The sequence below is a fragment of the Hyla sarda genome, chromosome 1 (assembly GCF_029499605.1).
Source record: "Hyla sarda isolate aHylSar1 chromosome 1, aHylSar1.hap1, whole genome shotgun sequence".
NCBI lineage: Eukaryota > Metazoa > Chordata > Amphibia > Anura > Hylidae > Hyla > Hyla sarda.
In genome coordinates this window covers 403,571,574-403,714,745 of record NC_079189.1, presented here as the reverse complement: position 1 = coordinate 403,714,745, position 143,172 = coordinate 403,571,574, and the positions used below count along the sequence as shown (strand labels likewise).

The 143,172-nt window shown below is 44.5% G+C and overlaps 3 protein-coding genes, 1 long non-coding RNA gene and 3 other non-coding genes across 8 annotated transcripts; all 7 read right to left on the bottom strand.

The window, feature by feature from the left end:
* Window positions 1–29,819: 29,819 nt before the first annotated feature.
* LOC130277617 (uncharacterized) lies at window positions 29,820–38,926 on the bottom strand. Of its 2 annotated transcripts, XR_008845496.1 has the most exons (7): window positions 38,822–38,926; window positions 38,413–38,457; window positions 35,666–35,735; window positions 34,774–34,840; window positions 33,453–33,523; window positions 32,627–32,693; window positions 29,820–29,972 (listed from the first exon to the last, which is right to left on the bottom strand). It is a non-coding gene; the product is annotated as an uncharacterized LOC130277617 (long non-coding RNA). The 2 variants fall into 2 exon arrangements; XR_008845492.1 differs by lacking the exon at window positions 38,822–38,926 and having other exon boundaries at window positions 38,413–38,798.
* On the bottom strand, window positions 32,760–32,901 carry LOC130345864 (small nucleolar RNA SNORA79). The gene has a single exon (XR_008884305.1). It is a non-coding gene; the product is annotated as a small nucleolar RNA SNORA79 (small nucleolar RNA).
* LOC130345852 (small nucleolar RNA SNORA79) lies at window positions 34,906–35,047 on the bottom strand. The gene has a single exon (XR_008884304.1). It is a non-coding gene; the product is annotated as a small nucleolar RNA SNORA79 (small nucleolar RNA).
* A 6,753-nt stretch (window positions 38,927–45,679) lies between the features above and the next one.
* On the bottom strand, window positions 45,680–45,751 carry TRNAP-UGG (transfer RNA proline (anticodon UGG)). Its single transcript has one exon. It is a non-coding gene; the product is annotated as a tRNA-Pro (tRNA).
* A 6,762-nt stretch (window positions 45,752–52,513) lies between these two features.
* Window positions 52,514–84,863, bottom strand: LOC130277614 (dnaJ homolog subfamily A member 4-like). Its single transcript, XM_056528325.1, has 8 exons — window positions 84,328–84,863; window positions 78,207–78,343; window positions 72,812–72,992; window positions 71,929–72,033; window positions 60,801–61,028; window positions 60,483–60,713; window positions 59,964–60,064; window positions 52,514–52,933 (listed from the first exon to the last, which is right to left on the bottom strand). The coding sequence occupies exons 2-8, from the start codon at window positions 78,336–78,338 to the stop codon at window positions 52,721–52,723; spliced, it is 1,191 nt and encodes a 396-aa protein (XP_056384300.1). The 5' UTR covers window positions 78,339–78,343; window positions 84,328–84,863; the 3' UTR covers window positions 52,514–52,720.
* Window positions 84,864–96,861: 11,998 nt separating this feature from the next.
* On the bottom strand, window positions 96,862–97,809 carry LOC130368286 (taste receptor type 2 member 40-like). The gene has a single exon (XM_056571757.1). It carries the CDS (start codon window positions 97,807–97,809, stop codon window positions 96,862–96,864), a length of 948 nt encoding a protein of 315 aa, XP_056427732.1.
* A 163-nt stretch (window positions 97,810–97,972) lies between these two features.
* Window positions 97,973–105,742, bottom strand: LOC130368247 (taste receptor type 2 member 40-like). The gene is made up of 2 exons (XM_056571621.1): window positions 105,071–105,742; window positions 97,973–98,122 (listed from the first exon to the last, which is right to left on the bottom strand). Exons 1-2 carry the CDS (start codon window positions 105,740–105,742, stop codon window positions 97,973–97,975), a joined length of 822 nt encoding a protein of 273 aa, XP_056427596.1.
* Window positions 105,743–143,172: the final 37,430 nt, after the last annotated feature.

Sequence of the window (143,172 nt, the reverse complement as noted above, 5' to 3'; positions counted from 1 at the left end):
TTTTCTGAGCAGAGCGATTCTGAGATAGTTTTTTCGTGACATATTGTACTTATATATATATATATATATATATAACTGGTGCATTTTTGTTGACACATTAAGCATTTTTTGTGAAAAACTTCAAAATATTGCGAAACACTGGAAAATTTCTGGCGTTTTTTTATTTTATTTTTTTATGGTGTACACTGTGCGGTAAAAGTGATGTTATATTTATTCTGTGGGTCAGTACGATTATGGCGATACCCATTTTATACAGTTTTCTATGTTCTTTTTCCTTTTCTGAGCAAAATTATTTTTTTTGCCATTCATTTTCCAACAGCTGTAACTTTTTTATTTTTCGTCCAACGCCATTGAGTAAGGGCTTATTTTTTGCGAGATGAGCTGTACTTTTTATTGGTATCATTTTTGTGCTACGTGCTACCTCTTGATCTTTTTTATTCTGCTATTTGTATCAAAATTGGCAAATTTTGCGATTTTTTTAATGGTTTTTTAGGTGTTCACCGTGTGGGATAATTTACACTATAGTTTTATAGTACACGTCATTACGGACGCGGCAATACCTATTATGTATATGATTTGTGTTTTTGATCTTTTTTGGAGATAATACAGGACTTTTATTGGGAAAGAGGCATTTTTTTTTTACACTTCATACTTTTATTGAAGAACTTTTAATTTTATTTTTTACACTTTTTACAGGTTATACTATGCGGCAATACATTTGTTCTGCAGCACAGTATAACCTGATGAGCTGCAGACACTACAGCCTGTGCGATCCAGCCTCTGGCTGGATCTCACAGGCTTCCATAGCAGGCATACAGGAGGTCATGATCTGACCTCCTGCTGCCATAGCAACCAATGGCAACCCGTGATTGCATCGCAGCGCCGCTGTTGGAGAACAGGGGGAGAACTCTCCCCCTGTCAACACCATAGATGCCGTGATCAGGATTGATCACGGCATCTATGGGGTTAATGCTGCCGGGACCGGCGTGATCGCGGCTCCGGCAGCTACGGCGGGACTCCGGCTGTGATTGACAGCAGGTTCCCGTCGCCGATCTCCTGCGCTGCCCGCAGTGCCAGAGATCGCTAGGACGTATGCATACGTCCAGTTGCGCGAACGTGTCGGATGATTGGACGTATGCATACGTCATATAGTGGGAACAATGCTGTTCCCTTTTGGCAGTGGTTCGGTTGCGTGGATACTAAGATGTACAGTCATGGCCGTAAATGTTGGCACCCCTGAAATTTTTCTAGAAAATGAAGTATTTCTCACAGAAAATGATTGCAGTAACACATGTTTTGCTATACTCATGTTTATTCCCTTTATCTGTATTAGAACTAAACCAAAAAAGGGAGGAAAAAAAGCAGATTGCACATAATGTCACACCAAACTCCAAAAATGTTGTGGACAAAATTATTGGCACCCTTTCAAAATTGTGGAATAATAAGATTGTTTCAAGCATATGATGCTCCTTTAAACTCACCTGGGGCAAGTAACAGGTGTGGGCAATATAAAAATCACACCTGAAAGGAGATAAAAAGGAGAGAAGTTCATTTAGTATTGTGTGTCTGTGTGTGCCACACTAAGCATGGACAACAGAAAGAGGAGAAGAGAACTGTCTGAGGACTTGAGAACCAAAATTGTGGAAAAATATCAACAATCTCAAGGTTACAAGTCCATCTCCAGTGATCTAGATTTGCCTTTGTCCACAGTGCACAACATTATCAAGAAGTTTGCAACCCATGGCACTGTAGCTAATCTCCCTGGGCATGGACGGAAGAGAAAAAATTGATGAAAGGTGTCAACGAAGGATAGTCCGGATGGTGGATAAGCAGCCCCAAACAAGTTCCAAAGATATTCACGCTGTCCTGCAGGCTTAGGGAGCATCAGTGTCAGCGTGAACTATCCGTCAACATTTAAATGAAATGAAACGCTATGGCAGGAGACCCAAGAGGAGCTCGCTGCTTACACAGAGACATAAAAAAAAAACAAGACTAGATTTTGCCAAAATGAACTTGAGTAAGCCAAAATCCTTTTGGGAAAATGTCCTGTGGACAGATGAGATAGAGCTTTTTGGTTAAGCACATCATTCTACTGTTTACCGAAAACAGAATGAGGCCTACAAAGAAAAGAACACAGTACCTACAGTGAAATATGGTGGAGGTTCAATGATGTTTTGGGGTTCTTTTGCTGCCTCTGGCACTGGGTGCCTTGAATGTGTGCATCATGAAATCTGAGGATTACCTACAGATTTTGGGTCGCACTGTACAGCCCAATGTTAGAAAGCTGGGTTTGTGTCCGAGATCTTGGGTCTTCCAGCAGGACAATGACCCCAAACATACGTCAAAAAGCACCCAGAAATGGATGGCAACAAAGCGCTGGAAAGTTCTGAAGTGGCCAGAAATGAGTCCAGATCTGAATCCCATTGAACACCTGGGGAGAGATCTTAAAATTGCTATTGGGAAAAGGTGCCTTCCAATAAGAGAGACCTGGAGCAGTTTGCAAAGGAAGAGTGGTCCAACATTCAGGCTGAGAGGTGTAAGAAGCTTATTGATGGTTATAGGAAGCGACTGATTTCAGTTATTTTTTCCAAAGGGTGTGCAACCAAATATTAAGTTAAGGGTGCCAATAATTTTGTCCAGACCATTTTTGGAGTTTGGTGTGACTATGTCCGATTTGTTTTTTTTCCTCCCTTTTTTGGTTTAGTTCCAATACACACAAAGGGAATAAATATGTGTATAGCAGAACATGTGTTACTGCAATCCTTTTCTGTGAGAAAAACGTCATTTTCTAGAAAAAATTCAGGGGTACCAACATTTACGGCCATGACTGTATGGCTGTAATAGAGGCACCATATTTTACTTATGATTTCTGCTGTGGCCAGGAAATCAAACCTGTAGAGGTTCATAGAGCCCCCTTGTACATTATTTCTGGAAAAAAACTATTCTATTTATTCTGCATGGATTGGGCAAAGGCCATGATTTAAAAGAAAATTGAAAGGTTTCTTTAAAATATGGGCCAGTTACATTTCTATCCTTATATCTCATATCCAAACTCTCATTAAAGAACACTTTGGGGGAGATTTATCAAAACCTGTGAAAAGGAAAAGTTGCCCAAAGCAACCAATCCAATCGCTTCTTTCATTTTGCAGAGGCCTTGTTAAAAATGAAAGAAGCGAGCTGATTGGTTGCTATGGGCAACATTTCCTCTAGACAGGTTTTTGATAAATCTCCCCCTTTAAGTACACCACCTGGTATATTTGAACAGGAAATGGAGCCACAACCCAGTCACCATGCCGGTACCTGGAGCACTGGTGGATGTGAGGACATTAATCCGTAATATATGTCGACAGATTGGAACCATTGCGCCCATCAACTCTGCCCAATATTCTGTATCCTATCAATAGTCACTGGCCCTTTCTTATATGAAGGATAGCCTTATGCCTATCAGATGCATCTCCCCCCTAAGGGTATGTTCACACTAAGGAATTCAAGAGGAATAATTTCGGTCAGGAAATTGTTGCCGTCTTTTTATTAACTGTGCAGAATTTGTGTGTAATGTGCGTGGAATTTGTGCAACATTTGAGCGGAATTTCCATGCGGAAATGAAGAGAAATGAAGTAGGAGGCTATCCAATTCTACTTTTCTGGATTCCGCATGAAATGGATTTCGTCAGGAAAAATAAAATCCCATTGACTTCAATGGCCTTTTACTTGAGGATCCCGCCTGATGAATTAATATGTTCTGTCTTCAGGTGGAACAGAATTCAGAGATTCTGCTAGCAGAAATTCCTCAGTGTGAGCAGAGCAGCGGAAAGTCCATTAAAGTAAATGGAACTTTCATTGTTAGATGATTTCAAGCAAAATAAGCGAGCAGAATTACTCGAGTAAATTCCTCTCAAATTCCTCAATGTGAACATAATACTCCTTCTCTTAAAGCTTCAACACATGCCAGTGCACTTGGATAGGACCTAGTCTTACATGTTTTTATTTATTTATTTTTTTTAAAGGCTACTGATACCAGTTAGTGCAAGTAATTGTGGATTATTTTTTCACATGCATCTGTCTAGATATGACCAGCTGGCACCTCCCAACTTTTTGTTCCTCACGGACTTGATGTAAGGGCCTATTCACTCCACAGAATCTCTGCCTAGAGATATTTCGGGCGGAGATCCCATCTGTAGCAAGTGTAAGCAGGTCAGATGCGTGCCATCTCCATAGATGGCAATGCATTTTCAAGCACATTTCACTAAAAGAAATTAACATGTTCATCCTTTTGTTGGAGTTTGGGGTCCAGAATTTCTGTAACAGATGTTCTGTAGTGTGAATGGTGCAGCAGAATCCTATTGAAAACAATGGAAAGCTGATGCACCATATTTTCCAGAGCGGAATACTTAGTGTGAACAGGCCCATACTCTTGAATTTTGTTAAGTAATTAACTGACTGAAGACTTTTTCCTTGTTTTCTGTTAGGCTGCTTTCACACTATAAAATTAATCTGTTAAAAGATCTGTCATAAATGTCCATTAGAAAAGCTTTAAAAACGGATGTTAAACGTTCGTTACAAAATCCCATTCAAGTCTATGGGATTTTTTGATTATCTGTTATGACCCGTTATAGCCAGTCATGAATAACGGACATTAGTTGTGACTAGAAACAAATGTATCCAGCTCGTCCTTGGGTTTGCGCTCAGACTGGACCAGGACTCGTCCACATGACATGTATAAGAAGAATGTCCAGCGTCAACTCGTGAAAAGGAACTTCTTTATTTGGTTGCCATAGGAAACAACAAGAACTCAAGTAACGTGACGCGTTTCGGCCCGCAGGGCCTTAGTCATACGAATGTTACATGTATTGGGATAATTTATATATGCTGTGTGGGAGCGACATGGATAGGGCGTATCCAAATCACGTCACTCCAACACCTGTACACATAATTACAAATAATCATTAAAACCGACAGATATGTCAGAAGATCAATATATTTCGGCAACCATGTATACGTAAGGGGGAGAGATAAAGAGTTATGGTATGATGGTAGAACTGGAAAAGCTAAAGAAAATACAAGATAGCATAATTATGTTGACATTAGATGGCAGAATAAGTCACCAAAAAAAAAAGTATGGTTGGCTATGTGAAAAAACATATCTCGAAAAACATATTTTAAAACATTATGATAAAAATCAATAATGTAAGATGGTGTCTAGCCTTCTGTTTAGACCATGCGGCACGCGCTTATTCAGTGGACAGGACAGGTACTTACGCACTCTAATTTTTAGTGGATTAATAGTACAGCCTACATATTGTACCTGTTTACATGCCATGCCTGCAATGTGCACCACCCCAGCAGTGTTGCAATTGATGTATAGCTTAGTAGTAAAGCTGTTGTTATTATTAGAGGAAACAAATGATGTAGAATTAAAAAACAGCACATGCACTAATTTTTCTGCCGTCACAAGAAACGGGTAAATTAACAACTGTTATTTTGAACATTGAAGTCTATGGCAAACGGATGAGCTTATATGTCATCCGTTTGCACCTGGTTTATAATATCCATTTTTTCTTCTGAGCATGCTCAGAAGAGGTGACATCATCAGACTCCTGTAGTGATAAGGGACTACTACTACTCCCATCATGGAACAGGCTGCGTGAGTCTGCCGGTGGCTAGGGAAACAACATTAGTGTTTGTGCTAAAACCCCCATCATGGAACAGACTCTGTCCCATGATGGGGGTTGTAGTACAGGGGCTGAGGGATTGATCGCACCAGGTCTCACTTCTGAGCGAAGGGCTTATAGGTATGCCCTCCGTCCCCAACAGGTTAATCTTTTATTATTATACATCCGTTTTTACACAGAAAACAGATGTTTAATAACGGATGAATGCACATAGTGTGAAAGGAGCCTTACTGAAAATGGTTAAACACAGCATTTCAGCTGACGACTATGGGGGAGATTTATTAAACCATGTGTAAAGCAAGTGGTGCAATTGCCCATAGCAACCTGATTGCTTCTTTCATTTTTAGAGGCCTTTTCAAAAATTAAAGCAGTAATCCAATTGGTTGTTATGGGGAACTGCACAGGTTTTGATAATTCTCCCTTTATATCTAGAAATAGGAGAGGCCCTTGATTCTGGTCTGTCTGAAAGAGAGAGCAGAGGAGTTATTGCCTGGGACTCTAATAGGGTATACCAACTCCTTTTATCCAATGAGGATGAGCTCAAACACACTAAGATTACTATTGAATTCCCTGATCTCAGAACAGCTGGTAAAAAGAGGGAATTTGGGGGGGGGGGGGGGGGGGGGATGTAGTCTTCCAATTAAGCAACAAGATCAGCCTTCTTGTTCCTTTTCTGTAGCAAACAGGTCAATCTGGGGCACACCCAAGGTCTGAGGTCACCCCAGATAAAGGCTGTCCTGTCCAGCTCCCACTCTTCTGGATCTATTACTGTCCTGTTTGTTTAATCTGCACAGGTATTCTCTGATCCCTTTAACGTGTACAGCCAATGATGGTTTGGGTATACATACAGTGATCCCTCAACTTACAATGGCCTTAACATACAATGGTCTTTTCTGGACCATAGTAATTTGAATTCAGACAACATACAATGCTACGGACAGTCCAGATCTGCAAAATGTGTCAATACCCAGAAGAACTAACCAATCAGAACGGACATTTCACTGGTAAAACCCCTGTATTCCTGAAGTTAATGCACTGACTGGCTGTCTGGTATAATACCTCCCTGTACTGTAGGGAGGCGCTATGTTCTGTACTACTCTTTACCTGTGCCAGGAATAGCTGCTCCAGGTGGGGGCGGCTCCAGGTTACCTTTTTAGAACATTGCGTGTACTGTACAGGACCCTGAAGAAGCTCCTGTCCACTACATAGACTCTTTCTTACTTTTATATGTAAGCACTTATTTTTGTTTAATCCACACTTTTTCCTATTTTTGGATGCCATTTGGGGGACTTCAGAACTAATTTTCAGGTTTCCATAGAGTTATGGTCTCAACATACAATGGTCATCCTGGAACTAATTAATATTGTAACTTGAGGGACCACTGTATATGCAGTTTTCCTGGGCATTCAATCTACATATCCTGCCACTTAACCCCTTAACAACATAGGACGTAAATGTACGTCCTGGTGCCCTGGTACTTAACACACTAGCACATACATTTATGTCCTGTACATGATGCGAGCACCACACTGGTGCTCGCCTCATACATGGCAGGTCCCAGCTGCTATTAAGAAATTGAGGAAACAAAAAAGAGAGGGCAGCGCCTCGTGTGATACCGTACAAACAGGAAAACCCAGGTGGATCCCCCAGCAGGGTGTGCTCTCACCTGGTGACCCTCTTGGGGTTAAGCGTGTCTCCCCGTTTTAGGGGTATTGGGTGGAATCCGTGCTGCAGCCGGAGGTGCCTAGACCGGTATCCTGGGCAGGAACCCGTAAAGTACTTGAATGAGGAGGAAAAAGGAGGCCCTTGTGTCCAGCGCTGCTCGGTCCAGAGATGGTTCAGGCAAGACGTAGGTTTAAAAAGGTTTATTTATATATAATAAATAAATAAAACTGTTATTTAAAAGTGCAGATGTAAAAATGATGAAACAGAACATTTAAATAGGCGCCAGACCGATATTCCAGGTCAGGGGGCGTGTATCTGACCCGGATTCGGATCGGCGTAATGTCTTAAAATTTTACCATTAAGGAGACACATTAAAAAGAAACATAATACACAGGGCATATATTGTAAGAATAGAACAGATGTGTATCTAAGAACAAAATATCACAGTGAATTGGCTTTTGTGTGGAGTATATATGAAAATGTGCTAAAAGCACATCCCAAAGGGAGGCTTGGAGCGCATCAGTCGGACAACATAATCTAGTATGATTGAAGTCTAATCTACTAGACGGGAAAAAATTAGGGAACTCAATGCGAACTAGTATTGGAATATTACTGGGGAAACGTAAGTTCCCGGGGTACATTTGAACAAGCCGGATAGATTGAGGAACGTATGCAGCCAATGGAAGTTGGTGGGAGGGGCATAGCTGGAAGAGCAACAACCAATCCAGTAGCAGTACGGCATAATGTCAGAAAAAATGTAAACAAAGGTTACATGTTTGGTGTAAACCAATCAGGGATAAAGTCTATGAAAAAAACCAATTAGAACAGACAGGGGCAGCCAATCCGAAAGTGGATGGAGGCGCTAGCAGCTGGTCAAGATATGAAATGTATATGGTGATGAATATAGGCAGTACGACGGACATCTGTGTTCTCGATGAGAAAGAAAAAATGCGAAACAGACTATCATATCAAGAAAGGTAAAAAGTATGTAGAGTATATAGTATATAGACATCTTGCTACAGCAATTTGTCATCACCACACCTGCCTACCTCCGCGATACTGCAGATTTCATAAACTCTGTTATTAATATCCCATGGAAAGATTCATATTGCTTCCTAACAATGGACATAACGTCTCTTTATACAATCATAGACCATGACCAAGGCATACAAGCTGTTTCTTTTTTTCTGGATTCAGACCCTAAGATGCCCACTGCTCAAAAAATGTTTATTTTAGATGGGATCAAATTCATATTACACCACAATTATTTTTCATTCAATAACCGCATCTATAAACAGGAACGAGGCACGGCGATGGGCATGCGCTTCGCACCAAGTCTGGCAAATCTGTTTATGAGTTATTTTGAACACCAATTTGTCTACACTCATCCCTTATTTCATCACTGCATAATTTACAGAAGACATATCGATGATATATTCATTATTTGGGACACCGACCTCAATGCTCTTAATAAATTCATTACAGATCTGAACAACAATACCCAGAATCTCCATTTCACTCATAACATTTATCCTAATAATGCGGAATTTTTGGACGTCATTGTGTTCCACACTCCAGCTAAACATATCAACACTAAAACATATTTCAAATCCGTTGACAGTAATAGTTACCTGGATTACAGCAGTTCCCACTTTCACAAGTGGTTAAATAATATCCCCTTTGGTCAATTTAAATGGTTAAGAAGAAACTGTACACAACTTTCTGATTACACCACGCAAAGTAAAATTCTGACCAAGAGATTCAAATCTAAGGGCTACCCAACATCTCTGATTCAAAACAGTTTTCAAAAAGCAAAAGCCCTAGATCAACAGATATGTTTACTTCCATCATCAATCAAAAAAGAAGACAGCAATACCAGTTTCTCTTGCAATTTTATCACCAATTTTTCAAGTGACCATAAAAACATTAAAAAGATTTTAAAGAAACATTGGGATACCCTCAAATTGGATCCGCATCTGAAAGATGTTATTCACTCCAATCCTCATGTCACCTATCGGAAAAATCGATCACTTAAAAATATTCTAGCCCCCAGCCGCCTAAAGAATCTGAAAGCCACTATCCCTATATTTTTATCCATGCCACCTGTAATAGGAAGTTATAGATGCAACACTGCAAGATGCAAATGCTGTCAGTCAATTAATCATGCTAAGAAAACATTCAAATCCAACTTAACACAAGAAGTATTTAATATTAAAACGTTTATGAACTGCAACACGTCATATATTATTTATCTCCTGGAGTGTTCCTGTTCTCTCCAATATATAGGACGCACTATTCAATCTCTGCGCTGCCGACTCAATAAACATCGATCAAATGTGACCAACGGATACACTTTACACAGTGTGTCAAGGCATGCTGCGGCGGCGCATGACTGCAAATTTTCTGAATTTCAGATTACGCCAATTGAACATATCTTGGAAGATACCAATCAAAGATTCACTAGCCTCCGCCGACGGGAAAAGTATTGGATATTCCGCCTACAAACTTTACAACCGTCAGGTCTTAACGAGTACAATGAGCACGTAACATAATCATCATTACTATATACTCTACATACTTTTTACCTTCCTTGATATGATAGTCTGTTTTGCATTTTTTCTTTATCATCGAGAACACAGATGTCCGTCGCACTGCCTATATTCATCACCATATACATTTCATATCTTGACCAGCTGCTAGCGCCTCCATCCACTTTCGGATTTGCTGCCCCTGTCTGTTCTAATTGGTTTTTTTCATAGACTTTATCCCTGATTGGTTTACACCAAACATGTGGTGTTTAAATTTTTTCTGACATTATGCCGTACTGCTACTGGATTGGTTGTTGCTCTTCCAGCTATGCCCCTCCCACCAACTTCCATTGGCTGCATACGTTCCTCAATCTATCCGGCTTGTTCAAATGTACCCCGGGAACTTACGTTTCCCCAGTAATATTCCAATACTAGTTTGCATTGAGTTCCCTCATTTTTCCCGTCTAATAGATTAGACTTCAATCATACTAGATTATGTTGTCCGACTGATGCGCTCCAAGCCTCCCTTTGGGATGTGCTTTTAGCACATTTTCATATATACTCCACACAAAAGCCAATTCACTGTGATATTTTGTTCTTAGATACACATCTGTTCTATTCTTACAATATATGCCCTGTGTATTATGTTTCTTTTTAATGTGTCTCCTTAATGGTAAAATTTTAAGACATTACGCCGATCCGGATCCGGGTCAGATACACGCCCCCTGACCTGGAATATCGGTCTGGCGCCTATTTAAATGTTCTGTTTCATCATTTTTACATCTGCAATCTGAAGAAGGGATATGCTGATCCCGAAACGCGTTATTGCCTGCATGCACTTTTAAATAACAGTTTTATTTATTTATTATATATAAATAAACCTTTTTAAACCTACGTCTTGCCTGAACCATCTCTGGACCGAGCAGCGCTGGACACAAGGGCCTCCTTTTTCCTCCTCATTCCAGCTGCTATTAGCAGCCAGGGACCCACTGGTAATGGCGGACATCAGCAATTGTGCTGATGTCCGCCATTAACCCCTATGATGCCGTGACAAATACTGATCACGGCATCTGCGGTAATGCGGTCGTTTGAATGGATGATCGGATCCTGCACCGATCCAATCCTCCAACATGGCAGCTTACCTGCTCCAGCCATCATCCCAGGGTCTCGATGTCATACCAAAGAAGAAGATTGACGATAATACTGATCAGTGCTATGCCTATGCATAGCTATTGCTTTAAAAAACCTTTTAATCCACCAATGATCTGCAATCTGATGATCAAAAAACGCTCCCAACGCCGCCACTTGGACCTTTAACGTGCTGAGCGACATGCCCTTCTCAGACCCTTCTTGTAAAAAAAAAAAAAAAAATCCAAGATTTGTGGATAATTTGGTTTAGATGGATCTGGTTTCACTTCTTTACTCCAGGATAAGAATTTTCGCCAGATTTTCAGGTAGATTTTAGAAGTCAAGGTTTCTGCTTTTCATTAATGCAGAAATAACTTTAACCTCTTAAAGGGGTACTCCGCCCCTAGACATCTTATCCCCTATCCAAATGATAGGGGATAAGATGTCAGATCGCCGGGGTTCCGCCGCCGGGGACCCCCGCAATATAGCAAGCTGCACCCACTTGTAACTGCTTCCGGAAGCGCTGGAAGATCTCAGGCTAATTCCTACCGACCACGGGGATGGAAGATTGTGACGTCACGACACGCCCCGTCCCCTCAATGCAAGTCTATGGGAGGGGGCGTGACGTCACGATCTTCTGTCCCCGTGGTCGGGAGCAATTAGCCTGAGATCATCCAACGCTTCCGGAAGCAGTTACAGGTGGGTGTTGCTTGCTATATTGCGGGGGTCCCCAGTGGCGGGACCCCGGCGATCTGACATCTTATCCCCTATCCTTTGGATAGGGGATAAGATGTCTAGTGGCGAAGTACCCCTTTAAGGACGCATGGTTTTTCCGGTTTTGCATTTTCATTTTTTCCTTATCACCTTCTAAAAATCACTTTCATAAATAACACTTTCAATTTTGCACGTAAAAATCCATATTATGGCTTATTTTATGCACCACAATTCTATTTTGCAGTGACATTAGTCATTTTACCAAAAAAATCCATGGCGGAACGGAAAAAAAATTTGCTTATATAGATTTAATTTTGTATTACTTCTGAAAAAAAAAAAATAACTACATGCAGGAAAATTTATACCTTTAAAATTGTCATCTTCTGACGCCGTGTACGGGCTGGTATGAGGGCTCATTTTTTGCTCCGTGATCTCAAGTTTTTATCGGTACCATTTTTGTATTGATCAGACTTTGTGATCGCTTTTTATTCATTTTTTCATGATATAAAAAGTGACCAAAAATACGCTATACGGGACTTTGGAATTTTTTGGGCGCGTACGCCATTAACCGTGCGGTTTAATTAACTATATATTTTAATATTTCAGACATTTCCGCACGCAGCAATACCACATGTTTATTTTTATTAACATTTTTTTTTTAAATGGCTAAAGGGGGGTGATTCTTACTTTTATTAGGGAAGGGGTTAAATGATCTTTATTAACTTTATTAACTTTTTTTTTTTGCAGTGTTATAACCCCCTCTAGTGGCTTTAGCACTGCACATACCAATCTCATACACAGATCAGCCCCATGCATTAAACATGTAGATGATCACTGTTATCGGCAGTCGATTGCTCAAGCCTGGATCTCAGGCTTGTAGCAATCGCCGATCGGAGACGACTGAGGCAGGTAAGACACCCTCCACTCACGTTCTAGCTGATCGGGACATCGCGATTTCACCGACATGGTCTCATTCAGCCAGACTGAGCTTTCACTTTCATTTTAGACATGGCGATCAACTTTGAACGCCGCACCCCCTCCCATAGACATGAATGTAGGGGGCGTGGCGTGACGTCCCATCCCCAGTCCCAGAAACCCGGAGGTTTCCGAAACTGGAGACGCAGCTACAGCATAGAATGCGGGTGCTGCAGGGAGATCACGGAGGGTTCCAGTGGCAAGCCCCCCACGATCAGACATCTTATCCCCTATCATAGGGGATAAAATGTTTTTGCCCGTAATACCCCTTTAATAGTGCGCAGCACAACGATTTGTGCTGCACACTATTAGCCCAGGGTCCCGGCTTTCATTAGCCACCAGGACCAATGGCGTGACCCCGCGTTATATACCGGGACCGGGCGCACAGGTACGCCGTGCGTCCTTAAGAGGTTAAGTGACAGACCCTGATTTATTAATACTGAATCCTCAAAATCCAGGCTGTAAGATGAAGATTCTACAGACCTTGATACAATACTGGGCCAAGTCAGGTCCTCCAAAAGAGTTGGAGGAAAGGGAGGTTCTACGACCAGACTCTTTGGAAGACAACCTCCCCCCCCCCCTCTTCGGCCAGTACAGGGCCAAAGATTACTTTTAAGTTGCGGTCTCGAATTTTTGCCAAGGTTCTTGTAAGCAGAGAAAAATTCCAATCATGAGTCAAAGCATCCACTGCTTGAGGTCTGTCCCTCGGGTTTAGGGAATAAAACTGAGCAACCTTTGCGTACTGACGGGAGGCAAACAAGTCTATGCATGGCTGACCCAACTTGAGCACAAGAAGATGGAAGACTGATGGATTTAGGGACCACTCCCATGGGTCCAAGGTTTTCCGACTTAAGAAGTCTGCTACTTGATTCTTGGAGCCTTTTAGATGTACTGCCGTAATGGAGGAAACATTTCTTTCAGATCAGGTAAGGATTCTGGCTGTAATAGCCTGAAGAGCCCCGTGTCTTGTGCCTCCTTGATGCCGCAGAAAAGCTACTGTGGTAGAATTGTCTGACTAGATCTTGAGATCCTGATTGAGAAGATGATTTTTGGCTGCTGGAATAGTCTCCCATACTGCTCTTAGTTCTTTGTAATTCAAGGAAAATTTTTCCAGATGAGGCGGCCAGTGACCTTGGAAGTAGGATCCCAGAACATGAGCACCCCAACCTAAGGCACTTGCGTCTGTAGTTACTAAGACTGGATCTGAAAACCAAGGGATCCCTTTTTCCAAGTGTGTCACATTTAGCCACCAATTTAGGGACTTCACTACCCTGGGAATTAGTCTGATTTTTTTTTTATATCTAGTGTCAGTTAAGACCTGGTTCCAAACCGAGAGGGTCTGTAACTGAAGCTGTCTTGAGTTGAACTGAGCCCATTTTACTGCAGGAATCCTGTAAGTCATCGTACCTAACACAGACATGGCTTCCCTTCCCGATATAAGTTTTAACTTTTGAAAATTCTTTGACTGAATCATCGTGATTTTTGCTGGAGGAAGAAAAGTAGATTTTTTTTTTTACTAAGTCCAACAGCATACCTAGAAAGATATTCCTGTGGGATGGATGAAGATCTGATTTTCTAGATTGATGATCCATCCCAAGTCCTGAAGGCACTGGAGAACCTGATTCAGATGAAACAGAAGATGTTTTGAAGAGGCAGTCAATAAAAAAGTCATCCAGATAAGGGATCAGGATTATATTATGTGAATGGGTGAATAGGTACATGGAAATAAGCATCCTTGAGATCCAGGGTGATCATTACTGCATTGGGAGATATCATAGGAATCCGTTTTTATTGATTGCATTTTGAACTTCCTGTAAGTTGTAAATCTGTTGAGGAATTTTAAATTATAGTCCTGAAAGACCCATTGGTTTTTGGAACCAGAAAGAAAGAGGGATGAGTAGTGACCCTGATTTCTTTCTGACACAGGGACTCGCGTTATGGCTCCTAACTGCAGTAAATTCCTCACCTGGTCCAGCATTTTCTCTTGCAGGAGAGGGGAAGATTGGCTTGAGATCAGAAATTTTTGAGGTGGTAGGGAGGAAAACTATCTTGTATCCTACTCTCAAAAGATTTAGGATCCAGGGATTTGATGTTAACGATTCCCACTGATGAATAAGATGACGGAGTCTTCCTCCCACCAACCAACCGTCATTGTTTTTTGGCAGTTTGACTAGGGTTGAGGAGGAAATCTTTAACTTTCCCCCACCCTTGGCATAACTCCATGTACCTTAATTACCTTTCCCCCTGTAGCTATTTGCTCTATTCCCCTGGGGTCAAAAAAAAAAAAAAAAGTTTAACCCCTTAACCCCTTAAGGACCAGGCCATTTTATACCTTAAGGACCGGAGCGTTTTTTGCAATTCTGACCACTGTCACTTTAAACATTAATAACTCTGGAATGCTTTTAGTTATAACTCTGATTCCGAGATTGTTTTTTCGTGACATATTCTACTTTAACTTAGTGGTAAAATTTTATGGTAACTTGCATCCTTTCTTGGTGAAAAATCCCAAAATTTGATGAAAAAAATGAAAATTTTGCATTTTTCTAACTTTGAAGCTCTCTGCTTGTAAGGAAAATGGATATTCAAAATATATTTTTTTTGGGTTCACATATACAATATGTCTACTTTATGTTTTCATCATAAAATTTATGAGTTTTTACTTTTGGAAGACACCATAGGGCTTCAAAGTTCAGTAGCAATTTTGAAATTTTTCACTAAATTTTCAAACTCACTATTTTTCAGGGACCAGTTCAGTTTTGAAGTGGATTTGAAGGGTCTTCATATTAGAAATACCCCATAAAAGACCCCATTATAAAAACTACACCCCCTAAAGTATTCAAAAAAACATTCAGTAAGTGTATTAACCCTTTAGGTGTTTCACAGGAATAGCAGCAAAGTGAAGGAGAAAATTCAAAATCTTCATTTTTTACACTCGCATGTTCTTGTAGACCCAATTTTTGAATTTTTGCAAGGGATAAAAAGGAGAAAATTTTTACTTGTATTTGAAACCCAATTTCTCTCGAGTAAGCACATACCTCATATGTCTATGTTAATTGTTCGGCGGGCGCAGTAGAGGGCTCAGAAGGGAAGGAGCCACAAATGGTTTTTGGGGGGCATGCCGCATTTAGGAAGCCCCTATGGTGCCAGGACAGCAAAAAAAAACACATGGCATACCATTTTGGAAACTAGACCCCTCAGGGAACGTAACAAGGGGTAAAGTGAACCTTAATACCCTACAGGTGATTCACGACTTTTGCATATGTAAAAAAAATATATATTTTTTTTACCTAAAATGCTTGGTTTCCCAAAAATGTAACATTTTTAAAAAGGGTAATAGCAGAAAATACCCCCCAAAATTTGAAGCCCAATTTCTCCCGATACAGAAAACACCTCGCATGGGGGTGAAAAGTGCTCTGCTGGTGCACTACAGGTCTCAGAAGAGAAGGAGTCACATTTGGCTTTTTGAAAGCAAATTTTGCTCTGGGGGCATGCCGCATTTAGGAAGCCCCTATGGTGCCAGGACAGAAAAAAAAACCCACATGGCATACCATTTTGGAAACTAGACCCCTCGGGGAACGTAACAAGGGGTAACGTGAACCTTAATGCCCTACAGGTGTTTCACGACTTTTGCATATGTAAAAAAAAAAATTTTTTTTTTACCTAAAATGCTTGTTTTCCCAAAATGTTTACATTTTTAAAAAGGGTAATAGCGGAAAATACCCACCAAAATTTGAAGCCCAATTTCTCCCGATTCAGAAAACACCCCATATGGGGGTGAAAAGTGCTCTGCTGGCGCACTACAGGTCTCAGAAGAGAAGGAGTAACATTTGGCTTTTTGAAAGCAAATTTTGCTCTGGGGGCATGCCGCATTTAGGAAGCCCCTATGGTGCCAGAACAGCAAAAAAAAAAACACATGGCATACCATTTTGGAAACTAGACCCCTCGGGGAACGTAACAAGGGGTAATGTGAACCTTAATACCCTACAGGTGTTTCACGACTTTTGCATATGTAAAAAAATATATATTTTTTTTACCTAAAATGCTTGGTTTCCCAAAATTTTTACAATTTTAAAAAGGGTAATAGCAGAAAATACCCCCCAAAATTTGAAGCCCAATTTCTCCCGATTCAGAAAACACCCCATATGGGTGTGAAAAGTGCTCTGCTGGCGCACTACAGGTCTCAGAAGAGAAGGAGTCACATTTGGCTTTTTGAAAGCGAATTTTGCTCTGGGGGCATGCCGCATTTAGGAAGCCCCTATGGTGCCAGGACAGCAAAAAAACACACATGGCATACTATTTTGGAAACTAGACCCCTCGGGGAACGTAACAAGGGGTAATTTGAACCTTAATACCCTACAGGTGTTTCACGACTTTTGCATATGTAAAAAAATATATATTTTTTTTTACCTAAAATGCTTGTTTTCCCAAAAATTTTACATTTTTTAAAAGGGTAATAGCAGAAAATACCCCCCAAAATTTGAAGCCCAATTTCTCCCGAGTACAGCGATACCCCATATGTGGCCCTAAACTGTTGCCTTGAAATACGACAGGGCTCCAAAGTGAGAGCGCCATGCGCATTTGAGGCCTAAATTAGGGACTTGCATAGGGGTGGACATAGGGGTATTCTACGCCAGTGATTCCCAAACAGGGTGCCTCCAGCTGTTGTAAACTCCCAGCATGCCTGGACGGTCAACGGCTATCTGGCAATACTGGGAGTAGTTGTTTTGCAACAGCTGGAGGCTCCGTTTTGGAAACAGTGGCGTACCAGACGTTTTTCATTTTTATTGGGGAGGGGGGTTGTATAGGGGTATGTGTATATGTAGTGTTTTTTACTTTTTATTTTATTTTGTGTTAGTGTAGTGTAGTGTTTTTAGGGTACAGTCGCACGGGCGGGGGTTCACAGTAGTTTCTCGCTGGCAGTTTGAGCTACGGCAGAAAATTTGACGCAGCTCAAACTTGCAGCCGGATACTTACTGTAATCCTCCGCCCATGTGAGTGTACCCTGTACGTTCACATTGGGGAAGGGGGGGGGGGGGGGGGGGAAATCCAGCTGTTGCAAAACTACAACTCCCAGCATGTACGGTCTATCAGTGCATGCTGGGAGTTGTAGTTTTGCAACCGCTGGAGGCTCCGTTTTGGAAACAGTGGCGTACCAGACGTTTTTCATTTTTATTGGGGAGGGGAGGGGGGCTGTGTAGGGGTATGTGTATATGTAGTGTTTTTTACTTTTTATTTTATTGTGTGTTAGTGTAGTGTAATGTTTTTAGGGTACAGTCACACGGGCGGGGGGTTCACAGTAGTTTCTCGCTGGCAGTTTGAGCTGCGGCAGAAATTTTGCCGCACCTCAAACTTGCAGCCGGATACTTACTGTAATCCTCCGCCCATGTGAGTGTACCCTGTACGTTCACATTGGGGGGGGGAACATCCAGCTGTTGCAAAACTACAACTCCCAGCATGTACGGTCTATCAGTGCATGCTGGGAGTTGTAGTTTTGCAACAGCTGGAGGCACACTGGTTGTGAAACACCGAGTTTGGTAACAAACTCAGTGTTTTGCAACCAGTGTGCCTTCAGCTGTTGCAAAAGCTACAACCCCCAGCATGTACGGACAGCGAAAGGGCATGCTGGGTGTTGTAGTTATGCAACAGCTGGAGGCATACTACTTTGGCTGGGGATGCTGGGGATTGTAGTTATGCAACAGCTGGAGACACACTGGTTTGCTACTTAACTCAGTGTGCCTTCAGCTGTTGCAAAACTACAACTCTCAGCAGTCACCGACAGCCAACGGGCATGCTGGGAGTTGTAGTTATGCAACCAGCAGATGCACCACTACAACTCCCAGCATGCACTCTAGCTGTTTGTGCAAGCTGGGAGTTGTAGTTATACAACAGCTGAAGGTACACTTTTCCATAGAAAGAATGTGCCTCCAGCTGTTGCAAAACTACAAGTCCCAGCATGCCCATAAGGGCATGCTGGGAGTTGTGGTGGTCTGCCTCCTGCTGTTGCATAACTACAGCTCCCAGCATGCCCTTTTTGCATGCTGGGAGCTGTTGCTAAGCAACAGCAGGAGGCTGTCACTCACCTCCAACGATCCTCGCTGCACCAGGTCAGTCCCTCGTCGTCTCCGCCGCCGCCGCTGCTCCTGGGGCCCCGATCCCAACAGGGGCGCCGGGGATCGGGATCCCCAGCACCCGGGGTGCACGTCCCGCACCCGCTCACGTCCTCCGGAAGAGGGGCGGAGCGGGTTGCGGGAGTGACACCCGCAGCAGGCGCCCTGATTGGTCGGCCGGTAATCCGGCCGACGAATCAGGGCGATCGTGAGGTGGCACCAGTGCCACCTCACCCCTGCTGGCTCTGGCTGTTCGGGGCCGTCTCTGACGGCCCCGATCAGCCAATAATTCCGGGTCACCGGGTCACTGGAGACCCGATTGACCCGGAATCCGCCGCAGATCGCTGGACTGAATTGTCATAATGACCCCCCTGGGCGATATGCCCCGATGCCTGCTGAACGATTTCAGCAGGCATCGGGGACCGGCTCCGCTCCAGATGGTTGCGGGGGGCCGGTAAAACACATGACGTTCTCATACGTCATGTGTCCTTAAGGACTCGGAAATGGAGACGTATGAGAACGCCATGTGTCCTTAAGGGGTTAAGGACCGGGGGTTTTTCAGTTTTTGCATTTTCGTTTTTTGCTCCTTGCCTTTAAAAAATCATAACTCTTAATTTTGCACCTAAAAATCCATATGATTGCTTATTTTTTGCACCACCAATTCTACTTTGTAATGACGTCAGTCATTTTGCCCAATAATCTACGGTGAAACGGAAAAAAAAAAAAACATTGTGCGACAAAATTGAAAAAAACACGCAGTTTTGTAACTTTTGGGGGCTTCCGTTTCTACGTAGTACATTTTTCGGTAAAAATGACACCATATCTTTATTCTGTAGGTCCATACGATTAAAATGATACCCTACTTATATAGGTTTGATTCTGTCGTACTTCTGGAAAAAAAATCGTAACTACATGCAGGAAAATTTATGCGTTTAAAATTGTCATCTTCTGACCCCTATAACTTTTTTATTTTTCCGTGTATGGGGCGGTATGAGGGCTCATTTTTTGCGCCGTGATCTGAAGTTTTTAACGGTACCATTTCTGCATTGATAGGACTTAAAGTGACCAAAAATGCACTATTTTGGAATTTGGAATTTTTTTGCGCGTACGCCATTGACCGAGTGGTTTAATTAACGATATATTTTTATAATTCGGACATTTCCGCACGCGGTGATACCATATATGTTTATTTTTATTTATACTGTGTTTTTTTTTTATGGGAAAAGGGGGGTGATTCAAACTTTTAATAGGGGAGGGGTTAAACGATATTCATTCACTTTTTTTTTGCAGTGTTATAGCTCCCATAGGGACCTATAACACTGCACACACTGATCTTTATCATTGATCACTGGTTTCTCATAGGAAACCAGTGATCGATGATTCAGCAGTCATTCGGCGATCGGACAGCGAGGAGGCAGGTAAGCTGTCCTGTAAGCTGTTCGGGATGCCGCGATTTCGCCGCGGCTATCCCGAACAGCCCACTGAGTTAACCGGCAGCTTTTACTTTCACTTTTAGCCGCTATTAGCGGCGGGTCCTGGCTTCACTATGACGCCGGGCCCGCCGTGAAATGATGCGGGGTTACCGTGTAACCCCGCGTTATATCACGGGAGCAGGACCAAGGACGTACCTGTACGTCCTTGGTCCTTAAGGGGTTAAAGTTTTTTTTTTTTTTTTTAGCTTTTTCTTCTGGAAAAACTATCAGCGGCTTTTTTCAGGATATCATCAAATACAGATTTACCCGTACAAGTAATAGAGAAAAGTTTGGATTTAGAAGTAGAATCCCCTTTCCAAAATTTGAGCCATAAGGCCCTTCTAGAGGAATTGGAAAATGCTGGCCACACTAGCTGCAATATTGGGATTTAAAGGGGTACTCCGGTGGTCAACGTGTTTTTCCATTTTTGACTTACCCTATTTGTTTTGTTTCATTTCTATTCTTGTTGTTTAGCCTACTCTATTTCCGTTCTTTGTTGTCTTTTTATCCCCCACTTTGTTTTCCTATCTTTGCTTCTATTTCCTGTTTCTTGCTGTGCTGAAAACTACAAATCCCAGTATGCCACATGCTTTGCTGGTTTGGGGTGGCACCTTTTTGTTTGTTTGTTCCGCCCTTTACCTATCCTACTATTTTCCCGAGTCAGCCCCCTTATACACAGCACACTAATATAATCAGCCTTGGTTGGGATACACTGTCATACACACACAAGAGGGACTACAACTCCCAGCATGTGTCATTCAGGAGTCTTCAGTCTGTGGTACAACACCAGCATGCTGCTTCTGTAGTCTCCTGGGGGTTGTAGTTCACCACACCTCTGTAGGGCATACACCAGTGTTTCCCAACCAGGGTGCCTCCAGGTGTTGCAAAACTACAACTCCCAGCATGCCCTGACTGCCTTTGGGCATGCTAGGAGTTGTAGTTTTGCAACAGCTCGAGGCACACTGGTTGGGAAACACTGGTGTAACATGATGTGTATGCTGAATAGGCTAGAACAGTGTTTCCCAACCAGTGTGCCTCCAGCTGTTGCAAATCTACAACTCCCAGCATGCCCAAAGTCTGTCAGGGCATGCTGTGAATTGTAGTTTTGCAACAGCTGGAGGCACACTGGTTTGTAAACACTAGCATACACACACAAACAGGGACTACAACTCCCAGCATGTGTCATTCAGGAGTCCCCCCCCCCTCCCCCTTCACATATAGGGGGAGATTTATCAAAACCAGTGCAGAGGAAAACTTGCCCATAGCAACCAATCACCTTGCTTATTTCATTTTTATGAAGGCCTGTGAAAAATGAAAGAAGCAATCTGATTGGTTGCTATGGGCAACTGGGCAAGTTTTCCTCTGCACAGGTTTTGATAAATCTCCCCCATAGAGATCATTCCCAGTATGAGATTTAATCCCCTGCAGTCCATACATCCCCAGCCCGTGCACCTTCTCATCCTCCCCTTCAGATAACACTTATCTTCTCTGTGAGGTCCTTCTCCTGTGCAGACCTGCATCCATAGAATACAGAGCAGGGGAGGGGAGGAGCTGTGTACGCAGCTGGATGAGATGAGGGGGCGTGGCTTATTTTTCTCATGCAGACAGAAAAACAAAAAGCTGTGACATCTTGTCCACAACAGACTCAGAACTGTGGACAACAGTAAAAGAAAACTCTCTGAACTACATAACTTCCTGCCCAACAAACAGGTAAGAAAAACACACACATGCTGCCAAAACATATAATACATGTAAACAGATGCAAAGATACAGCAATCGGCCACTACCATATATCTGCTCAGGTATCCCCTCTTTTTTCCATTTTCTAAACAGCAGCAGGCCCTCTCATGCGGTTCCACTTAGATATCACAAAAGCTCCTGTGCTACAACCTCTCAGAATAGTGCAAACAGTTCATACGAAGAGAAATGAGAAATATCACTCACGTTTCAGGAGATTTGACAAGTGGTAACTTTATTCCGTGAACAGTGCATGGACAGCTTCAAACCAGCGGGATGCCACAGATCCTTGAACAAACAGGTGAACAGCTGCTTTCGCACTGATCGTTCAAGGGTCCGTGGCGTCCCGCTGGTTTGAAGCTGTCCATGCACCGTTCACGGAATAAAGCTACCACTTGTCAAATCTGAAATGTGAGTGCTCCCTCTATTTCTCATTTCTCTTCGTATGAACCATATAACACATGTATATTACCGTATATACTCGAGTATAAGCCGAGTTTTTCAGCACGATTTTTCGTGCTGAAAACACCCCCCTCGGCTTATACTCGAGTGAACTCTCCACCCGCAGTGGTCTTCAACCTGCGGACCTCCAGAGGTTTCAAAACTACAACTCCCAGCAAGCCCGGGCAGCCATCGGCTGTCCGGGCTTGCTGGGAGTTGTAGTTTTGAAACCTCCGGAGGTCCGCAGGTTGAAGACCACTGCGGCCTTCGACATCATCCTGCCCCCTCTAACCTCCCTTTAGTTCTGTACAGTACTTACCTCCGCTCGGCGCTGGTCCGGTGCTGCAGGACTGTCCGGAGAGGAGGTCGTCCGGTGGGATAGTGGTTCCGGGCTGCTATCTTCACCGGGGAGGTCTCTTCTAAGCGCTTCGGGCCCGGCCCCAGAATAGTCACGTTGCCTTGACAACGACGCAGAGGTACGTTTATTGCCAACGTACTTCTGCGTCATTGTCAAGGCAACGCCTCTATTCTGGGCCCGAAGCGCGGAGAAAAGGCACCCCCGGTGAAGATAGCAGCCCGGAACCACTATCCCACCGGACCACCTCCTCTCCGGACAGTCCTGCAGCACCGGACCAGCGCCGAGCGGAGGTGAGTACTGTACAGAACTAAAGGGGGGTGAGAGGGGGCTGGATGATGTCGAAGGCCGCAGTGGTCTTCAACCTGCGGACCTCCGGAGGTTTCAAAACTACAACTCCCAGCAAGCCCGGACAGCCGATGGCTGCCCGGGCTTGCTGGGAGTTGTAGTTTTGAAACCTCTGGAGGTCCGCAGGTTGAAGACCACTGAGGGCGGATGATGACAAGAGGATGATGAAGGGGGGGGGGTGTGGGATGATGACAAGAGGATGATGAAGGGGGTGTGTGGGATGATGAAGGGGGGTGGGGATGATTACAAGGGGATGATGAAGGGGGGTGGGGATGATGACAAGGGTATGATGACAGGTGATGATGGTGAGGGTCTGGATGATGACAGGCGGTGATGATGATGAGGATGTTAATGACGGGTCTGGATGATGACAGGGGGGGATGATGTATTTCCCACCCTAGGCTTATACTCGAGTCAATAACTTTTCCTGGGATTTTGGGTTGAAATTAGGGGTCTCGGCTTATACTCGAGTATATACGGTACAAAAAAAAAAAAAAAAAAAAACAAAAAAAAAACTTACAAAAGAAGAAGCCATATAGTCAAAAAAATTAACCACCGGAGTACGCCTTTAACCCCTTAAGGACTCAGCCCATTTTGGCCTTAAGGACTCAGACAATTTAATTTTTAAGTTTTCATTTTTTCCTCCTCGCCTTCTAAAAATCATAACTCTTATATTTTCATCCACAGACTAGTATGAGGGCTTGTTTTTTGCGCGACCAGTTGTCCTTTGTAATGACATAACTCATTATATCATAAAATGTATGGCGCAACCAAAAAACACTATTTTTGTGGGGAAATTAAAACGAAAAACGCAATTTTGCTAATTTTGGAAGGTTTCGTTTTCACGCCGTACAATTTATGGTAAAAATGACGTGTGTTCTTTATTCTGAGGGTCAATACGATTAAAATGATACCCATTATTACATACTTTTCTATTATTGTTGTGCTTAAAAAAAATCACAAACTTTTTAACCAAATTAGTACGTTTATAATCCCTTTATTTTGATGACCTATAACTTTTTTATTTTTCCGTATAAGCGGCGGTATGGGGGCTAATTTTTTGCGCCATGATCTGTACTTTTTTTTGATACCACATTTGCATATAAAAAACTTAATACTTTTTTTTTTATAAAATGTATTAAAAAAGTAGGAATTTTGTACTTTTTTTTTTTTTCGTTCACGCCGTTAACCGTACGGGATCATTAACATTTTATTTTAATAGTTTGGACATTTACGCACGCGGCGATACCAAATATGTCTATAAAAAAAATTTTTACGCTTTTTGGGGGTAAAATAGGAAAAAACGGACGTTTTACTTTTTTATTGGGGGAGGGGATTTTTCACTTTTACATTTTTTTTTACACTTGAATAGTCCCCATAGGGGACTATTCATAGCAATACCATGATTGCTAATACTGATCTGTTCTATGTATAGGACATAGAACAGATCAGTATTATCGGTCATCTCCTGCTCGATCACAGACCAGAGCAGGAGACGCCGGGAGCCGCACGGAGGAAGGAGAGGACCTCCGTGCGGCGTTATGAATGATCGGATCCCCGCAGCAGCGCTGCGGGCGATCCGATCATTCATTCAAATCGCGCACTGCCGCAGATGCCGGGATCTGTATTGATCCCGGCACCTGAGGGGTTAATGGTGGACGCCCGCGAGATCGCGGGCGTCGGCCATTGCCGTCGGGTCCCTGGCTGCGATCAGCAGCCGGGATCAGCCGCGCATGACACGGGCATCGCTCCGATGCCCGCGGTTATGCTTATGACGTAAATGTACGTCCTGGTGCGTTAAGTACCACCACACCAGGACGTACATTTACGTCCTGCGTCCTTAAGGGGTTAAGATAGCAGTTGAAGCTTGCCAAGTTTTGGGTAAGACAGTCCATTTTACAATCCATGGGATCTTTCAGCTGACAAGAATCCTCAAAGGGCACACCCATTTTCTTAACCACTTTAGACAACTAAACATCCAACCTTAGGTATGTCGTTCCACAAGTCTCTTTTTCATCAAAGAGCAATCTGTTCTTAATTTCCCTGGAAATTAGCAATTTCCTCTCAGGATCACACAATTCATCCAGGATCAAACTTTTTAAATTTCCATGGATAGGAAACATTTTTTAGCTGGTCTTAAATCGCCAAACATTTCATCCTGGATGGCTTTAGGCTGCTCAACCTCTTCTAAATCTAAAATATCCCTGACCGCTTTAACCAAAACTTCAGTATCTTCTGCAGGAAAGAAAAATTTCACATTCTCCCTAGTGGGACCAAATTCTATTTCACCTTCTTCCACCCCCTAAATATCTGATCTGAAAACAAGAACATCCTCTTTTGAATCAGATATTTCCACTACTTTAGTTTTCTTTATGGGAGGAGCATATTGAGATAGTACAACATGCGATGCAGATAAACTACTAGGCGTGAGAGGCGGTGGTACAAATTGCATGAGAGAAGGCAGTCAGGAAACTAGCATATGTTTACATCCAAAAGAAGGCATTAAATGAGGAGAAAGATTATGCTCCAGTTAAACCCAGATTCAGAAGAGGATTAAAACTCAAGATGCCCGAATTTCTTGGCGGATAAGCAACTTTAAATCAGAGACACCGGTTCTTTCCTCTTGTAATAACTTTTAGAAATGCATTTTTTTTAAACAAGGATTTCCCATATTTGTCTGGTAATTTAGCCAGGCACATCTTCGCTTTTGATAAGGTTCCCCACCTCCCTGTAAGAGAGAAGGAACCCACCAAGTGATATTTTCCTCTCTCTGCAGCAATACATTAAAAAGGAAAGATAGACTGTAGGTACAGGCTGCTCAGCAGATTCAGATCTGAAGGAGGCTGGTGAGTCCATGGTTAGGATATAAACAGCATAGGCAGAGGAGACGCTGGTTCCTTAACGTTATGCTCTGAAGTTTGTGACATCACTTCCGCTCAGTTGCATCTCTGTACTGCCTGAAACTAAAGTTTCCTGATTCGTTCCGGGTGGACTATGTAAACAGCTGCACACACAGCTGGCCAGGAAGCACCACTGTGCACACAGCCTCCTGACCACATGCAGCCCCAGTAAATTAGAGAGGCCCACACATGGGGCTCCCAGGAGCAGACTGAGAAGGCTGTTAATAAAACCTACCTTCCCCAGATACATTAACTCCCTAAGGAGGTAACCTGAAGCCCAGAGGTAGGGGAAGGCGCCTCCCAGGCTTATAGAAGGGACACTACCAACCAGCCCAGGGGATAAAGAAAAAAAAAAAAAAAAAAATGATAGGAACCCACAAGACTGGCTCTGTCCTGGACCTAATAGGAACAGGAAAACTGTGGAAGGTGGGGGGGGGGGGGTTAACCTGTTCCTATTAAAAAGTTTGATTTGTAAATTGCTTCTATTAAAAAAATCTTAATCCTTCCAGTACTTTTTAGGGGCTGCATACTACAGAGGAAATGTTTTTTGGATTTCTGATGTCACGACCAGTGCTCTGCTGACCTCTGCTATCCATTTTTGGAACTGTCCAGAGCAGGAGAAAATCCCCATAACATATGCTGCTCTGGAAAGTTCCTAAAATGGACAGCAGAGAGCACTGTGGTTGTGACACCAGAAATCCAAAAAGAAAAGAATTCCCTCTAGTATACAGCCCATAAAATGTATTGGAAGGATTAAGATTTTTAATAGAATTAATAAATCTGTTTAACTTTCCGGCACCAGTTGATTTAAAAAAAAAAAAAAAGTTTTCCACAGGAGTACCCCTTTAAGTCCAGATAAAACATGGCAACAAATTTTTTTTTATTATTTTTTTTTTTTTTTACACCTGGTCTTAAACTCAATTGATGTGTTATAACCAGGTAAACCACACTTCACTCTCCAGCTAGCCATCTAATCTGTATGAGCCATTATAGTCTATGAAGCACATTAGTCAGATTAGCCAGCAAGTAAAAGCAGACTACTGCTCACCACCTAGCATTACACAACAGGTTCCACGACTGACATGTGAGCTAAGCTTATCTTACAAAAAGCTATCTAAGAGTATGTAATTTACTAGGGTTTTTTTTTTTAAGACTGTAAAGTCAGTTCAGAACATGACTAAGGGTCCTTAAAACCAGAAAATCATCAATATACTGCTTGCTGCTCCTAATGTCTATGGTGTTTTAATGTATACCACTTTTATTCCATTTATGAATGCTGGATTCAAGTCTTTGATTTTGACAACATCTAGGGGAATCTCATTGTACACCCAGTCCAAATTTTTCTACAAGAGTTAACTGACAGTTTGCTCAAAATCTCATGATTGTGTAGGCATGTGAAAATAAGCATGTGACTTTGCGAGAAGTCAGCCCTCCTTTGTTGCAAACAAGTGTACCATCATGTGTATATCCCCCATAAAGTCTAAATTACATCTGCTGTGGACTTAGAAGTAATTTACAAATGTTATGTTGCTTTAAGATATCTTCCCGCCAGGAACCCCAACCACCAAGCCAGCTGGTTTATCCTTTTAGGATGCCCTGTAGTACTGCTACTTAACCCCTTAAGGACACATGACGTACTGGAACGTCATGTGTCCACTCCCGATCTATAACGCGGGGCCACGGCGTGGCCCCGCGTCATAGCGGGTCGGGCCCGGCCTCTAACAACGGCCGGGACCCGTGGCTAATAGCGCGCGGCATTGATCGCTGTGCCGCGCGCTATTAACCCTTTAGACGCGGCGTTCAAAGTTGAACGCCGCGTCTAAAGTGAAACCGAAAGCATCCCGGCTAGCTCAGTGGGCTGTTCGGGATAGCCGCGGTGAAATCGCGGCATCCCGAACAGCTGACAGGACAGCGGGAGGGCCCCTACCTGCCTCCTCGCTGTCCGATCGCCGAATGACTGCTCAGTGCCTGAGATCCAGGCATGAGCAGTCATCCGGCAGAATCGTTGATCACTGGTTTCTTATGAGAAACCAGTGATCAACATAGAAGATCAGTGTGTGCAGTGTTATAGGTCCCTATGGGACCTATAACACTGCAAAAAAAAAGTGAAAAAAAAAAGTGAATAAAGATCATTTAACTCCTCCCCTATTAAAAGTTTGAATCACCCCCCTTTTCCAATAAAAAAAAAAACAGTGTAAATAAAAATAAAAATAAACATATGTGGTATCACCGCGTGCGGAAATGTCCGAATTATAAAAATATATCATTAATTAAACCGCTCGGTCAATGGCGTGCGCGCAAAAAAATTCCAAAGTCCAAAATAGTGCATTTTTGGTCACTTTTTATATCATTTAAAAATGAATAAAAAGTGATCAATAAGTCCTATCAATGCAAAAATGGTACAGTTAAAAACTTCAGATCACGGCGCAAAAAATGAGCCCTCATACCGCCCCATACACGGAAAAATAAAAAAGTTATAGGGGTCAGAAGATGACAATTTTAAACGTATTAATTTTCCTGCATGTAGTTATGATTTTTTCCAGAAGTCCGACAAAATCAAACCTATATAAGTAGGGTATCATTTTAATCGTATGGACCTACAGAATACATATCAGGTGTCATTTTTACCGAAAAATGTACTACGTAGAAACGGAAGCCCCCAAAAGTTACAAAACAGCGTTTTTTTTTTCAATTTTGTCGCACAATGATTTTTTTTCCCGCTTCACCATAGATTTTTGGGCAAAATGACTGACGTCATTACAAAGTAGAATTGGTGGCGCAAAAAATAAGCCATCATATGGATTTTTAGGTGTAAATTTGAAAGAGTTATGATTTTTTAAAGGCAAGGAGCAAAAAACGAAAATGCAAAAACGGAAAAACCTCCGGTCCTTAAGGGGTTAAGGAGCAAGGGTATACCTGTATGCCCTGTTACCAGGGTTTGAAGAGTGCTCACGAGCTGAGCACACTTCATACCAGACACTAATAATGCCAATAGCACAGTGGAGCTGATAGCTGGACCTGCAATTTCACTGCTGATGTCCCTGAGTGGATGTCCGGAGGGCCATTACCTGCCTCATAGTTACATAGTTCGTATGGTTGAAAAAATACATACGTCCATCAAGTCCAACCAGGGGATTGAAGGGAAGGATGTAAGGGGATAAGGGGAAGGGATGTAGTTTTATAATTCTGCATAAGCATTAATGTTATTTTGTTCCAGGAATGTATCTAACCCTGTTTTAAAGCTGTTAATTGTTCCTGCTGTGACCAGTTCCTGAGGTAGACTGTTCCATAAACAGCTCCTTGCTGTCCAATCAGTCCTCTGCAGGCTAACAGCACTGCACAGTATGTAATTGCAAGATTGCATGTTATAGCCCCTATAAGGACTAAAAAAAAAAAAGGGAATTAACCCCTCCCTAAAAAGTTTGAATGGACCTACAGAAGGGGTTATTTTTACCAAAAAGTTCAATTTTTTTATATTGTTTGCTTTTGTAATGAAATGATCAGATCAAACAATTTATGATGCTAACAAGCCCTCATATGCTTTCTGTAGGTGCAACATTTTAATAGTTTTGTCTTCCTCCTCCCCTTCTAAAAAAAAAAAACAATCAGGAATACAAAAACGGAAGTTGGCCTGGTCCTTCAGGGGTTATGCTGTTTGTAACACATTGGTGGAGGGGGTCGGGAGCCCAAATTACATTGACAAATTCCAGAAGTGACTTGTTATTTAGTCCCTGAGGTGAATGGAGCAGAGGTCAGACAAGCATGCTTTGTCAGTTGTCCAGGTAATCACAAAATACATTTACTTTCAATCTTTATTGACATTTTTCAATACTGCATTCCATCAATTCCACATTCCATTTTAATACAACCAGACAGATGGCACCTTGATGTTTTCAGAGATCACTGCAGCACTCCGCCTGAGGTTTTCCATCTAAAAAGCAAGCAATGAATTACTAAAAGTGAGCATGTAAACATTACTCCTTACATTGCCCATATTTTTAGTGATTACTAATGGGTTGTCACTAAAAAGCTTAGAAACATGTTCCTGGCAGTTTAACTACATGCAGCAGTAATGTTTTGACTAGGGATCGACCGATATCGTTTTTTAGGGCCGATACCGATAATCGGTGGAGGTTAGGGCCGATAGCAGATAACTTATACCGATATTCCGGTATAAATTATCGGCTATTTAACCCCCTGCAGATCATTGATTTAAAGCGGGCGCTTTAAATCAATGATCTGCAGTGGCTTTAGCGGGGCCATAGGCCGCCGCCAGCCCCCGCTTCTCTCCCCTACCTGCCAGGGTGCTCCGGGCCGTCCATCCATCGTTCCTGTAGTGTCCGTGGGCATTCCGGGTGGTCCGGTCCGGGCTGTCCTTCTCCGGTGGGCCTCTTCTCCACTCCGGGCAGGCTCCGGCCTAGTACGCTGCATAGACATCGCTGCGCAGTGACGCCCGTGCGCACGGCGTAGCGGCATCTATGCAGCGTACTAGGCCGGAGCCTGCCCGGAGTGGAGAAGAAGACCGTGGGAGAAGGACAGCCCGGACCGGACCACCCGGAATGCCCCCGGACACTACATGAAGGAAGGATGGCCTGGACCACCCCCATTACGGGTAAGTTTAATTTTTTTTATTGACTCGGAGGGTGGGGGAGGGGCCCGACCAGTATAGGAAAAAATCCATACTGGTATACCGCCAAGCATCACGGTGGGGATTGCGGTGGGTCGGAGGTGCGGTGCGGCGGGTCGAGGGGGTGGCGGTCGCGGTGCATTATCAGCAAGATAATTGCAGATACCGATAATGCCCAAAATCGTGATTATCAGCCATACCGATAATCGGTCGATCCCTAGTTTTGACCACAACATGTAACAGAGGGGCTCTTAAATTAGCAGCATGGCCACACAATAGCTGGGTGCTGAGGAGCTTCCAAGGTCCCTAGGTTTGCCATGGATGCACATGTAATTGGCTCTTCCAAAGACACTGTTTAATCGATTGCCTATAAGCATAACACATTGCACTACAGTAGTGCATTGATTACTGGGGAAGTACATTAAGCAAATTAAAGTTTGTAAAAAGATCCTCCAGACAACTTAAAGCATTACTGTCATTAGTTTAAGGAATGGAAAAAAAAAAGTTGATTCTATCCATTTTCCTAATACACTTCATAAAGATATGATTGCTGAATATGTGAAAAATGGGTTTAAAAAATTGCCACTAGGGGCCTGTGTCTAAAATTGTTTCTGTTCATTTCATGAACTTGTGTACTTGCACCATATAGGTTCCACGTGGCTGCTTTAGGGCTAGAAAAGCATGCACTTTGGTCACAAATCTGAGAATTTCAAACAAAATGTTTATTTTTGGCACAAAATGCAGGTATTTCTGTCCTTGCCCCATTACTTAAATTTGAAGCTTAAATTTTCTTACTAATGATAGCAAACACTTTAAAAAAAGAGTACCTGTCACCAAACTAAATATATTGTATTACTTTGCTATTTACTTGATGTTAAAAAGGAGTAGTGTAGTGAACAATGACTTATCCATATCCAAAGTATAGAGGATAAGTTACAGATCTGGGGCAGGGGGCTGACAGCTGGGACCCAACAATCTCCTGAACAGGGACCTGCAGTCTCCAGGAAGGGGGCATGCTGACCCCTGCACGAAGCTGCGGCTGACATTACCCCTCCATATATCTCAGAGATACATGAGGGGGCGTTAGCTGTGGCTTCCAGAGGGGATCAGCACGCCTGTTTCTGGCAGATTGCTGGGGCCCAGTTCAGGAGATTGTGGGGTCCCAGTGGTTGGACCCCTGCAATCTATAAATTATCCTCTATCCTTTGGATAGGGAAGAAGTTATTTTTCACTGCACTACTCCTTTAAAGTTCAACCTTTATGTTTTTAATGTGATTGTAAAAATGTCCACTAGGTGGCTCTGTTCCCTGTGCAAGTCAAATAGTTTGGTATCCTGGCAGGAGACCAAAAACTGTTGAGCACAGCTTTCACAGGCTTCAGTGACTTTGCACCTGCTGGGAAACACCTATGGCCTCCTGCCAGGGGCAAAGGTATGAGAGCATTTTAATAACTCAGAATTTAATTTATTTTGGGGGTGTTAGGAGTAGTCAGGGAATATAACCTGAGTTAAGATATGGTTTAATGACAGGTACTCATGTTAAATAGTTTTCTGAGCCGAGACTTCAGAAAGGGCTATAATATCCTCATGTGATCCAATGCTTACCTGTGCTTTTCCATTGCTTTCTGCAGGTAGGAACTACTTGCTCAGGCAAAGGTCATCAGGATGACTAGTACAGTAGCAGATCAGGGGAGCTTTGACTTCCTGAATGGGTAGTCATAACTAATGTCAGTATGGAAAACTATTGAGGGAAGGCTGGGATCTGGAGTTCTGCATCTGAATCAAAAAATTTCTCAAGGGGAGATCAAACTTGTCCAAAGGAAAATTTGTCAAGCTGCCCACAGAAACCAGCTCTTTCATTTTTCAGAGGCCTTGTCAAAAATGAAAGCAGCAACTTTTCCTCTGGACAGGTATTGATAAGTCTCCCCCTTAGAGGTTTATTTAGAGTTAACCTGCATACCTTTCAATAGAAAATCAAGTGCAAGACAAGCTGTAAATTCTTCACCAGTCGAGCTTCATTTCACAGCCTGCAAAAAAGAAAACAGCTTAGGAAAGATGGCTATTCCCACACCTCCATCATACTGCGACTTCAGGATTGTCTTACCCCGCAAAATTCAGAAGTGTAAAGAGGCAGCCAACCCACCATTACACACTGAGTGAAAAAGGCAACATTTATCTACGACAGCCTAAAATCCCAGAGTCCATAACTTGGGGCTGAGAGAGGAACAGCTGTCGATTGTGGACACAATAGATTTGTACAGTTAGATATTGCCAGACAACCCATTCATGTTAAACCCCTTAAATCTTGCCAATTTTAGTTATTGCACTTGTTTTCCCTTGACCTTTAAGAGCCATAACTCATTTTCTCTTTTACAGAACCTTAGTTTTTTGCAGGACCAATTTTGCCTCTTCTATTTCCCCTCAAATAAAGTTTGTGTGAACAATGGAAAGTTGAAGGAAGACATACAGATCCAAAGGGTTTAATTGCCATGGCAATAGCTGCAAGCCCACTAGTAGCTGTGGACCTCAGCTGCATATTTTGCTACCCAATGACTTCAATGGGTTAGAAAATGTGCAGCAATGGGTAGTATTGCAGCTCATTTCCACTGGAGACTAGCAATACCACACACCATGGACAGTGGTGCTTTTTCTTGGGAGTCTCCATTTTTCTAACCCCTACTCCCTTTTGGAAGTTTCCAACAAAACTATCTGCAGGCTGCATGTTCTAAATTGAGAAGCTGAGCAAACAACTGCATTGTCAACATGACATGTTCTCTAACACTTACCTGAATGCACAAGTCACCTTTGTCATTAGGCATATGGATCTTGGCAGAGATTGAGGTCTCCGGGCACACATCTATAGGGAATGAACATTAAGAAGTCAGCTTTTTATTATTGTCAGTGCAGAGGAAAGGCTACAAGAGGTGAAGAGCCTGCTCAGGGCATGATCATAATCATTGGTTTTCAGGTGAAACACGGACTATGCAAACTCATCACTGCAGGCTCTGACTAGTGGTGGCATTACCAAGAGTCTACTGTAGTCTGGGTTTGAGGGCGACACATTTAGACAGTTGCATTATGCTGCTGAAGTTTGTGTGTGACCACTACAGGAAGACCACATACAATGGCAGAGTAAGACTGGCTCTCAGGTTTCACCTTTGCCAAGGGCCATTTTCCACTGAAATGTGGACAAGAGCCACTATTGTTAGCTATATCAGATCATAAAATTAGGAAAAGCTCAAGTGACTTATGTTTAAGCCGTATTTCAGATTATGCAGAGACAGGTAGTATCTGTAGTTAATTGCTACAGCCAAGAGGATCAACCCCCTAAACTAAATATATAGGTAGCAAGTGTGTGATCCTGGGTAAAAAACTGTTCTCATCTGTTCAGCTATTCCTAAAATACAGCAAAATCCTGCAATATGCAAAATAAAGGGAACCAATCAGCATATTTTAGCTTATAACCTGCTCGGCAATGCGTTATATGCTAGAATAGCTATCCTCACCATGCCTGATGGAGTCAATGCTCTTCTCCGTCTGCTTAGGGAGCAGAGCGACAACTGTCATTCAAGCTGTTGGGGCCACAGTGAACAGAGCTGGTAAGTGTAAGCCCCTGCCCAGGGGACCATTTGCTGGGCGGGAATTTATACCTTAATATCTACACCAAATATATACACTTAATATCTACACAAATTTGGAACAGAAATGCAGGTTGTCACAAAAAACTCAAGTGTTTTCAAAACAAAAGGTTTTTAGCCCTATAGAGAAATGTTATAGGGTCGAGGAGAACAATTTAAACAGACTGACTATTATAGTAACTGAAGAATTGGGTATTGTTTTAACTGCGCTTAACCCCATACATAAATGTCCAATATCAAATTTCAGCATAAAATTAAAAACCTACACATTCGTTATTACCACATTTATAACAACCCAAGCTATAGTGAATGGGTAGCCATAACTAATGACAGCCTGGAAAACCCCTTTAAAGGCAAGTCAGGGACCTGATTCACCCCCACAGAAAACATTTTGAATACATTTTCTGAATAAAATGTCAATAGGTACAAGCTAAAGTTTTAACTAAAGTCTTAGAGTTATACTGCATACCTTTCAATAGACATTTTAGTGCAAGATGGCACCAGCTGTAGATTCACCAGTCATTTCACTTCACATCCTGCAACAAGAAGCCTGTTTAGGAACGAGCACTATTCCCACACCTCCATCATACTGCCACATTAGGATTGTCTTACCCCGCAAAATTCAGAAGTGTAAAGAGGCAGCCAACCCACCATTACACACTGAGTGAAAAAGGCAACATTTATCTACGACAGCCTAAAATCCCTGAGTCCATAACTTGGGGCTCAGAGAGGAACAGCTGTCGATTGTGGACACAATAGATTTGTACAGTTATCAGATATTGCCAGAAAATCCAGCATGTGAAACCCTACCCTATAAGTTCTGGGTGGGAGGGAAACTGAATGGCATTTGAAGCAACAGGTTCCCTTTAAGAAAGGGTTCATTTGCATAAACATACTACATATGTTATTGAGTAGCACAGTCCACCACAGCATTCTTCAGAACAGAAAGGGTGAATACCTGCTAAACAATGGCCCAAATGACAATCACTCCCGTTCACACAATGAAGGTCATTGGCTTTTACACCCCAGTAGTCTAAGTATACACAGCAAATAGATGCATGTTTAGCTTCAACTTAAAGGGGTACTCCACTGCTCTGCATTTGGAACAAACTGTTCCAAATGCTTAGAGCTGGCAGATTGTGATGTCACAGCCCCGCCCCCTCAATGCAAGTCTATGGGAGGCTGTCATGACCATTCCCACAGACTTTCATTAAGGGGCAGGGCTATGACATCACAAGCTCCCAGCGTCAGCTCTAAGGGCTCGGAACATTTTGTTCCAGATGCTGAACAGAGGAGTACCCCTTTAATGAAGTGGTTTACACAATCCTGGTCACACTGATATTTTACAGCATATTTCTTACCTGAATGTACAAGTCACCTTTGTTGGTAGGCACATGGATCTTGACAAGATTGTGGTCTCCAGGCACACATCTATAGGGAATGAACATTAAGTAGTTAAGAAGTCAGCTTTTTATTGCTGCTGTCAGTGCAGAGGAAAGGCTACAAGGTGAAGAGCCTGCTCAGGGCATGATCATAATCATTGGTTTTCAGGTGAAACACGGACTATGCAAACTCATCACTGCAGGCTCTGACTAGTGGTGGCATTACCAAGAGTCTACTGTAGTCTGGGTCTGAGGAGGAAAGCTCTGAGCAGACATTTAGACTGCATGGTTTGAAGATTATGTTAGAATACAAGACAGGATTCACCTGCAGCTTCTTCCTGTTAGTACGTCACACTGCAGGCCGACATAGGCTACATGGCGGTGCGACCGACATTGGTGTCCAGGTCTCAAGGCATCACACTGCTGTAGCCAACAACAAGCTAAGCCTCAGTGATAAGTTGACAGCAGAGACCAGGAAGACGACAGCAGTAGAGATCTGGAGCGGCAATAGCAGCAAGCAAGTCCCATTTGTTTTATTCTGGCAGTGGGGGCATAATGGCCGCACATATCTTCATGAGACTAAGAGGAATCTGACTGCAGCATCCCACAGTAACCTGTACATAATCTAGCAAGTGATCCCTGTTAAATTACACTTAGCTCCATAATAGCTGAATGGATTTCATGTAGGAAGGTTGTGGTCATGCATATTTTCTGCTGCAGATCTTTCTGCCCATTGAAGTCAATGGGCATCAAAACCTTCAACAAAAATATGCACATGAAGATATCTAAGTGACTTTGTTGAAGCCACACTTCAAACCATGCAGTATCGGCTCAATGCTAAAGCCATGAAAGGTTATAAGTGAGCAGGACTGCTTTATTATATGTATTTTCTGATCCGTGCAGCACATACTCATCTAGTTATCAGTTAAGACCGGTCACCACTGACCAGTGCAGGATCAGAACGCAATAGCTAAAGGCCCTTTTACACTTTAAGGGAAACTGGAAAAATGAAATAGTTTTAGAGATATACTTCATTTGTGTGGCTCCATTTTTTAATATATAGTTTTGGTGATAGTTAATATTTAACCTGTTGGGGACGGAGGGCATACCTGTACACCCTTCTCCCACTCCCTTTCTATAACGCAGGGCCACAACAGCCGGGATCCGTGGCTAATAGCCCATGAAACTGATCAGTGCGGTGGCTATTACCCCTTTAGATGCAGCATTCAAAGTTATACGCTGCATCTAAAGAGAAAATACTGGTCAACTCAGGGGGCTGTTTGGGATTGCCACGGTAAAATCACAGCATCTAGGACAGGAGGGTCCCTACCTTCCTCCTTGCTGTCCGATTGCCAAATGACTGCTCAGTGCCCGAGATCCAGGCATGAGCAGTCAAGCAGCAGAATCATTGATCAATGGTTTCCTATGACAAAGCATTGATCAGTGTAAAAGATCAGTGTGTGCAGTGTTAAAACCCCCTATGGGAGCTATAATGTCGCAAAAAAAAAATAATGGAAATAATTAAAGATTAACCCCTTCCCTGAAAAGTTTGAATCACCCCTTTCCCCGTTTAAAATAAATAAACATGCGATATCACCATGTGCAGAAATGTCCAAATTATAAAAATATATTGTTAAACCGCATGGTCAGTGGCGTACGCCCCTAAAAAATTCCAAAGTCCAAAATAGCGTATTTAGTCACTTTATGTATCATGAAAAGATAGCGATCAAAAAGTCAGATCAATACAAAAAAATGGTACTGCTAAAAACTTCAGTTCACAGCACAAAAAAATTAGCCTCATACCGCCCCGTACGCAGAAAAATAAGTTCTAGGGATCAGAAGATTCCCATTTTAAAACAAAATTTTCCTGCATGTAGTTATAATTTTTTCAGAAGTGCAACAAAATCAAACCTATATAAGTAGGGTATCATTTTAATCGTATGGACCTACAGAATAAAGATGGTGTCATTTTTACCGAAAAATGTACTGCGTAGAAACGGAAGCCCCCAAAAGTTACAAAATTGCATTTTTCTTCAATTTTGTAGCACAATGATTTTTTCCCCCTATTTCCCCATAGATTTTTGGGTAAAATGACTGATGTCATTACAAAGTAGAATTGGTGGCGCAAAAAAATACGTTGTGTGGATTTTTTAGGTGCAAAATTGAAAGGTTTAGGATTTTTTTTTAAAGGTGAGGAAAACACAAAAGTGCAAAAACAGAGTACTCCATCCCAAAGGATAAATGGGATTTTCTAATAGCCATTTTAACGGCCATTATGTTGTGATTGAATATAGTAACATGAGAAATAGTTCATGAGCCATTTCTCCCATTACTGTCTTCCGTCACAAAACGGTTAATAATAACGGGCTAAAATGGGTTAACAGCTATTTGAGAATCCCCTTATATATAGTCTATGGGATTTTTCTAACGGCTGTATAGGATTTTGTAACTGACGATTTTCTGAACTTCGAAAACGGAGACATTTTGTAGAGTGAAAGGGGCCTAAGGATCAGTATGGAAGAGCATGCTCCACTCCCCAATGCTGGATTGCCCCTTATAATAAACCTGTCACAATATCAAGGCTGCCATACTGTCATCAGGTCACACTAGCAGAGATCCACAACTACACTTTAGTAATATACAACAATAAGGCCAAAATGTATAGAAATTAGATTGAGCAGGTGGTATGTATAAGACATAACAGCAGGGATATACTGATCACTTACCTTCAAGTAAAGACGGCTCTCCGGCTCCATTAGAGACCTAATCACCTAGGATACAAACATAAGTTAACAAACCCAAACGATCTTCAATATATCCACACACTAGGGATCGACCGATATCGATTTTGAGGGCCGATACCGATAGCCGATAACTTATACCGATATTCCGGTATAAGTTATCGGCTATTATACACACACCATCTTCGTGCGGGTCTACAACCAACCCTGGGAGCGAGGCCACGTGCTCGTCTTATAAACATGGCGGCGCAGGCCTTGAGCAGCACGGTGACGGTATACAGACAGAAGTGAAGACTACACCACTACAAGCAATACTACCGGTCACCTATAAATAGCACAGAGCCGACAGCGCTCAACTACCCAGACTACTACAACCCCCAGAGGACACACTCACCTGCAGGAACACACGGAACTAGGGAAGAAATACACGTCTTCCCGCCTTTATATACCAGCAGAGGAGGAGCGCAGGAAGGGGCGGGGCGGGGCGTTCTCTACGGTCCATTATAAAACCTTGCAGGCTTAAGGACCTTTGATGATGTCATGAGCACGTGATTATCAGTCACATGTGGGAGGAGTTTCATTCAGGGTTTTAGTTTGTGTGTAGGGCAGTGTTTCTCAACCAGGGTGACTCCAACTGTTGCAAAACTACAACTCCCAGCATGCCCAGACTGCCGAAGGCTGTCTGGGCATGCTGGGAGTTGTAGTTTTACAACAGCTGGAGGCACCCTGGTTGGGAAAACCTGGTGTAGGGTTTGGTGACACTGTGGATTTTAACCCAATTTTGACCCTGCCAACTTTTTTTGATTCATGTTTTCCTCCACCCATTACTTTATTTTTATTTTTCCAATGACCGGTTGTATTACCGCTTATTTTTTGTGGGACAAAATGTACTTTTCATTGGCTCACTTTATGTTATCATATAATGTTTTATAGAACCAGAAAAACGATATATGTAACAATACGGTATATCTGACATGTTATCTCTATTCTATGGGCCAGTATGATGCCAACCATACCAAACTTGGATATTGTTTTTTTTTTCTCATCTTATAGTAAAAATCAAAGTTTGTTCAGTGCCATGTTCTGACATCTATACCTTTTTATTTTTTTTAACCTATGGAGCGGTGTTGGGGTTTATTTTTTGCGCCATGAGCTGTAGTTTTAAACAGTTCCACTTTTGCGTATATATGTCATCACTTTTCATTATGTTTTCTTCTGTGATATGATGTGACCAAAAATCTGAAATTTTGGCTTTTGGAATTTTTTTGCTACCCATTTTTCTCTTTAAAGTGGAAAAAAACAAAAACTGAAAAACTTGATTAACCCCTGTGGCTCCTGGTGTAGGCTTAGGAGCCACAGTTAGCAACCAGCATCGGAGCTAACACTCTTAGATGCCGCTGTCAGTAGCAGCTAGGCAGTTGGCCAACTTTCTTAAAGAGGCACTCCGCTGCTCCAGCGTTTGGAACATTGTGTTCTGAACGCTTGGAGCAGGCGGCTGCCACGCCCCTCGTGATGTCACACCCCCTCAATTCAAGTTTATGGGAGGGAGTGTGGTGTGACGTCACGAGGGGCACAGCCGTGACGTCACAACCCCAGCCATCCGCACCCAGCATTCTAAATGAACGCTGGGTGCTGCACAGAGATCGCAGGGGTCCCAGCGGCGGGACCCCCCGTGACCAGACATCTGATCCTTTAGATAGGGGATAAGATGTCTAGGGGGTGGAGTACCCCTTTAAGGTCTTCATTACTGCGATTGTAAGTCTTCTATTACAGCCTGCCTAAATGACCCCTTTTTCCCATTTTCCAAATAAAGAAAAGTCATCTTCCCCCCAAATTAACATATTTGGCATGCATGCATTGCATGCATAATTGTCCAAATAATAAAATCTTATATTATTAACCCCATACAGTGAATACCATAAACAAAAAAAAAAAAAAATGCCAGCATTGCTGGGGGTTTGGTCACATCCAAGGAAAAAATTATATAAAAATTTATCAAAAAGTCCCTTCGTGCAGTGGTCAACACGCCTCCTTCCCGTGGGCTACCTGGGCCCCATATGAGAGATCGCAGGGAGCCCCAGCGGTCGGATCCCCCGTGATCTGAAAGGTATCCTATCCTTAGGATAGGGGATAAGTTATTCAGCACTGGACTACTCCTTTAAAGCTAAGTCCACACTGTGTTTTAGCTGTCCATCAGAGGTATCTGTCAGCATCCTACTAAAAACTGGATTGTGAATTTCATTTTAATGGCCCAAACGGAGTCACCAAGTGACTTAGTTTGGGACGTATGCACTTTTTTTTGTTACCCATTGCGGTCAAATGCACTGCAGAAAATCTGCAGCAAAATCTGAAACTTATCCCCTATGCTTAGGATAGGGGATACGTTTTTCAGCACTATTCCTTTAACCATGCTTCAAAATTACATAACTTTACACTATTTGATGTCTTTATCCCTTTGTTTTTGTATTTTAGTATACTGATAGATAGCTTCCTAAGAAAATTGTCCCTAGTGCATGTCTGAGATGTAAGGCTAGGGCTTTCCTATGACTTACAAGAAAGCTTCTTGATGTCCGCCATGGGGTATAATTAAAGCTATGTTAGGTGAAAATCCGGCAGCAAACCTGTTCAGTTAGACTGGATTCACATTGGCATTGTTTCCTTTGTTGTTTTGCTATGTCCCTGCAGAAAAATGGCAAAAATGGCACCAAACGGACCCCAGTGACTTTAATAGGGTCCCTCTGATTTCTGCCATGGTGTCCCCATGAAGCCAGCCTGAATAGCATTTAAGTTAAGCTCCTCAAGAACTTGGATTTGCACTTACAGCACCATCAGAACCTTTCACATGGTGTTTTCACAACATCTTCTATATGTGACAAACTTCTTGTTCCCCTAAAAACTTTATTGACACAAATGTAAAAATAAAATTCTTTTTGATGGACATATCCTGGGCTTTTACATTGAAATGCAACCAAAACACTGCTGGCTGTATGTCTTCCCACTTTGGGTGTGACAAAGTCTTGATTTTTACATTATGTGAAGTTTCTTTTGTTATGTTAATGACCTGTTGAACTGACATGAAACTACTCTGTATCCTTATCATTGTCCTTACTAGGCCATTGTATATCAGGTGAGAAACAAAATGTAAATGTACCTTGTTTCTTAAATTTCCATTTCTTCAAACCATTTTAAGACCTTGTTTTTAGTGTGAGAGAACTATTGTAAAATTGTACACAGGGTTTCAGGATAAGATGCATTGGGTGTATACATGAGGAGCGGCACTATTCTGACCATTATATAACTTGTATATGGCATTTTTCACCATATTTCAGGAGAGGATCCTGCTCCCCTATGTCTTTATGACTCCCACCCACAGAAGCATTTGCAACATGGAGGGCATTATAGGGCAGTGCTGAGCAGCCTAAGCTGGTAATATAGAACTTGGGTAAAATATTTTTCTCCAGCCACTCTTCCCTCCCCTTACCCATTCCCTCTCCATAGACTTTTGTCTGCAGCTGTAACCTGTTACTTAAGTGAGCTGAGCTGTCAGAATAAACAAAGGAGGAAATTTATCAAAACCTGTCCAGAGGAAAAGTTGTCCAGTTGCCCATAGTAACCAATCAGATCGCTTTAATCTTTAACAAGGCCTCTGCAAAATGAAAGAACCTATCTGATTGATTGCTATGGTCAACTGGGCAACTTTTCCTATGGTTTTGAGGTTTTGATAAATCTCCCCCAATGTGCTTAGGAGGGGAAGCAAGAAACGAGCCTGATAAGAGGAGCAAATATTTTTTCTCTGGTATTTTTTTTTTGTACTATTGATTTATTAGTGCCAGATTATTAGTAATATTTACATCTATAATCCTGCATGGCCACTGTATAGTGTAGCGTATGCTTCTGGGCTACAACAATGTATGTCCATCAGGGACTAGATATAGCAGGAGTGATGGTAAGTATGAAGCTGTCCATCTCCCAATAATAGTGCAGTGTTCAGCTAACTAGTAGGGCTTGCAGGGTGCAGTTTCCTGAATTCTTCAGCCATATTAACCCCACTGTACACTACCAATGGGATTAGGATCCAGCAGGAGTAGGTTTGTGGCCAAGTGCTGCACAATGGAGGTAGCATTATGCTATGGCAAGGCACCAATTGAGCCTTCAGAAATGAGTTTGTACACAGCCAGCATATGTTTCCAGCTTCTTTTGTTAGAAAGACACAGCATAAGGAGGATGCCATCTGGACCAGGGCACTATGGGATCTCTCATAGTTGCAGGGTAGGCCAAAGGTACTTTGAGCATAGTTTATGGGGGACCAGAACACATTTGCAATTGCCTTTCCCCCAGTTTATTAACATTTGCTGCAGAAATATATATATTTTTTACATATCCCAGGCTTTCATTTTTCACTTCTTTGCATTTAAATGGCAATGTATATATATATATATATATATATATATACACAGTGACCCCTCGACCTACGATGGCCCCGACATACGATAATTTCAACATGCGATGGCCTCTCAGAGACCATCACATGTTGAAGGCAGCATCAACATACGATGCTTTTGTATGTCGGGGCCATCACATAAACGGCTATCCGGCAGTGCAGGCTGCTTCAGCTGGCACCGGATAACCGTTTACGGTGCCCTATGTGGTCCGCTGACGATCACTTACCTGTCCTCGGGGCTCCGGCGCGTCCTCTTCAGGATCCCCTGCATCGTCGGCGCTCTCCATCGACGTCATCAGGTCGCTGCGACGCCGTCCCGTCATCCAATAGGAGCGGCGTGCGTAGCGACGTGATGGCGGCAACAGAGAGCGAGGATGCCGGGGAAGCAGAGGCTTTGCGGGAGCGTCGGGGACACCTCGGGGACGCGGCGACAGCGATGGACGGCGACATCCCGGGCAGCGGTGACGAGCGGTGACGGTCCGGAGCGGCGGGGACAGGTGAGTACAACTTCCTCTAACAGTGGTCTTCAACCTGCGGACCTCCAGATGTTGCAAAACTACAACTCCCAGCATGCCCGGACAGCCGTTGTTCTTCAAAGTTCGTCTTATATATTGTGGCTGCAAAAAACAAAAACAAAAACAAAAAGAATAAAAAAAAACAAAACTAAAAAAAAAGCTCAAGAATAAACAATGTGGTGTTATAAAATGTATTATAGATATTGGGACCAGGGTAAAAAAAAAAATGTCATTAAAAAAATTTACACACCCCTTCGCTGGAAATGGCTACCATGGAAGCGGCGGCGAATTAGTGGGCGAGCAAAGTTTTATTTTTTTTATTTCTTTTTAGCCAGATTTCAGCCTGTATGAAACCTTTTAGAATGTATGTCACTGTTTCTCAAGCAGGGTGCCGTCAGATCGCGCAAAACTACAACTCCCAGCATGCCCGGGAGTTGTAGTTTCGCAACAGCTGGAGGCACTCTGCTTGAGAAACAGTGGTTTATACAGTAAAGAGGTGATATTTTAGAAGTTTAGAGCATTAGGTACATTTCATTGCATTGTTTCCCTTCCCAGTCCAAATAATGGCGTGACGTCATAGCTAGGAGATACAAGCGTGTGACGGCATAGAGTGACTCGCCTCTGACTGGAGCGATTCTCTGCATTTTAGGCGCCGGCTGGTCGGCGTAGTAAACGACCATAGCGGTTTCATGAGGTAACATTCACAGCTCGGCCCCCTTGTTTGCGGCGGAAATAGTGAGCTCGCTTTAACCCCTTCCTGACCCATGGCATACATGTATGTCATGGGTCGGCTCCCATTCTATAACGTGGGGCCACGGCGTGGCCCCACGTCATAGCGGGTCGGGCCCGGCACCTAGCAACGGCCAGGACCCATGGCTAATAGCGCGCAGCAGTGATCGCGGTGCCACGCGCTATTAACCCTTTAGACGCGGCGTTCAAAGTTGAATGCCGTGTCTAAAGTGAAAGTAAACTAATGCCGGTTAGCTCAGGGAGCTGCTCGGGATCGCCGCGGCAAAATCGCGGCATCCCGAACAGCTTACATGACAGCCGGAGGATCCCTACCTGCCTCCATGCTGTTCGATCGCCGAATGACTGCTCAGTGCCTGAGATCCAGGCATGAGCAGTCAAGCGGCAGAATCATCGATCACTGGTTTCCTATGAGAAACCATTGATCAATGTAAAAGATCAGTGTGTGCAGTGTTATAGGTCCCTATGGGAGCTATAACACTGCAAAAAAAAAATAATTGAAAAAAAAAGTGAATAAAGATCATTTAACCCCTTCCCTAATAAAAGTTTGAATCACCCCCCTTTTCCTATTTAAAAAAAAAAAACTGTAAATAAAAATAAAAATAAACATATGTGGTATCTTCGCGTGCGGAAATGTCCGAATTATAAAAATCTATCATTAATTAAACCGTACGGTCAATGGCGTACGCGCAAAAAAAATTCCAAAGTCCAAACAAGCGTATTTTGGTCACTTTTTATATCACTAAAAATTGAATAAAAAGGGATCAAAAAGTCCGATCATTACAAAAATGGTACCGCTAAAAACTTCAGATCACGTTGCAAAAAAATAGCCCTCATACCGACCCATACGGCAAAAAACAAAAAAAGTTATAGGAGTCAGAAGATGACAATTTTAAACATATAAATTTTCCTGCATGTAGTTATGATTTTTTCCAGAAGTGCGACAAAATCAAACCTATACAAGTAGGGTATCATTTTAACCGTATGGACCTACAGAATAAAGAGAGAGTGTCATTTTTACCGAAAAATGTACTGCGTAGAAACGGAAGCACCCAAAAGTTACAAAATTGTGTTTTTTCTTCAATTTTGTCGCACAATTAATTTTTTTCCGTTTCCCCGTAGATTTTTGGGTAAAATGACTGATGTCATTACAAAGTAAAATTGGTGGTGCAAAAAATAAGCTATCATATGGATTTTTAAGTGCAAAATTGAAAGAGTTATGTTTTTTTAAAGGTAAGGAGGAAAAAACGAAAGTGCAAAAATGGAAAAACCCTGGGTCATGAAGGGGTTAATACAGGGACACCACAACGTAGCCGGGCACTTGCTGCACTGAAGGGCTCTTACGTGTAATGACTCATATGTTCTTATGTCTTAGTTAATACCACAATGAGAACAGTAGGTTTTAGATCACTGCGTAGTAAAAACGAATTATCCATAATTTAATAAGCAAGATATGTATGTGTATGTATATATATATATATATATATATATATATTTATATGTAAACTATCACAGGATTTTGGAGGGGAAAAAAAAATAATTAAAAGTTGGGCTCGTCCGGGATTTGAACCCGGGACCTCTCGCACCCAAAGCGAGAATCATACCCCTAGACCAACGAGCCAGCTATAGGAAAGAAGAGACTTACTTTGATTATGTTCCTTCTATCAAAATTCAGAGACTGCAATATGGCACAGAAAATTCTTATGATATGCTTTCTATTGTGAGGATGGTAACTGTAAGCTATAAGATTCATTGCAGCAATGTAATTGCCCATTCACACTACCAAATCCCATCTGTCTGCTGCGGGTACCGGCTGAATCAGCCGGTGCTAGGATCTCTCGGACAAGCACCGTCTCCATAGACGGCAATGCATATCCAAGCGGATTCCGCCAAAAGAATAAATTAAAAATTACTGCATCCTTAACCCCTTAAGGACCCGTTTTTTTTCTGTTTTTGCATTTTAGTTTTTTCCTCCTTATCTTTAAACAATCATAACTCTTTCAATTTTGCACCTAAAAATCCATATGATGGCTTATTTTTTGCGCCACCAATTCTACTTTGTAATGACGTCAGTCATTTTACCCAAAATTCTATGGCGAAACGGAAAAAACTATCCATTGTGAGACAAAATTGAAAAAAATACACCATTTTGTAATTTTTGGGGGCTTCCTTTTTTACACAGTACATTTTTCGGTAAAAATGACACCTTATCTTTATTCTGTAGGTCCATACGATTAAAATGATACCCTACTTATATAGGTTTGATTTTGTCGTACTTATGGAAAAAATCATAACTACATGCAGGAAAATTTATACGTTTAAAATTGTCATCTTCTGACCCCTATAACTTTTTTATTTTTCCGTGTATGGTGCATTATGAGGCTCATTTTTTTGCGCCGTGATCTGAAGTTTTTAGCGGTACCATTTTTGTATTGATCGGACTTTTTGATCACTTCTTATTCATTTTTTCATGATATAAAAAGTGACCAAAAATACACTATTTTTTTGCGCGTACACTATTGACCGTGCGGTTTAATTAATGATATATTTTTTATAATTCGGACATTTCCGCATGCGGTGATACCACATATGTTTATTTTTATTTACACTGTTTTTTTAAATGGGAAAAGGGGGGTGATTCAAACTTTTATTAGGGAAGGGGTTAAATGATCTTTATTCACTTTTTTTTTTGCAATGTTATAGCTCTCATAGGGGGCTATAACACTGCACACACTGATCTTTTACATTGATCAATGGTTTCTCATAGGAAACCATTGATCGATGATTCTGCCACTTGACTGCTCATGCCTGGATCTCAGGCACTGAGCAGTCATTCGGCGATCGGACAGCGAGGAGGCAGGTAGGGATCCTCCGGCTGTCCTGTAAGCTGTTCTGGATGCCGCGATTTCGCAGCGGCAATCCATAACAGCTCCCTGAGCCAACCGGCAACATTATAGTTTCACTTTAGACGCGGCAATCAACTTTGAACGCCGCGTCTAAAGGGTTAATAGCGCGCAGCACCGCGATCAATGCCGCGCACTATTAGCCAAGGGTCCCGGCCGTTGTTAGAGGCCATGGCCCTCATTATAGAACGGGAGCGGACTCATGACGTAATCGTACGTCATGGGTCCTTAACAGGTTAAAGGGGTACTCCGGTGCCAAAAAGTTAAACAGATTTGTAAAATAATCTTAATCCTTCCAGTACCTATTAACTGCTGAATACTACAGAGGAAATTATTTTCTTTTTGTATTTCTGCTGACACCTCTGTCCATTTTAGGAACTGTCCAAAGCAGAATGTTTTCTATGGGGATTTTCTCCTGCTTTGGACAGTACCTGGCATGGACAGAGGTGTTAGCAGAGAGAACTGTGGACAGACAGAAAAGAAATCCAAAAAGAAAAGAATTTCCTCTGTAGGAAACAGCCGCTAATAAGTACTGGAAGGATTATGATTTTTCATTAGAAGTAATTTACAAATCTGTTTAATTTTCTGGCACCAGTTGATTTAAAAAAAATAAAGTTTTCCACCAGAGTACCCCTTTAACCTCTTTGATACGTAGGGCGTACAGGTATGCCCAGGCATCCCGTGACATCGCCGAGGGGGGTCCTGAGACCCCCGTGTCGGCGATCGTGGCAAATCACTGGTCAATTCAGACCAGCGATTTGCGGCGACTCTAGGCCATACGTGTCTCCGGTGACCTAGAAAATAAGGGTGATCGGGGCTGTCCGACAGAGCCCTGATCCCCCTGAAGGTTAAAGTTCAGTTCCCCTGCTCGCTCTGCCCACCCATGGATGTCCGGGCAGAGCGGGGGAACGGTGGAGCTCACCAGATCCAAGCAGCGATGACATCATCCGGCAGCATTGGCGGCGATCATGGCATGGTCATGTCGACGGCGGTGCAGCGACGGCGATCTGGGTAAGTGGTCTGGAGATCCGGGGGACCACAGTTAGGAATCTCTAAACTGTGGCCCTTCAGATCTTGCAAAACTACAACTCCCAGCATGCCCACACAGCCATTTGCTGTCTGGGCATGATGGGATTTGTAGTTTTGCAACATATGGAGGGACACAGTTTGGAGATCACTATACAGTGGTCTCTAAACTGTGGCCCTCCAGATGTTGCATAACTACAACTCCCAGCATGCACTGACAGACCGTGCATGCTGGGGGTTGTAGTTTTGCAACAGCTGGAGGCACACTGGTGGGGAAGCACTGAGTTTGTCTGTTATCTAACTCGCTGTTTCCTCACCAGTGTGCCTCCAGCTGTGGCAAAACTACAACTCCCAGCATACAAGGTCTGTCAGTCCATGCTTAGAGGTGTCGTTTTGCAACAGCTGGAGAGTGTTTTTCATTTGCACAGCCCACTGTTCCAAAGATCTGTCAAATGCCCATAGGGTTTAAATGCTCACTGTACCCCTTTTACATTCTGTGAGGGGTGTAGTTTCCGAAATATGGTGGTGGTGGTGGTAGGGGGGCACTGTTCTGGCACCACAGGGGGCTTTGTAAACACACAAAGCCCCGACTTCTATTCCAACCAAATTCTTTCTCCAAAAGCCCAATGGCGCTCCTCCTCTTCTGAGCATTGTAGTTCGCCAGCAGAGCTCTTTACATCCACATATGGGGTATTTCCTTACTCAGAAGAAATGGGGTTACAAATTTTGGGAGTCTTTTCTTCTAATTACCCTTTGTGAAAATGAAAAATCTGGGGTAATTTTGGCCCCACGGGGTTTTCCTAAATGAGAACCCTACAGCACTGTTTCCCAAACAGGGTGCCTCCAGCTGTTGCAAGACTCCCAGCCTGCCAGGACAGTCTATGGCTGTCCGGCAATACTGGAAGTTGTTGTTTTTCAACAGCTGGAGGCACACTGGTGGGGAACCACTGAGTTAGAAAACAGACTCTAGCTCAGTGATTCCAACCCATGTGCCTCCAGCTGTTGCAAAACTACAGCTCCCAGCATGTACGGTCTGTCAGTGCATTGTGGGAGTTGTAGTTTTGCAACAGCTGGAGGCACACGGTTTGGAATCACTGAGTTAGGAAACAGACTCTAGCTCAGTGTTTCCCAACCAGTGTGCCTACAGCTGTTGCAAAACTACAACTCCCAGCATGCCCACACTGTCCAGGCATGCTGGGAGTTGTAGTTCTGCAACATCTGAAGGGCCAGATATTGCAGAACTACACGCCTAGCATGCCTGACGGTCTGGGCATGCTGGGAATTGTAGTTTTGCAACATCTGGAGGGCTACAGTTTGAAGACTTCGCATAGTGGTCTCCAAACTGTGGTCCTCCAGATGTTGCAAAACTACAACTCCCAGCATGCCCAAACAGCAGTTTGCTGTCTGGGCATGCTGGGATTTGTAGTTTTGCGACATCTGGAGGGCCACAGTTTGGAGATCACTGTGAAGTGGTCTCTAAACTGTAGCCCTCCAGATGTTGCAAAACTGCAAATCCCAGCATGCCCAAACAGCAAACATCTGTCTCGGCATGCTGGATGTTGTAGTTGTGTACCTCCAGCTGTTGCAAAACCTTCTTGTAACAGAACCTAACTGAGGGTTTTCCAACCAGTGTGCCTCCAGCTGTTGCAAAAGTACAACTCCCAGCATGCACGGTCTGTCAGTACATGCTGGGAGTTGTAGTTTTGAAACAGATGGAGGTTTGCCCCCCCCCCCCATGTGAATGTACAGGGTACATTCACATGGGCAGGTTTACAGTAAGTTTCCTGCTTGAAGTTTGAGCTGCGGCAACATTTTTGCCGCAGAGCAAACTCCTAGTGGGAAACTCACCTAAACCCGCCAGTGCGAATGTACCCTAAAAACACTACACTAACACATAATAAAGGGTAAAACACTACATATACACCCCCTTACACTGTCCCTGTGTGGGCATGCTGGGAGTTATAGTTTTGCAGCTTTTAGAAGACCACAGTGAAGATCACTTACCGCAATCTTCACTGCAGCCTCCTCTACGCCGCACTCCTCCTGCTGCTGTCGATGCAGCTGCTCCATGTCGCCGGACCGGGTAAGCCGACCATGATCCCCCCTCCTCGCACTCATGATCGGTGGGCAGAGTGGGGGAAATTATCTCTAACACCCCCCCCCCCCCCCCCCCAACAGCCAATGGTGGTCATACTGACCGACCAATGGCAGGGGATAGGAGGAGGTAGCAGCACTGCCACCTCGCTCCTATCCTTTATGGTCTCAGGGCCCCCCTAGGCATTGCCACTGGATGCCTGCTGATAGATATCAGCAGTCATCCCGGTCCGATCACCACCTGGCGAACAGGAGGGTGTACAGGTACCCCCTAGTCCTTAAGAACCGGGACGCGAGGGCGTATCCATACGCCTTCCGTCCCCAACAGGTTAAAAAATTTAGCCTATTTAAAATTATCTTCTTCTGACCCCTAAAACTTTTTTTATTTTTCCGTATATGGGGATGAGTGAGGGATTATAATTTGCGCTGTGATCTCCAGTTTTATTTGGATTGTACTATTTGATCGCTTTTTATAAATTTTTTCTGTGTATACAGAGTGATCAGAAAATACGCAATTCTGGAATTTAGATATTTTTTTTTTTTAACATATACACTATGATCCGTGCTGTTTAACATTATATTGTTATAGTTAGGACATTTAAGAACGCAGCGATACCATGTTTATTTTTGTTTACATTTTTATTTATTTTTTATGGGAAAAGAGGGGTGATTCAAAATTTTATTAAGGAAAGGGGTTAATGGATAACTCCGGGATGTAACAACTTATCCCCTATCCTAAGGATAGGGGATAAATGTTAGATCGCAATGGGTCCGACCGCTGGGGCCCCCTGCAATCTCCCGAACGGCGCACCGGCTCCCTACATGAAACAAACCATTTTGACCACTGCACGAAGCTATGGCAGAGCTGGAAATTGCCGAAAGCAGTGGTCCAGCTCTCCCATCGAACTGCATGGAGGGGGCATGTCGGCCGCCGCTTTGTGTGGTGCTTGAAAATGCTAGTTTCATGCAGGGAGTCGGGGCGCTGTTCAGGAGATTGCAGGGGGCCCCAGTGGTTGGACCCTCACAATCTAACACTTATCCCCTATCCCTATAACAAGCGTTTGCTCTCATGTCTGCTAATCGTTCGGCCTATTCCACAGGGGGATATCAGGCTGTTCAGACAACAATCACCCCATGTAATATGGCCCATAAAACATTTCCCCTAAAATAGATCTGTGGTCCACAGACCAACTGTTTGGCACAGACACACAGTGCCCAGATGTAAACACAGAAGCCTTCAATCTTTACGCTGCATAGTGGCCGTGGTGTGTTACTACAGCTCAGCTACCATTCACTTCAATGGAAGCAAATCCAGGTAAATCTTATAAAACCATAAACCCCTGGTTTTGCCACATGTGTAAACCCAGCCTATCGATGTCAGCCTGTTCACCCACACTAAACCCAATACACTGAGTTATAGTGTGGGTGAAAAGGATTCACGTTTTTTTGGTCCACTGGCTGCCAAGATATTTGCCTGTAAAGTTCCAGTATTTCATACATGACTAGCACATTGAAGGCGTTGCCCCGGCCTGCTGGCCGCCTCTGCCTCCCAGAGTGAACGTCCTAAGCCCACCCCCACTATTAGCATATTCATTATCTTCAACTCCACCTCCTAGTGATGTAGAGTCACAGGTCACATGAGTGGAGCACTCTGTGCAGAGCACATGCTCCGGAAGATTTCAAACGGCTCTCAAGTCCTGATGACGTGAGAGCTCTGCTGTAAGAAATCTTCCGGCGTTCACGTGACCTGTGCATTCATGTCACTAGGATGTGGAGTTGAAGATAATGAATATGCTAATAGCAGGGGTGGGCTTAGGACGTTCACTCCGGGAGGCAGAGGCAGCTAGCCAGCGGGGGGGCAACACCATCAACGTACTAGTCAGTATTTCTTAAAGTTACTCAGCTGATCAAACCAATAGAGGCTCAAAACCAACAAGCCCAAAATTATGCCATGAGGGGAAGTCAGCTTTCAGACAACCAATAGTATAAAGCAGTAGTAAAATACGCTGTAAATCCGCTCTTGTGAATCTACCCTCAAGGTGGTACTTGTGGAAGTCTTTTTTTCCCCAGGTTAAAAAATAAAATAAATACATTTTAATGAAAACCTAGCCTTAAAAGGGTACTCCGGGAAGACAACACAGATGAGAACGCTTCAAAGCAGATGGCTAATAGCCACATTAGCATAGCATTCTTTGAATACAAGGTCATTAAACCCCAAAAGCTAAGAAATTACAATGCTCCCCTGCCCCAAGTGTTGAATATGCATGGTCTATGTGACAAAAAAAATGTAAACACTATGGTATTTTCATAATTTATTAGAAAAACAAAAAAACAAAACAAAAACAACAAATCTGAATATGTTAAATAACATATAATGTGCAAAAATATCAAGTATTTTTCAGGTAGACATGTGAATATTGCAGTAGTTTTTTTTACCTTTTCATTGGTAATAACTGAAAAAAATAAGTCTTTATTTAACACAAGATCCACTGGTCAAATATATTTTCATCTGACTTAAAGCCATTTGAACACAGAACAACATACACTTTCAGCCACACTTTAGCGTATTATGATGTTTGGCACTGAACACCTCCTCTCGGTCTTTCATCCTCTTGGTATGCCTCTCCTCTGAATTCTCTGTTGTACTGTTTGGGATCAAATTCCACAAGCTCCACAACTTCCATGTCATCAGTGACCATCACATCTTCTCTGGGTGGAAGCAAACGTTCCAGAAGAGGGAGCTTGCTTGTTGGAAGCCAATTGTTTTCTGGGAAAGTCACCTAAAAGAAAGAATGTAATAAGAAAAGTACACGTGTCATCATTAGCAAAAGTACATGTTAGTATTTCACCTCCCAACTGCTTATTATGAATGTAAAAATACACTGCTCAAAAAATAAACACTTAAACAACACAATGTAACTGCAAGTCAATCACACTTCTGTGAAATCACACTGTCCACTCAGGAAGCAACACTGATTGACAATCAATTTCACATGCTGTTGTGCAAATGGAACAGACAACAGGGGGAAATTATAGGAAATTAGCAAGAGACCCCCAATAAAGGAGTGAATCTGCAGGTAGTGACCACAGACCACTTCTCAGTTGCTATGCTTCCTGGCTGATGTTTTGGTCACTTTTGAATGCTGCCAGTGCCTTCACTCTAGTGGTAGCATGAGACGGAGTCTACAACCCACACAAGTGGCTCAGGTAGTGCAGCTCATCCAGGATGGCACATCGATGCGATCTGTGGCAAGATCATTTGCTGTGTCTGTCAGCATAGTGTCCAGAACATGGAGGCGCTACCAGGAGACAGTCCAGTACATCAGGAAAGAGACGTGGAAAAGGCCATAGGAGGTCAACAACCTAGCAGCAGGACCACTACCTCCGCCTTTGTGCAAGGAGGAGCAGGAGGAGCACTGCCAGAGCCCTGCAAAATGACCTCCAGCAGGCCACAAATGTGCATGTGTCCACTCAAACGGTCATAAACAGACTCCATGAGGGTGGTATGAGAGCCCGACGTCCACAGGTGGGTGTTTGGCTGTAAGCAGGATGTTTGGCATTTGTCAGAGAACACCAAGATTGGCAAATTCGCCACTGGCGCCCTGTGCTCTCCTTTTCACAGGTGAAAGCACTGAACATATGTGACAGACGTGACAGTCTGGAGACACCATGGAGAACGTTCTGCTGCCTGCAACATCCTCCAGCATGACCGGTTTGTCGGTGGGTCAGTAATGGTGTGGGGTGGTTTTTCCTTGGGGGGCCGTACAGCCCTCCATGAATTTGCCAGAGGTAGCCTGACTGCCATTAGGTACAGAGATGAGAGCCTCAGACCCCTTGTGAGACCATATGCTGGTGCGGTTGGCCCTGGGTTCCTCCTAATGCAAGACAATGCTAGACCTCATGTGGATGGAGTGTGTCAGCAGTTCCTGCAAGAGGAAGGCATTGATGCTATGGATTGGCCCGCCCATTCCCCAGACCTGAATGCGATTGAGCATATGTGGGACATCATGTCTTGCTCCATCCACCAATGCCACGTTGCACCACAGGCTGTCCAGGAGTTGGCGGATGCTTTAGTCCAGGTCTGGGAGGACATCCCTCAGGAGAACCTCCGCCCCCTCATCAGGAGCATGCCCAGGTGTTGTAGGGAGGTCATACGGGCACGTGGAGGCCACACACACACTACTGAGCCTCATTTTGACTTGTTTTAACCCCTTAAGGACCGGAGGTTTTTCCGTTTTTGCATTTTCGTTTTTTGCTCCTTGCCTTTAAAAAATCATAACTCTTTCAAATTTACACCTAAAAATCCATATGATGGCTTATTTTTTGCGCCACCAATTCTATTTTGTAATGACGTCAGTCATTTTGCCCAAAAATCTATGGTGAAGCGGGAAAAAAAATAATTGTGCGACAAAATTGAAAAAAAAACGCTGTTTTGTAACTTTTGGGGGCTTCCGTTTCTACGTAGTACATTTTTCGGTAAAAATGACACCTGATATGTATTCTGTAGGTCCATACGATTAAAATGATACCCTACTTATATAGGTTTGATTTTGTCGGACTTCTGGAAAAAATCATAACTACATGCAGGAAAATTAATACGTTTAAAATTGTCATCTTCTGACCCCTATAACTTTTTTATTTTTCCGTGTATGGGGCGGTATGAGCACTCGTTTTTTGCGCCGTGATCTGAAGTTTTTAACGGTACCATTTTTGCATTGATAGGACTTATTGATCACTTTTTATTCATTTTTAAATGATATAAAAAGTGACCAAAAATGCACTATTTTGGACTTTGGAATTTTTTTGCGCGCACGCCATTGACCGAGCGGTTTAATTAATGATATATTTTTATAATTCGGACATTTCCGCACGCGGTGATACCACATATGTTTATTTTTATTTTTATTTACACTGTGTTTTTTTTTTTTATTGGAAAAGGGGGGTGATTCAAACTTTTAATAGGGGAGGAGTTAAATGATCTTTATTCACTTTTTTTTTTCACCTTTTTTTTGCAGTGTTATAGGTCCCATAGGGACCTATAACACTGCACACACTGATCTTCTATGTTGATCACTGGTTTCTCATAAGAAACCAGTGATCAACAATTCTGCCGCATGACTGCTCATGCCTGGATCTCAGGCACTGAGCAGTCATTCGGCGATCGGACAGCGAGGAGGCAGGAAGGGGCCCTCCCGCTGTCCTGTCAGCTGTTCGGGATGCCGCGATTAGCCGCGGCTATCCCGAACAGCCCGACTGAGCTAGCCGGGAACTTTCACTTTCACTTTTAGCCGCGCGGCTCAGCTTTGAGCGCGCGGCTAAAGGGTTAACAGCGCGCGGCGCCGCGATCGGCGCTGCGCGCTATTAGAGGCGGGTCCCGGCTTCACTATGACGCCGGGCCCGCCATGATATGACGCGGGGTTACTGTGTAACCCCGCGTTATATCAGAAGAGCAGGACCAAGGACGTACCGGTACGTCCTTGGTCCTTAAGGGGTTAAGGACATTACATCAAAGTTTGATCAGCCTGTAGTGTGGTTTTCCACTTTGATTTTGAGTGTGACTCCATATCCAGACCTCCATGGGTTAATAAATTTGATTTCCATTGATAATTTATGTGTGATTTGGTTGTCAGCACATTCAACTATGTAAAGACGAAAGTATTTCATACGATTAGCTCATTCAGATCTAGGATGGGTTATCTTCGTGTTCACTTAATTTTTCTTTGAGCAGTGTATAACCTATTCTAGCATTTCCTTAATCTCCTTACTTGCTTTGATCCTATTTACTATTTTGTCATTAAAACTGAGAAATATGTAACAAAAACTTTTTATATGTGTCCAAGTGCTTGGCCAGGCCCCTTCTCCACATCCATGTCATGTGTCTAACTGTAATGTAAAGATTTAAAGGGGTTATAAAGAAGAAAAAAAATATATAAGTTTTACAATGAAAGTGCCCTGGCTGTTTGATAACATAAAAAGAGCCTGTACTTACCTCCTTTGCACTCCCACAGCCTCCAGTATCAAATCACTCGATGTCCAGTAAACTTTGCTTGCTGGAGCTGTAGACAATACATCACATGGCTGCATGGCCAATCACTAGCTGTGGAGGGACACCACTCTGGTCAGAAAGTGTCTGAGTGGCAATGTGAGGTATTGTCTGCAGCTCCTGGAGACCGGGCAATGTGATAACGGAGGCATCAGGGGAGTGATGGATGCAAGTACACAATTTTATAATATTATATAACCTTGGCACTTTTATTGAAAGCATTTTTTTTTACTGGATAACCCCTTCAAGTAGATCAAATGGATGATTTCAACAATACAAGGGACAAGAACCCTGTACTAACTGTCTACAGATGGATGTCTCTTGGTTTTGGAAGAGATTCTGGATTGGCTAATAATCCCAGTGATGTTTCAAGACAATAAAAAATTGGCCAAGTATTGACTTGCAGAGACATTGCTTCCAATAGGTACCAGAGAGCAGGCACTTACCTCTGGAAGATAGCTAGTTTGCATATAAAAGTATATGTACAGAAAAATAGACTAAATATATTCACTAGTAGAATATGTTTAATCTATTAAAATGCCCCCAATATGTTACATATTGGAATTTGAGAGTATCCCAACATGTACAGGTCGCTGCCTGTACATATTGGAGTAATGAAGACACAGTAAGATTCCCCCTTTATTTTTTGAGTGCTTTTTTTTTTAAATAGAATCTAACATATACCCCGGAAGCAGCCCTGAAATGTCCCTTAAATGTGGCCTAATTTATATATGACATATTCACCTTAGGCTCCATCACTAATTTTCAGTTGTTCTTGGGCTAGGGGGTGGAGACTAGCAGCTATGATTCTCTCATCCACAGCACACATCCACATAATGCATAGAAACCCCTCAGACTAGAGGTCAGGCATTATAGAGCACTGCAGTTGTGACCTAGCAACTGGTCTGAGCTATAACCCTCCGTATATGGTAGTGTGGCCTCTGTATCTAACTCTCTTCCACCAATCCCCTCTATAGACATCTATGGGTGGGCAGCAATTAATCTGATCCCCTCAGGGAGCTGAAAGTTTGTTACATTTGATTGTACTACTGATTTGTGCAAAGATTGTGGAAAGACTATTTAGGCCTCACCCTAAGCTATTCCCGAGCCAAGAAAAGGATCTGCATAAGATGCAGAAAATCTTGCAGACTTATAAACTCTTTAATTTTTGCTATTTTAATATCCATATGTCTTTAAATTTTCCACTTACATTGCCATATGACGGCTTGTTTATGGGCAACCAATTACTCTTTGTAATGACATCACTCATTTTAACACAAAATAAATACATTTCAACCAAAATAGTCTGATCCCCCCCCCCCCCCACTAGACCACCAGGGATGGATATAAGATCCCTTTAGACACTGCTGTCAACTTAAACAGTGGTGATCTAATGGTTTAATAGCGGCCACGGTGATCGCAGCATGCCAGACTATTAGCAGCCGGAGAGCTGTAGATAGCTGCTTTTATGCCCGAGCCAAGCCCAGAAATAGATGTAACTTTTTGATCACCTTATAAAAGATTTCTCATATGAAGTGACCAAAAATGAGCAATTCTGGACTATTTTTTACATCGTTCACCGTACGGTTTAATTAACATTATATTTTAATAGTCTGGACATTTCCACATGCAGCGATACCACTTATGTTTATTTTTGTACATTATTTTTATTTAAAGAAAATTGGAAACTTTTATTAGGAAAGGGGCTTATTCACATATATACGCACTTTTTAAAAAAGTGTAATCACTATGTTTCAGTCTCAATAGGGACTTATGTGTTACTGGGGGGAGGGGAGGGGGTTCTGCTTCTCCAGTTTATGTGGTGCATTTTGTGTCAGAAAATGTTGGAAGTTGCATTTAGTTACTAGATAACTACAACTCCCAGCATGCCCTGATACAGCCTATGGTTGTGTGGGTGTTGCAGCATGTTGCACTGTATAGTACAGTTAAGGTTATTGTGTAACATGCTGGGAGTTGTAGTTTTGGTTCGTGTCAGCTGCAGAGCCATAGGTCATGTGTCAGGGAATACTGGGAATTGCAGTTAGTAACTACAACTCCCAGCATGCCCTGATGCAGCCTATGGCTCTGCAGCTGACCCGAACCAAAAGTACAACTCCCAGCATGTTACACTTTACAGTTCTACAGTTCAGGTTATGGTGCAACATGCTGGGAGTTGTAGCTTTGGTTCGGGCGTGTTTGTGTGCATCCATGGGGCTCTTGGTCGGCGGGCGAGTATGAAGGGGGCGGGATTCTGGGGGTGCAATTTAGTGCGGGTGGCCAGAAGCCACTAAAAATAAATAATATTAGATGGCACAACTGGCGGCGGCAGCGCCCTCCCCGAGACACGGGCCCTTGGGCACTGCCCTACGTGACAGTCCGCCCCTATACACAACATACATACATATGTCATACATGCACCAGCCACTGTCCCCATATCACACATACACACATCCCCGCCACATCATACATTACATCCACACACATCATACATACACCCGCCTCTGAACCACCCAATCATACATTACATACACATCACACACAGACAGACTACATTACATACACATCACACATCCACTCACACCATACATATACAACCACCCTTCCTGCCGCAGCCGCCCGTATTCTCGGTCTCCTCACCTGAGCTGGCCATGAGTGGACATCAGAGCTGTAGTCACTCTGGCCGGTGTGAGGTGAGATTTCCATCCTCCCCCTCACCCCCCCCCCTCTCTGTGTTTTCCCCGTGCCAACTAGCAACCTCCCCGTGGTAGATTAGGTCCTGTGGAGACAGAGCAGGGGGAGGGGTAGAGCTGTGTGCGGAGGATGTAGCTGTGTACCGACCTGTCTACGTCCTTTCTCTCCCCCCTGCTGTGTCTTCTGAGCTGCGTCCTCCATCCTCTGGGAGGGGAGATAAGGGGGCGTGGCTTAATTATGTAACGCTAACGTGCGACCTCGGGCTCTGCGGTCAGCTGGGGGCCACCGCCCCCATCCCATACACTCTGAGCGTTGGTGTGAGGTGCAGACTTCCATTCGCTCCTGCGCCTCACACCGGCATTAAAGAAAAATAAGGGGGAAGTCGGTCTGTCCCTGCTAGCCCCATACAGGGCAAAATCTATGACAATTTCACCTGGCCAGCGCCCAAAACTACTTGTCCTGTGCGTCGAGCGATAGGATTTCCACATCCCTGTAAACTTATGGTAGGGGCTTTTTTTTTAAATCCCCATAGGGGTCTATTACATGCAACCTTTTAAGTTGTAAACACTGTGTAATGCTATGCAATAGCATATTGACAGCACAGAGGCAGACCGGGACCCTTCATCTGCCTCTTAGGGGCCATCATGCATGCCGATCGGGACCCCATAATCGTGATGCAGAGGTCCCGATCGCCCCCATTCCCAAGACATTAATGATTTTAACAATGCCAAAATAAACTTTGAATACAGCATCTAAATGATTAATGCTAAGCATTGGCTAGATACCTGGCATTAGCAGTAAGTACATTTCATACAACCAGATTGTGACAGGGTGTACCCGTGTGCCCTGTGTCGTCTAGGGGTTAAATCACAGCAGTATGTGACAAGTATGTCCTGAGGTATGCTATTCACAGCACATTAATTCAGTTCCTCTGGAGTTGCTTTTGCAGTAAGTGCATAGATTTCTGCAAGCCCTGTTTACAGTGGGCAATAAGAGATTTCTGCAACAAAATCTGGTGTGTTTATTCACCCTGATTGGTACTTTGCGAAAATACATGTAGTCAAAGAGTAACTCACCAAAAATTGGATAATTAGAAGACCTTTCTCAAATGGATCTCTCTCTAAGGGCATTCCTTCATTCGGAATACATTTCAAGTGACTGTGATGAATGACTTCACCTAAATAAACAAAATATCTGAGTGAGTAGACATTTAAAATCTAATATTTACCTTTGCATCAATATAAACCAATTTAAAAGACTAAAGTGAATGGGAAACATAAGAAACCTGACATTTTTACCATTTTCCATATTCACATCACATTCCCTTTTATAAAGAGCTGTGAGAGCCCCTCCCATGTCAGGAATATGTGCAGAGGAAAAGTGGAGATTGCTTTTGTTTTTCAGAGGCCTTTTTAGAAATGAAAGAAGCCATCTGATTGGTTGTTATGGGCAACTTCTCCACAGGTTTTGACAAATCTCCCCCAAGGACCCCGCGGTTACTACTACTAAGTCATAGCCACACCTTCGAACCGTTATAGCACAGCTACTTGATATGCTACAAGAAATAAGTGGTTATCTCATATGCTTTTATGTACCTGGAAGTGATGAGATGAGGAGAGTTCGTCCATCCAATGTTTCTACTGTTCTCTTGAACCCACACAATGCTTCTACTAATAAAATGTCCATCTTCATAATTAAGTTCCTATCTTGCCTTTGGAACACTTCATGGTCCCTCTGATCCAACACAATGACAACATCTCCAGGCTCCAGACCTGGTTCTTGATCTCCTTCCCCATGAAAAACTATTTTCTGTCCATCTTTCATGCCTGCAAAATGCATGATTACATGACATTCCAGTACCAAGAACTACACAGTGTTCTTAAAAGTACATAAATTCATTTTCTATTGCTTACCCTTCTTAATGTGAACTTCCAGGATCTTCTTCTCACGTACAACCTTGTTACCATTACACTGTTTGCAACGATCTTTGGGATTAATCCGCTCACCCTCACCATGGCACTCTGAACACATCGTCTGAATCTGCTGGACCATCCCCGGTCCAATTTGCTGAACATGAACTTGGATACCACGACCTTTACAGTTTGTACATTTTTCTACTGCTCCTTTTTTGCCACCACGACCTGAAAGGAAAGAAGAACATATATGAGTGAAGGTCAGGCATAGTCAAAATATGTCCATACAAAAGATAACATAATATCAAAAGACTACCATTTTGTAATGTCTACACTGTGTGCACAATTACTAAAGTGTACCTGTCGTTAGCAAAAACTTTATATAAAGTAGATATTACCATTATTTGTATATTCCTAATATACATTGTGTAAAAGCTTATTTTTAGGTGAAAAAATGCTGTCCCTGCAGCTATTGTCTGTGGGTCTGAGGAGTCCAAATACAGGAAGTGAGGGCAGGACAAGCAGGGCTCTGTGCAGGCTCTTGGTTTGTCAATCATCCTGATGTGTGAGCCCAGAGAATGTCACAGAGCCTCACTGCACAGAGCCCCGCTTGTCCTCACTGCACAGAGCCCCGCTTGTCCTCACTGCACAGAGCCCCGCTTGTCCTCACTGCACAGAGCCCCGCTTGTCCTCACTGCACAGAGCCCCGCTTGTCCTCACTGCACAGAGCCCCGCTTGTCCTCTTACACTTCCTGTATTTGGACTCCTCACAGAAACACACAGAATTAGCTGTAGGGACAAAAATATAAAACTTAACTATACAGATGTTATTTTTCTACATTATATAAAAATTGTTTTGACAGGTACACTTTAAGCTGTATTTTTAAAGGATTTATTTTATTATTGAACAACTACAGTGCACTCCATTAACCCAAAATGCAAAAAAAAAACCTTGAACCTGAATACTCAAAGTTTCACATTTTTTGCCTGAAGAAAATAAACTGTTTATTAGCTATGCAAACCTAGATATAGGGTGTTCACCTACTTAGGCCACACCCTTCCTCAAAACACAAGTACCCATCACCTGGTGATTAAATAAGTATTCAAGGTTATACTCCTTAGGCTAGGGCCACATTGTGTTCCTGCTACTATTAATTGTATCTGTCGACATCCCGATGGAAACAGGATGCCCACAAATGCTGTTACATGGCTGAACTGAGTCACCTTGGAATGTATCCGCTCTTAAAAGGGTACTCCCCTGGAATTTTTTTTTTTTTTTTTTAAATCAACTGGTGCCAGAAAGTTAAAATAGATTTGTAAATGATTTCTGTTAAAAAAATCTTAATCCTTCCAGTACTTATCAGCTGCTGTATGCTACAGAGGAGGAAGTCCTTTTCTTTTTGAATTTCTTCTGTTTGACCACAGTGCTCTCTGCTGACACCTTTGTCCATTTTAGGAACTGTCAAGAGCAGGAGAGGTTTTCTATGGGGATTTGCTCCTACTCTGGACAGGAAGGATTAAAGGAGATGTCCGGTGCTCACTTTTCTTATTTTATCCGTTCCGGGCTGCAAAAAAAAAAAAAAAGAAAAAATATAAGCTTTCTCTTGCCTGCCTACGCTCCCCCGATACAGGCGTTCGGTCCCCGGGCTGTATTCTTCTTACTTCCTGTTAGCCCGACACGACACACGAAGCTTCAACCTATCACCGGCCGCAGCGATGTCCCGCCTCGGCCAGTGATAGGCTGAAGCTCCGTGTGACGTGCAGGGCTAACAGGAAGTAAGAAGAATACAGCCCGGGGACCGAACACCTGTACCGGAGCACCGGGGGAGCATAGGCAGGCAAGAGAAAGCTTATTTTCTTTTTTTTGCAGCCCGGAACGGATACAATAATTGAGCACCGGACATGTCCTTTAACATTTTTTTAAAGAAATAATTTACAAATCTGTTTAACTTTCTGGCACCAACTTATTTAACCCCTTAAGGACTCAGGGTTTTTCCGTTTTTTGCACTTTCGTTTCTTCCTCCTTACCTTTTAAAAAGCATAACCCTTTAAATTTTCCACCTAAAAATCCATATTATGGCTTGGCGAAACGGAAAAAAAATCATTGTGCGACAAAATGGAAAAAAAAACGCCATTTTGTAACTTTTGGGGGCTTCCGTTTCTACACAGTGCATATTTCGGTAAAAATTACACCTTATCATTATTCTGTAGGTCCATACGGTTAAAATGATACCCTACTTATATAGGTTTGATTTTGTCGCACTTCTGGAAAAAATCATAACTACATGCAGGAAAAATTTATACGTTTACAATTGTCATCTTCTGACCCCTATAACTTTTTTATTTTTCCACGTACAGAGCGGTATGAGGACTCATTTTTTGCGCCGTGATCTGAAGTTTTTATCGGTATTTTTGTTTTGATCGGACTTTTTGATCACTTTTTATGAATTTTTTAATGGTATAAAAAGTGACCAAAATACGCTTTTTTGGACTTTGGAATTTTTTTGCGCGTACGCCATTGACCGTGCGGTTTAATTAATGATATATTTTTATAGTTCGGACATTCACGCACGTGGCGATACCACATATATTTAGTATTTTTTTTTTTACACTGTTTTATTTTTTTTATGGGAAAAGGGGGGTGATTCAAACTTTTATTAGGGAAGGGGTTAAATGACCTTTATTAACACTTTTTTTTAACATTTTTTTTGCAGTGTTATAGGTCCCATAGGGACCTATAACACTGCACACACTGATCTCCTATGCTGATCAGTGGCGTGTATTAACACGCCTGTGATCAGCATTATCGGCGCTTGACTGCTCCTGCCTGGATCTCAGGCATGGAGCAGTCATTCGTCGATCGGACACCGAGGAGGCAGGTAAGGGCCCTCCCGGTGTCCGATCAGCTGTTCGGGACGCCGCGATTTCACCGCGGCGGTCCCGAACAGCCCGACTGAGCAGCCGGGTCACTTTCAGTTTCACTTTAGAAGCGGCTGTCAGCTTTGACCGTCGCTTCTAAAGGGTTAATACCACACATCGCCGCGATCGGCGATGTGTGGTATTAGCCGCGGGTCCCGGCCGTTGATGAGCACCGGGACCGACGCGATATGATGCAGGATCCTGCGTCGTTAAGGACCACGGGTTTTTCCGCTTTTGCACTTTTGTTTTTTCCTCCTCACCTTTTAAAAATCATAACCCTTTCAATTTTGCACCTAAAAATCCATATGATGGCTTATTTTTGCATCACCAATTCTACTTTGCAGTGACAGTCATTTTACCCAGAAACGGAAAAAAAAAAAAATCATTGTGCAACGAAATTGAAGAAAAAAATGCCATTCTGTAACTTTTGGGGGCTTCCGTTTCTACACAGTACATTTTTTCGATAAAAATTTCACCTTATCTTTATTCTGTAGGTCCATACGGTTAAAATGATCCCCTACTTATATAGGTTTGATTTTGTCGTACTTCTGTAAAAAATAAGTGCAGCAAGTGCCCGACTACGTTGTGGTGTCCCTGTATTAACCCCTTCATGACCCAGGGTTTTTCCATTTTTGCACTTTCGTTTTTTCCTCCTTACCTTTAAAAAACCATAACTCTTTCAATTTTGCACCTAAAAATCCATATGATGGCTTATTTTTTGCACCACCAATTTTACTTTGTAATGACATCAGTCATTTTACCCAAAAATCTACAGAGAAACGGAAAAAAATGAATTGTGCGACAAAATTGAAGAAAAAACACAATTTTGTAACTTTTGGGTGCTTCCGTTTCTACGCAGTACATTTTTCGGTAAAAATGACACTTTCTCTTTATTCTGTAGGTCCATACGGTTAAAATGAATCCCTACTTATATAGGTTTGATTTTATTGTACTTCTGGAAAAAATCATAACTACATGCAGGAAAATGTATACTTTTAAAATTGTCATCTTCTGACCCCTATAATTTTGTTTATTTTTCCACATATGTGGCAGTATGAGGGGTCATTTTTTGCGCCATGATCTGAAGTTTTTATCGGTACCATTTTTGTATTGATCGGACTTTTTGATCGCTTTTTATTCATTTTTTCATGATATAAAAAGCAACCAAAAATATGTTATTTTGGACTTTGGAATTTTTTTGCGCGTACGCCATTGACCGTGCAGTTTAATTAATTATATATTTTTATAGTTCGGACATTTACGCACGCGGCGATACCACATATGTTTATATTTATTTACATGGTGTTTTTTTTTTTTTTTTATGGGAAAAGGGGAGTGATTTGAACTTTTATTACGGAAAGGGTTAAATCACATTAACTTTTTTTTTTTTTATACACACTGTTATAGCTCCCATAGGGACCTATAACACTGCACACACTGATCTTATACCCTGTTCACTGCAAAGCCACAGCTTTGCAGTGATCAGGGTTATCGGCGGTCGATTGCTCAAGCCTGAATCTCAGGCTTGGAGCAATCAATCGCCGAGGGGACACGCCGGAGGCAGGTAAGAGGACCTCCGCTCGTGTCCCAGCTGATCGGACACCGCATTTTCACTGCGGTAGTCCCGATCAGCCCTGCTGAGCAGCCGGGCAGCTTTCACTTTTGGTTTAGACGCAGCGTTCAACTTTGAAAGCCGCGTCTAAAGGATTAATAATAGCGCGCGGCACCGCGATCGCTGCTGCGCGCTATTAGCCCCGGGCCCCGGCATCGGGACCGACCCGATATGACGCGGGGTCACCGCGTGACCCGGCGTTATATCGCGGGAGCTGGCCAAGGACGTAAATATACGTCTTTGGTCGTTAAGGGGTTAAGGACCTAAATGTACGTCCTGGTGCGGCACTACTTGACACACCAGGACGTACATTTACGTCCCGTGTATGACCGCGAGCATCGGAGTGGTGTTCGAGTCACACAATGCAGGTCCCGACTGCTATTAGCAGCCGGGGAACCGCCGGTAATGGCAGACATCCGTGATCACGCGAATATCCTCCATTAACCCCTCAGATGCCGTGATTAATACAGATCACAGCATCTGAGGCAATGCAAATGTTACAATAGATGATCGGATCGCCCACAGCGCTGCCGCGGGGATCTGACCATCTTTAGTGGCAGCCGGAGGTCCCCTCACCTGCCTACGGCTGTCTCCTCGGGTCTTCTGCTCTGGTCTGAGATCGAGCAGACCAGAGCAGGAGATCGCTGATAATACTGATCAGTGCTATTGCTCTATGCACAACGATGGCCGGAGGAAGCACGGTGGTCCGTGCGAAACGGAGTCTGTTGCCAGTTTGTCCCCCCACTGCACGTCCTATCCCCCAAGTTTGTGAGTATCTGTCTATGCCTTGCTTACGCAAATAAAGAAGAAGAGAAACGTGGTGAGTCTGCCGGTCTGATTCGTTGTTTTTATTCTATCATTGCTCTATGCACAACACTGAACAGTATTAGCAATCAAATGATTGCTATCGATAGTCTCCTATGGGGACATAAGTGTTAAAAAAAAAAAAATTTTAAAAATAGAAAAATCCCCTCCCCCAATAATAAAACAAATTTATCCCTTTTTCCCCATATTACATATTATGCTGCATTGTCAGATTTTATTTTTCAAAAAAAACTGAAGTGATCTGAAAGTTTTATATATGCAAATAGGAGCCCTCATACCAGCCCAATATAGTTGGTCAAAATAGGGCGATTTTAGATTACTGATTTTGTACAAAAAGTTGAGATTTTTTTTTAAGCGGTACAAAAATAGAAAAGTATCTAGCCATGGGTATCATTTTAATCGTATTGAACCACAGTACCGTAAAGTGTACAGTGTGAAGACAAAACCCTCCAAAATGTGGAAAAAGGAGATTTTTATGCTTACCGTAAAATCTCTTGAAGGATCCATTGGGGGACACAGACCGTGGGTATATGCTGCTGTCTCTAGGAGGCTTGACACTAACTATGGCAACCAAGAAAAGTCGGCTCCTCCCAGCAGGGTATAACCGCCCACAGGCACCTGAGGTAATCAGTTTTAGTCCCAGAGCAATAGGAGAAGACCGACAGGTCAAGAGAAAAACCACAAACCGTCCAAGCAACCAGAAGAAAAAGGTAACTGAACACACCCTCGGACAGATAATTCAAATAGAAACACCAGAAAAAGGGTGGGAGCTGTGTTCCCCCAATGGATCCTTCGAGAAAGAGATTTTACGGTAAGCAGAAAAAATCGCCTTTTCTCTATCGGCTCCATTGGGGGACACAGACCGTGGGACGTACCAAAGCTGTCCCTTGGGTGGGTAAGGAAATCAGTCAGGTGGACAGCTGGACCACCGCCGCCTGGATCTTCCCCTTGCAGCAGTAAGCTTACAAAATAGCAGACCGGATCCAGCGAAAAATGGTGGCCGTAGAAGCAGGTTGTCCTGAATGACGACCTTCTGGAAAAAAAAAAAAAAAAAAAAAAAAAAGGAGTCACACTGCCGAAAGGAAAAGGTGACAGAGATAAGTCCGAACAGCCCTCACCACAACAAGTTTGTGGGGCAAACGCTCCCTGGTATGAGAAAGGGCCGGACAAAAAGGACGGCAGGACGATGTCCTCATTGAGATGAAAAAGTCGAAACCATCTCAAGTAAGAATGACGGACCTGGACGGAAAACAAGTTTTCCTGGTAAACAACCAGGAAGGGAGAATGGCAGGAGAGAGCTGCCAGCTCTGACCCCCTGCTAACAGAGGAAGAGCAATAAGGAACACCACCTTCCAGGGAAGGAGGTGAAGAGCAATGTCCCTGAGAGGTTCAAAAGGAACGCCTAAGACCAAGTGTAAGTCCCAAGGGGAAGAAGGGGACCGATAAGGAAGGGCAGCGTGTGCCACTCCCAGAAGCAGGTCTGGACATGAGAATTGAACGCCAGAGGAAGTTGAAAAAGAATGGAAAAGGCCGAACTTTGACCCTAAAGGGAGCAGAGAGCCAACCCTTGGGCCAGCCCGACTGCAAAAGGGAAAAGGGTCAGGAAGGAAAATCACGACCTGAGAAAAAAAAAAAAAAAAGGGCTGAGGCTCACACCAACGAAAATAAGACCGCCAGGTATGGTGGCAAATCTTTGCAGAGGAAGGCTTGAGAGCCCTCACCATGGTGCGAACCACTTGGGAAGAGAAGCAGTGGGTCCTCAGAACCGCGGTCTCAACCGCCATGCCGTCAAAAGCAGAGATGGTAAAATGGAGTGGTACAGGGGACCTGAGATAGGGGGTCTGGACGAGAGGGAAGGCGCAGCGGTAAGTCGTTCAGGGGCCTGACCGCAACGACGTACCACGCTTGCCGGGGCCAGTCTGGACCACGAGAATGGCGGGAACGCCCTCTGCTGAGAGTTTCCTCAGGACCCTGGGAATGAGAGGAAGGGGAGGAAACATATAAGGTAGGGCAAAGCCCAACCAAGAAACAGATAAGGTAGGGCAAAGCCCGATCAAGAGAGGAACGCTTCAGTTGTGGTGGGATGCGCAGAGGTCCATGCCTGGAGTACCCCAGAGGTTGCAGGTCACTGCAGACTCCTCCGACTGTAGGGACCACTTGCCTTGGTCGGCTGAGGACTGGCTGAGAAAGACCACTTCCCAGTTAAGTATGCCCGGAAAGAAAATCGCAGAGATGGCTGGAAACCTGAGTTCCGCCCAAAAGGGAATTTCCCAAAGAAGCAAGCAAAGAGAAATGCATTAGTCCCAACATGTTGATGGGGAGAAGGGCTTCTCGGGGGACCAAGGCCCTAGACAGGCCGGTCCTTGAAAACACCTCCCCAGCCCCTGAAGAAACAGGGGAAAACGAAACCACCATAGAAGGGACCGACAAGACTGTCGATAGAACGCTCTTGCGGTCGAGGGACAATGGAGACCTGTCCCACCGGAAAAGAATCACCAGTTGAAGAGGTAGGTGATGAAACTGGGCGAATGGCACGGCCTCCACAGCTGCCACCAACCGACCCAGGACATCCATGCAAAAGCAAGTGGAAACTGGAGCAGGGTGCCGAAGTCATCGGACTCCTGAAAAGAGAGTCAGCCGATTGACCGGTGGAGTCGAAAGCGAGCAGGGGCCGCGTCAAACTGGAGCCCCAGGAGAGAGGTTGGACTTGTCCTGATTGACCATCCAACCGAAGAGAGACAAGGTCCGGAGGTCGAGACTAAGACTCTCCAGATTCTGGGCCCTGGTTGGAGCTCTGATCAGGAGGTCGTCCAAGTAAGGAATCCCTGGAACAACTCTTGTCCATAAAAGGGGTGATTGGCCCTGCAAAAAAAAATCCCTATGCACACGCACAGCGCTGATTGGGGCTTAGTTCGCCCTTATGCAGGCTTCGGCGGCTCTGGGTGGGTGGAGTAAACGCGCATCGGGCCGCCGAAGTAAAATACAGCCCGGAGCTTAATGGCGCCCACTCCCGGCCCCGAGCGCATATGCGAAGCATATGAGCCTGCGGGGAAAGGGAAGGAGCGGGCGGGACTCACTGCAGGCAGCCACGCTGCCGAGATGAAGTAAAGCCCTGACCTTAATGGCGCCCGCTCCCAGCCCCGAGCGCATATACGAAAGCATATGCGCCTGCGGGGAAAGGGGGGAGCGGCCGTGGCTTACTGTCGGCAGCCGCGCTGCCGAAGTAAAAGTAAGAACGGGCGCCGAGCGCCCGCAATGAAGAAGCGCCGTGGCTGTCTTCAGCAGTCGCGTTACAGTCAAACACCATACACACATGTCCAGTGAAATACCAGACACACTGCTCAGCCCCAGATATACTAAAAATTCCCCCGTAAAGGCAAGGAGGGAAATCCCTCCTGGCCAGCCCCAGCAGCCCACATATAGAAGAGTGGGCCAGAAACTAGGGGTCTTCAGAGGTTGAAAGTCCGCTCCTGTGAGGAAAAAAAGGGGGAAAAATACTCACCTCATTCAGAAGAGCTTACCTCATGAAGTCTTCTTATAAAGTCTTCAGCCAGCATTGTCACCTGCAGCAAGCTAAGCTCATAGCGAGGCGAACAGGGAGGTAGGGGGACCCGGACCCATGAGGTACAACCCCAGGCGCTGACCGTTGGCGAGAGGGGGTTAACAGTACATCCAAGATGCCTGCCACCTCTCGCAATGGGGAAACCGTGAACCGCAGTTCCTGAGTCCCCACCTGAAAACAGTATTTAAAAGGGAATAAAAAAAATCTAACACGTCTCTAAACTTAAAAAGAAACAAAAAATATGAGACCTGGTCTGGGGAGAACTCCAGACCATGTCTACCTCCTTAAGACACTGAGCTAAAACTGATTACCTCAGGTGCCTGTGGGCAGGTATACCCTGCTGGGAGGAGCCGACTTTTCTTGGTTGCCATAGTGTCAAGCCTCCTAGAAACAGCAGCATATACCCACGGTCTGTGTCCCCCAATGGATCCTTCGAGAAGGATTTTACGGTAAGCATAAAAATCTCCTTTTTCCACATTTTGGAGGGTTTTGTCTTCACACTGTACACTTTACGGTACTGTGGTTCAATACGATTAAAATGATACCCATGGCTAGATAGAGAAATTGTGGTTTTCATTTAAATTTCCTCCCTTAAAAAAAATATTCTTTGGGTTTGCCGTAAATTTTTTGGTAAAATTAGAGGTTTCATTACAAATTACAACTGTTCACGCAAAAAACAAACCCTTATATGGGTCTGTAGATGGAAATAAATATATAAATATATATATATATATATATATATATATATATATATATATATATATATATGTTATGGATTTTAGAAGGAGAGGAGGAAAAAAAAAAAAGGAAAAAATAAAATTGGCCTGGTCCTTAAGGTCAAAATGGGCTTGGTCCTTAAGGGGTAAACACCCCACACACACCAGGCAAAATAGGTTAGTACATTTATTTGTCACCCGCCCGCTACCGCATGACTTGAACTCCCAGTAGGTCCTCACTGTAAAAGCATTCTGGGAGTTTTAGAATGCTACAACTCCCAACATGCCCTTACAGTAAGGACATGCTGGGAATTGTAGTTGTGTGACACGGGCAGGCAGGAGATGTGCTTGTCACCCACCCCTGCCACATGACTACAACTCCCAACATGCCCTTACAGTAAGGGCATGCTGGGAGTTGTAGTCGTGCGGTGGGAGCAGATGACAAGCTTGTTCGCCACCCACAACTCCCAGCAAGTCCTTACAGTAAGGACATGCTGGGAGTTGGTAGTCATGCTGCGCGTGCGGAGGAAGTGGGGGGTGCCAGTGACAAGCTTGTAGTTTCATATACCTGTCGGACAGACAAAAAGTTGCGCGAAAAGTGGCACTTGTGCCTTTTTGTAAAGCTCCGCTCCCTGGCCACCCGCCAGCATCTACCACCCACCCGCAAACTATTGCAGGACTACAACTCCCAGCATTCCCCCTACAGTAAGGGCATACTGGGAGTTGTAGTCCCAACAGCTTGCGGGCGGGTGGTAGACGTGAGCAGAGCTGCGCAAAAATTCGCAACTGCGACTTTTTGAAAATGCTGTCAAAGGCAAGTTTGTAAGCCAGGTCTGACCTAGCTTACACTTGAGACTTCTTGAAGAGGGTTTGCGCCTTTTTTGCTTACGTGCGAGTTTTGCACTTGATCAATTCCTGACCACTGCAAAGTGAAAACTGAAAATTGCTTAGGTAGGGCTGACTGGTATTTTTTGTTTACCCACAAAAGTCGCATAAAAAAATTGTTTAGGCGCATGTACGACTTTTGTAAGCAAAAAACCCCTCTAAATCCCTTGATAAACCTCCCCCTAGGTGACTACATTTGCCCATAGAATGAATGGGGTCCGCTGCTCCCGCTCCATTACAAATAATGATATTGTCAAAATACTCACTAATAATTGTGCATACAGTATAGAATAGCAACACATGACAGATCCATTGGAGGCATATCATGAGCCACAATATAAATATATATAACTAACATGTTAGTCAGATACATAGCAACTTAGAATTGGATAAAATTCATAGAGTGACTTGTTATTTGAGCATGGTTGGAAATTTTGTGATGCTTGCAAAGTGCCATGTTACACCATATAATATGGAAGTTACATTGTGATGAGACTTCCTTCAGTTGAAACAATTATAAAGTAAGAAAAAAAATCTCAAACACTAAAAAGCTTCTACTACCAGTCTTTATTGTCCTGTTTAATAGCTACTATGATATAGATGTCTTACCTTCACATTTGTCACAAATGACATTCTTTTGTAATGCTAGCTTTCGACTTGCACCATTATACATTTCTTCTAGAGATACAGATAACTGGTGGACAACATTTTTCCCTAATAAAAAACAAAACAAAAAACCTTAGAGTAATAAAAAGGCACAAGAGATGATAACACTGACAATTGGAAAAGTGACAATTTTCAATTAAGGCACAAATGAAAAATGTTACATTGTTGAAAGTCTGAACACTGACCCAGATCAGAACATCTATGTTGGGTAACAAATGTATTGAATGGCAGCAACTCGTGCATGCTGTTGCACTTAACTATGTGGAAGGTAGGGATCGACCAATATCGTTTTTTTAGGGCCGATACCGATAATCGGTGGAGGTTAGGGCCGATAGCCGATAACTTATACCGATATTCCGGTATAAGTTATTGGCTATTTATCATCCCCCCGCGACACCGCTGCAGATCATTGATTTAAAGCGGGCGCTTTAAATCAATGCACTGCAGTGGCTTTTGCTGTGCCAGAGACCGCGCCGCCACCCGCTTCTCTCTCCCTGCCTGTCCGGGGGTCCCGAGTCCTATCACCGCCACCGCTCCCCCCACCGCCGCACTGCGACCGACCACCCCCCCCCCGAACCGCACCGCGACTGCCCCCCCGACCCGCCCGGTCGCCGTGCATTATTGGCAAGGTAATTGCCGATACCGATAATGCCTAAAATCGTGATTATCAGCCGATAATATCGGCCAAACCGATAATCGGTCGATCCCTAGTGGAAGGTACGGGTAGAGCTGAGAGAGCTCAGCCGCACATTCATGTGTTCTCTGAGGAGGGGAGGTTTAAGCCATAGCTAGATAATAAATATTAAATATTAGAATTCAGGATTACCTCTCTTCTCTCTGTTCATGCGGCCACCTCCGCCAAAGAACATGTCGAAGATGTCCATGGGTGAGGAAAAGTTTCCTCCAGCTATCCCTCCTTCTTTAATAGCTTGTTCTCCACCTTGGTCATAGAGGTCTCTTTTCTTAGGATCAGACAGTACTTCATAAGCTTGAGAAATATGCTTAAACTATAAAAAGACAAACATTTATTAGCTGCTAAATACATTTTACTGACATAGGTACTTAACGGCAACCCAACAGCAATGCAAGCTTTGCCCAACATATTTTAACACATTCATATATGCGTTACAATGAGAGAACATCTTCAGATGAGAGTCCATAAAGAGTACTAGTCAAAATTTACCAAGGGGCTTCTAATCTAAGTATCGAGAACATAGGGGGAGATTTAGCAAGATCTGTGCAGACGAAAAATTGCCCAAATGAAAGAAGCAATCTGATTGGTTGCTATGGGCAACTTTTCTCTGCCACAGGTTTTGATAAATATCCCCCAATGTATCTAGAAAAATAGGCAGTAAATTCAATTAGAAGTCTACATATGGTGTAAACCGATAAGTCAGCACACTTGGGTAGAATGGTCAAGTGAGGAAACCCAAACTAAATAGATTTTATTTATGGAATTAAAATCTGGCCATGCTACCATAAGCAATTATATCGGCAAAGTAAGATAGCTAATCTTTACCTGCTGCACTAGAAATACTAGTTACAGTTCTGTCTTGTTTTATTCAAATCAATAAGTAGACACAAATATAAGCATTATCAATTTTTTTTATACTTTTCCTCTCTTTAGGATGACTCATGGATTTAGCTGGAAAAAGTGCTTTAATACATTATAAGGTACATTGAGCAGACTAAACATGACTGTTCAGACTGCTCTAAACGCAGGGGTGTGGAAATTAAAATAAATACTTGTCCAAGGGACTAAAACGGAGTAGATTCTACTTGTCCCTCATAACAATCCACTTGTCCTGGTACAAAATAATTGTAACCCAAATAGTATGTAAATAAGGTCTTTGATAAAAAAAAAAATTTGATAGATAGGCAGACCAGTAGGTCACCCCATTAGGTGGAATGGGATAGGGTCCCTGATAAGTAAGTCTGCCCCATTAACCCCTTAAGGACTCAGCCCATTTTGGCCTTAAGGACTCAGACAATTTAATTTTTACGTTTTCGTTTTTTCCTCCTCCCCTTCTAAAAATCATAACTCTTTTATATTTTCATCCAGACTAGTATGAGGGCTTGTTTTTTGCGCGACCAGTTGTCCTTTGTAATGACATCACTCATTATATCATAAAATGTATGGCGCAACCAAAAAAAAACACTATTTTTGTGGGGAAATTAAAACGAAAAACGCAATTTTGCTAATTTTGGAAGGTTTCGTTTTCACGCCGTACAATTTATGGTAAAAATGACATGTGTTCTTTATTCTGAGGGTCAATACGATTAAAATGATACCCATTATTATATACTTTTATATTATTGTTGCGCTTAAAAAAAATCACAAACTTTTTAACCAAATTAGTACGTTTATAATCCCTTTATTTTGATGACCTCTAACTTTTTTATTTTTCCTTATAAGCGGCGGTATGGGGGCTCATTTTTTGCGCCATGATCTGCACTTTTTTTTGATACCACATTTGCATATAAAAAACTTTTAATACATTTTTTATAATTTTTTTTAATAAAATGTATTAAAAAAGTAGGATTTTTGGACTTTTTTTTAATTTTTTTTCGTTCACGCCGTTCACCGTACGGGATCATTAACATTTTATTTTAATAGTTCGGACATTTACGCACGCGGCGATACCAAATATGTCTATAAAAAATGTTTTTTACGCTTTTTGGGGGTAAAATAGGAAAAAAACGGACGTCTTACTTTTTTATTGGGGGAGGGGATTTTTCACTTTTTTTTTTACTTTTTCTTTTACATTTTTTTTTTTTTTACACTTGAATAGTCCCCATAGGGGACTATTCATAGCAATACCATGATTGCTAATACTGATCTGTTCTATGTATAGGACATAGAACAGATCAGTATTATCGGTCATCTTCTGCTCTGGTCTGCTCGATCACAGACCAGAGCAGGAGACGCCGGGAGCCGCACGGAGGAAGGAGAGGGGACCTCCGCGCGGCGTTATGAATGATCGGATCCCCGCAGCAGTGCTGCGGGCGATCCGATCGTTCATTTAAATCGCGAGCTGCCGCAGATGCCGGGATCTGTATTGATCCCGGCACCTGAGGGGTTAATGGCGGACGCCCGCGAGATCGCAGCAGCCGGGATCAGCCGCGCATGACACGGGCATCGCTCCGATGCCCGCGGTTATGCTTAGGATGTAAATGTACGTCCTGGTGCGTTAAGTACCACCTCACCAGGACGTACATTTACGTCCTGCGTCCTTAAGGGGTTAAAGGAATACTGCAGTGCAAAATAACTTATGCTGACCGCTGGGAAACCCCTACCCTTGTCCGCATGATGCATGGAGGGGATATTTCGGCAGCCGTGTCATGCAGGGACCTCATACAAGAGATGGGGGGCTTGTCCCAGCGGTCAGACCCCCTGACTCCCTATCACTTATGGGAATAAGTTATTTTGCACTACAGTATTCCTTTAAGTATGTAGTTCCCCTTCAGGTAGGTATGTCCCTTTCAGGTAGGGATCAAGTAGGGCCCCCTGCGCCATTATATCCCGCCCCCCCAGATGCCCCCTGCGCCATAATATTCCCCCCCCCCCTCTGATGTCCCCTGCGCCATTATATTCCCCCCCCTCTGATGCCAACTGAGCCATTATATTCCCCCCCCCTGTCATGCCCCCTGCGCCATTATATTCCCCCCCCCTCTGATGCCCCCTGCGCCATTATATTCCCCCCCCCTCTGATGCCCCCTGCGCCATTATATTCCCCCCCCCTCTGATGCCCCCTGCGCCATTATATTCCCCCCCCCCTCTGATGCCCCCTGCGCCATTATATTCCCCCCCCCTCTGATGCCCCCTGCGCCATTATATTCCCCCCCCTCTGATGCCCCTGCGCCATTATATATAACAGCTGAGAGGACAGAGGGAGGTTAACTACCTGGCTCCACGCTGTCTGATTGGCGTTTGATTGCTCCAAGCCTGAGATCCAGGCTTGAGCAATCAAGCGCAGGTAACACTGATCAAAGCAATGCTGTGGCTTTGCATTGAACAGTACCTGCAATTGGTGCAATGCATGTTATAGCCCCCCCATTGGGGGCTATAACATTGCAAAAAAAAAAAAAAAAAAAAAAAAAAAAAAGTTAATAAATGTGATTTAACCCCTCATTTTTTGCGCCGTGTTCTGAAGTTTTTATCGGTACCATTTTTGTATTGATCTGACTTTTTGATCGCTTTTTATTCATTCATTTTTTCATGATATAAAAAGTGACCAAAAATACGCCATTTTGGACTTTGGAATTTTTTTGGTGCGTACGCCATTGATCTTGCGGTTTAATTAACAATATATTTTTATAGTTCGGACACTTACGCACGCAGCGATACCACGTTTATTTTTATTTACAGTTTTTTTTTTATGGGAAAAGGGGGGGGATTCAAACTTTTATTAGGGAAGGGGTTAAAGGGGTACTCCGCCCCTAGACATCTAAATGTTATATTTATTTTTATTTTTTGTGCACACTGAATTTACTACCATTCTGATCAGAGTAACACTGTATGACACATCATCACCCAGTGTATCATTACACGGCTGTTAGCCATAATAGATACATTTGTTACTAGGAGTACCTTTCGCTCTGTAGTGTAATAACTTGCTGCATTTTTTTTTTTAAATATTTTTTATATTTATTACTTTTTAACCAATCGTGCGCCACCGTAGGGCCCTGCGGGAACGCATTATTTAATATCTATTAAATATCATTTATATATCAATTGTGTTTTTTCTCTATTATTGATACCAGACATCCCCCATCAATCATCTTTTTTGGTATTGAGCTGAGGACTAATATCCTATTTTTATCATTTTTCTATATCTCTCTGTGGGGGAGAGCTTTTAGTTAACCTCGCTCATTTTTTGTGGTTGAGCTACACATATCTACATTTCCCTATCTTATCCCCTATCCAAAGGATAGGGAATAAGATGTCAGATCACGGGGTCCCGCTGCTGGTGACCCCCGGGATCTCGGCTGCAGCACCCACCTTTTGCGGCTTCCGGAAACGCTGGAGGCCTCGGCTCCCGGCCACGTGAGATTGTGACGTCACGCCCCGCCCCCGTGTGACGTCACAATCTCCCGTCACCGTGAGGCATTTGGATGAGAGCCTCCAGCATCCTTTCGATAGGGGATAAGATGTCTAGGGGCGGAGAACCCCTTTTAATGAACTTGATTAACTTTTTTTTTATTAATTTTTTTTTTTTTTTATAACACTTTTTTGGGGGTAAAATGGGAAAAACTGACGTTTCACTTTATTGGGGGAGGGGATTTAGTCCCCATAGGGGACTATTTATAGCAATCTTTTGATTGCTAATACTATTCAGTGCTATGTATAGGACATAGCACTGATCAGTATTATCGGTCATCTTCTGCTCTCGTCTGCTCGATCTCAGACCAGAGCAGAAGACCCCGGGAGATGGCCGGAGCCAGGTGAGGAGACCTCCGTCTGCCATGCCGGATGACCGGATCGCCGCGGCAGTGCTGCGGGCGATCCAATCATCTATTCAAAATACCGCACTGCCGCAGATTCCATGATCTGTATTGATCACGGCATCTGAGGGGTTAATGGCGGACATCTGCGCGATCGCGGATGTCCGCCATTATCGGCGGGCACCGGTCCGGCGCTTGCGGTCATGGTGGCACGTGAATGTACGTCATGGTGCGTTAAGTATCACGGCACCATGATGTACATTTGCGTCCATTGTCTTTAATGGGCTAATGAGAGTTATCCTTTAAGTCGCCTAACAAACCCTTTAAGGCATAAGGACAATAAAACACCATAATCAAAGGTGCATGCGATCTAAGATAAGCAACTGTACAACGTAACTGCATTCATAAGTATGTGGTCGAACTACTAGGCCCGGCTCAAATGCACCCAATATACAGCCTGTGGATCCCATTTGGTCCCTGAACTAGGAGTGGGTCTTTCTTACACTATCCACCCCTATGAATATGGAGCCTAGGAAACAGGGCACATCCATGTAATGCCCCAAAACTAAATTTCCACTAATAATCTTTATATTAATGTTTCCTAACCAGTGTGCCTCCAGCTGTTGCAAAACTACAATTCCCAGCATGCTCGGACAGCTAAATGCTGGCAATTGTGGTTTTGCAACAGCTGAAGGCACACTATTTGGGAAAAACACTGCCTTATATAGTACTGATAAACTGATTTCAGTAGCCATTACAATTGACATTCCACTTACCTTTTCTCCTTCATTGGGGTTCTTGTCTGGGTGATACTTCAACGCCAGCTTTCTGTATGCCTTTTTTATTTCATCAGGAGTGGCATTTGGCTTTACCCCAAGGGTATCATAGTAGCCAGTCTCCTTTACCATCTTGGCTGCATAAAACAATACACCAACAATCAGCGTGTAACCCTTCAAATTACATGTACAGTTGGGTCACATGTGCCATATTTTGCTGCGTACAGCTCCTTTCACACTGCCGTCAGGACCCATCCCTAACAGGTCCGCCAGACTCATTTTTATTTTATTTGGCCGAAAAGGACCCATTACCTGACGGGACCCAATGGACCTCATTCATTATGATGGGGTCCCAACAAACCTGTTATTTTTTAGCAGCGAGTAGAGGGAGAACATTTTTTCTCCTGCTATTTACGATCCTAAAATAACTGGCTAATAAGTAGCCTATTTCCTGCAGCTGACTTAGGGTCCATTTACACCACGTTTTGTACATACGGGTGCCGAATCCGGCTGGGGGAGGGGAAAAACGGCCGCTCCCGTACCCCAGCTGGATCAGCCCATAACTCCATTTACTTTAATGAGCTGAGCGGAGTCCAAAGGTGACATATAACGCTATATGTCTGGCCCCCACTGCACTAGCTATGTATATTGCCCACTGCTGCGCTACCTATAGATCTTGCCCTCCTGCGGTGCTTCAGGGCAGCCGGGGAACGCAGTGCAGTGTAGTGCAACATTAGAATCCCCTTAATAATGACCTTAAAAACCCTGCAGGGAGCCCTGAATGGCCCCTCGGTGCCGGCCATTCAGGGCTCCAGGCGGGGTATTTGAAAATGAACATAAAACACACAATCTACACCCACTCCCCTGGTTAATAACTTTTGATCGCATGGCGTCTCAGACATGAGGCCCAGTGTGATCAATTCCTCAGCCCCTGTACTACTACCCCCAACATGGAACAGACTGTTCCATGATGGAGGTAGTAGTACAAGCATTAATCTAGCCTCCCCAGACTCCTGCAACCTGGAAACTGCTAGTCCCATCAAGGAAACAAGTCTGTTCCATGATGGGTGGGAGTAGTAGTAGTCCCACAGCACAGCAATAGTTAGCTCATTTCACTCCTTCTGAACATGCTCAGAAGTAATAATGGTTGAAAAAAGGATATTAAAAACTGGATGCAAACGGATCACATGCTCATCCGTTTGCCATAGACTTCAATGTAAAATTTTTAATATCCATTTCCATGCCGTTATTTTTGACGGGAGAAAAAATACTGCATGCAACGTTTTTTCCCGTCAAAAGGGACAGGAAAGAATCGGGTGCAAACGGTGATAAAGGATTGTAAAAAAAATCCCATTGACATCAATGGAATTATTTTACAGCCGTTTGCAACCCGTTTAACCCCTTAAGGACCAGGGCATTTTTTGCACATCTGACCACTGTCACTTTTAAGCATTAATAACTCTGGGATGCTTTTACCTTTCATTCTGATTCTGAGATTGTTTTTTTGTGACATATTCTACTTTATGTTGGTGGTAAAATTTTGTCGATACTTGCATCATTTCTTGGTGAAAAATTCCAAAATTTGATGAAAAAATTGAAAATTTTGCATTTTTCTAACTTTGAAGCTCTCTGCTTGTAAGGAAAATAGATATTCCAAATAAATTATATATTGATTCACATATACAACATGTCTACTTTATGTTTGCATCATAAAATTGACGTGTTTTTACTTTTGGAAGAGATCAGAGGGCTTCAAAGTTCAGCAGCAATTTTCCAATTTTTCACAAATTTTCAAAATCAGAATTTTTCAGGGACCAGTTCAGTTTTGAAGTGGATTTGAAGGGTCTTCATATTAGAAATACCCCATAAATGACCCCATTATAAAAACTGCACCCCTCAAAGTATTCAAAATGACATTCAGTAAGTGTGTTAACCCTTTAGGTGTTTCACAGGAATAGCAGCAAAGTGAAGGAGAAAATTCAAAATCTTCATATTTTTTACACTCGTATGTTCTTGTAAACCCAGTTTTTGAATTTTTACAAGGGGTAAAAGGAGAACAATCCTCTCAAAATTTGTAACCCAATTTCTCTCGAGTAAGGAAATACCTCATATGTGTATGTCAAGTGTTCGGCGGGGGCAGTAGAGGGCTCAGAAGGGAAGGAGCAACAGTGGGATTTTGGAGAGTGAGTTTTTCTGAAATGGTTTTTTGCGGGCATGTCACATTAAGGAAGCCCCTATGGTGCCAGAACAGCAGAAAACCCCCCCACATGGCATACCATTTTGGAAACTACGCCCCTCAAGGAACGTAACAAGGGGTCCAGTGAGCCTTAATACCCCACAGGTGTTTGACGATTTTTCGTTAAAGTGGGATGTGTAAATGAAAAATAAAAAAATAAAAAATCACTAAAATGCAGTTTTTTCCCCAAATTTTACATTTTTATAAAGGGTAATGGGAGAAAATGCCCCCCAAAATTTGTAACCCTATCTCTTCTGAGTATGGAAATACCCCATGTTAGGACGTAAAATGCTCTGCGGGCGAACTACAATGCTCAGAAGAGAATGCGTCACATTTGGCTTTTGGAAAGCAAATTTTGCTGAAATGGTTTTGGGTGGGCATGTCGCATTTGGGAAGCCCCTATGGTGCCAGAAAAGCAAAAATACCCACATGGCATACCATTTTGGAAACTACACCCCTCAAGGAACGTAACAAGGAGTACAGTGAGCCTTAACACCTCACAGGTATTTCACGACTTTTAGTTAAAGTTGGATGTGTAAATGAAAAAAAAAAATAATTTTTCTCACTAAAATGCAGTTTCCCCCCCAAATTTTACATTTTTACAAGGGGTAATAGGAGAAAATGACCCCCAAAATTTGTAACCCCATTTCTTCTGCGTATGGAAATACAACATACGAACTACAATGCTCAGAAGAGAAGGAGCGCCATTGAGCTTTTGAAGAGTGAATTTGTTTGGAATGGAAGTCGGGGGCCATGTGTGTTTACAAAGTCCCTCGTGGTGCCAGAACAATGGACCCACCCACATGTGACCCCATTTTGGAAACTACACCCCTCACAGAATTTAATAAGGGGTGCAGTGAGCATTTACACCCCACTGGCATTTGACTGATCTTTGGAACAGTGGGCTGAGCAAATGAAAGTAAAAATTTTTCATTTTCACAGACGGCTGTTTAAAAAATCTGTCAGACACCTGTGGGGTGTACATGCTCACTGCACCCCTTATTACATTACGTGAGGAGTGTAGTTCCCAAAATGGGGTCACATGTTGCGGGGGTCCATTGTTCTGGCACTATGAGGGCTTTGTAAACACACGTGGCCTTCAATTCCGGACACATTTTCTCCTCAAAATCCCAATGGCGCTCCCTCTCTTCTGAGCATTGTAGTTCGTCCGCAGAGCACTTTACATCCACATTTGGGGTATGTTCTTACTCAGAAGAAATGGGGTTACAAATTTTGGGGGGCTTTTTTTCCTATTTTCCCTTGTGAAAATGAAAAATTTAGGGTAACACCAGCATTTTAGTGAAAAAAAATTTTTCTTCTCATTTTCCCATCCAACTTTAACGAAAATGTGTCCAACACCTGTGGGATGTTAAGGCTCACTATACCCCTTTTTACATTCCGTGAGGGGTGTAGTTTCCAAAATGGGGTCATATGTGGGCATTTATTTTTTTGCGTTCATGTCAGAACCGCTGTAAAATTAGCCACCCCTGTGCAAATCACCAATTTAGGCCTCAAATGTACATAGTGCACTCTCACTCCTGAGCCTTGTTGTGCCCCCGCCGAGCATTTTACGCCCACATTTGGGGTATTTCCGTACTCAGGAGAAATTGCGTTACAAATTTTATGGGTCTTTTTTTCCTTTTACCATAACATTTTTTTTTTACACTAATAGGCTGGTGTAGACCCCACCTTTTCCTTTTCATAAGGGGTAAAATGAGAAAAAGACACCAAAATTTGTAGTGCAATTTCTCCAGAGTACGGAAATACCCCATATGTGGCCCTAAACTGATTCCTTGAAATACGACAAGGCTCCGAAGTGAAAGAGCATTTGAGGACTAAATTAGGGATTGCATAGGGGTGGACATAGGGGTATTCTACGCCAGTGATTCCCCAACAGGGTGCCTCCAGCTGTTGCTAAACTCCCAGCATGCCTGGACAGTCAGTGGCTGATCGGAAATGCTGGGAGTTGTTGTTTTGCAACAACTGGAGGCTCCGTTTTGGAAACACTGCCATACAACAGTGTAAGGAGGTGTATATGTAGTGTTTTACCCTTTATTTTGTGTTAGTGTAGTGTAGTGTTTTTTAGGGTACATTCGCACTGGCGGAGGTTTACAGCGAGTTCCCTGCTAGGAGTTTGGGCGAAAAATTTGCCACAGCTCATACTTGAAGCAGAAAACTTACTGTAAACCCGCCCGTGTGAATGTACCCTGTACATTCCCATGGGGGGGGGGCAAACCTCCAGCAGTTTCAAAACTACAACTCCCAGCATGTACTGACATACAGTGCATGCTGGGAGTTGTACTTTTGCAACAGCTGGAGGCACACTGGTTGGAAAACCTTCAGTTAGGTTCTGTTATCTAACTCAGTATTTTCAACCAGGGTGCCTCCAGCTGTTTCAAAACTAAAACTCCCAGCATGTACTGATCGCCGAAGGGCATGCTGGGAGATGTAGTTATGCAACAGCTGGAGGGATCGCAACTACAACTCCCAACATGCTGGGATTTGCAGTTTTGCAACATCTGGAGAGCTACAGTATAGAGATCACTGCAAACTGTGGCCCTCCAGATGTTGCAAAACTACAAATCCCAGCATGCCCCGACAGCAAACAGTTGTGTGGGCATGCTAGGAGTTGTAGTTTTGCAATATCTGGAGGGCTATAGTTCAGACTACCATAGAGTGGTCTCAAACTGTAGCCCTCCAGCTGTTGCAAAACTACAAATCCCAGCATGCCCAAACAGCTGTCTGGGCATGCTGGGAGTTGTAGTTTTGCAACACCTGGAGTGCTACAGTACAGAGACCACTGTATAGTGGTCTCGGACTGCAGCCCTCCAGATGTTACTAGGCAACTTACTGGCTTCTGTCGGATCCAGCTGCACGACATCGCTGCCCGCCGATCTCCAACACCGATCGTCGCCCGCAGGGTAAGTGGACTCCGGCGCCGGTCCCCTTCGGTTTCCCCATTCTGCCCCGCCTATTGTGGGTGGGCAGGATGGGGAAGACGAAAGTTAACCCCCCCGCCCCCGATCTGCTATTGGTGGTCGCGTCTAGACCACCAATAGCAGGGATAGGAGGGGTGGCACCCCTGCCACCTCACTCCTATCCCTTCAGGGGGATCGTGGGTGTCTTGGACAACCGCGATCCCCCTTATATTCTGGGTCACCATAGACCCGTAATCGCGCAAATCGCACGTGTGATTTCACTTGCGATTTGCGCCGATCGCCGACATGGGGGAGTCTAATGACCCCCCCTGGGCATTTGCGCGGGGTGACTGCTGATCGATATCAGCAGTCACCCTGGTCCGGTCACCGCCCGGCAGGGACCGAAATTCCCACGGACGTACGCGTACATCCTTGGTCCTTAACTACCAGGATGCTTAGATGTACGCGTACGTCCATGGTCCTTAAGGGGTTAAAAATATCAAACGCATTGCAGAACGGGCATAAATTTACGGGGGTAGATGGCTGTGTGAACGAGTCCGCTACCTATTGACTTCAATGATACGCAGCAGCAAATGCGCTGCAAGATACGCTACTTGTGACCCTTGAGATTACCAGATAAAGCTCTGTACGGTCCCCACAACCCCCAGCAGTAGAACCAGAGGAGGGCATGAAGCAAAACCCAATGATCACACATTAAACTGAACCCCTTATAGCACCTGTGTTCATACAGATGGCTATCATACAAGGAGGATAAATATTCTGAATGACAACATTTAGAACATAGGACAGAAGTCCCTATACTGAGGACCACCAGCTGTTGCAAAAATAAACTGCAAACTCACACATGGTCACTTATATTTATATGTATATAAGTCTACATGACACTAAGGGCACTACAAGTCTCAGGCAGATCATCCACCCCAGCCACGGCAGTCTGGATGGTTACCTCAGTGTCCTGGCACAAGTCCTCTGTAAACCGCAGTACAGACTACCAGACGATGCGTTAGCCGTACCCACAACAATGAATATTCCCTGATGGTCCCAGCCGCGGTCTACAGGGTCCCGCACGCTAATATCGCTGTCCAGTTCACACGTAGCGTCTTCTCTCTTTCAGGTAAACATCCGTATACAGTGGCGACTACATATATAGAGCAAATAAGCCCCGCCCCTTCTCAGTCAGAAGTTTCTCGAGCCGACTCTGTGCTGTACTTCAGCTTCTCCGGCTTTCCAGAAAGCTCCTCCGTTGTTATGGTTACGCAGGCGGCTCCACACTCACGGGGCACGGCCAGACGGCCATAGTTAGGGAGGCGGGAAATGTCAGTCAGCAAGGTTTACCAGAATGTTCTGAGCTGTCCTGGGATCTCCGGTTACTGGAGCGTTACTGTATGGAGCCGTGTGCAGATAGGGACAGCAGACCTTGTGTAATGGACGGCAATGTGATGTAGAGCAGTCTGCTATCGTGCCATAAGGATTTCTTCCACTTGTGTATCTACTATATGCGACTTTTACAACAGTTGTAAAATACAAGCGCAAAGGGCGTTCAAAAGTCCCAATCCTGGACCACACATAGAAGCTGTGAGTGGAAGAGACTTTATTTGCGACAAAGTTATCAAAAGCTGTAAACCAAAATGATTTTTGTTGCAAAGACGCCAAAAACACTGTAAAAAACAAAAATACAGCGGTCCCTCAACATATGATTGGTTCCAGGAGAACCATCATATGTTGAAACCATCATATGTCGAGTACACATGTCTATGTAAAAATGGTAATTGGTTCTGGGGAATCGGAACCATTGTATGTTGAATACATATCTCTATGGGAAACTGCTAATTGGTTCTGGGATGGCCATTGTATGTGGAGTGTATGGGGAGTGTTTAACAAACCAGGGTGCCTCCAGCTGTTGCATAACTACAACTCCCAGCATGCATGTACAGCCATTGACTGTCTGGGCATGCTGGGAGTTATAGTTTTGCAACAGCTGGAGGCACACTGATAGGGAAACATTGATGTATGGGGTGTATAGTGTGTATATGTATTGTATGTGATGTGTGACATCGCATACAGTACTGTACAGTTCTTTAAATACCTTCAGGGGGGGACAGAATGTCCTCCATTACCATCCTGCCGACTACAGCTCTATAGGAAAGGAAGGGGAGCAGCTCATTGGATGCCTGCAGCAAGATGCTGCAGGCTATTGGCTATGGCTGCACTGGGGGGCGGGGCTTACACAGAGCTGACAGTAGAAGCCTGTATGAGTTAGCAGGACAGCATGTGAGTAACAGGAGGCAGAACAGGGCACATTATACAACTATCTGTCAGTTGCTGAAGCTGTCAGATAGCTGTTTGTATGATGGCCCCTACGCACAGCAGCATCATATGTCGAGGCTGCCTTCAACATATAATGGGCTCTGAGAGGCCATCATATGTTGAAATTATCATATGTCGAGGCCATCATAAGTCGAGGGGTCACTGTACACAAATAGCTTTCCACAATAAGAATTGACAAATCCCCCCATTTATTCTTCTTGTGGAGGAGGCTTTGCTGCTTCTTATAATGGGGCACTCATGTCACACCTCTATGGCAAGGAGATATCGACAGAAACTCAAAATCGGCTGCTGATGTTTGTTTGCTCGTCCCATTCATTTAGCTGACTTGAATGTAGTCACCTAGTGACACAGTCGGAGTTTAAACTCATAGGGGGAGATTTATCAAAACTTGTGCAAAGGAAAAGTTGCCCATAGCAACCAATCTGATCGCTTCTTTCATCTTGCAGAGGCCTTGTTTAAAATGAAAGAAGCAATCTGGTTACTATGGGCAACATTTCCTTTGCACAGGTTTTGATAAATCTCCCCCATACACTTGGAAAAAGAGCGTTCTCTTTTTTTTTAGCCTGAAAAAGCAAACCCCTTAAGGCCTCAGCGTTTTTCCGTTTTTGCATTTTCATTTTTTCCTCATCACCTTCTAAAAATCATAACGCTTTCAATTTTGTACCTAAAAATCCATATGATGGCTTATTTTTGGCGCCACTAATTCTACTTTGCAGTGACATTACCCAAAAATCCACGGCGAAACGGAAAAAAAAAATCATTGTGCGACAAAATTGAAGAAATTTTTTTATTTTGTAAGTTTTGGGTGCTTCCGTTTCTACGCAGTGCATATTTCGGTAAAAATAACACCTAATCTTTATTCTGTAGGTCTATACGATTAAAATGATATCCTACTTATATAGGTTTGATTTTGTCGTACTTCGGAAAAAAATCATAACTACATGCAGGAAAATTTTGATGTTAAAAACTCTCATCTTCTAACCCCTATAATTTTTTTTGTTTTTCCACGTACGGGCCGGTATGAGGACTCATTTTTTGCACCGTGTTCTGAAGTTTTTATCGGTACCATTTTTGTATTTATCAGACTTTTTGATCGCTTTTTATTCATTTTTTCATGATATAAAAAGTGACCAAAAATACACTATTTTGGACTTTGGAATTTTTTGCATGTACACCATTGACTGTGCAATTTAATTAACGATATATTTTTATAGTTCGGACATTTTCGCACGCGGCGATACCACATATGTTTATTTTTATTTACACAGTTTTTTTTATGGGAAAAAGGGGGGTGATTCAAACTTTTAATAGGGAAGGGGTTAAATGACCTTTGTTAACGATTTTATCGCAATGTCCCGATCAGCCCGACTGAGCTGCTGGGAACCGTTTACTTACTTTTTCAGACGCGGCGGTCAACTTTGATCGCCGTGTCTGAAGGGTTAACAGCGTGCGGCACAACGATCGGTGCTGCGCACTGTTAGCCCAGGGTCCCAGCTATCGTTAGCAGCTGGGACCGAACCGGTGTGATGCGGGGTCACGGCGTGACCCCGTTTTTCACACCGGGCCTAGGGCGTACAGGTACGCCCTAAGTCCTTAAGAGGTTAAGGACCACAGGTTTATGGTGAAACCAGCAAAAAAATATTTGTGGGGCAAAATTGAAAAAAAAACCCTTCTGGGGCTTCCCATTCTACACAGTGTACTTTTTGGTAAAAAAGACAACATATATGGGCTACAATACAATTTTGGGTGCTTTTTTCCAATTCTCCCTTGTGAAAATGAAAAATGTAGGGTAACACCAGCATTTTAGTGAAAAAATTTTTTTTTTCATTTTCACATCAAATTTTAACAAAAATTTGTCAAACACCTGTGGAGTGTTAAGGCTCACTATACCCCTTGTTGTGTTCCGTGAGGGGTGTCGTTTCCAAAATGGGGTCACATGTGGCTATTTATTGTTTTGCGAATGTCAGAACCGCTGTAAAATCAGCCACCCCTGTGCAAATCACCAATTTAGACCTCAAATGTACATAGTGCGCTCTCAATCCTGAGCCTTGTTGTGCGTCCGCAGAGCATTTTACGCCAACATATGGGGTATTTCTGTATTCAGGAGAAATTGCGTTACAATTTTTTTTTCCTTTTATCGCTTGTGAAAATTAAAAGTATGGGGAAACACCAGCATGTTCGTGTAAAAATAATTTTTTTTTACACTAACATGCTGGTGTAGACCCCAACTTTACCTTTTCATAAGGGGTAAAAGGAGAAAAAGCCCTTCAAAATTTGTTATGCAATTTCTACCGAGTACGGAGATACCCCATATGTGGCCCTAAACTATTTCCTTGAAATACTACAGGGCTCCAAAGCGAGAGAGCGCCATGCGCATTTGAGGGCTAAATTGGGGATTTGAATCCGCCACAAAAATACCCCGCGGCAGTGTTCCCCAAACAGGGTGTCTCCAGCTGTTGCAAACAGTGGCTGTCTGGCAATACTGTGAGTTGTTGTTTTCCAACAGCTGGAGGCTCTGTTTTGGAAACAGTGCCGTACAAGACGTTTTTTTTTTTTTTTTTTTTTTATTGGGGAGGGGAGGGGGGACGACGACTGTGTAGGGGTATGTGTATGTGTGTAGTGTTTTGCTTTTTATTTTGTGTAGGTGTAGTGTAGTGTTTTTAGGGTACATTCACACAGTTTGGTTTACAGTGAGTTTGAGCTGCGGCAGAAAATTTGCCACATCTCAAACTTGCAGCAGAACTCGCTATAAAGAATGTACCCTGTACATTCACATGGAGGGGGGGGGGGGGGGGGAGGAGCGGCGACGGCAAACCTCCAGCTGTTGCAAAACTACAACTCCCAGCATGCACTGACAGACCAAAGATGCTGGGAGTTGTAGTTCTGCAACAGCTGGAGGCACTTTGGTTTCAAAACACTGAGCGTTTGTTACTAAACTCAGTGTTTCGCAACCAGTGTTCCTCCAGCTGTTGCAAAACGACAACTCCAAGCATGTACAGTCTCTCAGTGCAGCTGGAGGCACACGGGTTGCGAAACACTGAGTTAGGTAACAAACTCGGTTTCACAACCAATGTGTCTCCAGCTGATGCAAAACTGCAACAATCAGCATGCATTGACAGTCGAAGGGCATACTGAGTGTTGTAGTTTTGCAACAGCTGGAGGCACACTTTTTCATAGAAAAATGTTCCTCCAGCTGTTGCATAACTACAACCCCCAGCATGCACAGACTACCAAAGGGCATGCTGGGAGTTGTAGTTGGAACTCCAGCTGTTGCAAAACTACAACTCCCAGCATTCCTATTGCCTTTGCATGCTGCGAGTTGTTGCTAAGCAACAGCAGGAAGTGAAGAGGCCTCACCTCCTGTTGTATCCTGCCACGGGGACAACCATGCGGTATCCTGCCGCCAGGACCGATCCGGCAGCTCCTGTCGCCGCCGCTGCACACGAGGAGACCCCCGCCAGACCAGGGCAAGGTAGTAGACCCCCGCCGGCCCCAATTGCTGACATGATCGCCGTCCCAATCACCGCCCCGCAGGGTCGTGATTAATTGGTCATTCCGACCGATCAATCACGTGCCACCTCACTCCTGCTGGGTAAGGGTGAATGGGGCTGTCTCGGACAGCCCCATTCACCCTTTTTTTCCGGGTCACCAGAGACCCGATTTGGCCCGGAATAGCGCAAATTGCCGGTCTGAATTGACTTTCGATTTTCCGACATGTGGGGGGTCTCAGGACCCCCCTGGGTAATATGCCAGGATGGCTGCTGATAGATATCAGCAGTCATCCTGTTCCGATCACCGCATCCGGAGACGCGGTGATCCTGGAAAGCTGCGCCGTAAATGTATGACAATGTGCGCTAAGTACTTCTTAGCAGCGCCGTACATTTACGGCGCATGTCCTTAAAGGGGTACTCCGGTGGTCAACGTGTTTTTCCGTCTTTGACTTACCCTATTTGTTTTGTTTCATTTCTATTCTTGTTTTTTTAGCCTACTCTATTTCCGTTCTTTGTTGTCTTTTTATCCACCACTTTGTTTTCCGATCTTTGCTTCTATTTCCTGTTTCTTGCTGTGCTGAAAACTACAAATCCCAGCATGCCACATGCCTTGCTGGTTTGGGGGCGGCTCCTTTTTTTGTTTTTGTTTGTTTGTTCCGCCCTTTACCCACCCTACTATTTTCCCGGGTCAGCCCCTTATACACAGCACACTAATATAATCAGCCCTGGTTGGGATACCCTGGCATACGCACACAAAAGGGACTACAACTCCCAGCATGTGTCATTCAGGAGTCTTCAGTCTGTGGTATAACACCAGCATGCTGCCTCTGTTGTCTCCTGGGGGTTGTAGTTCACCACACCTCTGTAGGGCATACACCAGTGTTTCCCAACCAGGGTGCCTCCAGGTGTTGCAAAACTACCAGCATGCCCTGACAGCCTTTGGGCATGCTAGGAGTTGTAGTTTTGCAACAGCTGGAGGCACACTGGTTGGGAAACACTGGTGTAACACGATGTGTATGCTGAAAAGGCTAGAATAGTGTTTCCCAACCAGTGTGCCTCCAGCTGTTGCAAATCTACAACTCCCAGCATGTCCAAAGTCTGTCAGGGCATGCTGGGAGTTGTAGTTTGTAATGCTGGAGGCACACTGGTTTGTAAACACTAGCATACACACACACAACAGGGACTACAACTCCCAGCATGTGTCATTCAGGAGTCTCCACCCCCCTCCCCCTTCACATATAAAGATCATTCCCAGTATGAGATTTATTCCCCTGCAGTCCATACATCCCCAGCCCGTGCACCTTCTCATCCTCCCCTTCAGATAACACTTATCTTCTCTGTGTTCCTTCTCCTGTGCAGACCTGCATCCATAGAATACAGAGCAGGGGGGAGGGGAGGAGCTGTGTACCATGGCTTCTCATGCAGACCTGTGTCTTTAGAATACAGTGCAGGGGGGGGGGGGGTTGAGGAGCTGTGTACTCAGCTGGATGAGATGAGGGGGCGTGGCTTATTTCTCTCATGCAGACAGAGAAGAAGAAAAAAAAGCTATGACATCTTGTCCACCACAGACTCAGAACATGGCCGACTGTGGACAACAGTAAAAGAAAACTCTGAACTACAGAACTTTCTGCCCAACAAACAGGTAAGAAAAACACATACATGCTGCCAAAACAAATAACACATGTATATTGCAAAAAAACTAAACTTACAAAGAAGATGCCATATAGTAAAAAAAATTCACCACCGGAGTACCCCTTTAAGGGGTTAAAAAGCAGTCCAAGGATGTAAGGGACTAGATTGTAGACTTGCACAAGACTGAAATAGGCTAAAAGACTATCACCAAGCAACTTAGTGAGAAGTTTACAAAAGTTGGTGTGATATTGTGTCAAATAACTGTCAATCTTCCTCTGTCTGGGCTCCGTGCAACATCTCACCTTCTGGAGTTTCAATAATCATGAGAATAGTGGGGAATCAACCCAGAAGTACCCATGAAGATTCTTGATGTCAAGGAAGCTGAGACCATAGTCGCCAAGAAAACAATTCATAACTCACTACGCCATAAAGGACTGAAATCTTGCAGCACCCGCAAGGTCACTATGCTTAACCCCTTAAGGACTCAGGGTTTTTCCACTTTCGTTTTTTCCTCCTTACCTTTTAAAAATCATAACCCTTTCAATTTTCCACCTAAAAATCCATATTATGGCTTATTTTTTGCGTCGCCAATTCTACTTTGCAGTGACATTAGTCATTTTACCCAAAAATGCAGGGCGAAACGGAAAAAAAAATCATTGTGCGACAAAATCGAAAAAAACCCACCATTTTGTAACTTTTGGGGGCTTCCGTTTCTACGCAGTGCATATTTCGGTAAAAATTACACCTTATCATTATTCTGTAGGTCCATACGGTTAAAATGATACCCTACTTATATAGGTTTGATTTTGTCGTACTTCTGGAAAAAATCATAACTACCGTATATACTCGAGTATAAGCCGAGACCCCTAATTTCAACCCAAAATCCCAGGAAAAGTTATTGACTCGAGTATAAGCCTAGGGTGGGAAATACCTCATCCCCCCCTGTCATCATCCAGACCCGTCATTAACATCCTCCTCATCATCCCCTTGTCATCATCCCACACATCCCCCCTTTATCATCCCCTTATCATCCCACACATCCCCCTTCATCATCCCCTTGTCATCATCCCACACATCCCCCCTTCATCATCCCCTTATCATCCCGCACATCCCCCCTTCATCATCCCCTTATCATCCCACACATCCCCCCTTCATCATCCCCTTATCATCCCGCACATCCCCCCTTCATCATCCCCTTATCATCCCACACATCCCCCCTTCATCATCCCCTTATCATCCCGCACATCCCCCCTTCATCATCCCCTTATCATCCCACACATCCCCCCTTCATCATCCCCTTGTAATCATCCCCCCCCCCTTCATCATCCCCACCCCCCTTCATCATCCCCACACCCCCCCTTCATCATCCTCTTCTCATCATTCGCCCTCAGTGGTCTTCAACCTGCGGACCTCCAGAGGTTTCAAAACTACAACTCCCAGCAAGCCCAGGCAGCCATCGGCTGTCCGGGCTTGCTGGGAGTTGTAGTTTTGAAACCTCCGGAGGTCCGCAGGTTGAAGACCACTGCGGCCTTCAACATCATCCAGCCCCCTCTCACCCCCTTTAGTTCTGAGTACTCACCTCCGCTCGGCGCTGGTCCGGTCCTGCAGGGCTGTCCGGTGAGGAGGTGGTCCGGTGAGGAGGTGGTCCGGGCTGCTATCTTCACCGGGGGCGCCTCTTCTCCGCGCTTCCGGCCCGGAATAGATGCGTTGCCTTGACAATGACGCAAATGACGCACCTCTGCGTCGTTGTCACGGCAACGTGACTATTCTGAGGCCGGGCCCGAAGCGCTTAGAAGAGGCCTCCCCGGTGAAGATAGCAGCCCGGAACCACTATCCCACCGGACCACCTCCTCACGGGACAGTCCTGCAGGACCGGACCAGCGCCGAGCGGAGGTGAGTACTCAGAACTAAAGGGGGTGAGAGGGGGCTGGATGATGTTGAAGGCCGCAGTGGTCTTCAACCTGCGGACCTCCGGAGGTTTCAAAACTACAACTCCCAGCAAGCCCGGACAGCCGATGGCTGCCCGGGCTTGCTGGGAGTTGTAGTTTTGAAACCTCTGGAGGTCCGCAGGTTGAAGACCACTGCGGGTGGGGGAGTTCACTCGAGTATAAGCCGAGGGGGGTGTTTTCAGCACGAAAAATCGTGCTGAAAAACTCGGCTTATACTCGAGTATGTACGGTACATGCAGAAAAATGTATACGTTTAAAAATGTCATCTTCTGACCCCTATAACTTTTTTATTTTTCCACGTATAGGGCGGTATGAGGACTCATTTTTTGCGCCGTGATCTGAAGTTTTTATCGGTATGATTTTTGTTTTGATCGGACTTTTTGATCACTTTTTATTCATTTTTTTAATGGTATAAAAAGTGACCAAAATACGCTTTTTTGGACTTTGGAATTTTTTTGCGCGTACGCCATTGACCATGCGGTTTAATTAATGATATATTTTTATAGTTCGGACATGTACGCACGCGGCGATACCACATATGTTTATTTTATTTTTTTTTTTACACTGTTTTATTTTTTTTATGGGAAAAGGGGGGTGATTCAAACTTTTATTAGGGAAGGGGTTAAATGACCTTTATTAACACTTTTTTTTTACTTTTATTTTGCAGTGTTATAGGTCCCATAGGGACCTATAACACTGCACACACTGATCTCCTATGCTGATCACTGGCGTGTATTAACACGCCTGTGATCAGCATTATCGGCGCTTGACTGCTCCTGCCTGGATCTCAGGCACGGAGCAGTCATTCGTCGATCGGACACCGAGGAGGCAGGTAAGGGCCCTCCCGGTGTCCGATCAGCTGTTCGGGACGCCGCGATTTCACCGTGGCGGTCCCGAACAGCCCGACTGAGCAGCCGGGTCACTTTGTTTCACTTTAGAAGCGGCGGTCAGCTTTGACCGCCGCTTCTAAAGGGTTAATACCGCACATCGCCACGATCGGCGATGTGTGGTATTAGCCGCGGGTCCCGGCCGTTGATGAGCGCCGGGACCGACGCGATATGATGCAGGATCGCGGCGCGATCCCGCTTCATATCGCGGGAGCTGGCGCAGGACGTAAATATACGTCCTGCGTCGTTAAGGGGTTAAGGAAGCACAGGCCCATTTGAAGCCATTTTTCTTTATTGAATATTCAAAAAAAAAATTAAACAACCATATTACAAAAAGATCTTACATTTTCATCAGTTACAACTTATAAAAAGTTTATGGATCTGACAGTGCCCATTTTAACTTGTTTAACACAAATTTAGCAATATGTAGTGAATATAAAGAGGATCTTTCAGTAAGATAAAGCTCCTTAGGGTAGATTCACATGTGGCATAAAATAATTCTGGCATATGTATTTTGATGCAGATTTGCAGCTGGTACAGTAGTTCTGCCTGCAAAAACTTTGCAGATGTCAAAAAGCTTTTGTGCTAAAGCCACATGTTGGTAGGGTTTTTGTACCTTGGCCACATGATTAATGCTATGTTTGTCTTTATGCTAAGAAGTCATAACCTTATGACAGGTTTTCCTTCTCAGGATGTAAGCAGAAATGTTGACATTCATTGACACTGTTATTAACTGAAATATAATTTTTATTAAAAAAATATATAGAATGATTATGCTTTATGTACATAACATCCAACAAAAATGTACTTGTTGAGAACCTATAACTCATGGACAAGGCTGCATGAGCAGACACACCCATCACCTCCCACCACCACAGAGAGGGACATGCCCCTTTTCCCTGAAAGGATTTCTAACACTGTGAGCTAATAAAAAGAGGTATTTTAATAAAAAATATAGGTGATAGAGGCAAAATTTTTTAGATGTACATGATCAGGATTAAGTACATATTAGGTAACATAAAAAATGTTTTTGTTGGATCTGACAGGTGCGTCTGATCCTGGTACGTTACCCCTTAAATAGTACAGTCAGTAGTGATTGTGGTACCTAAGTGATTTGACAGAGGGATGAGGCTTCTTCTGTTTCTCGTTGGCACCCTGTGAACATGATCATTGGAGCTGGTAGCTTCCATTGCAGCTAAGTTCCTTAAAAAAAAAAAGGCCCCTAGGCATGGCTGGGGCTGCCACTAGAAGCAGGTGCCGTGCGGGCTCTTTTAAAATGCAAACGAGCACCCTTAATAACAGCGCTCATTTTCAGTTTTAAAGCACCCGCTTGCTGCGACGCAGAAGTCTGGCTGGTTGGCCGGAACTTTTGTTGGAGAAGAGAAACTGGCAGCCGGGACTTAATGCGCAACATCCCCTTGCAGCGCTTCCATTTAGGATGAGCGCCGTAAGGACCACAGTGGCACAGCACTTGAAGCCGTGCGTGATGACGTCATCTCATCGCGCACAGCTTGTGTAAGGAGTTCTTCCCTCAATCACAGACCAGAAGAAGAGGGTGCAGAGGCATCAGCGTTGGAACGGAGAGAAGGTGAGTAGGCACCTGTTGGGGTCATTTAGCTATCGACATACTTTGAAGGGTTGTTGGGTTACATACAGGTGATTAAAGGGGTACTCCGGCGCTTAGACATCTTATCCCCTATCCAAAGGATAGGGGATAAGATGCCTGATCGCGGGGGTCCCACCGCTGGGGACCCCCGTGATCCTGCATGCCGCACCCCGTTAAAATCTGTCCCTGGAGCATGTTCGCTCCGGGTCTGATTACTGTCGATCACGGAGCCGGAGCATTGTGACGTCACGGCTCCGCCCCCGTGTGATATCACGCTCCGTCCCCTCAATGCAAGCCTATGGGAGAGGGCGTGACAGCTGTGACGCCCCCTCCCATAGGCTTACATTGAGGGGGCAGAGCCATGGCATCACAATGCTCCGGGCCTGGAGCTCCGGAGCATTGTGACTTCACGGCTCTGCCCCCGTGTGATGTCACGCTCCTATCCTTTGCATAGGGGATAAGATGTCTAAGCGCCGGAGTGCCCCTTTAACTACCTAACTATCTACATACCCATGGGGGGATCACCTGTCTAACTTCCTACCTATCTACATACATACAGGGTAATTACCTACCTACCTATCTATCTGCATACCTACAGGGGGATTAACTGTTTAACTATATACCTACAGGGGGATTAACTATCTGTCTACATACCTACAGGGGGATTAACAGCCTAACTAACTATCTACTTATCTACATACATACAGGGGGATTACCTCCCAAACTACCTATCTACATACCTACTGGGGACATCTATCTAGTTGGGGGGAGTTACCTAACCCCTACCTACTGGGGGCATCTACCTATTTGGGGGTAGAGTCACCTATCTACTGGGGGATCTACCTAATTGGGGGAGGTTACCTACCTAGTGGGGGCATCTACCAAATATAGGGATTCCCTACCTATTTATGTATTAGCTAGAGGCATCTACCGTAAACCATAAACGGTATAATCTTTTGTACTCTTTTTGTGCTAATAATATACCCTCCCCTTATGGGGGTGCCAAAAAAACTCTTGCCTAGGGTGTAAAATAGCCTAGCACCTGCACTTCCCCCAGGCCTGCCATGGCTGTATGTGTTATAGGTCATACTAGAAGCACAACCTAGTAGATTGCCTGTCAGTGTAACACTGACAGAGAGTAATGCTTAGGTATACTAAATATACTAAGCATTACACAACCAATCAGAAGACTGCATTGGGATATCCCCTTGAGGGAAAAAGATTAGGTGGGTCCTCATGTCCGCTGACATGGCACTTTATTAGTTATCAATCATCACACATACATAAAACATAAAATATATAGTCAGATAGATAAAAATAGCTTTTCATATGCCTAGATGTACAAGCTGTACAAGTACTAGGAATAAAGCCCAGGCTTACATACATCAGCTGATGGGTATAAAATATTAATAAATCTAGGGTCTTACTGCAGCTGTCCATGCTTTATCCTTGTCATATTTTGGCAAATGTCTTTTTTACATTGTGCCCTTGACCAGTGCATGTTGAAGAGTGGTGAAACGTATTAGGTTAATGCTCATTTGCATAGTGTTTATCTAGGCTATTAGTGAGAAATTGTTCCACAGCGATCTACAATTCAACATTGGATGGGTTTCCCAAATGAGCTTTTATCAAAATTAAAAGTTTCATAGATGCACTTCTGAGTTTTGGACTGCCAAGAATGAGAATAATTGACTGTACAGGAGAGTAGCTGTATATCACCGTCACACATAAAGGAAACCATGTACTGCCTAACAGTACAATATTGAGGAACAATGAGATGACTGCTACATAGAAACAAAAATAAATTAACAGTATACAAGTGATAGTTCTTACAGCAGATATACTAGCTTCTATAGTCTGGATACTTATACCACTTGAGTTCCTTTGTAGAAGTCTTACATTTATACAAAGTGCTCTTAATACAAAGGCATTGGCAACACCAACAAGAACAAGTGGAAGGCAACAACCAAACATGGAGGCAGTTAGTAAATATTGTGGGCTGATTGGAGATTGTCTTTCATTTACGGAACTGAAGATATTGGTGACATTTGTTGATGCTTGAGTGTTGCTATTTCTTGAAATGTTCCATGGTACGGGTATGCTGATGGTCAAGGAGATTAGGACTGACAGTATAAGCATATAGTTGACCACATCTGCAATTCTCTGTTTAAGCTGTGACAAGAAGTGATTTTTGAATGAGACAATATTAACATAATAAAATCCACAAAGACATACAGTGAACCAAAAACTGGAGAATATTGTGAAGAGAAGAATAAAGCATAAAGCTGACTGGACCTTGTCTGAGAAGAACATGTCAGTCCACAGGAAAAGAACAATATCATTGACTAAAAGGGTGCACTGATAAAATATATTGAACAATCCAAGTATGGAAAAGATAAGTTCTCTTGGGTTGATCATTTTTCCTCTCATTATATCCTTGCTATGATTCAGTATAATAAATGAATTAGTGAAGAAGCCAATGAAAGAACTGGCACATAATGCAGTTAGAGATGCCACAATAAACAATGGTAACATGGGTTGTCTTTCGAGAGGTATCCCGTATAGCAAATATATGTCTTCTATAGGTATATTTATCTGTAAAAATAAATTGACTTGAAATCGTTATACCCATTTTTTGTTTTAATTAAATAACCTTAGTAATATCAACAAAAACCACCAACTTCTACATATGATCTTGTCATTGTGTCGTGTGCCCACTGTGTATGGTGCTCCATTGAGACACTAGGTTCTCCCCTACAAGCAATGATTCTAAAGTAGAACACTTCTCAAAATACAGCATTTCATGATTTAAAGCTACATTTTTACTTACAGATTCATAAAGAAAAACCTAGGTATAAATTAAGAAATACAAGGAGATATAGTATTGAGTGCAGGATTTGGGATCTGCACTTCAGGTTATCATGCATAATCAGCTAGGGCTTGTTCACATCACAATTTGGCCATCCATTGTGTGAATACTTTGGCAACCTGTCAAAATCAGCTGTTTTTACTTGGCCTTAAAAGTGCAGCAAACCACGATTTTGAATCCAAGTAAAAACATGTCTACGAGTGGGAAATTACCCGAACTTAGTCACTACCTGACTTCATTTTGGCCGCTTTAGTATATGGGACTTATGTACTACAACATATCTCTAATATACTTTTATTTTTTTTTTCATTAAAAAGGTTTAATTTACATTAAAAAAACGGCTACTGAAAAAGGACTGATTTTGGAGTGGCAATCAGTCCTTTTCAGTTAGGCTGCACTCGCTCCCTGCCTGTCAATCAGACAGTCGGGAGCGAGCGCATTGGCTCCCCGGCCACTGGCTGGGAGGCCACTCACTCCTCCCGCACATCGCCGCCGCCTCGTTGCCGCCGCTGTCCCTGCACGCCCGCTGCCGGACTCTGCAGTAACTGCAAGCGTAATGAGGGAACGGGGTATGCGGGGGGGGGGGGGGGGGGGAGGAGGGAACGGGGTATGCGGGGCGGGGGGGGGGGGGGTGAGGAGTGAACGGGCTAGTGCCGTAGCGGGGGGGGGGGGGCAGGGGTAACGGGCTAGCAAAAAAAAAAAAAATAGGATGGTGGGAGCTACCCTTTAAGATGATGGTCTTGAGTCATCTGCACATTACACAGATTGTCCATCTCAGGACTTTATCTTCTCTGGAAATAAAAGTTTCTCTCTTACAGAGAGGCTTAATGAACACCCCTGCCCCTGCACCTCCAATCTTTCCAGCAAACTATATGTGTTTTCATTTACTGTCGTGTGTTCCACAGAGTTGCAATAAAGACTAAGATTTATTCACCATGGGGTTTGGTGAGTGCTATTTTTTTTCCTCTTCTTCGATATTTTATTAATACAAGAAATAATAATATGATGGAACCTCTTTGTTACTAAAAAATAGTTAAGGGCAGGGAGGCATAATCTAGGGGAAGGGAAAAGTTGTGTTCTATTATATGCTACCATACCTTGGAATATTCTGTCATCCATATGGCAACTGCAGTACAGTACAATGATAATGTCATTTTGTGCAAAGGAATAATATTTTCCTGCTGTGGAGGTTTCATCCATATAAGGTCCATGAGTATTTAATTGCTATGCCTAGCAGCAGAAATATCAGTCCTTTGCTGAACATGTTGCAACATGAATTTCGTTGTTAAAGGGGTATTCCACTGAAAAACATTTTATTTTACCCACAAATAACTTTTTTTTGGTTTCGCCGCAGGCTATATTCTAAAATAAGTGATGTCGTTGCAAAGTACAATTGGTGACGCAAAAAACAAGCCCTTATATGGGTCTGTAGGTGCAAAATTTAAAGCGTTATGATTTTTAGAAAGGAAGGAGGAAAAAGCGAAAATGCAAAAATGAAAATTTGCTGAGTCCTTAAGGTGTTAAAGGGGATGCTGTAAAGTAACATGGAGCACTGTAAATGGCATACTTCAAAATAATTTTCTCAGAGGAAAAACATGTATTTTTATGTGCTCCACAAATTCATTGTTATTTCATTTTCACTACAATTGTGTTTTTTCTACAAATAATATAAACACTTGCATATGACTATGTTATAATTCTGCATTGTGCAGATATTACATGCTGTGACTTTAGTTTGCTGTGGGCCCATACTATACATCCAGATGCTTCATTTTATACATAGACAACCAGGAAGAGATTTATTAAAACCTGTCAAGAGGAAAAGTTGCTGAGTTGGCCATAGCAACCAATCAGATCGCTACTTTCGTTTTTGAAAAGGCCTCTGAAAAATGAAAGAAGCGATCTGATTGGTTGCTATTGGCAACTCAGCAACTTTTCCTCTGGGCAGGTTTTGATAAATCTCCCCCCACAATGTTTTTTTTTTCTTATGGAATCTTGAAGCATCTATGAAAAAAAAAATTGCAGATTTCATTGCGTGCCATATTACACATATTAAAAGCATTTCTTCTAGGGAAGAAATAGGGGGAGATTTATCAAAACTTGTCCAGAGGAAAAGTTGCCCAGTTGCCCATAGCAACCAATCAGATCGCTTCTTTAATTTTGCAGAGGCACTTTTAAAAATGAAAGAAGCGATCTAATTGGTTGCTATGGGCAACTGGGCAACTTTTCCTTTGCACAGGTTTTTATAAATCTCCCCCATAGTGTCTAATGAAGACACTGTATGCCAGCACACTGAATACCAACAATGCGCAGGGCTTTGCTATGTGCACGAACCCTAAAATTGTATTGTATGTGTAGCAGTTCTAGATATATGCACATCTAATAATTTGTCTTTACATTACCTTTAAGTGTTCTGTGCATCTTGTGGCTACAGCACCTTCCTTCTATACAGCAATAAGATGCAATTATACAAAAGGCCACAGCTGCTCTTAATTAGATTGATTACATATCCAGTAATGAAGAATGACCTATAAGTGGTCCAAATCTCATAGGATTATGGCAAGAACTGGATAAAAATAGCAAAATGAAAATCATGTCAGCTATTTCAGCCCATTTCTAATCTAAAACATTGTGACCTGAAATTCGTCATGAATTCTCCAAGGGTTATATAGACTTACAGTTTTGTTATCTTCCACATTTCCTTTTTTTCTGTAAATAGATTATAGATTGTAAATTAGAGATGAATGAATTGTTTTATTTTATTGGCTGAAATACAGATTCGCTAGTCTTTACAATAGGTGAGAATTTATTCACTTATCTAAAGTGAATTCATCCAGCATTACCTAATGACCAGCAAATTTTCTGTGAAACCTTAGTAAATATGTTGGGATTTTTCAAAAATGTTGGGAACATGCCCCCTTTTTGGGTTTTCTTAGTAAAATGGAGAGTTGGTCAGGTTTTCTGTCACAGACACAAATTGTGGCGCAAATCTGGGCCAATAACTACAAAGTTTTAAACCTTGACTGGCATTAAAATTAGCACTAAAAGAGCTTCATAGCATGAGTTTCCATGACTTAGCAGCTGCATGGAAGCCTTACATTACCAAGCATAATGGCAAGCGTTTAATCGAAAAGAATAAGAATGGTGGATAAGTCTGGGCAGTGAAAGATTATCTGCCTGATTGCATTGTGCCAAGTTTGGTGGAAAAGGGATAATGCTATGAGTATGTTCTTCAGTTGGCAAAGGCCCCCAGGTCCAATCTAGGAAAGTCTTCATGCTTATGCATACCAATACATATTGGACAATTGTATGTTTCCAGCTTTGTTGAAACAGTGTTCCAGCATTACTGTGTCTCACGTCACAAACTAAGGTCCATATAGGTATGTTTGGGTGAATTTGGTGTTGAAAAACATGACTGACCTTAACTCTATCCAACACCTACATTGTGTAGATGATAATTCGGCCTATTTTCAGGAACTATGTGATGATGGGCTGTATTGGATTGCTATGGCTGGCAACAAGGATGGGGATTTATTAGATTAACAGCCACAGGATAAGGTGCATATGCTAGCAGAGGCCCTGAAAGGACCTGGTTCCAGCTAAAAGACTTCCTGATGATGCCAGTGTGAATGTGTCACCATACTGAGGGTAGCTCTGGGAAGGTGTTGAAAGGCTTAGGTGTGTGGACAGACCTTTGAGGTGTTAGAGCACAGTACTGTTGGCACTAGAGCCAGAGGGGCTGGCAGTAGAAGAGGCAGAAGGGCTGGGAGCATTGCAGACCATGATGGGTAAAGAAGGGGATAGAGAGGTGACATCCCAGGCACAAAGCTTTATGAAAAGACAAAACATATGAAGTGGAAAGAAGGGTGTTAATTCTTTTCTTCATCAATGTCTGGACTTTGTAAGATGGAATAGTCTTTCAACACGCTGTGGATCCAAAAAGGACATGCTCTAATTTCTTAAAGTGGGGTGGTTCCTCCTGGATAGCAATTTAGGTTAATAAGCAGTTAATAAAGTGTCAGGCATTCTAGATTACCCCAACAGTATGAATCTCCGGAAATATTTTATTGTACCCAGCGGTATGATAGACATGTTCCAGGTCATCCAAAAGATGTTATAAAAAGGGGCATTCCCAAAAAGCATGCAAAGCTGTTTTATTCTGAATGGATACTTTGGCAGTACCTTCTAATTCACTAGTTTTGGGCATGCATGAATAAATAGCTGTCCATGACAGGTCCTTGTGCCTGTTGGTTGACTTCCCAGAAGCCACATTAGTCCAAACATTTGATGTGATGTCAGCTCTGAGCACTGGAATAGTCTCTATTAAGTCTTTTGGTCTTATAAGTTTTTTTCTTGGGTGTCCACAACTAGTGCTGGGCGGTATACCAGTTCATACCGAATACCGAAATTTTTTTCCTGGACGATATGAATTTTTCCCATACCTAATCATATGTCACCCGCAAGCGCCGCTCTTCGTACTCCTGTGAGTTGCGGGCTGCTGTTGCTGGATCTCTGTACTGTACTACATATTCCTTGTACCCGGGCTGCAAAAATAAACAAAATAAACTTTAACTTACCTTCCTACGTTCCCCCGTTGCTCAGATAACGGCCTCACGCTGGGGATGGGAACGTCACAGAGCTGTCAGCCTATCACTAGCCGCAGCGATGTTCAGCCTCAGCCGGTGATAGGCTGAGCGCACTGTCATGTAAGAAGCAGGCCAGCTCCTTACATGACAGTGTGCTCAGCCTACACCGACCGAGGTGGGACATCGCTGCGGACGGTGATAGGCTGACAGCTCTGTGATGTTCCCATCCCCTGCATGAGGCCGTTACCGGAGCAACGGGGGAACATAGGAAGGTGAGTTAAAGTTTATTTTGTTTATTTTTGCAGCCTGGGCACAGGAATATGTAGTACAGTACAGATTTCCATCGCCAGTGGCCGGCAACTCACAGGAGGACGAGGAGAGCGGTGCTTGCGGGTGACATATGATTAGTTCCCCGATGTGGGGGATAGCGCAGTGCTGGGCTGATATATTGGGGGGGGGGGGGGGGTGAATTTCCCCCCCACGGGTCACATGATAGGGGGGGGAATACCGTTAAATACCGTGGAACTGCCATAACATACCACCCAGCTCTATCCACAAGTCTGTCCTGAGTCACTCCAGTTGGAACTTCCTCATAAATTTGGCAACATCTCTGTAGAACCAGGAAGTTTGGCAGTCCTAAGGGTGGGATCTGTCCCACTTGACTCAGCCAAGTCTCTGCAATAGGAGCAAGAGGAAAAAGCGAGACATGGGTGCAAAAAAACTAAAACAGGATGATAGCCTTTGCTAACCTCGGAAAGGATGGGAAAGGGTTAGCATGTGAACAACTTGTTTAAAACAGTGTCTTGACAATGCCTTGCCCATAAATTATTGAATGACATGGTTAAAGGCCTTTTGCTATTAAAAAAGGGACCAGTACCACATATATGGGAAGGCCTGGATGAAATGCTCCAACCAGGACTGTGTGTGATTCTGGAGTCTGTAATACTGCAGGTCTGGTCCAGGGGAGCGATCTATCTGATGACAGCCTTGGAGAGGATCTTGTAGTCCATGTTCAGGAAAGAGATGAGATGACAGCTTTTTGGGTCACATCCCTACCCTTTACACACATCTCTAGGTAACTATATAGCTGGCACCGCTTATTGCCAGCAGAGGTATATGTTCAGACCAGGTGTTTCACATGATCTACAGGTTGCACAATAGGAATAATCCAGGATTAAAGCTAAAATACACTGCTTCAAGCCCTCCCAGTGTCAAACAATGTCCAGTAAATGGCTACTTTCCATTTCAAAGCATTTTATTATTGTTTTAGGGTACAATTTATACATATTTTGCACAATAATTCTTTCCCATTCATTCAGTTGGGTGAGCTCTCATTGTTGTTGATTGAAAATATTACTTCATATATGTAAAACAACATGTTATACCCATCTTAAAACATTTTTTGTTCACCATGATGACTCCTGATGACTCTAAATATACAAGATATTTATAAGCTAAGTTTACAGTGCATTGAAAGTCTAAAGACCGTTTAACTTTTTTGCTATGTTGCAGTTTTGTGCTAAAATAAAATAAAAATTCAAGCTTTTCCCCATAATTTTGCACTGAATACCCCATAATGACAACATGAAAACAGAATTTTAGAAATGTTAGCAAATTTATTAAATGTGAAAAACCAAAATTTTGCATGGATATAGGTATTCAGACCCTTTGCTATGACACTTTTTATTTAGCTCTTGGGACTTCCCATTTCTCTGGATCAACTTTGAGACGGGATTGCAGTCAACTGTGGTAAATATAATTGATTTGACATAATTTGGATAGACACATCACTGTCTATATAAGGTCTCATGGCTGGAAATGCATCTCAGAGCAAAAACCAAACCAAGGTGGAAATAACTGCATGTAGAGCCAAGGGCACATATCTGGGTGAAGGCACATATCTGGAGAAGGGTACCAAAAAAATTTCAGCTGCAGTGAAAGTTTCAAAGAGCACAGTGGCCTCCATAATTCTTAAATAGAAAATGTTTTGAGCAACCAGGATTCTTCCTAAAGCTTGTCACCCACCAATCTAAGTAATTGGGGGTGAGGGACCTTGGTAAGAGAGGTGACCAAACATCCATCCATGAAGTGTCATGCTATTATCTTTACATCCTCACTTGGGGGGCCTCCTTGTTTTAAACACAATTGAGTTAAACAACTTTACTAACAAACTCTTAAGTTTTGGACTTCCTAGTATCAAAATGATTGACTGCACTGGAGAATAAGCATATATAACAACCAAACAGACAGAGAACCATATACTATCAACATTGAATATAGCCATTATCAATAATATCTGTGAAACATAAAAGCTAATGTATAACAGAAGAAGTGAGGTTACTGTGCGAGCTGCAGATACACTTGCCTCCACACTTTGCACACTCATTCCACCTGTGTTTTTCCCAAGGTGCTTTGCATGGAGACATAGAGTTTTTATAATAAGAATATTTGAAATGGCAACCAATATGAGAGGTATACAGCAACCAATTATACTGGTGACCAGCAGGTACTGAAGACTCATGTGAGGTGCACCCTGGACAGTGGAGTTGTCAGTGACATTTTCACTGAAATGAGTACTATAGTCTTCCTTCTTTATATTCCATGCCACCGGAACACTAATTATAAGTGACAAGACCACAGAAGACAAGAGCATCCGAGGGACTACTTCAGAGATATTTTGCTTTAGACGCATTAAGAAGGTTTTCTCAAATTTAACAAGCATTACGTAGTAGAAACCACAGAGGCAGAAAGTGAACCAGAAGCTGGAGAAAATGGTGAAGAGCAGAAGAATGGAGAAGATGGTATAAACATTGTCAGAGAAATAGAGATCACTCCAAAGGTACAGAACAATGTCATTAGCTACCATGCTAAATTGGTAGGCAATATTAAAGAGACCCAGTGTAGACAGGATCAATTCTCTTGGATTAATATTTCTACCTTTGGCTCTGTCCATCCCATGAGCCACAATGATAAAGGAATTAGTAAACAATCCGATCACTGTGCTTATAGCCATAGCTGACAAAGAGAGAAGAATAAATGCAGGTAGCATTGTATGTGAACTTGTTTCTTTCTTTTCACTTTTCCAAATGAGCAGGCGTACCTCTCTTGGAGCAAAAAGGATCTATAAAACATAAAAGATAAACTGCTTACCCCGTAAGGACTCAGTTTTTTTTTTCCTTTTTTCACTTTAGTTTTTTTCCTCCTCACCTTCTAAAAATCATAACACTTTCAGTTTTCCACCTACTGACCCGTATGAGTTCTTGTTTTTTGCACCACCAATTTTACTTTGTAATGACAATCAATTTACCATAAAATCTATGGGGCTTCCGATTCTACGCAGTGCACTTTTCAGTAAAAATGACATCTTATCTTTATTCTGTAGGTCCATGCAATTAAAATGATACCCAACAAATATAGGTTTCATAAAAAATCAACCAGCCTAGCGGTATTCCCGAGCGTGACTCGGGGTTAATTTTCGCTGCTAGAAGCGGTAACCCCGAGTCACGCTCGGGGTAGAATTGCAAAGTTGCTGTGCGGGCTGCACAGTATATCGCAAAAGCAATCGAATCGCGATTTTTGCTTTTTGCGATGTAGTGATGCAGCCCCCGGGAAAATATGTGATTCCCTTACGTCCTAACCAGTAGCACAGATGGGGTATTCCACCCCCCGCGAACTGGTTAGGACAGATGGAAGTTTTATTGAACCTAATTAAACAATCAGTGAAAACACACCCACAACACCCTGTATAAGTAAGAGGGTCATCCTCTGCTCCATTGTGTTTTTTTCTGTCCTCCCGGACAGTGGGACAGATGGTGACCCCCTTACTCCTGTTATATGAGTAGGAGGGGGGGGGGTTTTCTTACTTGCAAATTTGGGCATAGTTTGCGCCCATCTGCTTCTATACCTCGGAGCCGCGACTCCAATCGCGGCCCCGGCCGGAAGTGCGTCAGCGGCGTCTGACGTCACTTCCTGTTTCTCTCTTTGCTCCCGACTCGTTTTTTTGCGCCGTTTTTGCTAATAATGCGGCGAAACCGAGCGAGGAGCCTCTTTCCACAACCCTCTAACTAATAGGGTTCCTTTTTTTCCTGTTTTTCTCCTGTTTTTTAAGACAGGATTTCTTTATCTCTGTAACTCCGCCTTGTGGGCGGAGTCTTGTTTTGGCGCCAGCCAGGGGGATATTTAAACTCCCCCTAGGCTGTCATTCAGCCTCCTAGAGCGCAGAGCTGTTGGTACTTCCACAGTCCTGTCTTTTTGAGTCTAGTAGTGCATCCTTGCGGATACTACTGTTTCCCTATCTCTATCTCTTACCTGGTCTCTTGCTGAGAACTTTGGGTATTTTAAATTATATTTTAGCTAGCCGCAATTTTTTTCTTGCCGCTACATTATCTAATCCTCCTCTCATATTTATCTAGATATGTCGACCGAGGGCTCAGGGGATCGTGAAGGCTTGGCAAAAAGATCCGCCAAGCGCAAGCACCTCTCTTGCCATGACTGCAATACTCCCCTTGAGGATAATTATGAATTTTCCAGGTGCCCTCCTTGTAGGGCTAAGTCTCTACCTTCCCACCAGACTGAACCTACAGTCCAAGATATGTATGTGTGGGTCTCCTCTAACATGTCGGCTATGCAAGCCTCTATTGAGGAGCTGAAACACGTTGTCTCTCAGAAACGCGCCAGACCTTCTTCACCTCCCAGAATGGAGACGTCTGTGGATCATGAGAGAGAAGATTCCAAGTCCTCCTCTTCGGATGAGGAGGTCACTGTATCCTATTTCTTTCCGCTGGAAAAGACCCAGCGTCTTCTGAGATCCATCCGGTCGGGGGACCAGGATGTTGATCCCGGGGAAGCCTCTACCTCCGCCTCTAAGGGACCTAGGGTCTTTAAAGCGGATGATACCCTTCTGTCCGTGCTTAGAACGGAATGGAAAAAAACAGAAAAGGGTACGGTCTTAACTAAAAGATTTAAGACCATGTTTCCTATAGAGGAATCTCAGCTTTCCTCCTGGGGCCCTGTCCCTAAGGTTGACATGGCAGTTGCCAAACTGTCCAAGAGGACAGTGGTCCCTGCTGAGGATGGGTCTTCCTTGCAGGATCCAATGGATCGGAAGGCTGACTGTGCCATGAGGCGCTCCTACTCCACTGCTTCTGCGTCTGCATCAGTGGCGATAGCTTGCTCTGAGGTAGCAAACTTTTTAAAGACCCGCCTTTCTAACATCCAGTCGGATTTGGACCAGGGGGTTCCTAGAGATGAAATTCTTTCATCCTTCAAGACGACCAATCTGGCCGTTGATTTTTTGTGCGATGCTTCCACCCAGCATCTTAAATTGGCCTCCAAGTCTATGGCCCTGGCTTCCGCTGGACGACGTCCTCTGTGGTTAAAACCTTGGAAGGTTGACAACTCTTCCAAGAACACCTTATGTGCTATGCCTTACGAACCCGGCATTCTTTTCGGAGCTGAGCTGGACCGCATTATGGAGGGACTTTCTGACAAGAAAGGCAAGTCCCTTCCTTATTCCTCCTTTCGTGGTCGAGGGCGGCGTTCTGGGGGCGGATCAGCCCCCCAGCCTAAGCCTCAGAAAGACTGGGGTAATCAACGCCGGGGCGGAAAACGCTCCCGTGGCCCCAAAGACAACAGAAAGCTCTGACTGCGGGCTTCTACGAAGCTCTGGGTTCCTTGCCGAGGTGACCTTTCCAGTTTCCCATCCTGCCCCCCAGATTCCAGTTGGTGGTCGTCTTCACCATTTTTCAAGCGCCTGGTCCCTCCACATTCAGGACCCTTGGGTCCTGAGATTAATCTCGGATGGTTATTCGATAGACCTCGAATCAATTCCCCCATCCAATTATGTGGAGACAAGAGTTCTTTCACCAATCAAACAGGGGGCGCTAGAAACCTACATTCTGGAATACATCCAGAAGAATGCCTTAGAGGAAGTTCCTCTGGCAGAGCGGGGGTCAGGAATTTATTCTCCAGTCTTCCTAGTTCCCAAGGTAACAGGAGACTGGCGGATGATTATAGATCTGAGATATCTCAATCAGTATGTAAAGCACAAACGCTTTCGTATGGAAACTATTCAATCTGTGGTCAACCTCATCTCGCCAGGGGATTACCTGGCTACTCTGGATCTAAAGGATGCTTACCTTCATATTCCTATTCATCCGGTATCCAGAAAGTATCTAAGGATCGCAGTTCAGGTAGGGGGAGTTCTAAAACACCTCCAGTTTGTAGCCCTCCCGTTTGGAATTTCTTCGGCCCCACACACATTTACCAAAGTGGTGGTAGCGGTAGTTGCTGCTCTAAGGCTCCAGGGGCTCAGCATCGTTCCCTACCTAGACGATTGGCTCCTCAGAGCTCCTTCTTCTGCGATCCTGTCCCAACATCTGCAACTAGCAGTATCCTTCCTTCACCAGTTAGGGTGGATAGTCAATTGGGCCAAATCCAATTTCCTCCCAACGACCTCAGTGAGGTTCCTCGGCTTCATAGTCGACTCAATCTCCATGACACTTTACCTCTCTCCCGAGAGGAAATCTCGGGTTCAAGAATTGGCCCTTTTTCTCTTTGTACCCCGGAGAGTTTCCATTCGCACTCTCATGCGGATGTTGGGACTTATGTCCGCTACCGTGGATGCGGTTCCTTGGGCTCTTTGGCATCTACGCCCTCTTCAATCAGAGGTGCTCGCCACTTGGAATCTCAGGCCCTCGGGCCTAAACAAGTGCCACTCCCTGTCTTATCGAGTCCGGTCCTCTCTCAGATGGTGGTCTCACCTCGAGGACGGCAAGTCAATGATCCAACCCTCTTGGATCATACTTACTACCGACGCGTCCCTTGTAGGTTGGGGAGCGCATCTCTTGGATCTGTTAGTGCGGGGATCTTGGTCTCCACAGGAGAGAGGGTTAACCTCCAATCTCCTCGAGATTCGAGCCATCAGATTAGCACTCCTCCACTTTGCTTCTCTTCTTCAAGGGAAAGCAGTAAAGATCCAATCCGACAGCATGACGGCTGTATTGTACATCAACAAGCAGGGAGGCACTCGATCACAAAGCCTCCTCAGAGAGGTGGGTCTGATCTTGGATTGGGCAGAGAGGAACCTAACCCATCTGTCGGCAGTTCACATTCGGGGATCTCTCAATGTGATCGCCGACCGCCTGAGCAGAGGACTTTCAACTGGAGAATGGTCTCTCCATCCAGAGATGTTCAAACAAATAACACTCAGGTGGGGTATGCCAGAAATAGATCTTATGGCAACAAGGTTCAACACCAAAGTGGTGAGATTTTGTTCCCTTTACAGGGAAGACAACCCAGTAGCAATCGATGCTCTCTCAATCCCATGGAGGTTCAGGCTGGCCTACATCTTCCCTCCAATTTCCTTGATCCCAAGGGTATTGATGAAAATCAGGCAGGACCAAGCCTCTGTCATAGCCATAATTCCATTTTGGCCCAAGAGAGCTTGGTTTACCCAACTCTTGCAAATGAGTCGGGGACAATTCTGGAGGCTTCCCCCAGAGCAAGCACTAGTGTCGGGGGACACTCACAGCTGCTCAAATCTTCAAATGTTCAACCTGACAGCCTGGAGGTTGACCAGTCCCTTCCACATCTAGAAGGGCTTTCTAGTGCGGTCTTGAATACCCTCTCGCATTCCAGAGCGGAGTCCACTAACAGAGCCTATAAAAGAATTTGGACAACTTTTCAGTCTTGGTGCTCCAAGAAACAACTACCTGGACAGAATCCAGCTGTTGCCACAATCCTCAACTTTCTCCAGGAGGGATTAGACAAGAATCTATCTCCTTCCACACTCAGAGTTCAGGTATCAGCCATCTCTGCCTTTCTCAATAAACCATTGTCTCAAGACCCACTAGTCAAAATATTCTTGAGGGGATCCTCAAGGTTAAAACCTACAATTATACAACCTGTCCCAGCATGGGACTTATCGATGGTGCTCAAGGGGTTAGCATCTCCCCCCTTTGAGCCCTTGGAGGAAGTGGACATGAAGTTTGTTACCATTAAAATAACTTTTTTACTGGCAATCACTTCAGCCAAAAGGATTGGGGAACTTCAAGCGCTCTCGGCACTTGAACCATATACTAAATTTTTGCCAGATCGAGTGTTACTCAGATTCATGCCATCCTTTATACCTAAAGTTCCATCATTCCAAAATATTAATCAAGTTATATCCCTGCCAGTATTTTCTCCTCCTCCATCCTCCAATGAAGATAGTGCTCTTCATTGCCTAGATATCTCGAGATGTCTCCAGATCTATATAAGAAGATCTTTGGAGTTTCGGAAGGATGAAAATCTGCTAATTCTCTTTTCAGGACCCAAGAGAGGTCTTAAAGCTTCAAAGCCCTCCATCAGTAGATGGGTAAAAGATGCCATTCGTATTGCCATGGTATCCCAAGGTAAGGAGCCTCCTGAGTTTGTAAAAGCTCATTCCACCAGGTCTGTATCTACCTCCTTTGCGGAAAGGAGTCTTGTTCCCTTGGAACATATATGCAAAGCTGCTTCCTGGAGTTCACTCTCCACATTTATCACCCACTACAGACTTGACAGTAGATTGGCCGATTTCTCCTCATTTGGACGGACAGTATTATCTGCCGTCAGGCATGAGAGCCCTCCCTCATAGGGTTTCTGCTTGCCATTTCCCCATCTGTGCTACTGGTTAGGACGTAAGGGAATCGTTAATTTCTAACGATAATTTGTTTTCCCTTAGTCCTAACAGTAGCACAACTTTCCCTCCCTAGTTAAGTTATTTTCTTCTATTATTTGCCTTTAGTTCTTCTTGTTACTACACAATGGAGCAGAGGATGACCCTCTTACTTATACAGGGTGTTGTGGGTGTGTTTTCACTGATTGTTTAATTAGGTTCAATAAAACTTCCATCTGTCCTAACCAGTTCGCGGGGGGTGGAATACCCCATCTGTGCTACTGTTAGGACTAAGGGAAAACAAATTATCGTTAGAAATTAACGATTATCTGCTGGGGTCGGCCAGAGCAGGTAAAGACATATACTAAAAGTCAGTGTTTCTCAACCAGGGGGCCTCCAGATGTTGCAAAACTACAACTCTCAGCATGCCCGGACAGCCAAAGGCTGTCCGGGCATGCTGGGAGCAGTAGTTTCATAACAGCTGGAGGCACCCTGGTAGAAAAACCCTGAACTAAGTGTAAAAGTAAAAAGGAAGAAAATAAAAAAAACCTTTTGCTCACCTAGTCCCGGTCCCTGCATAGGCCGTTCCCCTCCGTGCGCTCTGGTCACTGCTCTATTCATCTTACAGGACCTTTCCCTTTTCAGCCAATCACAGGCCGCAGTGGTGTAAAGCCTGTGATTGGCTGAAGGGGAAAGGGCTTGTTCTGCAGCAAATACACTAGGTTTGAAATCTGCCCGGCAAACCTAGTGTATTCTGCTGCAGGACAAGACAAGGTGACAGAGGGGGGAATGTGACACAGGGGAGAATGTAACAAGGGGGGGGGGGAATGTGACAGAGGGGGGAATGTGACAGAGGGGGGAATGCGACAGAAGGGGGAATGCGACAGAGGGGGGAATGCGACAAGGGGGGGGGGATGTGACAGTGGGGAGGAATGTGACAAAGGGGGGATGTGACGGGGGGGGAGTGGAATGTAACATGGAGGGGGGAGAATGTAACAAGGGGGGGGAGAATGTAACAAGGGGGGGAATGTGACAGGGGGGGATGAATGTGACGGGGGGGGGAGAGTGTAACAAGGGGGGAGAATGTGACAGGGGGGATGAATGTGACAAGGGGGGGGGGAATGTGATATGGGGGGGGGGAAATGTGACAAGGGAGGGGGAATGTGACGGGGGGGAGATGTGGAATTTCAATGCAAAAAATTGTACCGCTTTTGGTACAAATTTCCAGACGGAATCATACCGCTAGGGAGGTTAAACCTTTTTGCATGAAAATTAGTACGTTTAAAATTGTCCCGTTCTGACCCCTATAGCTTTTTTATTTTTCTGTATACAGACATGTTTGAGGGCTCATTCTTTGCGCCGTGATCTCTAGTTTTTATCTGTACCATTAATTTAATGTGACTTTTTGATTGCTTTTTATACATTTTATACAAAATGACCAAAAATATGCAATTTTGGTATTCTTTTACATAAACGCCACTTACCGTTCTATTTAATTAATGTTATGTTTATAGTTCAGACATTCACGCACACGGCGATACCACTTATGTTTATTTTTGTTTACATAATTTATTTATTTTTAACGGGAAAAGGGGGTTGATTCAAACTTGCATTAGGGAAGAGGTTAATTCACATTTATTAACTTACATTTTTTTACACAATTTTTTAGCCCCCATAGAGTACTATTATATGCAATCCTTAGATTGCTTACACTGTTCAATACTATGCCATCAGTGTTATTGGTGCCAATTTTACAGCGGTTGTCTTAATCAGTTCCGCTGAGCTGTCGGGACTGTTTTTACTTGCTTTTACACACTGCGATCATCTTTGATCGCAGCATCCAAGGGGTTAATGCTAGCATCAACGCGATCGGTGATGTCCTGCATTAGACACGAGTCCCGGCAGCTATTAGCCGCCGGGACTGTGTCTTATGCTGGACATCACCAAGCCCGTGTCATGGAAGGGCAGCAGGCACAGGGCGTACAGGTACGCCCTGCGTCCTTAAGGAGTTAAGATCAGGCAGTTATCCATATGAAGTTTAACACATTATGAAAGTAAGCTGTAAATTGTACTATGTTCTGAACTGCTTCCAAAAGTGTTATAATGGCCAATCTAAAAAAATGTTTAGTTTTAAAACTAGATAGTAATAAGCTAAATGTAAAATACTGATCCCCCCGGCCACCTTAGAGGACTGAGAGGGACTCTTGGGTCTCCTATTCTAGTATCTCTGGCTGCCAGCATTCCAGCTTTATAGCCTGCATAAATAATACCTTACTCCAACATGCAAATGCATGTAAACTCACTACATCTGACTGATATAGATGCAAAGAAGCAGGTGTTTGCCATTTAATGTGGGTATATCGCTCAATATAGCCTTTTTCCGGTCAGAGACCTACTTCCTGTAGATGTGTACAATTAATTCTGAGATTTGTTTATAAGGACAGTAGAAACTAGTAAGACTATGGGGGAAATGTATTATTAATGTCACGATTCGGCTTACAGGTTGTGGATCCACTATGTCAGCGAGGGATTGGCGTGGACTGTGCCGGTGGACCGGTTCTAAGTGGCTACTGGTGTTCACCAGAGCCCGCCGCAAAGCGGGATGGTCTTGCTGCGGCGATAGCCACCAGGTCGTATCCACTAGCAACGGCTCAACCTCGCTGACTGCTGAGAAGGCGTGGGACAGAAGGACTAGGCAGAGGCAAGGTCAGATGTAGCAGAAGGTCGGGGCAGGCGGCAAGGTTCGTAGTCAATATGGATAGCAGGAGATCAGGTAACACAGGCTTGGACAACACTAAACGCTTTCACTGGCACAAGGCAACAAGATCCGGCAAGGGAGTGCAGGGGAAGTGAGGTGATATAGCCAGGGAGCAGGTGGAAGCTAATTAAGCTAATTGGGCCAGGCACCAATCATTGGTGCACTGGCCCTTTAAGTCTCAGAGAGCTGGCGCGCGCGCGCCCTAGAGAGCGGAGCCGCGCGCGCCAGCACATGACAGCCGGGGACCGGGACGGGTAAGTGACTTGGGATGCGATTCGCGAGCGGGCGTGTCCCGCTATGCGAATCGCATCCCCGCCGGCAATGTCAGTGCAGCGCTCCCGGTCAGCGGGTCTGACCGGGGCGCTGCAGGGAGAGAGACGCCGTGAGCGCTCCGGGGGGGAGCAGGGACCCGGAGCGCTCGGCGTAACAGTACCCCCCCCTTAGGTCTCCCCCTTTCTTTGTCCGGCAACTGCTTCACATGGGACGAGGACACCGGGAGTGATTGTACGGTTTCCTCAAAGGCAGGCAGTACAGCAGGAGTGGGAATGGGGAGGGAGGGCAGAGGGTGAAGCTTGGCACGGGGCAGGGTGTCACCAGGACGGGGGCCATGAGGAGGCAAGGCACAGTCCTGATAAGCCTTGGGGGGACCAGGTGTAGGAGGAGGCACTGAGGCTTGCCTGACGGGACTGGGAGGGGGGGGAGAGGCATTTCTTGTGGCAAGCAGAGTCCCAGTTCTTGATCTCCCCGGTGGCCCAGTCAAGGGTGGGAGAATGAAGCTGGAGCCATGGCAGACCGAGGAGGACCTCAGAGGTGCAGTTGGGAAGGACAAAAAATTCAATCATTTCGTGATGGGGTCCAATGCACATTAAGAGGGGTTTTGTGCGGTAACGCACGGTGCAATCCAATCTAACTCTGTTGACCACGGAAATGTAGAGCGGCTTGACGAGACTGGTCACCGGGATGCAGAACTTATTCACCAAAGAATCCAGAATAAAATTCCCAGAGGCACCACAGTCCAAGCAGGGCACGGCTGAGAGGGAGGAGTTGACAGAAGGAGAAATCCGCACGGGCACCGTGAGATGTGGAGAAGCAGACTTCGAACCAAGAGACGCCACACCCACGTGAGCTGGGTGCGTGCGTGCGTTTCCTAGACGTGGAGGACGAATAGGGCAATCCACCAAGAAATGTTCGGTACTGGCACAGTACAGACAAAGATTTTCTTCCCTACGGCAATTCCTCTCTTCCTGGGTCAGGCGAGACCGATCCACTTGCATGGCCTCCTCGGCGGGAGGCCCAGGCGTAGATTGCAAAGGATACTGTGGGAGAGGTGCCCAGAGATCTAGGTCTTTTTCCTGGTGGAGCTCCTGATGTCTCTCAGAAAAACGCATGTCAATGCGGGTGGCCAAATGGATAAGTTCTTGCAGGTTGGCAGGAATCTCTCGTGCGGCCAGCACATCCTTGATGTTACTGGATAGGCCTTTTTTAAAGGTCGCGCAGAGAGCCTCATTATTCCAGGATAATTCGGAAGCTAGAGTACGAAATTGGATGGCGTACTCGCCTACTGAAGAATTACCCTGGACCAGGTTCAGCAGGGCAGTCTCGGCAGAAGAAGCTCGGGCTGGTTCCTCGAAGACACTACAGACTTCAGCGAAGAAGGACTGGACTGTGGGTGTGGCAGGATCATTGCGGTCCCAGAGCGGTGTGGCCCAAGACAAGGCCTTTCCAGAAAGAAGGCTCACTACGAACGCCACCTTAGACCGTTCTGTAGGAAATAGGTCCGACAACATCTCCATATGCAGGGAACATTGAGACAAAAATCCACGGCAGAGTCTAGAGTCCCCATCAAATTTGTCCGGCAGGGACAAGCGGAGGCTAGGAGCGGCCACTCGCTGCGGAGGAGGTGCAGGAGCTGGCGGAGGAGATGGTTGCTGCTGTAGCAGTGGCAGAAGTTGCTGTAACGTGGCGGTCAACTGCGACAGCTGCTGTCCTTGTTGGGCAATTTGCTGCCATTGCTGAGCGACCACCGTGCTAAGGTCAGCGAGACTTGGCAGCGGCACCTCAGCGGGATCCATGGCCGGATCTACTGTCACAATTCGGCTTACAGGTTGTGGATCCACTGTGTCAGCGAGGGATTGGCGTGGACCGTGCCGGTGGACCGGTTCTAAGTGGCTACTGGTGCAGAAGGTCGGGGCAGGCGGCAAGGTTCGTAGTCAATATGGATAGCAGGAGATCAGGTAACACAGGCTTGGACAACACTAAACGCTTTCACTGGCACAAGGCAACAAGATCTGGCAAGGGAGTGCAGGGGAAGTGAGGTGATATAGCCAGGGAGCAGGTGGAAGCTAATTAAGCTAATTGGGCCAGGCACCAATCATTGGTGCACTGGCCCTTTAAGTCTCAGAGAGCTGGCGCGCGCGCCCTAGAGAGCGGAGCCGCGCGCGCCAGCACATGACAGCCGGGGACCGGGACGGGTAAGTGACTTGGGATGCGATTCGCGAGCGGGCGCGTCCCGCTATGCGAATCGCATCCCCGCCGGCAATGTCAGTGCAGCGCTCCCGGTCAGCGGGTCTGACCGGGGCGCTGCAGGGAGAGAGACGCCGTGAGCGCTCCGGGGGGGAGCAGGGACCCGGAGCGCTCGGCGTAACAATTAAGTCTCTTTTTTAAACCTAATTTGAAGCTATTTTTGAGTTTGCGCCTTATCTTATGCCAATTTATGAATTCCCAAAGACACTTTTATCCCTAGCAGCACCTTTCATGCCACTTTTTCCTTTTGTCTATCAGAAAAAGCTGCTTTGAAAAGTTGAATGTAGATTAGACAAATTGATGACATGCGACTTTTGTAAATTGCCTACGATTTTTTGTAAAATGATTCATTCTTGAGCAAACTTAGAAAGGTACATCTGCCACAGGAAACCAAAGCCTTTTTTTATGTTGTGACAAATTTGTTAACAGCTGTGTGACTTTTCATGAATCAGACTAAAGACACAAACTACACCTAAGAATGTACCACAAAAGTAACACATTTTAATGCAAATTAAAAATCAGGGCCTATGTTTTTACTTCTACTCAGTAAGGTGAGTTGGATTCGTAGGAGGCTTCCCTTCATTTTGCAATAGAGTAGTATAGTATCTTATGGGAATTGTTACGCCGAGCGCTCCGGGTCCCCGCTCCTCCCCGGAGCGCTCGCAACATCCTCGCTACGGCAGCGCCCCGGTCAGATCCACTGACCGGGTGCGCTGCGATACCGCCTCCAGCCGGGATGCGATTCGCGATGCGGGTGGCGTCCGCTCGCGATGCGCACCCCGGCTTCCGTACCTGACTCGCTCTCCCTCGGTCCTGTCCCGGCGCGCGCGGCCCCGCTCCCTAGGGCGCGCGCGCCGGGTCTCTGCGATTTAAAGGGCCACTGCGCCACTGATTGGCGCAGTGGTTCCAATTAGTGTCTTCACCTGTGCACTCCCTATGTATACCTCACTTCCCCTGCACTCCCTGGCCGGATCTTGTTGCCTTAGTGCCAGTGAAAGCGTTCCTTGTGTGTTCCTTGCCTGTGTTTCCAGACCTTCTGCCGTTGCCCCTGACTACGATCCTTGCTGCCTGCCCCGACCTTCTGCTACGTCCGACCTTGCTTTTGCCTACTCCCTTGTACCGCGCCTATCTTCAGCAGCCAGAGAGGTGAGCCGTTGCTAGTGGATACGACCTGGTCACTACCGCCGCAGCAAGACCATCCCGCTTTGCGGCGGGCTCTGGTGAAAACCAGTAGTGGCTTAGAACCGGTCCACTAGCACGGTCCACGCCAATCCCTCTCTGGCACAGAGGATCCACTACCTGCCAGCCGGCATCGTGACAGTAGATCCGGCCATGGATCCCGCTGAAGTTCCTCTGCCAGTTGTCGCTGACCTCACCACGGTGGTCGCCCAGCAGTCACAACAGATAGCGCAACAAGGCCAACAGCTGTCTCAACTGACCGTTATGCTACAACAGTTACTACCACAGCTTCAGCAGTCATCTCCTCCGCCAGCTCCTGCACCTCCTCCGCAGCGAGTGGCCGCTCCTGGGATACGCTTATCCTTGCCGGATAAATTTGATGGGGACTCTAAGTTTTGCCGTGGCTTTCTTTCCCAATGTTCCCTGCATCTGGAGATGATGTCGGACCTGTTTCCCACTGAAAGGTCTAAGGTGGCTTTCGTAGTCAGCCTTCTGTCCGGAAAAGCCCTGTCATGGGCCACACCGCTCTGGGACCGCAATGACCCCGTCACTGCCTCTGTACACTCCTTCTTCTCGGAAATCCGAAGTGTCTTTGAGGAACCTGCCCGAGCCTCTTCTGCTGAGACTGCCCTGTTGAACCTGGTCCAGGGTAATTCTTCCGTTGGCGAGTATGCCGTACAATTCCGTACTCTTGCTTCAGAATTGTCCTGGAATAATGAGGCCCTCTGCGCGACCTTCAAAAAGGGCCTATCCAGCAACATTAAAGATGTTCTGGCCGCACGAGAAATTCCTGCTAATCTACATGAACTTATTCACCTAGCCACTCGCATTGACATGCGTTTTTCCGAAAGGCGTCAGGAACTCCGCCAAGATATGGACTCTGTTCGCACGAGGCGTTTCTTCTCCTCGGCTCCTCTCTCCTCTGGTCCCCTGCAATCTGTTCCTGTGCCTCCCGCCGTGGAGGCTATGCAGGTCGACCGGTCTCGCCTGACACCTCAAGAGAGGACACGACGCCGTATGGAGAACCTCTGCCTGTACTGTGCTAGTACCGAACACTTCCTGAGAGATTGTCCTATCCGTCCTCCCCGCCTGGAAAGACGTACGCTGACTCCGCACAAAGGTGAGACAGTCCTTGATGTCTACTCTGCTTCTCCACGTCTTACTGTGCCTGTGCGGATGTCTGCCTCTGCCTTCTCCTTCTCTACAGTGGCCTTCTTGGACTCTGGATCTGCAGGAAATTTTATTTTGGCCTCTCTCGTCAACAAGTTCAACATCCCGGTGACCAGTCTCGCCAGACCCCTCTACATCAATTGTGTAAATAATGAAAGATTGGACTGTACCATACGTTTCCGCACGGAGCCCCTTCTTATGAGCATCGGATCTCATCATGAGAGGATTGAACTTTTGGTCCTCCCCAATTGCACCTCGGAAATTCTCCTTGGACTTCCCTGGCTTCAACTTCATTCCCCTACCCTGGATTGGTCCACTGGGGAGATCAAGAGTTGGGGGTCCTCTTGTTCCAAGAACTGTCTAAAACCGGTTCCCAGTAACCCTTGCCGTAACTCTGTGGTTCCTCCAGTAACCGGTCTCCCTAAGGCCTATATGGACTTCGCGGATGTTTTCTGCAAAAAACAAGCTGAGACTCTACCTCCTCACAGGCCTTATGATTGCCCTATCGACCTCCTCCCGGGCACTACTCCACCCCGGGGCAGAATTTATCCTCTCTCTGCCCCAGAGACTCTTGCCATGTCCGAATACGTCCAGGAGAATCTAAAAAAGGGCTTTATCCGTAAATCCTCCTCTCCTGCCGGAGCCGGATTTTTCTTTGTGTCCAAAAAAGATGGCTCCCTACGTCCTTGCATTGACTACCGCGGTCTTAATAAAATCACGGTTAAGAACCGCTACCCCTTACCCCTCATCTCTGAACTCTTTGATCGCCTCCAAGGTGCCCACATCTTCACTAAATTGGACTTAAGAGGCGCCTATAACCTCATCCGCATCAGAGAGGGGGACGAGTGGAAAACGGCATTTAACACCAGAGATGGACACTTTGAGTATCTGGTCATGCCCTTTGGACTGTGCAACGCCCCTGCCGTCTTCCAAGACTTTGTCAATGAAATTTTTCGTGATCTGTTATACTCCTGTGTTGTTGTATATCTGGACGATATCCTAATTTTTTCTGCCAATCTAGAAGAACACCGCCAGCATGTCCGTATGGTTCTTCAGAGACTTCGTGACAACCAACTCTATGCCAAAATTGAGAAATGTCTGTTTGAATGCCAATCTCTTCCTTTTCTAGGATATTTGGTCTCTGGCCAGGGACTACAGATGGATCCAGACAAACTCTCTGCCGTCTTAGATTGGCCACGCCCCTCCGGACTCCGTGCTATCCAACGCTTTTTGGGGTTCGCCAATTATTACAGGCAATTTATTCCACATTTTTCTACCATTGTGGCTCCTATCGTGGCTTTAACCAAAAAAAATGCTGATCCCAAGTCCTGGCCTCCTCAAGCAGAAGACGCCTTTAAACGACTCAAGTCTGCCTTTTCTTCGGCTCCCGTCCTCTCCAGACCTGACCCTTCCAAACCCTTCCTATTGGAGGTTGATGCCTCCTCAGTGGGAGCTGGAGCTGTTCTTCTACAAAAAAATTCTTCCGGGCATGCTGTCACTTGTGGTTTTTTCTCTAGGACCTTCTCTCCAGCGGAGAGGAACTACTCCATCGGGGATCGAGAGCTTCTAGCCATTAAATTAGCACTTGAGGAATGGAGGCATCTGCTGGAGGGATCAAGTTCTCCTGTTATTATCTACACCGACCACAAGAACCTCTCCTACCTCCAGTCTGCCCAACGGCTGAATCCTCGCCAGGCCCGGTGGTCTCTGTTCTTTGCCCGATTTAATTTTGAGATTCACTTTCGTCCTGCCGATAAGAACATTAGGGCCGATGCTCTCTCTCGTTCCTCGGATGCCTCAGAAGTTGAACTCTCTCCGCAACACATCATTCCACCTGACTGCCTGATCTCCACTTCTCCTGCCTCCATCAGGCAGACTCCTCCAGGAAAGACCTTTGTTTCTCCTCGCCAACGCCTCGGAATCCTCAAATGGGGTCACTCCTCCCATCTCGCAGGTCATGCGGGTATCAAGAAATCTGTGCAACTCATCTCCCGCTTCTATTGGTGGCCGACTCTGGAGACGGATGTTGTGGACTTCGTGCAAGCCTGCTGGTCTTCTTCATCCTCTGCCTGTCCCCGAACAGCCTTGGTCTCTGATTGGTATGGACTTTATTACAGACTTACCCCCATCCCGTGGCATTGATCGATTTTCCAAGATGGCACATTTTATTCCTCTTCCTGGTCTTCCTTCAGCGCCTCAGTTGGCAAAACAATTTTTTGTACACATTTTTCGTCTTCACGGGTTGCCCACGCAGATCGTCTCGGATAGAGGCGTCCAATTCGTGTCAAAATTCTGGAGGGCTCTCTGTAAACAACTCAAGATTAAATTAAACTTTTCTTCTGCTTATCATCCTCAATCCAATGGGCAGAAAGAATAGAAAGAATTAACCAGGTCCTGGGTGATTATTTACGGCATTTTGTTTCCTCCCGCCAGGATGACTGGGCAGATCTTCTTCCATGGGCCGAATTCTCGTACAACTTCAGAGTCTCTGAATCTTCTTCCAAATCCCCATTTTTCGTGGTGTACGGCCGTCACCCTCTTCCCCCCCTCCCTATTCCCTTGCCCTCTGGTTTGCCCGCTGTGGATGAAATAACTCGTGATCTTTCCACCATATGGAAAGAGACCCAAAATGCTCTCTTACAGGCTTCATCACGCATGAAGAAGTTTGCCGATAAGAAAAGAAGAGCTCCCCTCATTTTTTCTCCCGGAGACAAGGTATGGCTCTCCGCTAAATATGTCCGCTTCCGTGTTCCCAGCTACAAATTGGGACCACGCTATCTTGGTCCTTTCAAAATCTTGTGCCAAATTAATCCTGTCTCTTACAAACTTCTTCTTCCTCCTTCTCTACGTATTCCTAATGCCTTTCATGTCTCTCTTCTTAAACCACTCATCATCAACCGTTTCTCTCCCAAACTTATTTCTCCTACTCCTGTCTCCGGTTCTTCAGACATCTTCTCCGTAAAGGAGATACTGGCCTCCAAAAAGGTCAGAGGAAAAACTTTTTTTTTAGTGGACTGGGAGGGCTGTGATCCTGAAGAGAGATCCTGGGAACCTGAGGACAATATCCTAGATAAAAGTCTGGTCCTCAGGTTCTCAGGCTCTAAGAAGAGGGGGAGACCCAAGGGGGGGGGTACTGTTACGCCGAGCGCTCCGGGTCCCCGCTCCTCCCCGGAGCGCTCGCAACATCCTCGCTACGGCAGCGCCCCGGTCAGATCCACTGACCGGGTGCGCTGCGATACCGCCTCCAGCCGGGATGCGATTCGCGATGCGGGTGGCGTCCGCTCGCGATGCGCACCCCGGCTTCCGTACCTGACTCGCTCTCCCTCGGTCCTGTCCCGGCGCGCGCGGCCCCGCTCCCTAGGGCGCGCGCGCCGGGTCTCTGCGATTTAAAGGGCCACTGCGCCACTGATTGGCGCAGTGGTTCCAATTAGTGTCTTCACCTGTGCACTCCCTATGTATACCTCACTTCCCCTGCACTCCCTGGCCGGATCTTGTTGCCTTAGTGCCAGTGAAAGCGTTCCTTGTGTGTTCCTTGCCTGTGTTTCCAGACCTTCTGCCGTTGCCCCTGACTACGATCCTTGCTGCCTGCCCCGACCTTCTGCTACGTCCGACCTTGCTTTTGCCTACTCCCTTGTACCGCGCCTATCTTCAGCAGCCAGAGAGGTGAGCCGTTGCTAGTGGATACGACCTGGTCACTACCGCCGCAGCAAGACCATCCCGCTTTGCGGCGGGCTCTGGTGAAAACCAGTAGTGGCTTAGAACCGGTCCACTAGCACGGTCCACGCCAATCCCTCTCTGGCACAGAGGATCCACTACCTGCCAGCCGGCATCGTGACAGGAATGTTGTCTATAAAAAGCATGGCTACCCTGCTAGGTTTATGTTGTCCCAGTACAGGATGTGACCCTGTCCAGTAAATGCTGCCTCAGATACCACAAAGCTTTGTTTCCTGGCAAGAAGCCATGAACTTCCTAAGTCTTCCTGCAAAAATTCTACAGAGTGCCTTAAAGTAGCATAGCCAACAATGTCAGTAGTCAGTCTTAATTTAGTCAGCGATGTTGTGATTTAATTAGTGCTGTCAGGAAAATGTATAATATGACATGACTAATTTTTTCAGTCAAGTAAATGTGATATAATAAATGTGTAAAATGTGTAAAAAATGAAAAAAGTTAGATAACAAATGTTTTGTAGTCAGAAAATGTATTTCCAGTCAGCCATGCAATGTTGTAGTTAGCAAATAATGCCTTAGTTCGAATGCATCTTTATCTGTTGAGTGTTGTATCGGTTAAGTGTTTTCTGCTGTACAGTAGGTACACCTGAGTGTTAAGAGGTAGGACGTATTTGTACACAGGAGGAGTCTGTTTGTCAGTTGTTGTACCCCTCCGTGGTTGCCATAGGTGCTTTTGCAAGTCTATGTTCTCAGTTAAGGGGAGAAGCAGCAATAAGCCAATGGTCCCTGTAGTGCCAGAACCTGGAGTAGAAAGCCTCCGGCAGCTCTGGTCCGAAATAAAGCAAGGTACCTTTGTAGGAGAAAATGCACACCTCAGGAGGAAGGGCAGTGAGTTTGTTCTATATTTGTCTAGGTCTCTTTGTGTGTGTGTGTGTGTGTGTGTGTGTGTGTCTAAGCATTTGTAAGTCCTGTAAATTCACCTTAGTCAGTAAAAAAAAAAAAAAAGCTAATTTAGTCAAAAACGTAAATCAATTGCGATTGGTACACATCAAAAAGCGCCAACTACAAAGAATTGTCAATCTCATGAAGAACTTTTGCACTCTCTACTAGTTTTGCACTTCTTACAAGGACTTTGTATACCCCTGTGAAGGACTTTATTTGAAAATTCCACCAGGGGCTTTCTTGCACTAACTTAGAAATGATTTATACTCCAGGACCTTATTCCGAGGATGGCTTTCTTCAAGAGGGGGAGTTTGTGGTGTCCCAGTACAGGATGTGGCCCTGTCCAGTAAATGCTGCCTCAGGTGCCTGTGCTGGGCCCACTGTTCAAGGTGCTGCATTGTAATGTACTCTGTTTATTGTCTGTTGATTTTTTATGTATTTGTTATATTGCCTTTAATAACTGTCAAGCATGCCTTCAAGGGAACTAATGCAGAGTAAACCATGTGATCCTTCTGCCCAATGGGATGTCCCCTAGTCCAAGTCTTTATATAGTGTAGGGGGACAAGCTAGTTAGTTGGAGGAGAGTAGTTAGAGCTGAGGTACAGTGTGAAGAGGAGTGAGAAGTCTGTGGTAATCTGAAGGAGTCCTGTGGAGAAGTAACAAAGTCTGGAACCACATACAGGTCCAGTCTAGAAGTCTTGGATAGCAGGAGATAGAAAGCCTCAGGCAACTCTTGGTCCCATAGTTCACAGTCCAAGCCTAGCGGTATGCTAAAGCTCTGGAGGAATGAAATCTGAAGACTAAAGTTATATGATAAAAATTATTAAAACAATGTTAAAAAAAATGAATGGGTTAGTAACGGTAGAATAGTACTGTATGATCTCAGGAACACAATTAATTAATTCCGGTCCTTTAGACCGAGGATCCCAAGCGCCTCCGTGCGCAGAATCCATATTGCTTCTTTCAGTCTCAGTACTTTTTCTCTTTCGTTACTATTCGCAGTAACCCTTTCGAGCCCAAACATGATGAGTAAGTTGCTGTCACTATTATGCACAAGTCTCATATGTTCAATAGGCCTAGCTGCACCAGAATTAGTTTGGAGCGATCTTTTGTGCTCTATTAAATAATGAAATTAATGTCTTTTTGTTGAGCTAATATAGAAGCGATCGCATGGGCACAGGATAGCGTACATCACCCAATCTGTACGATAACAGATGAAACCTTTCTAATCTGCGGGCAATGAGGGCAACTTCCACACCTGAAGTTACCAGTAAGTTCATTTTTGCTCAGCCAATTTTCTGACTGTTTTTTGATTTAACCCGATAACGACCATGGGCGAGTATAGACGTCCAGGTTGGCGGCCGTTCCCGCACCTGGACGTCTATACTCGTCCATTATTCTCGTGGGTGCTGCCCAGTGCACCCACGAGATCGTGGCAGGGACTCGGCTGTATCACACAGCCGGGACCCTGCTGCACTGCCAGGACCGAAGTAAACTTCGGTCCCGGCAGTTTTAACCCTTACAGCCGCGGTCGGAAATGACCACGGGCTGTAAGTGTTATGACAGAGGGAGGGGGCTCCCTCTGTCTCCTCTGCAGCACCCCGCATCGCGATCGCGGGGTGCTGTGTGTAATACGCGGCTGGCCGGGGCCTGCCGCACTGCCGGGAGTGAAGTTCACTTCACTCCCGACAGTTTAACCCTTACAGCCGCGGTCAGAAGTGACCGCGCGCTGTAAGGAGTTCTGACAGAGGGAGGGGGCTCCCTCTGTCTCCTCTGCAGCACCCCGCAGCGCGATCGCGGGGTGCAGTGTGTGGCCGCACTGCCGGGAGTGAAGTTCACTTCACTCCTGACAGTTTAACCCCTACAGCCGCGGTCAGAAGTGACCGCGCGCTGTAAGGAGTTCTGACAGAGGGAGGGGGCTCCCTCTGTCTCGCCTGCAGCACCCCGCATCGCGATCGCGGGGTGCTGCTGCATACCTGGGCTGCCGGGGGTCCTACAAAGACCCCCAGGTCTGCCTTGGGTATTGCCTGAGAGGCACGTCCTAATATGCTGCCTGCTAGTGAAAACTGGCAGGCAGCATATAACTGCAATGCTTTGGAATACTAAGTATTCCAAAGCATTAAAAAGTGTAAAAATAAATAAATAAATAAAATAAAAGTGTAAAAATAAATAAAAATGTAATAAAAGTGTAAAAAAAATAAAAAATATTAAAAATACATTTATTAAATGAATCTAATAAAAAAAATGCATAATGTGTAGGATCGCATTGGCGGACATCCGCAGCATGTAATATGCAGCAGTCACGGTAATGAGCTCGCTGCTGCGGCTGGGTAGCTTTGTGTGTCCACTCATAGCGGCGGATTTCACGTCATGAGCAGACACACTGAGCTACCCAGCCGCAGCAGTGATGGATATATTCGCCATGAGCAGGTGCTTATTCCCACAACATGGTGGATATATCCATCAGGAGCCTTAACTGTCACAGACAGACGCGTTATACTGCCAACCAACCAAGGACCAATCAGAGAGGTCCCTGGTCCAGCCAATAACTTGTAGGGGTGCGGTATATAAATGGGGTCACTTGTGGGGGTGGGGGTACTGTTCTGCCCTGAAAGCCAAATGGCGCTCCTCTCCTTCTGAGTCCTACCACGCGGCCAAGGAACCATATATGACCAAAGCGGGGGTATTTCCCAACATGGGATAAGCGGCTAAATAAAATATAGGGTGCATTTCTTTCAATATCAGTGATGTACAAAAAATATGTCCCCCAAATGATGCATTTGTGAAAAATTGCAAATTTCGAATTTTTAACACTGACTTTGTAATAATTCCTGCCAAAAAACTATGGTGTTAAAATACTCACTGTACCCCCTAGCGAATACCTTGAGGGGTCTAGTTTTTAAAATGGGGTCATTTGGGGGAGTGTTCCTATGTTCTACTACGTTTTAATTTCTGCAAACCTTGCATAGCTCATAAAAAAAGATGTACTTTTCAAATTTTCAAAATTTTCAAAATTTCAAGTTAAATTGTTAGGCTTCTAACTAATTTAAAATGTTAATTAAAAACTAAAAAATGACGTCAAAATAAAGTAGACATCTGAAAGTATAAGTTTCATAAACTATTTGGTCAGTAAGTATAAATATATGCAACCTATCAGTGTTAAAATAGCAAAAAATCGTAATTTTTGGTAAAAATTTCATGATTTTTGCATTGTAAAAAAAAACTACAAATGATATCGTCTTACTTTTACTATGTACATGAAGGACAACTTGTGACAAAAAAACAATGTCAGAATTATCGTGATTGGCAAAACGTTACCAGAGTTATTCTCTAATAAAGACAGACATGCCCGATTTGAAAAAACAGGCCTGGTCTTTCAGGGGCGTACAGGTTTATTTGCATTGGTCCTTAAGGGGTTAAAAGTAGATGAAACCAATTAGTTTTTTAAGTTTTCACTGCGTCTGAAGTTAGCCACTATAGATGTGGAAAGTCTCTACACTCGGATCCCCCAAAAACAGGGGGTCCGAGTGATAAGACAGTTTCTGAAAGCTGCTAATAAAAGTCAGAACTTCGTAAACTTTTTTACTGAAGGACTTAAGGATTTAATTCTAAGTAACAACTGCTTTGTCTTTAACCCCTTAAGGACCAGGCCATTTTACACCTTGGGACCAAAGCGTTTTTTTCACATCTGACCACTGTCACTTTAAACATTAATAACTCTGGAATGCTTTTAGTTATCATTCTGATTCCGAGATTGTTTTTTCGTGACATATTCTACTTTAACATAGTGGTAACATTTTGTGGTAACTTGCATCCTTTCTTGGTGAAAAATCCCAAAATTTGATGAAAAATTAGAAAATTTTGCATTTTTCTAACTTTGAAGCTCTCTGCTTGTAATGAAAATGGATATTCCAAATAATTTTTTTTTTGATTCACATATACAATATGTCTACTTTATGTTTGCATCATAAAATTGATGTGTTTTTACTTTTGGAAGACACCAGAGGGCTTCAAAGTTCAGCAGCAATTTTCCAATTTGTCACAAAATTTTCAAACTCACTATTTTTCAGTGATCAGTTCAGGTTTGAAGTGGACTTGAAGGGTCTTCATCTTAGAAATACTCCACAAATGACCCCATTATAAAAACTGCACCCCTCAAAGTATTCAAAATTACATTCAGTCAGCGTTTTAACCCTTTAGGTGTTTCACAGGAATAGCAGCAAAGTGAAGGAGAAAATTCACAATCTTCATTTTTTACACTCGCATGTTCTTGTAGACCGATTTTTTCAATTTTTACAAGGGGTAAAAGGAGAAAATGTATACTTATTATATTTCTCTGCAGTAAGCACATAGCTCATATGTCTATGTAAATTGTTTGGCGGGCGCAGTAGAGTGCTCAGAAGCGAAGGAGCGACAAGGGGATTTTGGAGAGTACGTTTTTCTGAAATGGTTTTTGGGGGGCATGTCGCATTTAGGAAGCCCCTATGGTGCCAGAACAGCAAAAAAAAACACATGCCATACCAATTTGGAAACTAGCCCCCTCGGGGAACGTAACAAGAAATTAAGTGAGCCTTAATACCCCACAGGTGTTTCACGACTTTTACATATGTAAAAAAATATTTTTTTTTCACAAAAATGTGTGTTTCCCCTTAAATTTCACATTTTTGCAAAGGTTAATAGCAGAAAAGACCCCCCCAAAATTTGTAACCCCATCTCTTCTGAGTATGGAGGTACCCCATAAGTTTACCTGAAGTGCACTACGGGCGAACTACAATGCTCAGAAGAAAAGGAGTAATATTTGGCTTTTTGAGAGCAAATTTTGCTAGGGGGGCATGTCGCATTTAGGAAGCCCCTATGGTGCCAGGAGTGCCAAAAAAAACCACATGGCATACCATTTTGGAAACTAGACCCCTTGAGTAACAAGGAATTAGGTGAGCCTTAATACCCCACAGGGGTTTCCTGACTTTTGCATATGTAAAAAAAAAACTTTTTCACTAAAATGTGTGTTTCCCCCCAAATTTCACATTTTTGCAAGGGTTAATAGCAGAAAAGACCCCCCAAAATTTGTAACCCCATCTCTTCTGAGTATGGAGGTACCCCATAAGTGGACGTCAAGTGCACTACGGGCGAGCTACAATGCTCAGAAGAGAAGGAGTCACATTTGCAAACTTTTCTGAAATGGGGGGGACATGTCGCATTTAGGAACCCCCTATGGTGCCAGGACAGCAAAAAAAAAAAAAAACATGGCATACCATTTTGGAAACTAGACCGCTTGAGGAACATAACAAGGGGTAAAGTAAGCCTTAACACCTCACAGGTATACGTGTATGTTCTACCAAGTGGTTCCTGAGCGGTACGTAGGCCTCCAAAAACTTTGAAAAACAAGCCTGTGAACTCCTGGACCGGTTCAGCTTTAGAGGGTACCTAGAAGACATGCTCAGTAGTGAATATGAAAAAGTAAAAGGGATTCCACTTGAAGATCTGTTAAATAAAAAACATAAAAGAAAAATCCAAGTAAAACAAAACAAAAAGGATAGATTTGTTTTTTCGTTCCAACATAACCCTCTCTTCGACACAATCAAAAAAGCTATACATCAAAACTGGCACATCATCCAAAGAGATCCTATCTTTCAAGAAGCAGCAGCAGATAAACCACTAATAACTTTCAGACGCAGTGAAAACTTAAAAAACTAATTGGTTTCATCTACTTTTAAATAAAAAAAACAGTCAGAAAATTGTCTGAGCAAAAATGAACTTACTGGTAATTACAGGTGTGGAAGTTGCCCTCATTGCCTGCAGATGAGAAAAGGAGCCTATATGAAATTAGGTGCAACAGAGGTATTTGTCAAAGATTTCATCTGTTGACGTAGAGATTGGGTGATACATGCTATCCGGTGCCAGTGCGATCGCTTCTATATTGGCGCAACATAAAGAAATGTATTTCATTGTTTTAGAGAGCACAAAATATAGCTTCAAACTAATTCTGTTGCAGCAAGGCCTATTGAACATATGAGACTCGTGCATAATAGTGACAGCAACTTACTCATGATGTTTGGGCACGAAAGGGTTACTGCCAATAGTAACGAAAGAGAAAAAGTATTGAGACAGAAAGTAGCACTATGAATTCTGCGCACGGAGGTGCTTGGGATCCTTGTTTTAAACGACTGGAATGAAATAAATGTGTTCCTGTGGTACTATTGTATGGTACTATTCTACCATCACTAACCCATTCATTTCTCTTTTCAACATTGTTTTAATAATTTTTATAATTTATTCTTCGGACTAGTGACGTCACTAGGAGTTTCCCATTTAGTCTCCTATGGATGACGTCTGAGAGGCCAGAGGAAGCGGGAATACCGCAAAACGGCTCCGTTGCATCGTGCACGCCCAGCTCGGCTGCAGTGTTTGTTTTTTCATTCTGCTCTGCTGGAGGCCTGCCTGTTTTTAATGGATATGAATTAAAGTATTGAAGTTTTAGAGGTGAGTGCAGTGTAAGCTATTTTTCTCATACCTGTGATTATCACTTAAAGTGTTTTGACTTTAAAGAACTTTTGACATGTTACACACATTTTTGATCAGTTGGGATCTGGATGTTCAAACCTCCACTGATTGCTAGATACATCAAGGAGAAGTGCTTGGCTGAGTGCTTCACTCCCCGGCTTGCTGCTCTTCTTGCTCTTCTTGTCCGCTTAGCTGAGCGCTTCTCCCAGCTTATTCTAGTGATTAGTGGTGCTCTGAATAGACAGACCAAAACTAGAGGTGCACCGAAATGGAAATTTGAGAACCGAAACGAAACCGAAATAAAAAAAAATGTCCGGCCGAAACCGATACCGAAAATGACTTCTCTCCGTCTTCTGGTAAAATGCAGCGCTCCGCTCATTAGATTAGATTAGATTCCCCCACATTAGATTGCCAGCTCCCCCACATTAGGTCGGGAGTTCCCCCACATTAGTAGGCAGCTCCCCCACAATAGTAGGCAGCTCCCCCACAATAGTAGGCAGCTCCCCTGCAATAGTAGGCAGCTCCCCCGCAATAGTAGGCAGCTCCCCCGCAATAGTAGGCAGCTCCCCCACATTAGGTCAGCATTTCCCCCACAATAGTAGGCAGGTTCCCCGCAATAGTAGGCAGTTCCCACACAATATTAGGCAGCTCCCCCCAACAATATTAGGCAGCTCCCCCCAACAATATTAGGCAGCTCCCCCCACATTTGTAGGCAGCTCCCCCCCACATTAGGTCAGCAGTTCCCCCACAATAGTAGGCAGGTTCCCCACAATAGTAGGCAGTTCCCCCACAATATTAGGCAGCTCCCCCCACATTTGTAGGCAGCTCCCCCCACAATATTAGGCAGCTCCTCCCCACAATATCAGGCAGCTCCCCCCAACAATATTAGGCAGCTCCCCCCAACAATATTAGGCAGCTCCCCCCCAACAATATTAGACAGCTCCCCCCAACAATATTAGGCAGCTCCCCCCCACAATATTAGGCAGCTCCCCCCACAATATCAGGCAGCTCCCCCCAACAATATTAGGCAGCTCCCCCCACATTTTTAGGCAGCTCCCCCCCACATTAGGTCAGCAGTTCCCCCACAATAGTAGGGAGCTCCCCCCACCCCACAGACATACAGCATCCAGCCATATACAGTGTATGGCTGGAGGCTGTATGTCTGTACTGCTGCCCCCACAGTGTTCCGGTCACCACTCCTCCGGCCCGGGGTCACATCTACTGCTATGGCCTATGGACCATAGCAGTAGGTGCCGCGACCGGAGGAGCGGTGACCGGAACACTCAAGAAGATGACACGGTCACTTACCAGGCCCCGGCCAGCGCGCATTCTACTGCGACGATCCTGCGGTCCTCCTGCGTCTCTATGGTTTTATGCACGGGACGTCAGGGACGTCCCGTGCGTACGACCATAGAGGCCGAGAAGCGAGGGACCGAAGGAGGATCGCAGGAGGACGCCGGGGAATGGTGAGTGACAGGCGGACATCCTTATGTCCCGAAAAGATTTTTCGGGACAGAGGGATGTCCGGGATAGGAATACTTCTTTTTATGTGCCCGGGCCGGCTCCCGTGTTTGTGGCTGCAGGCGGGGGCTGACCAGAGCATATAAAACCTAATACTGTATACTAAAAACCAGGGGGCCTCCAGCTGTTGTGAAACTACAACTCCCAGCATGCCCGGACAGCCTTTGCCGGTCCGGGCATGCTGGGAGTTGTAGTTTCACAACAGCTGGAGGCCCCCTGGTTTTTAGTATACAGTATTAGTTTTTATATGCTCTGGCCGGCCCCCGCCTGCAGCCACACATGGGAGCCGGCCCGGGCAGATAAAAAGAAGTATTCCTATCCCGGAGAGCGCGCCCCCCCCCAGATGTTGCGCCCGGTGCGGCCGGCCCCCCCTGCACCCCCCACGAGTGCCTCTGCCACTGGCAGTGTTTGTAACTTGTTCTGTGGGCGGGCAGGGGAGGTGGGTCATTATCGGCACATTTTTTGTTGTTTCGGCATTTCGCTGAAATAGCTATTTTCGGCCGATACATCGGTGCATCCCTAACCAAAACCAATCAAAATTTTGACATGTTTGTGCGACATGCTAGAAAATATAAAAAGGGACACTAACTTTACAAATGTCCATTCAAATTTGAAATGTTCTGTTCTATCATTTGCAATATCCTATATAACCCCAAATACAGTACATGTACATTTTATATCATTATGTTGACTAGGCGGGTCACTTACCAGCTGGTATCTGTAGAGATAAACCACAACTACTACTAAGCAATATGGTCTTATAAACAGATATTTTATATTGAATAAATCAAGATAATGTAGAGATCCCTGTTTAGGCAGCTCTTGCTTCGGTGCAATTTCTTGAAATGAAAGTCCTAAAATACTAAATGCTGAAAGCTCTTGATTTTTGCCAGAATTAGAGTCCACAGTTATTCTGACAGTGAGGACAAATATTACTTGATTTCCATCCAGAAATAAAGAAGATGAAGATTTATAAGTATATGATAACCTGTAATAATATTAAGGTGCTTAGAAAGCCATGTTCCATAAGTTCCTGAGGTTTAACATAAATGGTTATTAGGAAAACAAAGAAAATTGCTAGTATTTAAAAGCATATTAAAGAAATTGACAGAAAAGACAAAATCAACCTAGATTTATGTATCAAGGTATTCAAAAAAGAAATAGTTGGATTGACAAAGCAAAGTACAAAGGATCCAGGTTCTGACATAACATTTGGCCTCAAGGGTCAAACAGAAGACCTCAGGACAAAGCTTATGGTGCAATTAAAAGTAGACATGAACATGTTTTGTAAATAGCACTAGGTAATGAAGTAAAATAAAAAAAAAAAATAGTTTAAAATTAAAATGTCACCCCACAAAAAGTGAAGCACTAGCCTTTATTATTTATTTATTTCTCCTTCAGGTGTCATTTGATATTGTTTACATGGTTAAATCTCAATAGCAAACATAAAGCATATTTTAATATTTTATCCATCTCCAAGATGCACTATAGCAATCAAAAGAATACAATTTTATAGACCCATAGCCTGAAGGTCCAGATCTCCAGATCTCCTTCCGTAACCATAAACTATATAAATAGGCATCTACTTAGTTGGCAATGCTGTCTTGTAGTAGGATGAATTTAATATAGGATTTATCTGGATTATAAGTATTTTTGAGTGTGATGACTATGTACTATATATCTCAATTATATTAATCAACTAACATGTCATCAGACCTGTACAGTTTGCAAATGTCCGGAAATGCAGTTTGGGGCCCACTCTTAGTTTCAGTGCAAATGTAGCAGAAAAAAGACGGACAGGGAACGGCACTATATAATGCTGTTATCCTTGTGAAGTATGATTCCCAAGGTGAAAAGTAAAGAAGGTATTGCGCTAGCCGGCACAACACTGTTTATATCTTTTAATTTACACCTGGATTCTTGTGTCCGGGATCTGGGAGCTGCTGGCTGTTGGTACCCAATGTGTCATGAAGCAGTGGAAGACTTTAATTAGGAAGATTAGCTGGGTGTTCCTGATGGGGAATCCCCCCTTAAGATCCGACTTCACCGTCTCTGATGCACCTTGTAATCTATAATCGCTAAGCGCTCTAAGCGCTTACCGATTATAGATTACAAGGTGCATCAGTGATGGTGAAGTAATAAAAGTGTTTATTAGGAGAGATAAGTAGGGAGAACATGTTTCAGGAGGACTACTTCTCTCTTTGTCAGGTCCCTACTTGTATCTCCTAATAAATGCTTTTATTTATTTACCATCTCTGATGCACCTTGTAATCTATACTCGTTGAGCACTCAAAGCCAAAAGTCGGATCTTAAGGAGGGATTCCAAGGAACACCCCACTAATCTTCTTAGTTTCAGAGCAGACTTTTTATGTAGGTTTGTCTGCCCAAGTAATAGTGCTGTATGTGAGCTGTTCCCTTTACCAGATGTCTCAATGTATCAATCCTATAGGTAGAAGAAAGCAAGTACCTGCCGCGTACCTGAATTAGCGGGAGGTAGTGTGAATACAGTCCTACACCTTGACACATAAAACTTGTCTGGTCACCATGCTCAATCCTCCAGAAGGGAAACAATGTTCGAACTTGAAAGAAGAAATGAGGAGGCCCTAGCGTTGCTGCCACTGTGTAGTTTATTCCATGAGGTCAGAGATACAACATTGGCCAACGGGCCGTTTCTCGCTCAAATGTGCTTGTCACGATGCCGGCTGGCAGGTAGTGGATCCTCTGTGCCAGAGAGGGATGGCGAGGACCGCGCTAGTGGACCGGTTCTAAGCCACTACAGGTTTTCACCAGAGCCCGCCGCAAAGCGGGATGGTCTTGCTGCGGCGGTAGTGACCAGGTCGTATCCACTAGCAACGGCTCACCTCTCTGGCTGCTGAAGATACTGAAGATAGGCGAGGTACAAGGGAGTAGGCAGAAGCAAAGTCGGACGTAGCAGAAGGTCGGGGGCAGGCGGCAAGATTCGTAGTCAGGGGAGATAGCAGGAGATCTGGTACACTGGTTATAAACACACAAAACGCTTTCACTGGCACTAAGGCAACAAGATCCGGCCAGGGAGTGCAAGGGAGGAGACTAGATATAAGCAGGGAACAGGTGGGAACCAATTAAGCTAATTGGGCCAGGCACCAATCATTGGTGCACTGGCCCTTTAAGTCTCAGGGAGCTGGCGCGCGCGCGCCCTAGAGAGCGGAGCCGCGCGCGCCAGCACATGACCGCAGGAGACGGGAACGGGTAAGTGACCTGGGATGCGACTCGCAAGCGGGCGCGTCCCGCTGTGCGAATCGCATCCCCAACGGCCAGGGCAGAGCAGCGCTCCCGGTCAGCGCTGACCGGGGAGCTGCAGGGAGAAGGACGCCGTGAGCGCTCCGGGGAGGAGCGGGGACCCGGAGCGCTAGGCGTAACAGTACCCCCCCCCTTAGGTCTCCCCTTCTCTTTATCGGGTAACTGCCTCCCCTGAGATGAGGACACCGGGAAAGGATGGAGGGATTCCTCAACGGCAGGCAGAACCGCAGGAGTAGGAATGGGGAGAGAGGGCAGAGGGCGGGACCTGGCACGGGGCAGTGTGACACCAGGACGAGGGCCATGAGGGGACACAGAAGCTTGCCTGATGGAACTGGGAGGGGGGGAGGGGCATTTCCTGTGGCAGGCAGAGTCCTTAATGACCTTAGGGGGACCAGATACAGGAGGAACCACAGAGTTACAGCAAGGGTTACTGGGAACCGGTTTTAGACAGTTCTTGGAACAAGAGGACCCCCAACTCTTGATCTCCCCAGTGGACCAATCCAGGGTTGGGGAATGAAGTTGAAGCCAGGGAAGTCCAAGGAGAATTTCCGAGGTGCAATTGGGGAGGACCAAAAGTTCAATCCTCTCGTGATGAGATCCGATGCTCATAAGAAGGGGCTCCGTGCGGAAACGTATGGTACAGTCCAACCTGGCTCCGTTGACCGCGGAGATGCGGAGTGGCTTGACAAGACGGGTCACCGGAATATGGAATTTATTCACAAAGGACTCCCGAATAAAATTCCCAGAAGCTCCAGAGTCCAGACAGGCCACGGCTGAGAGGGGAGAGCTGGCTGAAGTGGAAATCCGAACAGGTACCGTGAGACGTGGAGAAGCCGACTTGGCATCAAGGGACGCCACACCCACGAGAGCTGAGTGTGAGCGTGCGTTTCCCAGACGTGGAGGACGGATTGGGCAATCCACCAGAAAATGTTCAGTACTGGCACAGTACAAACAAAGATTCTCTTCCTTACGGCGATTCCTCTCTTCCAGGGTCAGGCGAGACCGATCCACTTGCATGGCCTCCTCGGCGGGAGGCCTAGGCGCAGATTGCAGTGGAGACTGTGGGAGAGGTGGCCAGAGATCTAAGTCTTTTTCCTGGCGGAGCTCTTGATGCCTCTCAGAAAAACGCATGTCAATGCGAGTGGCTAGATGAATGAGTTCATGCAGGTTAGCAGGAGTCTCTCGTGCGGCCAGAACATCCTTAATGTTGCTGGATAGGCCTTTTTTAAAGGTCGCGCAGAGAGCCTCATTATTCCAGGATAGCTCAGAAGCAAGAGTACGGAATTGTATGGCGTACTCGCCAACGGAGGAATTACCCTGGACCAGGTTCAGCAGGGCAGTCTCAGCAGAAGAGGCTCGGGCAGGTTCCTCAAAGACACTTCGAATTTCCGAGAAGAAGGAGTGTACAGAGGCAGTGACAGGGTCATCGCGGTCCCAGAGCGGTGTGGCCCATGACAGGGCTTTTCCAGACAGAAGGCTGACTACGAAAGCCACCTTAGACCTTTCAGTGGGAAACAGGTCCGACATCATCTCCAAGTGCAATGAACATTGCGAAAGAAAGCCACGGCAAAACTTAGAGTCCCCATTAAATTTGTCCGGCAAGGACAGGCGGAGGCTAGGAGTGGCCACTCGCTGCGGAAGGGGTGCAGGAGCTGGCGGAGGAGATGATTGCTGAAGAAGTTGCGAATGTTGGCGCACAATGGTGGACACTTCCGACAGCTGGTGGGTTAGAAGGGCGACCTGTCGGGCGATATCAGAGGCAACTGGCAGGGGAACCTCAGCGGGATCCATGGCCGGATCTACTGTCACGATGCCGGCTGGCAGGTAGTGGATCCTCTGTGCCAGAGAGGGATGGCGAGGACCGCGCTAGTGGACCGGTTCTAAGCCACTACAGGTTTTCACCAGAGCCCGCCGCAAAGCGGGATGGTCTTGCTGCGGCGGTAGTGACCAGGTCGTATCCACTAGCAACGGCTCACCTCTCTGGCTGCTGAAGATACTGAAGATAGGCGAGGTACAAGGGAGTAGGCAGAAGCAAAGTCGGACGTAGCAGAAGGTCGGGGGCAGGCGGCAAGATTCGTAGTCAGGGGAGATAGCAGGAGATCTGGTACACTGGTTATAAACACACAAAACGCTTTCACTGGCACTAAGGCAACAAGATCCGGCCAGGGAGTGCAAGGGAGGAGACTAGATATAAGCAGGGAACAGGTGGGAACCAATTAAGCTAATTGGGCCAGGCACCAATCATTGGTGCACTGGCCCTTTAAGTCTCAGGGAGCTGGCGCGCGCGCGCCCTAGAGAGCGGAGCCGCGCGCGCCAGCACATGACCGCAGGAGACGGGAACGGGTAAGTGACCTGGGATGCGACTCGCAAGCGGGCGCGTCCCGCTGTGCGAATCGCATCCCCAACGGCCAGGGCAGAGCAGCGCTCCCGGTCAGCGCTGACCGGGGAGCTGCAGGGAGAAGGACGCCGTGAGCGCTCCGGGGAGGAGCGGGGACCCGGAGCGCTAGGCGTAACAGTGCTTAATCATGGCCATCATCAACTGTTTTCTCCTTACACAGCCCATAAGGGGTCTCCTCTTGCGCTAACTAACACTGGTGCTGAGAATTATGTGAGTATTTCCTATTTCCCGGAAGTCTGTTGTGAGTTCTCTCTGCTTTCTGCACATTGTACACAGCCTGTATGATTCACTCTCCTTATGTGCTTTCCTCCATTTCCTCTACTGCATGTATGATTAGGTTTCACTAAAAACCTGGATGGTCCCCTCCCTCTCCACCATCTGAAATGCCTCATGCCGCTGTACTACCCCCCGCCCCCCCCCCCCTCCTCCTGCCAGATAGGTAGGAGTGTATTCGGATTAAGCATGACAATTAGCTATGTGAATGAGTTACACACATCATACGGCAGCAAAATGTTAGAAGTTACTTATTTGAAACATTTAAAATGTTCTGGCTATTATATTATACCCAAATTTTTTCCATTTTTCCATTTGCTGGCTACATCTCTCATGCCTGTTTATCCTGAGCTCATCTCTCTCTTCCTTTCTTCTCCCCCTCCCTTCTCCATAGACTTATATGGGCAGCAAATCCATCTGGATTTTAGCAGTGAATGATAGGTGCACAAGGCAGTAAGGTGGAGAAAAGATGGCTTGTATCTGGAAAGACATTTTTCTCTACTAAGTTATAAAAAACTGTTTAATATATTTACCTGTACTGTTAATTTATGCAAAGTTTAAAATAATGTTGTCAATTTAATGTAGCATTTATGGAGCAAATGAACAATGAAAGAAAAAAACACAGTTCAAAGTTGTTCATAGTATTTAAAGGGGTACTCCGGTGAAATTTTTTTTCTTTTAAATCAACTGGTGGCAGAAGTTAAACATATTTGTAAATTACTTCTATTAAAAAATCTTAATCCTTACAGTATTTATTAGCTGCTGAATGCTACAGAGGAAATTCCTTTCTTTTTGGAACACTGATGACATCACGAGCACAGTGCTCTCTGCTGACATCTCTGTCCATTTTAGCAACTGTGCATAGCAGATGAATGCTAAGGGCAGCATGGTGGCTCAGTGGTTAGCACTGCTGCCTTGCAGTGCTGGGGACTTGGGTTCAAATCCCACTAAGGACAAGAATAAATAAAGTGTTATTATAATAACGTCAGCAGAGAGAACTGTGCTCGTGATGTCATCAGAGAGCATTCCAAAAAGAAAAGAATTTCCTCTGTAGTATTCAGCAGCTAATAAGTACAGGAAGGATTAAAATTTTTGAATAGAAGTAATTTACAAATATGTTTAACTTTCTACCACCAGTTGATTTAAAAGATAAAAGGTTTTCACCGGAGTACCCCTTTAAGCCACCTAGGTACAGGGATCCTAATTTTACTCAGCATACCAATACTACCACAAATTACCATAGGACTATATTCTGTCTATAAAAAGTCCCTATTTTTACAGTTTAATGGTGTATTCACACTTACAGTATTCTGTGCGGATTTGATGCGCAGGATTTTCTGCTGCAGATTTCAATGTAAACTGATTGACTGAAATTCTGTGCATCAAATCTGCGCAGAATACTGCACATGTGAATAGACCCTAAAAAGGCTTTTTATTAACTAATTCAATAGGAACTTACTGTAAATAAAAAACAAACTGGGACTGGTAAATTGTTTTAAAACATAATCCTTTCAAGCCTCTTAATGTTTCATGTGTTATACAAAGGCCTTCATTTTTAAGCAAAACACCTTGTGAGGGGTTTTTCTCCTCAGCGATGATAAGAATGACATATGCTGATAGTACATGAAAAATCCACAATCTCCAGAATATGCCAGGATGGTCATTATGATAAGCAGATGTCATGTCAATTTCCACACATGCACTGACAGATGAATCCCAAAAGAAGCCTATGAAGGAGAAAAGCATGCCATAAGGAAACCATACCTACTACTATTACTATATTTCACATTACATTGGGCAAAAACATTTCTAACTGCTGTTGATTGAATACAATGAAAGCACAACATATTTTTTTTATTATGTACATTGTACATGCTTGTTTAGTTTGGATAATATAAATTAATAAACAGTCTACAAAGTCCAATGCAATTTTAGTCATGTCAACTGGGTACTTCAGCCAGAATTAACTTGTCCTCTATCCACAGGACAGGGGATAAGTAGCTGATCGCGGGGTGTCCGACCGCAGGACCCCGTCTATCTCAGTCAGGAGCACATGTCGTCTACCTCTAGACGGCACGTGCTCCATTGAAATGAAGGGAACGCGTGTCGTCTAGAGGTAAACGACATGCGTTCCTGACTGAGAGGGAGGGGTTCCCCTTCAACTTATAACTCTACTGTGTTGGTCCAGAGGAAGGAAAATAATCTGAGAAAGATGTAAATTGCGCCATGGCATGGTAAAAATAACGCTGCTAAAAACAGCGCAGGGAGAAAAAGTAAGGCTGGGTCCTCAGTCATGGACCAAATCCATCAGAGGCAGCAGTCAACCACATTGACATGGAAGCAGAGGCGTACCTAGTGCCCTGGCGAGGTGCTGCATTAGCGCCCCCCCTCCCCCTTGAAAACAAAAAAGACACTCTACAAAAGCCTGGCATTGGATTTACCAGGCTTTCGTCTACACCTGACATTGGTCTTGAGGTAAGTGCCAGGCTGAATAGATCTAGTGGCCGGGCCCCATGTTTTTTTTTTTTTTTTTTAAACTGGCAACCACTAGTAAGTAAAAATGCTTACAGACAGGGCATAGCTACAGCACCTGCTCATAAATTGATCACTGGCTTTTCAAAGGTTTAAAAATCCTAATTTGTTGGCTGCTAATTTCCCCTTGTAATAGGATGCAACAAATGTCAGAAGTAAAGGGGTGCACAAATAATATATCACTAATGCAGCCCTGGCTGCCAATACCGAGCTATGTAAAAGGATAAGAAAACAAGCGCCAATCTAAGGGATAAATGCTCATATCTGGCAGTAATCAGGCTGTGTACTACAACCCTTAATGATAAGTGCCCCTGTGTGTGCATCCACTTCCCACCAAGTCCCTCCCTGCAGTCAGATCCCACTATTCAGATTTGTTTAGTAGATTAAAGCTCTAAGGGGGCCCAATATGTTTGGAGAGAGGTTGTGAGGAGGTGATGAAAAGCAAGGGCAAAGTTGTAGAGGGTGGGAGAAAGCTCAAGCTCGTAGGGACTCTGGGAAGGGACATAAGGCGATGTTCACATTTAATAATTTGTTGTACAAATTATGGGGTAACTAATGTCCCAGGGTTCCCAAGGCAAATTCTGTCCAGTACATCGAGACCACAATCACCAATAGTACCAGAATACAAGGAGGAATAAAGTCACCATACATTTTACCATCATTTTGTTACGGACCAAATCCTGTATACTGAGACCAATGTTACCAATAATACCAGAATACAATGAGAAACATTATCACCATACCTATTTATCATCATGATGTTACTGACCAAATTCTGTATACTGAGACCCAGGGCCGTTTGAAGGAATTTGGGGGCCCCAAGCAAAATGGACATGGAGGCCCCCCCTTTGATGTTCACGCCGGCGTTACTATGTCCTAACGCCAGCCCTTGAATTCTGGGAGCGCAACGTGAGCGAACGTCGATACGACGCACATTAGGTGCAGCAGAGTTCCCCCCACATTAGGTGCAGCAGAGTTCCCCCACATTAGGTAGGCAGTGTTCCCCCCACATTAGGTGCAGCAGTGTTCCCTACCCATACCCCCTGTCCAGACCCCCCCCCAGGGCCATTTTTTTGTGGGAGTTTGACTGCTGAGACCCCGACCGATCACCTCGGTTAAAGTGGTTCTCCAGCTGTTGGAAAGCTAAAACTCCCATCATGTCTGGAGAGCCTCTGGCAATTGGAGTTGTAGTTTTGTAACAGCTGGAGAGACGCAGATTGGACACAGTTTTACCCATCATCACTGCAGAACTTACAAGTGACTACAGCTCTGATGGGACAGTCAGGAGAATACACAATGATATCAGTGACCTGAGTGACGCCTTCTGACTTGAGGGATATCTTCTCTGTTATCTTTTCTTCTTCATCTGGTCCAGAGACCAGGTCTTCCTCCAGCTCCATCTTCTCTGCAGAGTCTGACATCCAGACATCATTGGCTCCTCACTGTCAGCAGATCCTCATTCTCTGTATGACGACAGTAATCATTATAACCTTGCCAGAAAGTGTACCCTAAATAAAATACTGCCCCACACTGTACCCTGAATATAATACTGCCCCACACTGTACCCTAAATATAATACTGCTATACACAGTACCCACTAAATATAATACTATCACACACTGTACCCACTAAATATAATACTGCCACACACTGCACCCACTAACTATAATCCTGCTATTCACTGTACCCACTAAATATAATACTGCTATACACTGTACCCTAAATATAATACTGCCCGACACTGTACCCTAAATAAAATACTGCCTCACACTGTACCCTGAATATAATACTGCCCCACACTGTACCCTGAATATAATACTGCTCCACACTGTATCCACTGAATACAATACTTCCACACATGCATACACATCATATATACATAAGCACCCCTCTTATCCTGCGTCCTCATCACCCCCATAACCCCCTGCCAAACCTCTCCTCATCATTACAATAACTCCCCCCCACCTCTCCTCATCACTATTATAACCAGGGGGGGTTATGGGGGGGTGATGACGAGAGGTGCAGGGGGGGCACCTCTCCTCACTCCCATAACACCCCCCCCTGCAGCGCTCATCACCCCCATAACACCCCCCTGCACCTCTCATCACCCCCATAACACCCCCCTGCACCTCTCATCACCCCCATAACACCCCCCCTGCACCTCTCATCACCCCCATTACACCCCCTGCACCTCTCATCACCCCATAACACCCCCCCTGCACCTCTCATCACCCCCATAACACCCCCCCTGCACCTCTCATCACCCCCATAACACCCCCCTGCACCTCTCATCACCCCCATAACACCCCCCCTGCACCTCTCATCACCCCCATAACACCCCCCCTGCACCTCTCATGACCCCCATAACACCCCCCCTGCATCTCTCATGACCCCCATAACACCCCCCTGCATCTCTCATGACCCCCATAACACCCCCCCTGCATCTATCATGACCCCCATAACACCCCCCCTGCATCTCTCATGACCCCCATAACACCCCCCCTGCATCTCTCATGACCCCCATAACACCCCCCCTGCATCTCTCATGACCCCCATAACACCCCCCCTGCATCTCTCATGACCCCCATAACACCCCCTGCATCTCTCATGACCCCATAACACCCCCCCTGCATCTCTCATGACCCCCATAACACCCCCCTGCATCTCTCATGACCCCCATAACACCCCCCTGCACCTCTCATGACCCCATAACACCCCCCTGCACCTCTCATCACCCCCATAACACCCCCCCTGCACCTCTCATCACCCCCATTACACCCCCCTGCACCTCTCATGACCCCATAGCACCCCCTCTGCACCTCTCATAACCCCCATAACACCCCCCTGCATCTCTCATGACCCCCATAACACCCCCCTGCACCTCTCATCACCCCCATTACACCCCCCTGCACCTCTCATGACCCCCATAACACTCCCCTGCACCTCTCATCACCCCCATAACACCCCCCTGCACCTCTCATCACCCCCATAACACCCCCCTGCACCTCTCATCACCCCCATTACACCCCCTGCACCTCTCATGACCCCATAGCACCCCCTC

Coding starts and splice junctions, on each gene's coding strand:
- LOC130368286 (XM_056571757.1), bottom strand. CDS start 97,809: ATGTTACCATTGTTTATTGTGGCATCTCTAACTGCATTATGTGCCAGT.
- LOC130277614 (XM_056528325.1), bottom strand. CDS start 78,338: ATGGTAAAGGAGACTGGCTACTATGATACCCTTGGGGTAAAGCCAAAT. Junction 72,993..78,206: donor ACCCCAATGAAGGAGAAAAG/GTAAGTGGAATG, acceptor GTCTTTTTATAG/TTTAAGCATATTTCTCAAGC. Junction 60,714..60,800: donor GGAAGTTCACATTAAGAAGG/GTAAGCAATAGA, acceptor TGCATTTTGCAG/GCATGAAAGATGGACAGAAA.
- LOC130368247 (XM_056571621.1), bottom strand. CDS start 105,742: ATGGCTATAAGCACAGTGATCGGATTGTTTACTAATTCCTTTATCATT. Junction 98,123..105,070: donor GTGTATCTGCAGCTCGCACA/GTAACCTCACTT, acceptor ATTTATACCTAG/GTTTTTCTTTATGAATCTGT.